Source organism: Motacilla alba, chromosome 2 (genome assembly GCF_015832195.1).
Source record: "Motacilla alba alba isolate MOTALB_02 chromosome 2, Motacilla_alba_V1.0_pri, whole genome shotgun sequence".
In the NCBI taxonomy this organism is placed as follows: Eukaryota; Metazoa; Chordata; class Aves; order Passeriformes; family Motacillidae; genus Motacilla; species Motacilla alba.
In genome coordinates, this window is record NC_052017.1 from 35947732 (window position 1) to 36091910 (window position 144179).

General features: G+C 39.2%; 1 protein-coding gene across 7 annotated transcripts; it reads right to left on the minus strand.

Moving 5' to 3' along the window:
* Window positions 1-18577: 18577 nt before the first annotated feature.
* SATB1 (SATB homeobox 1) lies at window positions 18578-110298 on the minus strand. Of its 7 annotated transcripts, XM_038123161.1 has the most exons (13): window positions 91153-91757; window positions 90991-91060; window positions 88097-88332; window positions 84153-84329; window positions 83231-83357; window positions 82380-82503; window positions 64818-64929; window positions 62039-62493; window positions 53369-53581; window positions 44982-45137; window positions 23374-23577; window positions 22775-22870; window positions 18578-20292 (listed from the first exon to the last, which is right to left on the minus strand). In XM_038123161.1, the coding sequence occupies exons 3-13, from the start codon at window positions 88305-88307 to the stop codon at window positions 19810-19812; spliced, it is 2358 nt and encodes a 785-aa protein (XP_037979089.1). In that variant the 5' UTR covers window positions 88308-88332; window positions 90991-91060; window positions 91153-91757; the 3' UTR covers window positions 18578-19809. The 7 variants fall into 7 exon arrangements, with proteins under 7 accessions (XP_037979089.1, XP_037979071.1, XP_037979095.1 ...); XM_038123143.1 differs by lacking the exons at window positions 90991-91060; window positions 91153-91757 and adding an exon at window positions 109934-110298; XM_038123167.1 differs by lacking the exons at window positions 90991-91060; window positions 91153-91757 and adding an exon at window positions 91764-92998.
* Window positions 110299-144179: the final 33881 nt, after the last annotated feature.

Consider the following 144179-nt stretch of genomic DNA (forward strand, 5'->3'; position numbering starts at 1 on the left):
CGATGTTTGTGTGTCCGAGACCTAGACAGTGCTCCAGGCACAAGTGTGAGAGTTGCTGTCTGCTCCTCTTGAGAACAGTCTTGCTTGCTAGTATTAGATGGGAAATTTGGTGCCTACAGTGATAGTAAAATGCTGAAACTTTATTACAGCAAATACTTTACCAGTGTGCTGCTTGTTCTGTGAATCATATCAAACCTTGGAAGAGCTTTATCTGTTTGCTGCCTTATACACAAACGTTCATATAAGTCTTCCTCCCGCAGCAGCGTGGAGTGGATCAGCTGTGCTGAGCTCTGTACTCTTAGCCGTGCCTGTCTGCAGGCAGGAGCTGCTTCTCTGTGTGGTCTAAAAGAGCTGTACCTGTCCCACTGCATGACCATGTCTCATGTGGCAGCTAAGGCCAAAATTCTGTCCTCTCCAGGGATGGGGTTTGCCCAGGGACAAGGGTGGATTGTCTCGGCCACGGATTTAGGCAGGTTGGGCCGGTGGAGAGTCTGAGCTGGAGCTCTGAGCTGGCAGGGCAGTGTAGGTATGTCCATGTTTACTGAGTTTTCTTTTCCTTCAGGAATCTTGGAATGAACTCCTGGAGACCTATGCAAACAGAGGCTTGTGGGTATAGCTGTGAAGGAAAGAAAACATTCCGCAGTAGTTTTACATTAAAATTTTCAAGTAGCCCAGTTGTAATGCTCTGTATTCATGCAAGAAAAACTGAACATTTAGTATAAAACAGTGATAATTTTTACTGTTGGTTGGATGTTCTGCTTATCCATACTCACCTATTTTGCCTCTTATATCAAAAGCTGATCAGAGAAATTTAACACCTAGGAACCGTAGTGAAAAATACATAGGGAAAAAGGAGGAGTGAATGCTGAGGTCTCTGGAGTTCCAGTTCCTAAATACAAGACCTCATATTCTGTTTCATTACAGTAAATGGCAACCTGACCAGCAATTTGGGGAATACAGCCATTATGAAAGGCAATGTCGAACATCCATTTCCAAAAAGTCCATTTTGTATAGGTTTTATGATACATTATTTTCTCTGGATTTCAAGTGTGTCATCTGTTCTATAAAGGAAACACTTTCTTTGAAATAGATCTACATGGAGAATAAAAATATGGGGGGTTTGGCCAAGACCAGATATTGTAGAAGTAATTATAATTAAGGTAGGAGAAGCTCTAAAATGGCAACACAGAAAATTGCCATAATAAATACAGTAATGAAATAACATGGAATCTAGTGCTTAAAAAGGAAACCCTTTGTAACTTAGGACTGTGGTTTCTAGCGCACATCACCTCACATAGTGATTGATATCAAAGAAATCTTCATTTGGAGTGAGAGATGCCTCATCAGGTGTGCTGGAGCACTTGCTACACTTGCACCTTTCTGAAATTGCCTATAACCATGACACTTACTATCCTGCTGTTTACTCACATTTAAGATTAAGAAATTATTCATTGTTTAATACAGCATGTAATGCCTCCCCTAGATAACACCTCCTCTGTGCAAACATACCATGTATTTATTATGAATGAAACTCATTAATAAGTAGTGCAATCAATATTTGAGCTCCCGCAAATATCAAGTGCTGGGGTTGCCTTTTGGCTGCTATTCGTCTTAATGTCAGGATTTGGAGAACAGGTTGTACTTCAGCAGAGGTATCAATTTCCATAAGTCAGAATCAGAAGTCGTGTCACCTGTTTTGCCATTTATCTACTAAATCATTCATCTGTCTCTAACACATGTGAACACCCGCTGCAGTCACTACTTATGGCTGCAATACCTGCTCACTTTTGCAGTTTTCTCCACCATGCCAAAGGGATGTTTATGCCAGAGTCAGGAAGATCTTTATCATCTTAGTTCCCATTCAACCACTTTCTACTCAAATTGTTTACCTCATTCTTAACCAGACTCTCCTTGTCTTACCTATTTTATCACATGTGAGGCTCTTCAGTCTAGTCCAACTCCGAAAACCTTAGAAAAAGTTGAAAATGTAAGTAGAACTGATAAAAATTTTCAGCATAAACCTCTGTGTACTCTACTGTTGGCTGTTTTCCTTGCTTTACTTTTCTATTATGAACTCAGTTTATGGGGAGGGGCTTGTACATCCAGACAAATTCAGACCTGATGAAAAGCAGGGCTGTAATGTGAGAGGTGGGTGAAATGAGTGTGACTAAATGACTAAATCTGTAGGAACTGAGAAATGATCCCACTGGCTCAGCTATCTGCAAGGTGTAAGATTTAGCAGAAGTAGAGAAGGACTGCCTTTAGACCAGCTCAAGCCCTCTGTGAGTGTGGCTGGAGGTCTCATGGAGAAGGAGCTCTGGGGGTTCTCAGACTGTTCCTGGTCTTTGAAGGTCACTGCGGGGATTTTAGTGCTGGACAGATGTCCTGGAATGTAGGAGAAGCAGTTCCTCTGTGTGCAACACCCTACCTTCCCCATCCTCTGTCCCTGCCTCACCCCAGCAGAGGTGGTCATTGCCCTGCTCTGCCACTGCCCTCTGCAAGAGCCCACTCCAATGCAATCACCACAAAGACCTCAAGTGCCGCCTCCAAAGGCGTTTGCTGCACTCTTTTTTTCCCCAGTGTAGCCTTTCATGAAGAAATACTTGTCTAAATAAATAAGCTGTACACTTTGCAGAATATTTCCCAAGAATAGCTCTCTTTATTATGGTCAGGACAAAAATGACTGAATTCATTGCAAAATTAATTCAGCTGTTCTTCTTGCATTTCTCCTGACAGGTCTTTGGATTTTGAATGATGTCCTTTTGGGACACTAGCAGATTCCTTTTTGTAATATCTTCTTAATTTTTTTAAGCTCAGCTTTCTTTTCTTGAGCATGAAATTACACGTAGTCATTCCTTTTTTGTTCTTTACCCTTACACAAATTCTTTTAAAATGCCTATTCTACATGTCTTCTTTTTTTTTCTGAGACAAGAAAACCCACTGCAGCAACCTTATTCTGCATAAAGCAGGGCTGAAGTCATCCTAGTATTTGTTAGGGCTGATCTGTTCAGTATATTTATTTTATTCAGTTTTTGAGCAATATATTACCTGACCTATTCACATACAGACATCCAGGCTCAGGCTTCATAGCCTCACTACAAGAAAATATATAATTCAGTAAAAACTGAGAATGTAGCAAAATCAAGAGTGTAAGCTGAGTTCATAATGTTCAACTGAACTCACTGGTTCCATAAAGACAGATATGCCAAACCATCACAGCAATATACATGCATGCAATTTAATTCTGTTACACAAATATTTTGAATTGTCAGTGTGATACCTTCTAAATTGAAACTTTACTTTTATTATGGGGCTGTTAAGCAGTAAAATACCTGTGTTTGTATAGCAAATATAGGTACAGATTTTCTGGCTCATTTTCTACTGTAGATTTAAAAACCTTCCCCTTCCTTATTTTTCAATTTTTTTTTCTTTCTTTAGCTATGTAAGAACCACATTTGCACAGCAGTCCAATACAGCCAGTGTAAATCAGTGTCATTTCCTCCAAACAAGCAGAGCTACACTGATTTACACCAGCTGAGGCACCAGCTGAAAATGGCCGTAAATTTTGTGGTGATTTTTGACTTCGGACTTCCTCCTTTTTCAAGGATATGTGTGATGAGTGCTACTCCTTTTCAGAAGCTGTGTGGGTTTGTGTTATGTGCTACTCCTAAAGGTGTTTTTAACTGTCCTTGATTGTTCTTCTACTAAGTCAGCAGTTAAGCATAGCTCTGAAGAGACAGTTTTCTTACTGTGACTCTAGTTTTCCGTGCTTTCCTTTTTCTGACTATTGACATCCTTAATGCAGGACATTTTAATCGGATGAATACTACTTCAAGCGGCACATAGCTGAACTTAATTTTTAAGGAACAATATTCTCCTCTCTTAAACATCACCGAAAGCTTATACACAGGAAAAAAAGAGAACAGTTATCTGCTGAACTGTATCAGCGTCCTCTGATATAGCCATCTTTAAAGCACTCCTTTGGGTAATTGTACTAATTAAATCCTGCAATGCTTATTCAGTCTTCTGTCCATAAAAACTCCCACTGATGGGATCTGAGAGTCCTCTGAAAAGCAGGGCTAACTTTATTTACGTGTATAGATATGGATTCAAATGCCTAACATTGCACAGTCTGTTGGAAAATGTTGGCCTCCATGCTCAAGGAACACAGGATAAGAGACTTTAGAGATGGAATGGCAATTAAATAGAGTTTTTCTCAGCCTCCCACCAATATGAAGATGGACAGAAAGCTACAGTGTATTTCTTTCTTTCAAGGGAAAAAAGGAATCATTGAAAAGATTGAAAAGAAAATCAATACACTGGCTGCACTGAGTTTGTGGGACATGAGTTCAAGGTAATGCACAGTTACAAGAACTATTTGAACTATTCATACATACTCATTCGTTACAAAACATTTGTAACTGTTCTGTGAGAAAAGCTTTATACAGAGCCATCAATATCAAAGAGTTTGTTTGAGAAAATGTTTTGATGAAAAAAGAACAAATAAAAAATTAACTACAGAGTAATGTGAGCTGGTCCTATAATTCCTTAAAATTTTGTCATTGTTGAATGGCACATGACATAATGATGACTCCTCCATTAGCTGAGTTTGATGTCAGATGTTCTGTGTAGATTTCTGTAGATTTCAGTGGAGGTCTTTTCCTTCCTGAATTAGATCTTATTAGGAAGGATTTTGTGATCCACCTGGATCTTTCCAGGTTTTGGGGGTGAGTCTTATATTCTGCATTACTGTCCACATACCAGGCCATTGTGAATGTAAACATCTTTGAAATGTCTTGGCAATTGCCCTTGCCAGACCTAAGCACATCTGGTTTTCGCAAGTCTAATGGAAAATCAGTGGTACTGTCTCCTCAGACAGATTTTCAAAGCTGCCTGTTTACATTTTGATGATTTGGGTTTCTAAGTCTTGAATGTTAAGCATCTAAATCCCTTTGGCTTTGCAAAGCCAAGAGTACTGAAGAGAAATGGGGATGGTGTCTGTATAGCACTTGGAAGAATATCAGGTAGTTTATTTGTGCCTGTTCATTCAGCTGCTCAGCCATTTCCCATCCTAATAAGTCTAAGTAGGCAACCTTCTGTTTCCCTAAGGAGTCTAGATTGCCTGTAGCTACGTGGATTGGTCTCTAATAGATAAAATATCTTATATGCACAGGAGGTCAGGCTGGTTCATTGACATTTGCTTGGGAAGGGGAATTTTCCACCGCTGTCCATCTCCTCAGCTGTTTTGCAAATAATTTCTTTTTCTTCTGCAAAGACTGTGGATCCCCTGTTCCAGACCTCAGACACTCACAGTGGTAAGTCTTTCCTCTCTGTGGGTGTGTGGACACTGTCCTGCTCTGGGATGCAGGAACTCTGCACCTGGCCTTGGGACTGGGGTCATGCAGCTCAGGCATTGCCCTGGAAAGCTGCTTGGCATGCAGTGTGCCTGCTCTGCTTGGCAGCCTGGTGTTTTGAGGCTAATCAGCATGTGCTGGAGCACAGGCAGCAGAGTTTAGAGTGGAATTGACCCCCAAATGTCCCTTTCTGGAAAAAAACCAAGGGTCAGATTTAAATAAATCTCACAACTGAGGTAGCTCTCTTCAGTCTTCCTCCTGGCTCTAGGTGGCCCCTAACATGGCAAAAGCCAGCTGCCCAAAAGGAAGGGTAAGATCAGGTGGGGGTGCCCCTGTCACCCAGCCCCTATGGCCATGTCAGCCCTGGGCACAGCTCCTCTGGGATAGCCAGTGGGCTAGCAAGCCCTGGGGATCAACCACACTCACCCCTTGGCTTGCCACAGCTCCTCCTGTGGGGACAGACGATGATTATCTGATGTCAGCTATATCAGTTTGATGTTAATATTTCCAGGAATTGATGCTTTTACAAATCAGTCATGAAGTACAATTTTAAACTGATTTTAACAACCAGAGCACACTGCCACGAGGAAATGACAGCAAGTTTTTTGACATCAATATTTAAATGAATAGGAAAGAGAAAGAGACTGTACCTGCTGCTGAGTATTGTGTTTTAAAGAAAATGAGAGGTATTTCGCATTTTCTCTTTTCTATTTTCTTTTTCCTTAGAGGCAGAAGATCAATTTTTCTGGCTGGACACAACACAGGTGAGAAACTCTCAGGCCTGTAATTCCCTTGAACAGGCAGTGAGCTTGCAAAGCAATTATGGGCTTCTGTGGATTAGGATAAATAACCTCTCTGAACTACAGTGTTGTTACATACAGACCCAAAGTATAACCTACAGCAATATCTGCTGTGCTTTGGTCTAGCTTGAACCTGAAAAAGTCTAACTCAATATATGACTTTCTCATCAGCTTAGCAACAAGTAGACATATTTACAAAAATTTCCAAACAACTAAAGCCCTTCTTGCTCTTCCTCACTCCTGAGGCACAGGGAAGCTCAGTGGTGATGTTTTTTCCTGAAAGGGAGTAGTCCAAGGAGGTGCTGTTTTAATATGATGTTATGTTCTGCCAAGCGCATATAACAGGAATTGGACTTGTGTGTCTGGGAGTGGTGGGAGACCAGCCACAGCAAAGCAAGGGTATATGAAAGAATTGCTTTTCCTGGCGAGATTTTGAAGGAATTTTAGAATAACAAAAACCTGTCTTGGAATTTCTGGGAAGATGCCATGATTATGTGTGATTGACTAAAGGTCTGCTTGGATCTTGGTGATGGGTGGGTCTCCAGATGCCATATCCTTTAGCTGAGCATCTATCATGACATTGCTTTTTATCCCCTGACACAAAAATAGATGTGTTCTTATCCTCTTTTAGGCTTTTGGAGGGTTTCAGTGGTAGAAGTAAGAGAAAGGATGGCCTCCTGTGTTTCAGTAGTCTTCATGGGCTCCTGGCCTCTAGAGAGTAAGAAAAAGGGAACAGAAGCGTTAAAGAAAGTAGAAATAGGGAACAACAGAATTCTCCTTTGTGAGCAGCTTTTTTTCCCAGGATAAGTCTCCAGCTGGGGCTGCTGAGGTGTGTGGGAATCCTGCTGCCACACCAGGGTGCTTCATCTGAGCCCTTATCCACTTACCATCATTAAAGAAACCACAATCTTTTAAATGAGACATGACGTTGCCGTTACTTTCTGGTTATGTTCCAAATGAGCAATCATATTTCACACAGGTTGCACACTCTTCAGGGAGAGTTTCTGATCTATACTTAGGATACTCACTATTAATAATGGGGACCTTTGCTGAGATAGGTGACAGCTCATTAACATTCTTCCCAGGACCTTCTATGCTTAGATGTTATGTAGATAATGCTGTCTTCTGGTACAAGTGCTCAGAAATAAAACTCTACCATAATCGGCAAATTAGCTGCAGAATAATAAGCTTCATTACAGCTAGCCAGCCACTCCAGCCTTCTGCTTTTATCAATGAATTAAAAGCTCTTCATCTGCAGTTATTACTGTAACATGACACGGCAGCAATGCTGAACACTGAGAAGGCGATTTTGCTGTGATAAGCATGGTCCCCCACAGACTGTGGTTCTGTAGCTTGCTTCCCTAGCCGTGGGTTTGTTCTCCATAATCAAAGATTTCATTTAAAAATAAGAGTGCATTACATCCAGCGTGCCTGTAAAGGCAGCTTTTAAAATAGTCCTCCAGTGTAGGACAGAGTCAGGATGTCAGTCTGAGTCTGCAGACAGACAGGAAATTATTAAGCCTAATTCAGTCGCTGCAATTCTCCATGTATTTTGTGCAGGGAACGATAGGAAAGTGCTCAGGTCTCTGCACAAAGAGTAACCCAAGTGGTTAATGTTTAGAAAATCCCTAATTTATCTCTGAACTTCTGGATTTTCTGGTTGCTCTTCAAGGAATGTGGGGTCTTCACTGTTGCTGGTGTCGTTTTCTTAGTTATTTGTCTTTGTTCTAGGAAAGGATTGTAAGTTTCAATCCTTCTCCTTTCTGAGATTTAGAGATTTTCATGTCAAAACTTTCTGGGATATGTTTGCCATGGTGTTTGCAAGAATCATACATCTTGATTTTTTTTTTTTTAATAATTTAAAAATAACTGTCAGCTCAAATTCTGATTAGGAATCCCTTCTGATTTCAGTATAAGCTACCCCAGACTTACATATGCCAGGTACCTAACTACAACTTTGCTAATTTTGAAAGGAATCTTCTTGCTCCCTGGCTTTTGCAGTAGCCAAACCCTGTCTTTTCTGGGTGGGAATTCCTTCGAATGGTGGTTACCAGACACAAAGATATGAGGGAGTACAGGCAGAGTAGAAGTCTTGGGTGCTTGATGTCAAGCCTAAGAAAACCTATTTGAAGCAAAAAGTCTGCAGAAACTTCTACTACATTTGTCCTATAGGATGTCTTCCTGATTTTTTCTTGCTATTGCAATGGAAGGAATGATAAGACAATAGGCTGGCTCTTAAGGCTGGAAACTGCTGTGAGAAATGGGAAGAGAAGGTAAGCCCAGAAGAAGACAGGAGAGATGTTTTGTAAAGGCTGCAATACAGTCACCCTCTTCCCATTGAAATATTTCTATTTCGCTGGTGTAAAAAAAAAATTGCTAAGTTGTGTAACAGCACATTAAAGAAGTGGGCATGCAACATCTTTTTCTGAGGAGGAATTTCACTTAAAAACCTCATTCTTCCATACTATCTCCAATAACTATAGTAACAATTTTTTTCTGTTAGTTTTCTCCCCCTTCTCCCTTAAACTCTTCTGAAAGTGTTCTTGCATGGTGCAGTAGCTGGGACACTGGAAGCAGCCTGTATTAGTTGAGTACAACTTAATACTCCCCACTGGCACAAATGAAGTGCTAACACAAAGGTGCAAATGAATGCAGATGCTCTTTAGGCTGTGTTGCAGTTCCAGTTCAAGAAAAGTTATATGTACTCAAACACCATGAATTTAAAACTGTGAAAAAGCCATCCCTCCAATATCTAGAAAGTCCTCCTTCCTTCTGGGAAGTTTCTAGCCCTTAAGCTTTTTCTGCAAGGATAATCACATGCATTGAGCTCACCGTATGGAGTCAAGAACTTGGAATATTTTTACAAAGGCCCTAAATCTTTTTTAAAATGAAAAACCTAGAAAAAAAAATCTCAGCCCACGTATCAGTGGCTTTTGAATGCTTTAGACATGACTACACAGTTCACTATCTGGAAAAGAATTGCTGCTTTTTAATTTTTTTAAAATGAGAGTTGTATTTCTAAAAGAAATGCTTTTGCTGAATTTTATTTTGTCTGTGTAAGAAAAGCATCATCTTCCAATGAAAATGTTCAGGTGTTGTGCAAGAATGCTCAGAGAAAATAATTTTTTTGAGTTAGTATGACTTTTTTTGTGCATGTATTTTGAAATACTAGTACAAAATCAAATGCAATTTTTAATTTCTCTCATACTTGCGATGAGAAAGCAGATTTTTCTAATAAAGCAATCATTTTTCCACTGGCTTTGTATTTGTTTTTTTTTTTAATTTTCTTTTCAGAAGAAAACATATAGGGGTTTTGTCGTGGTTTGTTTCGTTTTAATCAGATTTAATAATGATTAATACTTGACATGACTTTTACTGGGTCTTTATTGGCACGTGCCACAGTTAGCACATATATTAGACATTGGCTCCAGAAATAACCAATCCAATCCAGGTAACATTAGCCTTTGCAGGTGCTGATGGAAGATCGGACAGGAAACGCTTTGCTCCTCAGACGCTCGGCTGCTCATTGCCAAGGAGCTGTTGCAGAGGGGGCCTGGCACTGCCAAGTAGCCAAACTTCTCCTCAGCTGAATCACTAATGCAGCAGAAATGCCAGCATTTGTGGGCTCCCAGGTTTTTGGTGGCCTTCCTGGTCACCGATACCCATGCTGGGTGAAAGCCAGCTATTTTCATCTGGGCCAGGGCAATGGTTTTCCAAGAGTTGGTCCATCCAAAAGGCAGGTGATGTCTGCTGTATTAACTCCTTCAAGGAATTTTTATTCAACTCCATAGGAGCTGAGGGTTGGTTTGATTTCTGCCGCATGTTTGTCTCTGTGTAAAGATGAGGCAGGACTATTTCTGCGCCAAGGAGAGGCCCATCATTGCAGGAGACAAGAGAACAAACATTCTCACAGTATAATCAATCTTATAGACCAGATGGATACAGTAATTAGAGCAAAAACAATTTTGCCAAGAATATTAACATTTCAACAGTTTATCAGAAAGGGGGTGTTGACACCGGTCAATAATTTTCTGATTATTGCAAAAACATCTTAAGTTGTTGACTATTTTGTGCAAAATAGGACAGACTAATTTTGGCCTCCTGACCTTGTTTACAGCGATGGGAGGTAGCATTGCCACCAAAATCTTTTTTTAAAACAAACAAACAAATAAACATGTGTTTTTCCATGATTTGAAGGTATTGTAGGCCATAAAGATGTATGGGGTTTCCAAAGACCATATTTATTTATATTTTACTCAGTCTCATGATACTTGGGTGCATGTTGCAAAAAATTAAACAACTGTTGTCAACAGTTAGCACAAGTCAAGCCTACCCATTCCTCCCCCTCTTCCCATACAAGGATGAGATAAACATCATGTGTATGGACCCAAAAGAAAGAATAATAATAAAAAAGTACCTAGAAGAATCCAAGTCCATCAAAGTTTAAAACGCTTCCTTCACTGGGGAAGAAATACCTTCTATTTGGTTCTTTTTTTCTGTCTGAGTATAAAACTAGCAAGTCTGTGCAAGACATGAAAGGAAATCCTGGAATATCCTTAGTATGGATGAGGGGTAAGGCATTTTACTGATATTAGCGTGTATTTCCATTGTCTGTCTTTTATTTCTTTTTTTTCCTCTCTCCTTTATTATTGTTTCTCCTACTTTTTCAGTATCAAGGAAATCCTCCTCACTCACATGTTTTCTCCTCTGTGCTGTTCCTTGCTTGCCCCTGATGCTGTTCTCTTGGGGCACTTTCAGTGGTGGGCCACTAACATGCTGCTCCACAGACTCAGCAGACTCATTGCTCTGTGCTGAAGCACCCTCTCATCTGCCTGCTGGAAGGGACACCTCTTGTAGGGCATCAAGGTGCCTTGATGTAACAGCTGATTACACAGCTGGATAGAACATTTCAAAAAAGTCAGCAGAAATCCTCTGAAACAATTTCCTGACCCTACAGCCAGCCCTGTAACTCACTTTGAGGTATTGTGAAAGGACTGGGCGTGTGGATATGAATTCACTTTGTCTCTTGCTTTCCCTTAATGAATCACATGAAGCAGGCTCTGGAAGAGCCCAGGAAGGAGAAATCAGCAGAAGGAGGGAATTTCCTTGATGTCAGGAATGCCCTCCTGCCTACCCTGCCAGACGCCAGTGCTGAAGGAGTGGATAAAAGACCACATGTCCAGGCAGAAAACTGCAGTTATAGCTGCTTGACTTGCATGTGGCACATAACTTCTTACTATCAGCAGTAACACTTTGCAGCTATAGCTTTATATCCCTCAGCTCTGGCAGTACAGATGGTTTGATACTGATGACCAGTGCTTACAGCAAAACCAAGGAGGTGTGGGGTAGTACGGCCTTAAATTAAATATTTTTATCCCCAGTCTCAGTGCTCTGTGACTATAAGGACAGGAAAAGCTTTCCTGTTGTGTCTTGTGCCTCTCACTCATTTTCTGGCTGGGTAGAAGGTAGAAAGAACTACCCCAGGTACCCTGATCTGCATCATGAGCATGCTGGGTGGGAGCTGACCATGGCATTTCACCTCCTTTGTTACAGCAACAGTGAACGAAGCTTTTATACTATGATGCCTAGAAAACAAGGTAGTTTTCCCCTTGCCCTAGCAAAGTAGCCAGAGACCATCAGGAAAGCAGCTCAGCAGCTGCAGTAGAAAAGGGGCAGCTGCTACTCAGAGCTCTTGCAGCTGCTCCGTGTTAGACCCTGTGGGTTAAAAGTCTGGACTTGAAAGTCCTTGTGAGAATAATTGTCCCATCTACTGGCTGGCTGGCAGAGGTTGTGATCAACAGCTGACACATTGATTAAAGAGAAGAGACAATGGGTAAGCAAATAAACTTTTATTTCCAAAAATAATAGCAAGTGAAATTGAAGCTAAACCACTGGAAATAAGCCCCTTGGAATCTTTAACGGTCAGGAGTGTGGATCAAAGATCAAGTAATCGAGGAAATGGGAGGGTAAGAAATGCCCTGAAGGGCCTGAAACAGCTTGAGTTTTGGCCTTCAAAGTTAGTGCAAAGCATCTCCCAAAAGGAGGTGGAAAGGAGAAGGGCAATCTGAAGCCAAGCCCTAGGGCAGACGATGGCAGATGCTGCACACTGGAGCAGTGCTCCATGGGACACGATGCCAGCCCAAGGGTCTGCCTGCACAGAAATGATACATTGGATTAGGCAATTCACTCTGGCTTCAGGAATGAGCTGCATCAAACGTGAAATGCAATCACATTGCTTTGATCTGCCTTCACACTGCGGTCCTTTTATCCAACTGTGTTTGCAAGCAGTGTCAGGCTCATGGGCTGTGTGGTGCCCTGGGGAAGTACCCCCAGCAGTGGCCATCCCATCATCCAGAGTGTGTTCCAGAAAACTCAATGAGAACCAGAGGAGGAGACCTGGAATCAAACCAGTACATTCCTGTGATTCTTCTCCTGGCCATCCTGTAGCGCATCATTAAAAAGCTTGGGAGTGATGGCCTATGAAGCCTATGTAAATACATACATTTTTATTTTTCTTTTTCAATCCTGTGTGAACCTTTCCTCGGGGCTTTTGAAGAAGAGAAAGGAAGAGGTCAGCTAAACCTGAATGGAAGTGGGATGTGCAGAGGGAAAACTGAAAGAATGGTGGTAACAAGTGATAAAAAATGGCCCGGTTTTATAGGCAAATGGGGTGAAAGGAGCCCTACTTTACTCTTGCTGCAGCTGAAGCACAGTTGTGAACAGCAACTGTACTGGTACCATGGCAATGACCAAAATGATTTGGGTATAAATTTTCATTGCTGGCATGCGTGGGAAGGAATGTTTTGTAAATATGAGGTGACCTATTCCTCAATGAAATTATTCAAACCAGTTTTTTAAAAATCTGGTTATGAAGAATATAGGGAATAAAGTACAAAAACTGCAGTTAGCATACCTGACCAAGAAGACAGAAAATTTCAGCCCACACAAATTTGTCACACTTGTGACTATGGAGGACTCAAAGCGACTGGCTGGATGCTCAGCACTGTCCCTGTGGATGCCATCACTGGGTTGGCAACTGTCCAATAAAAGAGTGGAAAACAGTCCTTGGCCTCTCCAAAAGAAGGTCAGATCAACCCTTTATTTTCACAATTTCTTTGCACTTTTTAAAAGCCATTTGTACTTTTTGGTATGAAGGGGCATGTACAGCAGTGAGTTCAGCAGTTGGACGTGCAGAAAAAAAGCTCTCTTTTACTGATTTTTAATCCTGCTGGTTGATAATTTCAAACATTGCCTCTAGTTGTGTTACAAGAAGTTTTGAATTTTCTTTCTGTATTCACCTTCCATGCATCACTTATGGTTTTGCAGCAAGCTGAGCTGCCTTTATACAAGCCTTTTCTATTAAATCTTTCCTCTGAAACAACTCTGTGTTCAATCTTTCCCCATTTTCACAGGACATCCATGTGAACCACGAAGTGGTCCTCACTTATTTTTTCTTTTGGGTAACTTGGATTTCCTTTAATTTAAACTAGTCCTGTTGTTCTCCAGACATCTCTAGGCATGACTGCCCGCAATAAGTCTTTATCTAGATATTTCTTCTCACTCCCTTTTCATCATTTTCTGTCTCCTTTACTCTTCTTCCAGCTGATATTAAATCCTTATTATGCTGGGGATATAGCATTTTTCCTACTAAGGCAAGCCAACAACAGCACCTCTACTTATTTCACAGTGCAAGCTGCCATGCTGTGAGTGATAAAGAATCACTTCTCCTTCCTTTGTGAAAGGACAGCCCAGTTTACCTTTCACTGCCCTGGTTTGCTGTGAAGTAAGTTGTTTTCTAAATTGCTTTCCCCAGGTGAAAATGCTGACTGCAGGTGAAAGGCCATGGTTGATGATGGAGAGTGAAGATGAGTGAAGTTGTTCTGGGGCATGCCACATTCAGGGCAACCCCCCGGAGATGGGGCACATATGAGGGACAAATAGCTGAGGCAGTGCTGCTCGTTTACAGGGTCCTGCTTTAGCATAGATGTGGAAGGGCAACAAGGTTCATACTGCAAAGAATGTTTATTTTGTAATGCAAATAACAAAACAGGGTGCCCTTTGTTTCAAATTTTGTTCTGGCAGAATGTCTTCTGCAAATATAGCAGGATTTTACATGAACTTTTCTGGCCCAACAATTTCCAATCATTGTAACTAATGTTTTGAGACCACTACAGCAGTATGAAATCTCTCTCTGAAACCTCTTGGGGCAGTTTACTTGCTCCAAAACTTCTGACCTGTGTGTGCTTTATACATCTCTGCACCCACAAAAGTAATGTTTTTTCTGTTCTCTTGCACTATGATAAACATCTGAGCTGTACGACACTTTTGCTGTGGAACATCTGATCTGAGGAGAAGGAGCACTGTAGAAGACAGGTCCAAAAAGTAGGTTTGAGGCTGCAAGCACACTGCGTGTGTTTCGATGTGATCCTGTAAGAAAATGAGAGGGTTTACAGCCTGGATGCTACTTTAGCACATTGTATGGGTAAGCAAGTAACCTAGAAAGAGAGTCCCAGCTGCAACTGCCATGGTAACATGTCAGCAGCTGGCAAAAAGAATCCTGCATATCTTATGCACAGGGATGGTGCCAGAGGACAAACTGATATGGGACCTCTTTAGCCATGGACAGCTGAGGAGGCTTTTGTGTTAAACTAGATATTGCCTGACAGGCCAAATCCCTCAATTGGAGAAAATTGTGCATTTTCCATGGAGTTTTGATGAGTACTCTGTAGTATTTTGAGTTTTGCCACAGCACGCCTTGCAAAAAACTCCATCACCCATGCAAGGGTAGCTATTGTGACCTTTCTGATTCTTTCATCTTTCTCTGGCACCTTCCATCTTTCTCCCCTGTGGAATGTACATCCCCTTGCCCCTTCTACTCCATCAACTCAGAAGCAACCTGTGTCCTGATGGGTTTGCTCCAGGTGTCATTCTCTTTCAAATGCAAGTGGCTTATTCAAACAACTCAGCAGGGCTCATGGCATGAATGGTGATGACAATGGGTAGGTGACATCTGACACATACAGTCCTTGCTGCCTCATATTAAACCGTGGCACATATACCTCAGTAATGGCCTATAACCAGGAGAGATGACATTTGGCCAAGATGACCTGGAGCAGGAAGAGTGCCTGGGTCAGGCTAAAATGAAACAATGCAGCTTGAGATAGTGGGAGGGCTGCCAGCAGCAGAGCGGCAGGAAGGCTCCCGTATGAACCTGAAAGCAAACAAACTCACTGCCAAGTAGCACTACTCCTGCTCCAAGGAGGATCACTTATTGCAGTTTGAATTATTAGCTCATTTGTTGTAGTAAAAGAGTGTGTGGACGCAAGGCACTGTGAGGAGACCAACCTAAATTACCTCTGTGTGCAAAAAAAGGCCTGGGAGTATATTTATATCCCTGCTTTGCTATGAGACTGTTATTCAAAGCACAATATAAATCATTATGTAAAAATCAAAATACCTTTGGTCTCCGCAATGTACCTGACTTCAAAGCACAAGTTCAATAAGTTAAGCAGAATTGGTAATACTTGATGTTCTAGTAGAGCTTCTATAATATCTCATTTATACTGCTCTTAACATATGGAGCATTTGCTTTGGCAAATGAACTTAGTAATATTTGGTGCTTTCCCAGCACACAATCAAAGCACTAACTTTGTAAATCTTTGCAACAAAACCACCAGTTTGGAGGAACCTTTTGCTTTCTCCATTTGCTGCACCTTCCCAACTAAAAGAAAAAAGTGAGTGCAATAATTTACCTTTGTCCACTGGCGGTTTTTGCTGGGTCATCTTACCAATTTAAGTAGTTATACAAAACACAAATCTAAACCCCTGCATTGTAGGGTAGAGAGTCTTTATAAGCACCTTGCAGATGTGACTGGGGCTTGAGACTGTCCCCAGGCCACGGACCTCTTGGAATCTGGGGCCTATCTGGGTTTCTTTCAGGATGGAAAAACACACACTGGGGATTCTAGCATATACACATAAATCTTGTCAGTTAAATATAGAATAATAGGAATCATCAGAGAGTAAAAATACTCCATTTTTTATGGTAAATACCATCACATAAAACATGGTAAATACTTAACTTCATTTTTATAGTAAAAACTAAGTCCTGTCATCCCCTCCCAGCACTCACTTCCCTCTTTTTTAGGCATTTGGCTTTCTTTGCAGCTTAAAGTCTATTTCTAGTAATATTCCTTCCCTGCTCTTCCCTAACCATACATGTAGTATATAATACTACATATTGTATTTATATTTATATATATGTATATATGAGTATATAACACTCATTTCATACATTTAGAGAAGTCCTACTCAGGGAGTTTTACTAACAACTTCCCAACTAAGAGTGGTTTTATGTCTCAATTTTTGTGCTTCATTACAGAATTCTCGTCTGATTTCTTAATCTTTGCTGAAGTGGAAAGGTGTGTTTGCTCATTTGGGGTTTTTTGTTTGGTTGTTTTTTTGTTTTTGTTTGTTTGTTTGGTTTTTTTTTTGTTTTTTGTTGTGGGTTTTTTTGGTTTTTTTTTTGTCTGTTTCCACCAGATGGTAAGAAAAAGGAACTTAAGGAACAGAGAAGGACATAAGGTAATTTTCTAGGTAGTCTAACTGGTCCATGAGTCAAGGTGGCATATGCTTGCTGTAGCTGAATTCCTAACAGTACAAATCTCTTGCATTCACAGAAAGCTGGAATCCTTAATACCCATATCACCTTTGAAAACACTGCCAAAGATTTAACAAAAATGCTCTTGGTCACACAGGCCAAGTTAAAAGACTGTACTTGCAGCCCACCCACTGGGACACAAAAAGGCAATGATTCGAACTCCTGTGCAGGTAATGTGTGACTACAGAGGCTGAACTATTTGGAAGATAACCTCAGCTACAGTAGGAGAAAGAACAACGAAGATAATGGAAAAGAAACAGCTATAATAACCATCTGCAAGAACACATGGCCTCTACTTCAGTACCCATAAAACTTAAAATGATAAAAGAAAAGGAAATTGCTTGCGAAATAGCAAAGACTAAACATTTCTTCCTCTGCTTTTATAGGGTCGCCCTCTTTCTGGTATTTGGAGTGCTGTGTGTACTAGCATTTAGCATGGAGAGAGGTACATTCAAGTCTTTCCTTCATTTCTCCTTCCGCCTTGTATCTGCACACATTGTTAGTTATAGAGTGTACCCAAGGGTGCCAGCAGTATCGTCCTGCCCAGCAGATCAGCTTGCATTGCCTGGGTTATGTACCCTGTCCCTCAGCTGTGTACGGGGGTCAGTCCTAGCTCCATCTGCATGGCTGTACAGAGCAACAATGCCATTGAAATAAGGGAAGAAATCCAATCACGATCCCAGTCACTTCCCTAGACTAGGCTTATTTTTGCCTTTTAGTGACCAGCATAGCTTTGGGCTATCGATAGTTTTATAGCTACTACAAGTCCCTTAAGTGAGAACATAGTTTTACTGCCTTTTTATTGGAATGCAATGCCAAATTACATAGATGTGTCCCTCCTAAGGCTTATTTCCCTTCCAGAACAGTACTAAGGCTTTTTCTTTCAACTGGACTGGATCCCAAGCCCAAAGCATGGTGTAGCCCCAACACAGTCGTGGAAGAAGCCAAGAGGTGCTGCAGCTGAGAGCTGCTCAATGGACCCAACAAAGGACATTGAGACAAAGGACAGCCTGCAGCAGTTTTAAACTTCCTTATGAACTTGATAGAACTAAACCAAGACTTTTGCTAAGAGTAATTTTTGCCTTTGAAATAAATTCATGTTGAGTTGTGTAAACTTTTAGTCATTTCAGGAAGAACTGATCCCGGGTCACACCGCATGTGAGTTACTTCTCTCCTAGGAGAACATCAGTGTGTACTCCATAACTTGTAGCTGCAGACTGCTCCTTAGCCTAGACACGAGCCTTGCATAAATTCAGAGGTCACCAATTGTTATGGCTTTATCAAGAACCTTATTAGTGATCATTAAAAATAATCTTGCTTAGAAGGAGACTGCTACAGGCAAAGCCCATCTTTCCCATTTATTTTATGACTATTAATGTTTTTTTTTAATGTTTATACATTAGTGCAAGGAACAGTGTTAGCATAATTCTAGTGTAAAATAAAACCAGCTGTATCCATTATAAGTGCATTACTGCCAGGAACTGTAAATATGTTTATGCCTGATAGCCTTCTGACTCAATAATATCCTGCTATCTCTGTTGGGCAGGCAAGTTTTTAAACCAAGAAAAGACAGGTTATGATTTTCATAACCAAACTGTGTTTCTTTTTGAAGTATGTTATCTAAATTCAAATTTTAAGAAGGTCATTAAAAAAATCTGCCTGTGATTTTAAAGGAGAACAAAGTGGTGGCAAGAAGGTATGATGTGCGCTAAGAACAAGTTATTCCTCCCAGATATACACATACGCAGACAAACCCTGCCATATCATACCATACAAACAATTTTAATTGTGTAGTTACAGTCAATAACCACTCCTAGTCAGAACATTTCTGCATAAAGAAAATTGTGATACACTTATAAAAACAGCCAGCTGTAACAAAATAACTGGTGTTTTCATAGCAATAAACTCATAAAAAAGAAATACACCTTTATACAGAAAATTTATACAGCTGTAGCTTTAAAATTGATTGTAAACCAAAGGAAGACACATTGCAAACATCAATTATTTTCACATTAATTGCATAAGTTTCTAAGGTGATCTATTAGTTTTATTTACCTAAGCTTATTTGCATGATAGTAAAAATTGCATACAACAATAAGAGTGAAGCTTATAGTATGAATTGCTTGGATAACATAGAGCACTTTTTATAGGCAACTGTGTAAAGCACATTTTCTCTATTTAAAACTTTTAAGACACTTTGTTTTACTGCCCATCAAAATACATTTATAAATAGAAAAAAAATCAGTATGGTAACAAGAGAAGCAATATTACATTTAACGGAAACTTCCAAAAAAATTAATTACAACATGATGCTGCAGGATCTACAAATAAATAATGAGGACTAAATCGTGTTTCACATTTTCTTTTTCATTTTCTCTAAAACCATGTAACAATGAGAATGGAAAAAAAAATACAGTGACCTTTATTTCCAAAAGAAAACAAATCTGAATTACGGCAGTGCCATATAATACAAGGCATTTGTTGGCATATGTTATCTTTAAACTGCATTCCACAGTCTATAGTTCTTTTGTAACATACAATAGAACAAGAGTAACAAACTCTTTTTATTTTATTTTTTTAAATAAATGTGATTTTTCAAAGATCAAGTGTGGAGTGCTACAGTAATAATTAAAAAACAAGAACAAAACAGAAACGAAAAAACAGTAAATCACAAAAGTTGTAATGCTTGTCTGAAGGCTCCAGAATCAAAATCACTGGTATCATGCTTATTGGGTACACTCACAGTGTATCCAGTGAACACAAATTAATATCAAACAATCCTCAACGCTTCATCTGTTGCTGCGAAGCAGTTTGTAAAATAGAGTAAAACATCTAGTGCAGTCTGCATTATCCTTTTTTTCAACTTTTGTGCAAGTTTTGGAAGATTCATTGGCCAAACAATGAATAATAAGGGTTTTTGACACAATGCAAGATGGAATTTTCATTTCATTAGTAAATACCAGCGGCACTGTTGAAAGAAAATAATACTTTTAAATCAGTCTTTCAATTCAGCATTAATCTCTGTGTTCCCTTCTACTGATAACTCTTCTTCTAGTTTAACTGAAAAAAGCGTGTTTGCATTTTTGTCTTGGATGCTGTCTTCCAAATCCTTGAGCAGCTCTTCTTCCTTGTATTCTGCAACATCCACTTCCAAACCAGAATTGTCCTTCAGCTTCCCATGGTGCTTGAGATAATATCGCTGGTTCTGAAAGAACTTGATAATGGTGTACTTGGGCAGGTCAAGCTGAGCAGAGAGAGTCTGGATTGCTTCTTCATCTGGATACAGGCCTACATCTTGTATGAAACTCTGTAGGATCCCTAGGGCCTCAACAGAAATCTTTGTTCGCGGTCGGGGTTTCTGACGATTTTCATCCTCAGATTCAGCTGGTGATGCTACTGTCGGTTGCCTTGGGGGTAGTCTGGGACCTGGTTGTTGTTGCTGTTGCTGCTGTTGTTGTTGCTGTTGCTGCTGCTGCTGCTGCTGCAAGACAAAGAACAGCATTTTTTTGTACATGTATTCTTGCTCATATTTTGTTACTGAGAAAATCCTGAGGAGGGAGCAGGGGGAAGAAATTGCAGAGCTACAAACAAAGGCTTAGTAAGTTTAAAGAAAAAAAAAGAAGGGTAAAAAACAAAGAACAAAAAGAACACCGCAGCTTTGCTAGACCAAAAGCACCAATGATACAACATCGGTGCAGTTTAGCTGACAAATTTTAATGAACACGCTCCATGAGTCAAGTGCAGACAAGACAAAATGCTAAATGACATAGTATAAGATTAACTTGACCAGCTTAGCCAGAACTGTAGCAAGGACAAAGTGAGAAAAGTGCCAGATGAGGGCAAACGTGCCGGAGCTCTGCCAGCAACGGCAGCTGCTGCCCAAAAACAAGGGCTGCAACTCTCTAGCAATAGCTAGACGAACGGGCTGGGGAGTCAGGGAGAAGGAGAGCATTTTATCTCTTTAAGTACAGAATTATCTCACTGCTGATCTGACCTCAGCATGCACTGAAGTCTCGTCGAACTTGCAAACATTACAACAGAATATGCTGGCTGGAAGTGCCTAACATGGCACTGTCAAACCCAGCCTCAGCAAAGACAAAGGGATCTGGAGGTAGGAAATCTGTGTTTCCCCTGACCTCTCCTGCCTGCAGTCTCTGAACAGGCCTGCACTGCCTGTATCCCAACAAATAAACAGGGAACAGACCTATTTACCTGCCTTTGTGTTTGTGCTGGGGATTATTTAGTTAATATTTATAAAACACTAAGATGCAAAGCTCTAAATAAGTTGCACTATTATTATTAGAAGGGAACATGCTGCATTCCAAAAACTCAGGCAATAAAAATGAGCCAATATGCACATCAGAAGAATAAGATAAAGCAAATCATGATGTAAATAATTAACAAGAGCTTAAAATGAAGTTTTGCAAGCATGGATTCAGAAACATTCTTAAAAGGTGAGGCACTGAGCCTTAGGGATAGAAATGTTTTTCTCATCTACCACCAGAGTACAGTACACTATAAGATCATGTTTAAAATCAAAAGTAAATTTATCAGCTACTGTTTGTGTTGACAATTCTTTGCTGCACAGCACAGGAAGCACTGGTTAGTAAGATATTTTGGATCAGCAAATTTCTTGTCATATGGTGCAAACCACCAGTTATTATTAAAAAACAACCACAGCAAAACAAGCAGTTGCTATCACTGCATTTTATTTCCCTTTGAGAGTCTCCCTTCAACGATTTTTGTGTTTTGGTAGTGGTTTCCAGGCTTCTAGTAGCAGTTCTTTGAGACCCTAAGAAGCACAAAATGCTGCACAAATGGTATAAATACTTGAGGGATTATAATTCTGTCCACTTCATAGGGGCTCTTGTGGTTGTGGAGACTTCACACAGACATCCACAACTGGTTTAGAAGCCACTTCTTTAAGTAATCTTCATATTTTAAGATCTGACACAAATGCAGTGGAATTTGGGCTCCTTCCTCATCCCTGTTCAGGTCTTTCCATGTTTTATGGTCTGTGAGCAGTCCCATTCAAGGCTCCTGTCCTGAAGAGATTCAAGACTACTCCCAGTACATTAAATCCTTATAAGACTGGAGGCTTTGTATATACAGTTTGAAAACTTGTGTCTGAGCTACATATTTATGCATCTACAACAATTACCATGTAGAACAGCAGAGACAAAACTCAGGCCCAATCTCCCAATCCTTACTCTTACAAGTCATACTAAAAGGTTACAATACAACTGCTTATGTGAATAATATTTATGAGATCAAACACACAACTTTTATCAACAAGGCAAGAAAATCTAAGTAAGTGGCATAGTGGTTGAATGTTTATACTGTGCATAAGCTTCTCCTTTTATCCCCTTAAGAAGCGATTTTATTAAAAACAATGTACATTTTCAAACAAGTGCTGTTTTATTACTTAATATAGATCTTTCTCTCTCTTTTTGCTAAATCAAACAGCAAGTTTCCAGGCTTTCACAATTATTTTAGTACTTGATATCCTAAGGGATTGTCTTATTCAGTTTGCTTTATCTTTAATATACACTCGTGTTGTTTCTGGCTGCGAGATAACTCTATCCTTCCTAGCTTTGTAAATATTTTTCTGTATAGGTAATACAAGTGATACACAGGGTCTCAGCTGAGGCTGGAAAAGCATGGGGTAATATCTGCCCTTTAAGAAGGATCAGTTACAAGGCTGACCTCAGGCCTTTTGTGAGAAGCGATTAAAGAGTCCCCAGCTCAGAGAGACAGCAGTCCCCACTGACAACCTGGGCTATGCAGCTTAGCACAACAGCCAGCTCCGCTCCCAGCTGGCAGCACCTGTGCCAGCAAAAAGGGTGTGTGTAGCTCCTGCAGGAGGCCCTGAACCAGAGGGCAGCTCTTCCAAGCCTCATGGTGTGGGTCTTGCATCCCCTCCTCTCTCTCCCTGACATAGTGCCCTTGTGCCGGCTCACCTGCGGAGCAGCACCCAGCCAAGGTCCAGCGGTCAGCAGGCCTGGTAGGAAAGCGCCTCTATGCTCTCCTTTCCCAAGGGTGATGGGAGAGGGGCTCTGAAGGAAAAACAAACAAATATTGACTCACCCCAGTCTCAACTGGGGTTAAAGTGGGATGAGAAATCCCCTTCCCTTCACTCCTATCCAAGATGAACTGCCACTGCTGAGGGTTCTTGCTTGGTTTTCGAACAGCAGCAGCACAAGATCCTTCTGGTCTGCTGGGAAGGAAGACCTTTGACCGGTGCCATACAGCCCTGCCTTTTTTTGGCCCTGCTGCCTGTCCAGCCAGGCACAGCCAGCACGGGGCTCGCCCTGCCCCGCACACAGCTGCCTCTGTGCTACCACCACACGCATTTGCAAACAACCAGCGAACCGGAACACGAACTGTGGGTGGTCGCACGGCCTCCTTTGAACTGCGGTGGTGGATGGCAGCGCGCTCTTATCTTGCACCGGGAGACCTGCATTTAGCCTGACCAGGAGGGAAGAAACACTAATTTCCTTTGCTCCGTTTAAAGCTTTATTTACTTAGCGCTCTGCGGGATTGGCCAAGGTAAACTAACCTGAATCTGTTCTGCTGGCACATGGATAATGTGGGAAGGCCTGTCACCATGGTGATGAACTGCATTGCTTTCTTGTTCATAAATGGCATCGCGTTCAGGCTGAGGAAGACTGAGGAACCTTCGGATCATGGAGAGATTCTCCCAGAGGGTCCTGTTTTCTGGTGATGGATCTTCTTTCCAACGTAACAACTCACAGAGCCACCCCTTGAAGACAAAACCAATAAAACATTAAGTATTTTTTCATCACACTGCAAGGGGCAAAATGAGGGTGAAATGTGTACTTTAGAGGTGCTGCATTCTCTCATCCTCTCACCTGATCAAAAGGGCTTTCACTGCACAGGCTGGGCTTAAAGCAAACACCGATGCACTGAGAGGCTGCCCAGCCATTTCACAGACCCTTACCAACCATAGGCATTTTGGAAAGCCTCTTCCCCTTGGTCTCACACCACAGCGCTGCTATTTCTTTGCTTGACTGTAGGGCTGCCTAACGTAAATCACAGCAGTAGAGGAACTCCCTAAAATCTCTTCAAAAGACAGGAATCCTATGACTAGATGCAGTCAACCGATAACTTCTTAATTTCTGCTACAAGAAGAGGCTTCTCTGCAGGTGAACTTATTTCAAGTGATACATAACTGTTTCCAGATTGTCCTCATAGACCCACAAAAAAAATCAGGCTCTCAGTTTTATGTCCAAGATTATTAGGGATTGGGGGGAAGGAAGATGTGCTCTAGCTTCTGATACACCCTTTATACATTTCCACATCAAGGACAGGAAGGTGCCTATGAGTCTTTGGGGTATGTAATATGATGTCGGCTGCAGAATCCCCTGCAAGAACTGAAGCAGTTGCTAATTTGCTTCCGAAAGAGACATATGAGTTCATCACGAAAATTTAATGTTTCTTTACATCTTCTTAAAATTTAATTGAGGATTTTTTTTCTCAACTGTGCATTGGTAGTTCTAAAAGAGGAATGCAAACCCTCTAGCTAGGACAGTGTACATCAGCAGAAATTTTCTAGTATATTAAAATTTAGGAACAAAATATTACATGTATAAAACAAGCATATTTCCTTTATTTTAGCTTCAAGGATCTGTTTTCAAAAATAGGTCCATGCAGCTTTATTTCTTAATGCTGTAGGAAAGATAATGTGACATTTTATTGAATCAACAAATAATATAAATGTACAGAAGCTTTTAGGTCCTTTTTATATGTACCAGTAGTGGATTAATGGTTTATCCAGACTGGTTTACTAACACATACAATAGACTCATAGATATGATATAGATATATATTTTCTTGAAGATACTCATATCTTTAGCTAATAGTTAATAAATGCAGTGTAAAAATATTCCCACAACAGGAAGACTAAAAGTAAACAAATAATGTTAATGCATTCATATTGTATATGAAACTCTTTAGTGAGGTGTGTATAAAAATTGGAAGTATATTTGCTTGGATATAAGTGAAAAACTGAACAAATGACACAGAAGAAAATGCCCCCAAGAAACTATCAAAATGACAAATGTTATAGAGATGGTGGTAGCAGAGCTGAAAAAGCAAAAATTTAAACGGGACCAAAATCTGCCAGGTGCTCATGAGGTGTGCAAGGGAGGGAGCGGACACGGGGGAGAGCAGGGGCAGCAGAAGGGCTCCCCTACACCCTAGGGATGGAGCACAACCCATTCCCTGACCATGCACTAAGTGGAGATGCTGGGTATTGCCCCAGGGTTTAGCAAGATGACTTGGAAATGTGGCCAAATGCCTTCACACTGAGCACACAACACTCAGCCTGTCCTAGCTGAAATTGTATGGCATGTTTTCAAAACAGTAGCAAGGGTCTTGGGAATCTCACTGGAATGTATTAGCAGGGCGAGCTCTCCCTGCCCCTAACAAAAACAACATGTTGCTCAATGGCTCTCTGCTCACCTCGCATCCATGGGGTACTGAGTGCTGGATTATGCTGAACAGCAGGATTTGTTTATTGCAGTAAGTTAAAAGTGGTGCACTCAGAAAGCAGAGAAAACTTCTTGGGGACGGAGGAGAGATGATGATGAAGATAAACCAATCCAGATCTTTTAACTGAAGAGCAGTTACAAAATTCTTAATTAAAGAACCCCAAAGCCACAAACCATCCCATGCCAAAGAGTAAAAATTGTCCTTTGGTTGTCTGGAATCTGCACTGCTTTACACTGAAACTGTTGGTTTTCTTTCTAAAGTGGTGAAAGAAAAAACTGTCTATCATGACAGTTTGGTGGAAGTAAAAAAAAAAAAAGACAAGACAACCTCTCTCCACCCATGACACCTCTCCAAGGCATACACGCAGGCTGGAAAAGAAGTTGCACCATGCACTTAGAAGCTGCAGATGTTTTGTCTGCTGACCACGGAAATCACAGAGTTTGTTTTTTTTCTTAAAAATGCAGTAGAAACCCTTTATAATTAAAAAATATCCGATAGAAAAAATAATTCCTAGGCAATAACATTTTCTGTTGATGAAACATATTTCACAACAGCTTTTGTTAACTAAGAAATACCTTCTGCCCTTACTGTCTTTTCTGTTTCTGTATTTACTAGGTCAGACCTTATTTTTATTAACTACTGATAGCAAACATTGTATTTCCAACATTTTTCTCTCAATTTTTGCACTGAAATAATACTTCTAATGCCTTATCTAAAATTATTTGATGAATTGTAACCTGAAACATGTCTCTGCTAGCCTTTCAGGGATTTTGAGATAATGAAGACAGATACTTCTGACAGGGTACACAGAAAAGATTACTGTTTTACCAAAATGTCTCTATTCCACTTGGCACATTTTTAAAGAAGTAGACACACTCTGATGAAACATTTGATGGAGAACATGGAAGCAAACAAGTGAATTCTTTTACAATTAAAAGGATAGAAACGATTTTTTGGTTTTCATGGTTTATGTCTGTACATATTTATGAAAGCTGTTCTCACCAGTGTTCTCAAATGAGATGGTGTATGGACAGTAAGAGAGGCTGTAGGGACTTAGTTTGTTAAGAGAGTAAGAACTTTATCCCAATATGCTTTCTTTTGGTTCAAGACAAACAATTAAAAATAGAAGTATTTAATTTAGTTTCTGGTTCAGAATTCTGTACATGAAATAAAGCTCATTTATAAAAGTCACCTACATGAGAGAGTATGAAATATTTTTACAAAATTTAGGAGAAAAAAATCATCCAGACTTTTCTAATAGTTAATTTTAAATTTTGCATAGGGATAAATTTTGTTTCCATTTGATCTAAAAAGGTATGAAGTGCTGCAGGTAATGCAGCTGAATCTACAAGTGAATGTAACAGGGCTGGTTTTTCTCCTTTCATACTTTTTTAAGTCTAGAGCAATTTCTGCCTAGTTTCTTTTTTTCCTTGTCTTTATAGTTTTACAGGAAGTGGAAATGACCACAAAATAATATGGAAATATTTATAAATCAGATTAGATCACAACCGGTTTATATAGCATATAGAGTACATTGTTAAGAAAACAGCATTAGAATAATGAAGTTGATGCATTTATGCAGAAAGGCAAACCCCCCAAAAAACTCTGCAATGACATTGGGAACAACCTTGATTTTAAAACAGAGTAAATTTGCCAGGCAACATTACACTGAATATAAAGAGAGTACAAAGCAAAATATAAACATTAGCCACATGTAAATATGTTTGGAGAACTTTCAGGATGTTACTACTTTTCAAACTGACAAAGTTTAATTTGACACCTTCTGTTCTAAAACCTTTGTTTCTATTCAAAATCACGCCTTTAGCTGCTATCAATCACTATGCTCTCCCTATTACTTAAAATACTGGCATGGGCCCTGGATAAGCTGAAAATGCCATGCAGATGAATTCTGAGATAATATGTTCAAACCTGTTATATACAACACAAATCCTGTAAAGTTATGTATTGTAAACCTACATTTATTGGGAACTAAAAGTCTTAAATCCATCTGCTACAAAGAAAATACTGTTATGCACTTTCAAGTAACCAAGTACCATCTGCAAAGGTCTTGCTACAGTAAGCAAGAAAATGGTGAAAAAAAAAAGATGCTAAACCTAAGATATTTAAAATAAATAAGAGTCTTCTGTCTGGTTTTCTGATAGGGATTTAGTAAAGAAACACAAGACATTAGAGGAAAAAAACCTGTGAAAGCTGAACTGCCAAACTATTGCAGGAAAAGCGCAAAGAGGATAACTGCCAAAACTTAGGCTCTGCAATACCCATGAGCATGCTTATTTTAAAGAAAGCATCTATGCATTTTATCCATATATCCAAATTGTATTCTTTTCAGTTAGACCTCTGCTGTGCTTAAATAAAATCTTCTGCTCTTTCACATTGAGTTTCTAATAAAATATTCTTCCATTCTTTATTATTGAAAGGAAAGAGAAATCTACACCTAAGGTGTAAATACCTACCCTAATTACATCAAATAAGGATAGCATTACAATAATGAAAAATGTTCTCTGGTCAAAGCTTTCCAAATCAGAAACAAACACACCTAGTCTGAGAAGGGAAGGCTACAAGGTGAAGCAATTGAACTTCTTTGGTTAATTTGTTACATTGATAATATTTTGCCGAATGATGAGTATTTCTTACAGAATAACAATGACTTCAGCATTTTTTAGAAAGGCTGTAGCTTGAAAGGGAAAACATTTTAGAGTATCAATGCTAAGACATGCTCACGTTTTTTGGTTATAGTATATTTAAGATTATTTTGTATCATTCTCTGGGGCATATAGTGTAATAAAAATATATGGTGTTAAAAGAAATCAGTCTAATAGGGAGGTATTTGATACCAACATTTTAGCAGAAAGTGTGAATTGCATTTCAGCATCTACCGTGAACAAAGACTAAGTACATAATCCATTAAATAGTACTTCTAAGTAAAAAAAATTGAGTATTGTAGACTAAACTAAAGTAGGCATTTTGAATGAGCACATTTTCAGCAACTAACTAGAAAGCTAGCAATTTATCATTCAACAAATAATTTTCTACTTTTAAAAGAATCTGTAAGTGTTACTTATGCTAATGAAGACTGTTTTTAATCTGCCCACAAACATGCTAATAGAGGGCAATTTTTATTATTTACAATGCTGAAGGCACTCCAGTTTATAGAACGCAGATATGAAATTACACTTGGTAAAATGGGCTCTTAATTGTCTGAGCAATCCAAATCCTTCACCTTTAACAGGAAAGCTTATAGACAAAACAAAGGAAAAGAACTCAGGGACTAAACTTTAAATATTGACTTTTTCCCTTTCAAAAACCATCCAACTTGCTTTACAATCTCATTATTGTTCCAAATGGCTGCACTCATCATAGCTACTTCTATTTCTTTACTCAACAGATTCCACATGTACAAGGGAAGAAAAAGGGCCAACACAACCACTACTGTATATGCATAGTACTAGTCTTTAGTATTAAACTAGTAAGCTGCACATTGCACAGAAAGGTTGCTTTTGGAAAAGTCATAATACTTTGAGTGAGATACATAATGGTAGCAAAGGAGTACTGAAAGCATTTTAAATTATTTACTAGGTTAAAAGGGTGAAATGGTACTTTAAATACATCAAATTTCATCATCTGGGCCATTTTTTGGTGGCAAAGTGGTATTGATCTTTCCAAATGCTTAAAATTAACTATTTCCAGAAGGTCATTATTTGATTAAAGGCATTAAAGTTGAGGGCAAGAAATGATGCACTTTGTCTTCTTTCCCATTCAAATAATCGTGTAATTTAATCAGAACTATCCCTTCATGTCCTGTAATAAAAATGTTTGTCTTAAGATATTGTTCTTTACCTAACATATTAACCTTTAAATGTTATGAAGTTCTTAAGAATAATCTCTGCTTAGAGAAGATTCTTCCATAATGCAATGAAAGGATCTCCAGCATTTAAATTGATAAGGCCAAATTTCCCCTACACATTGATTGGAAAATGCATTAAACCCTTCAACTGAGATTTCTCACAGTGTTGAACAGGATCAAAAATTCAGGGAGTTCTGAATCAGTAAACTCATGCATATGGCATTGAGGAGCAAAAATAAGCAAACGTCACTTCAGCACAAACAAATATGACCAATAAGTAACAATAGACATTGCTTATTTTCTCTGGGAAATGTTGTTTGTGCTACATTTACATTATCTGAAAAAAAACAGAACAGGGAAAACAGGGAACACCCACTGCAGGGTAAGAACAGAGCATTTAATTCAAAATTCATTTTCATGCTAAGATCCCTTAAATCTGACTTCTTTCTGTGTGAAATACTTGTGGGTTCAGACGTGGGAACAAGCCTACATGAGAAGAGCAGTCCTTTTTACCCTTAGATGTTATTCCGGAATTTCCTGCTACAGGAAAATTCGTTCTGACTGCAGGTTTATCTTTCCTAAAATACATAAAGTGTCCTGGCTAGCTCCTATGCAAAGCTGACTAGACTTAAGTGCTTCACAGTCTATTAAAAGAAAAGCCACTGGGTATTTTTATAAAGAACTGGGAAAACTAATAACCTACCAGACTTAGCAATTTTTGATACTGACCAAAACATTTGTTAGAGCTCATTTTAGCTTATTTTTCAGGAAATTTTAAGCACTGATTTCCTTCTGTGAGGCATATAGTTTTGACTAATTTTAAAAACAGCAGTGAATATTCAATACTTTGGGATTTCCCTATTTTTCTAAGAAAATTGTGCATCTTGAACTTAGGAAGCAAAAGCTCATTTTCAGTTGGTTCCAGAAGATGAGTAGAGATATCAGAATATGAATTCTCTTCTTGATATGTGGCCTAAAGTGATAATAAATGTATCCTGAACAATGATTACATTAGTATTTTATTTACGCTAATCAGCCTTAAGTTTCGGGCTTTGTCTTTGAGCATTGTCCTAAATCAGAGAAAGTTTGAAACCTGAATCTGTCCTTTATCTCCAGATATTCCTGGTTCATCTATTTTACTGGCTTTCATTACTAGAATGTTGAAAAGGGAAGCCAGATGTGGATTTTAAGTAAATCTGTATCTACCATCATCATAGATGAGATCTGAAACTGAAAACCCCGCAACCTCATATGGCTTTTCAGAAGAAAGGTAAACTTCACTGGCAGAAAAAAACTTCCTCTGAAAAATACTGAGACAGATTATGCCATTCCTTAACTTTCTTATCCAACCTATTATTCAGCTACACCATCTGTGTGGCACCTCCACCTTTTGTCTGTGTGGTGAAAAACAAATCACCGAATACCTAGCAGTAGTACACAGATTTTCAGTGATATTTTAGGAGAAAACGATTCCTAATGTCTCTTCATCCCTCTGCCTTTTCCTCTCCCTAGCTGCAGCATTTCAAATTTAAATACATATTTCCATACTTGTAAACATCCAAACAAATAAATAGGAAAGGGAAACTTGCTAAAGCAATCTCTAAAATTCAATGACAAGCATCCAACAAGTACAAAAGCAAAATGACGTGGAGAACTGCTGTGCTGCTCCCACAGCCTTGTCAGTCATACCACACCTCTGTTTTTACACAGAGCTATGGTCAGTGGCCAAAAGCCAGTGCTTGCAAAAAAACTACCTAGATTAAGGTCTGAGGCTTTATCAAAACTGGTTCCATGTGTCCCCTGTGTATGAGCACTGCAGACAACACCAGCTCATGGACAGAAAACGCCTAACCTGTAACTCTAAACCTGACTGAAAACATAAGTATCATTACTTTTTAGTTGAGTACAGAGGAAATTCAATAATCTAAATGAAGGGCTTCTCCCAAGCTTGGTTTCTTTGCTCTCAGCTTCCTTCACCTTTTCTTTCCCCTGTTCAAATGTATCTTTTTTACAGCATTGCCTTCAATTACCTGGCAATGATAGATAGGCATAAGCCCTCATCAAAACCACAATGTATATACCTTTGAAAATCCTATATAAAATGCAACTACATTCATATGCAAAAAGAGAAAAAAGTAATAGATGCAAAAAATAATGGGTGCAGCTTTACTCTGCCTTCCTGTACTCCAGATCCTTCCTCTTTCACACACACCTGATTCAACTGGCATCGTAACCGTGAGAGAACATCTGACAAAAATGGACTTAACAATAATAAAAAAAAAATAATAAAAAGAAAAATCACCTGCTAATTATTAAATAAGCCAGTCTTAGTCTGGTACATTGCTTTTTATAGTACAGACATATAAAATGGGTCAATAGGTTTCACAGAGGGTGACTGATAATATATATCAGCCCTTTATCTTTTATTTAAGCAGAAAGAAGTACTGATTTCTCTGCAATATCAATGTGTCCCTTGAAAGTAAATACAACCCTAAATTCAACCATGACCCTTCACAGCCCACATTTATTTTTTCTTAAACATGCAATCAATTTTGTATGGCAGCTATATCTGCAGTTTAGTTAGAGAAGAGTCTTTAATAGAAAGAGCCTGTCAATTTTAAAAATCTTTTTTACTACTATGAATTTACAGTGAACAGCAAATGTTTATTATTACATTGCTTAAAGAGATTTAACATTTGCTTTGGGGGAAAAGACCTCCAGTAAAAGAGCCATTGGGCCAAAGTGTCACTTTTGTAATTACTTATATCGTTAACCAATCATGTTGTTATATGTATATATTTTTTTAAAATATTATAATTTCCCAGATGGAGCAATTTAATTTCATGGCTTCTTGTCACATGTTTTTTTCTTTCCAGAATTCATTTTGGATCAGGGGAAGATCTACCACACATTGAGGAATCACAGGCTCACAGATATTTGGACTTCATTGTAAATGCAGTTCAGCTGACAAGATATTCCAACAAGTGACATCATTCCAAAACATATACAGCTCAAATCCATTCTCAGACATCCCTTCAAATTTTCACAGCCTAACTACAAGCTTTCATATAGACTTGAATTAGACATTTAAATATTCTGAGAAAATGTCTCATCTCTTGCAGTTAAGGTGGATTCTGTGGCTCGCAGTTTCACAGTGAAGAACACTTAATGCCCTGATAAAGCCAAGGGTGAGGGGAGTCTTAAGAAAATTGAAAAGAAACTTTTCTCTGACTTTTCTCCAGATTAGATTTTGTTAACCACAGCAACAGTCAGAAAATTAATAATGTTCATTATCTCAAAGCAGTTAAAAAAAAAAAAATCTTTAAAATCCACACCTGTGAGAGTTCGATGCCTCCCAGCAAATGAGAAGGGAGCAGCCAGAAGCACGTATCTCGCCCATGGAAAAAGAAAGGCAGTGAAATCCTCAGAAAGCTAAAATACCCTTACTTGGAGAACAATTGCTTGCGGCAGAAACTTAAAATAATAGGAAAGCTGGATCAAAAGGGAAGCTGGAGAGATCAAGTTTCTCTCTCCTGGGTGGGAACCAACACAAGAGAGCTTCCAGGTAGTTTGCCGTCAGAATAAGGTCAAGAACAGCCACAAGGGAAAAGTTCCTAGAGAGAGCAGCTCTTAGTGTTACAGTTTTCCTCACTGGCCAAGAAGAGTGCCAGCCCAGCTGAGTCCCAGTCCCAGCTGTATTTCCAGACAGCAGTTTCGGCAGTACCTTCTGCCCTTGAGTCAGAGACTGCAGGGAGCAGCATGTGTCGTCCTACCCTGATCCCTGCCATTCTGCTCCTCAGATGAAAAAGATCAATCCTTTTAGACTCTCTCTTTATATAAAATAGGAGTAGCAAATGATTACTTGGAGGTGAAGCAAATTGGCTCCCTTAAAGCAAAAAAATAGAAAGATAATTCAAGCCTTTCATAGTTTGTTTTTGTTTTTTAATAACTGGTCTTACATAAAGAGTGGAAACTTCCTGTATCAGTAGAGCTTTCTCTTGCATGCTATAGGTACTAAAGATGCTAAGCACCAGGCTCAGCAAAACAACCAGTCACCTGAGTAAACCCACAGATGTTAACTGATATGTGTGCCATTCTTGCTAAGTTGGGGTCCAAAACTTCAGGGAATTCTGCAAAGGACTTCTCAGTCCAAACATCTCTGCTTTACAAATATTCTAAAAACTATATTTATATGCTTCTAAAATTCTGTCCTGAAGTAAGAGAAAATAACACTGCACAGGAACAAAAATGAGATGCTCCCCGAATAACAATGTGCTTTCAGAGAGAATCTGGCAGATTTGAAATTAGATAAATATTTGCAAATTGGAAATTTCCCCACTTAGCTAGCTGTATGCCTGCTCTAGCCTATTCAATAGATGCCAACAGTTCAGGCTAACAAATAACCAAAAATCTGAAGTTTGACTTACAGGTTAAATTTGAAGAAAATAAAAAAAAAATTGATGCAATGAGAAATTATTAGGAACAGCAAAATAAAAATTTATCTGGAACAAAATATCATCTCCTTTCTCACCTTGCACCTAGAAATCCTGCAACACTCTTTCAGGTGTAATGTGTTTTGAATTACACAGTTTAGGGGAGAAAACACACATCTGTTATTTCTTACTCCAGCCTTTGCCCAGCAGCCCTTCACCTGATTTGTAATTTGTCACTTCTTTAACAAATTACTTCTCGGACTGTTACTGTATGTTTGTGCTTGCAAAAGATGCCTTTCTTCTTTGCAGTTACATATTTAGCAGCTCTCAGTTTTTCAGCAGGAATTCTACCCTGTCATTTCCTGTTTAGTTGCGGGTTGAGCTCGCTTTTGTTTTCTGTGCTGTTTACTTGGTACCCTGCTTCCCCCACAGCCGGGAACCACAGGCTGCTCGCTAACTGCTCAGCCTCCTCCTCGCCTCTGCCACCACAGCTTTGTTTTCTTTTATGCCCCTAGTTAATTCCCATACAGCTCACTCAAACTTTCCCCTTTTCTATTGATAGTTAAAACACTGATATACTCAAATCTTCAAAAACCTCCTGAATCAGTGATCTGCTCACAGAAGGCACAAGCAGCCTTAGAAATCAAGAGTATGGCTCTTTTCCTGGCTAAATCTGTGTCACCACACAGAGAAAGGAACAATGCTTCACCCTAAAAGCCAGCAGTGCTGGTGACCAGTCCAGCAAAGGCCAAGGGCATGGAGTGCCCACACTGTGCCCCACACACAAGGAATATGTGTACAAAATCATGGTGTGTGTGGGGATGTGTCTAGGGTGGGATTCCAGCAGGCAGGGGACAGAAGTAGGACGGGATAAAGAGGCAGATGGAGCAAGAGAGGGTGGTGTGGGTGTTTAAGGGACAGGAAGCGGTGGGAAAAGTCCTAGGAGAACTAAGAGAAGAGCCATACTGAGAGGAGTAAGAGAAGGTGGTGAGATAAAAACAAAACAGAAGGTGAGGGTATAGAAAGCAGGAAGAGAGATTAAGAAAATCCATCCTGCCAGAAACAGCACCTCTTGTCAGGCAGACAGCAGGTGCTGCCTGGGGAAGAGCTGATTCACACATCTGGAGTGTAGGAATCAGAACACCTCTACCTAAGAGAGAAAAACTAAAAATAAAAGACTCAGAGGAGGTGGCAGAGGGTGCCATACTTTCTTTTTTTTTTGGCAATCCAGTGCTTCCCAACTGCATGACATTTTTTTAATAGCTTTCTGGAGAAATGAGTGCTGTATTTCCAGACCTCTGCAAGAATCTTGACAGTTCATTTCAGCATTGCCTCGTCCAATATGAACCCTTCCTGTTCTCCTCTTCATCTTACTTCAGACCTATTTTTTTCTGATATTTGCAGCCACAGCACTTCCAGGGCTTTGGCTGCTCCTCCAGAATAAGATTTTCACTTTTTTTGGGGCCTGCACGGATCCTGGAGGAGTCACTAATGGAGATGGCACTGCCATGCAGTGAGGGACACTGATGGCACACCTGCACTGAACAACTCAGCTCCTGGAAACTAGTAATGCAGCCAGAAATGCAGTCAGTAACTGGTATGAGCATGGGTCTTTAACCTTGCCTGCAGCAGCCTAGGGGGCCATCTACATAGCCAAATTTCCTGCTACAAACTGCACCTCCAGTGGCTTTCAAAACCTGTCCTGGTCACCATCTTGTGACTGACTTCAAACACTGAGCCTTAGCTCCCTGACTCTTGCACTTTCAATATTGCCACTGCATCACAAATCACTGCCAATGGATAAAACAACCTCTTACTAATGCTACTTTTTTTTAAACCTCCCCTGGAAGCCTTATTACAGATTGGATTTGATGAATTCCTATCCCATGTACTGCTCCACTCCTCCCGCCTGACAATACCTGGAACAGCTTTCGGAGAATCTGCTCAGTTCCATTCTGCACACTTACATTTTTTTCCTTGCTCCAAAAATTGTTTTAGAGTCTTATAATTAAAACTTTCTATCAAAATAGCATAGATTTTTTTTTCTCTGTGTAGGAAAACTAGCCAACTGTGATCTACTAAAGAGTAGATGGTTTAAAAAAAAAACACTTTACCAAGTACTGATGGCTGTTTAATTAGGGAAAGCTGAACAATTTACCTGAAAAAAATGAATTTATGAAAAAAAGCAAAACAATTTACAGGAATTTCTAGTCTCGTAAAAAATGTTTTCATAAGAAAATATTTAATTTGTCATTATCTGTTTTCAAAATACATATGGGAATATTTTAATAAAAATACTGATTAATTTTCCATTTCCAAAAATTTCTAAAGACTTTGAGGATTCTTTTTTTAAAAAGAATCTTTTCCCTAAAGGAAAGGGTACAGGGAACGGTTGAAGCAAGAAGACAAAATCCATGGTGAAAAACTTGGGCAGAAAATTTTATTTCTGCTAAATTTAGGTGGCAGTGAAGACTACATTTTTTGGTTAGAAGCTCTTCTTAAAGTGAGGTGTTTGCTGGCATGTTATTTTGAAAACCAGCACAGTAGGATGACTTCTTTAATAAGTGGGCATAAACCCCAGAGATTAGAAAGTCTCAGAGTGAGTGACAACCCCTGTGCGGTATCTAATTTCTTTGCCAAAACTGGGAAGGTTTTTAATAAAGGTCAAAGAGAAATCATCTCCAGAGACAGCAGTGTTTTTTCCCCCTGTATGTTTACTCTTTTATTTCACCCCTTTACAGCTAAAGGCAGACCTTAACACACACACACACACAAAAGAAAACAACAACCAAAGAGGAGGGGAAAGAAAAAAAAAAAAAGCCTGAAATTTTAGTTACACCACATGTGGTTTTCATTTGTGAAAAATGAACAAGCTGTTTGTGGTTAAACTGTCTAATCTGCTGTTATCAATCTAGCACTGCATTCAAGATTTACAGGATACATCAGCTTCTGTGCCACATTAGCTGTAAAAGGGAGAGGGGGTGGGAGGAAAAAGGAGGAGGAGAGAGTTTATCCTGAGGAATAATATTTCCAATGCAGCCACACTCACACTACATCTGGTTGTGCTGGTAGCGGCAGTTAAATTGAAATATTTCACAGCGTGTGTCAGAAACATGCAGAATGGTAATTATGACAGATCTGATTAAGCCTGAGTGCCACTAGCTCCCTGGCCAGCTCCGGTTGTGCAGGTGTGACCTTGTGCGTGCCTGCGTGTGTAAATAAAATTAATTACAAGCGAGAGGGCGAAGGCTTCGGTGACATCACAAAGCGGAGAAACTCCCAAGGGGGAGACCTAATGGAATATTTTCCCTCAGTCTAATAATACAGTTCATATTGACTTGAGGTAATTAGTGGGATCATTAAAGCAGTTTTCCCGGCGTATTTGGCTGCCTGATCAGATTAGTGAAAATGTTCTTCAGAACAAGCCCTGTGTGGTCTGCCAGAGAAGGAGGAAATAAAAAGCAACAAAGCATATTTTGGAATGATAAGCAGCGCTGGACTTTTTTCACGGCGTTTTGCAGGGCCAATCCAGGGAGCCTGGGTGCCTGACTTTCCTGACCAGTTCAATCTTTCATCCCAGGTGCACATGCTCCTGCTGCACATCACCTGAGACTTTTAAATTTTTGTTCTTCTATACTTCAAAACTATGCCATCCCTACCCCTCAATGCTTTAAAAAATCAGATAAAAGGCTTGTGGGATAGCAAGCCCTAGAAGAAATACATGAAGATAACTGGGGGATGAAGAAGAATAAATACGTGATCATATCCTCCCCACCTCTCCCCAAAAGTCTAACAGAAGACTGAAGGACTGGTTTGAGAATCATTAATGTTTTCATTTCTTAACGAGCTTACCCCAGCAGAAGAAAAAGGGGGAAAAAAAAGCAAGAAGTTTAACTATGATATAAAGTCTTCCACAGTAACAGAACACAGAGCCCTAATCAAGAAATGGACCATTTGTTTAAAAACAGTCTATTGAGCATGCTCTACCTTGCAAATGGAATATGCCAAGCTCTGTCACAGATGGCAAGCTTTGACAGTTCCCATCCGTAGCGTCGATACTCGACAGTTCAGCACAAGATCAGTGACATTCTGTCTCATTAGAGCCACGCTAATTATCACAGCTAGTTTCAGGGGAAACCATGTGTTGCAATGGTCAATTTGAAGGAGTCTGTGCATCAACAAACTGGTAATAAGGATCAGACACCTTATTATATGACAGCATGCTGCCTATGATCTGATTTACTGAATCAGAGGTACTGAGGCAACACTGAAGCCTGATGGGTTATGGAATCGCGTGTACACAACGAGTAGCTGAAATATGCTTTAAAAATAAAAGGGAGCTATATAGAAACAATTCAAATAAAAAATTTAAAATGGTGAAGTTATAATACGGAGTTTTTTCATTTGACATTAAGACATGCAGAGATGTTAGAGATCTTGTCAGCCAGTTTTATCTTTAATCAAATCATATAAGATAAATAATTCAAAATGAAAACTGTAAAATTATGGATTATGCTAAATTATAATTCATTCCATACTCTGATTTTTCAGTTTCAATAACATGTACCAAACATTCCTTATGTTGTGCCGTCTTGATGCTTTAACATAGCTTTATATTTTGTAAAGAGCTTTCTCTCCTTGGCTCTCTTTTTTCATTTATACATTTAATGACTGAAACTTGTACTTCTCCTAGCTTCTCTCACTCATTTATGATCTTTCCACCAGACAAAAACCATCCAACCAGAACCCCCCACTCTGCTGTTTCTGGACACCTGCGGGCCGCATCCTGCCAGGCACTCAGCGGTCCCAGCGCCTCCCAGGGATGCGCCACAGGCTGTGGCCGTGAGAGCGTTAAGCATTAACTCCCAGCCAGAGCAGGGCAGGTGTGCACCGTATCCCTCCAGGGAAGCTCTCCTCAGGGCTCAAATACACTCCATCTCCTGAAGCTGCTACCAGTCCTTTAAATGGCAGCATTTGAACAGTTCCTGCTGCCACCCGTCTGGCTGGGAACCTCCAGCCTCAGCTGATTTGACCCCACGTGTAAAGCATGCTCAGGAAGCACTTTTTTTCATCAGTGTGTCAACAAATCTAGCCTCTGCCTAACGCGTTGAAAGGGCTACCTGGCTCCAAGGTTACATGGGCAATTACATGCTGATGTGAACCACCTTGAAGATTTTAAGGTGATTTCTCTTCAGTGCATTTTGGTGACTCATGAAGCTGCCGTCTATTCTTTATTAGGGGGAACCCAAGGCTCACTAAAGTCAAGCCACTCCACCAAAGCCATACCAATAAAGTGGGATATAGTCAGGATCAATGCCAGCCCTTTCTTGGGTCTACCATGATCAAGAGATAAGAGAGTCAACTAAACTCAATTTTTCTACTCCCTTTCTGAGAAGCATTTTTTTAAAAAAGCTACAGAAATTTCCTGAGATTTTAACCTTTATTTGTGAGAGGCAATGTTGTAAGAGGGACTAGGACATAGGGCAGAGGAAGGACATGGAACATTCATTTTTTTCTCCTACCAGAAACCTGAAAATCTTATTTCCTCTGACCTGGGCAAGACAGAACACACTAACTCTGTAACTCGATATTTTGTGAAAGAAACAAATCAGCTCTATCTGCCAAGTTTCACAGTTTCACTGAATGACATGCCGCTTTATGGGGCAATTCTTGATCGAATGCAAAAGCCCATCTTGCTTTCTCAGTTCACACTCTTCCTCTTGCATCCCTGCTGACACCCGATCCCACCCCGACTCCTGCTGCTCATGGCACCTCTTCAACTGCCAGCGCAATCACCCCCAGGCAATGAGGGGGGAGGAAAACAACATTAAAAAATAATAAAAATGGATGTTGTTGTGTGTTTTTGCAGCTAAAGTTTTCTAACTACTGTATCTCGCCTTTGCACCGGGGCGTGGGGTTTATTTCCAGGTGGACCTGTGAAACAGCAGACCGCAGAGTACATTGTGTTTCCACCTCGCGTCTCCCTGTGCAGCATCCCCCCCTGCTCCACAGAGAATCCATTGTACACTGAGGTTGGGGGGGAGGGGGGGTGGGGGGGGAAGGAGGTTTTTAAGCCAAGATTTAAACCCAGGAAGTGACTCAGCTGCTCTGAGGGAGACAAAGGCAGGAGAGAACTTGACTGAGAGCAGGGTGATGGGGGAAGGACTGAACCCCCTCCTGCCCTGCAGGTTGCACCCCTCTGGGAAGCCTGAGGTGCAGTTCCCTGAGGAAACAGCTTTGGAAATAAATCTCAAGATCCCCTCCTAAAGCCACATTGTTACCAGAGGGTTACTCTTGGTGATAAAAAGGTTTCTTTTCCTCCAGCTGGAAAATAGTTGAATAGATTGTTCTATATCTGCGGTAATGGCATGTTACATCTCTGTGCCAGATCCACAATACCGTGCTTGTTCAGTGTGGGAAGCTGTTTAAAAATGACTTTCCTATTAGAGTATATAGCTTAGTTTCTAGATGGAAAAAGCCAGATCAAAGATATAGCATTTATAAAACTGCTGGTTAAAAAGATAAAAGTGAGATAACAGACATCAATTTTTCACTATAAATCTCTAGGTTTACTACAACATTAAAATTTCCAGTAAAAGCAGGGTTTTATATACCTGAACTCTAATGGCCTATTCTGAAAATATTTATGTCAGGAAAAGCATGGTATTTGCATGCCAAAAGCATTTTTAGTGCCAATGTTTAGCATTCCCTTCCCATTTAACTCCTTCCCATCTACTCATGAGTGCTAGATGCTGTGCCTAGTGCCTACCCATCAGATCTCCTCTCAGCTTTCTGGAAGAGAACACTCTGGGTGTGTACAAAGGCAAAAAAGTCAATAATTAAATAGCCACTGTATAAAATATTTGCCTGATGGCTCAGGATGCAGTCTCTAGCATAGTCTGAAAACCATGATTTTACCTCCACACTTTGTACGTGAAACTACTACTAACCAAAGTGAAAGACAGGGATGGAGAACAGGAAACTGGGCAACACAACACAACAGCTCAGAAGTAACAGGTCAGAAGTCTACATCATTAGATGAGGTTTCCTGAGGTATGGGTGGTACTCCATTAGATTTATTTTAAAATCAAAGCATGATCCTCTGAGAACCAAGTGTCTCACCCTCCAGATGCAGGCATTTTCATTCGGTGAGAAGGGACGGCATTTGGCACCTATGGGGCCATAAAGTGCCATCGGCAGGATTGACTGCAGAAGAGTATTGATTTCCCCCGTTTATTTCACTAAAAATTAAACTTCTTTAGGTAAATAATGCAGGCTAGCAGCCTTAAACTGTAGTGCATGGGACTCTCAGAGGTACGGAGCTTGATATCACTGCAGTTTTTGCAAACTGTAATTTCCTAAATTTAAGAAAGCTTTAGCAATTTAACCTGATTTTCAGCAAAGTATTGCTTTCTTCCCTGCTTCATGCTAGCACATGTGAGCCACAGCTTTTCAGGATAAGCCGTAACATACATATAACTTCTCAAAATATAGCAAACATACAGAAATGCTACAAGTCTCTACCTGCCTTATCTCTCAGGGCTCTTAGGTATGGGGGTTTTGTTTGCTTGTTTATCCATTTTTATGGAATAAAATTAGATTTCAGCATCTGTCACCATCAAGGAAAACTCATCCCTGGCTCCCACATGAGAACATCGTAACCACTGCAGAGTTACTGAACCATGATACCTTAATGATCATTATACAAATCAACTTTTTTTCTTTTTTTTTAATAACAAAATTAAGAATGTGCTTCCATAAGTACTCGAATCAGACTTTCAGGTTACAAATTTAATAAAAACCCAATATGATGAAACTGTAAAAGTAACGTATGCCACAAAATATTATGTGTGGATTCTTATAATTTATTCAGATGTGCTGATTAAATTTTAGCAAATAATACTGTTCGAATTGCCACTCTGCCATTAAGATCAACAACCTGTGAGAAGGCTGTTGATCTTAAAACACTTGGTAAACCTTTCTGTCTTCCTTTTGTGTGTATTTTTGCAAAGCTTTCTTTTCAACATAATCTAACAAAAAACCCATGCAGGCCCATTAGAAAGACAACCTACAATAAAAACAGAAGATTTTAAACACGGGCATTAGGTGCTTTTCCAATTAAAGTTCTAAAACTTCAAAAAGATATGATGTATTCTAGGAATTTGAATTGTAATATCTTCCTTAGCTCCTCAATATAATCATATTAACTTTAGAAGTATATATTTTGAATTTACCAGATTTTTAAATTATTCTGTAGATAATATATTGATCCTTAAAAACATAGAAACTTTTAAAATATACAGAATGCATGCATTCCTGTATGGGGAAAGAATTCAACAATTGAATGAATGTCTAGCTGTGTCCCCAAACCCATTCAAACCCATGTACCAGATAGGCCCTTTCCTTTGGGAACACCAACAAGCTGCCAGCAAAGTGCACTGTGAAACTTCAAGCAGGCAAATCATCCCCCACCTGAGTCAGCAAATGAACCCTCTCAACAGCGCAGCAACCTCTGCCTGATCTCACCAGCTCTGCCACAGCAGGCCCCAGCACCCAGCTGCTTTGTTGAGCATCAGGTCCACATGCAGTTGGTCCTCCACAACTCAGGAGGATTTAAAAATAAAACTGTTAATCAACATATTATTTTCTAATATGTTTCCTCCAGACTTTTCACTGTAATGAAGTGATTATCCCAGGATTTCCAGTTCCACTCTTGCCAAAGGCACTAACATAACTCAAGGGAAGATGCTAGTTTTTTACCTTGGCGCTACCCAAATAGAAACTCCTGTAGTGCATCATTTAGTAGCAATTCTGTACAAAGTGCTCAAGTCAGCAGAGCATTATCTGCAGTCTCCTGGCTCAGGCAAGTCCAGCCATCCTGCAGATGCTGGCTGCTTAGACATCCAATCTAATGTTGTCCCAAATCAGTTTATTAAGAAAAAAAAAAAAATAGGCAAGGCCTTGCAGGCCTTTGTCCCCTCACAGAGCTGGTTTAGGTCACATATGGTTTTACACCACAACTCCAGACTGCACTCAGAAATTAATTAAGTTTTTATATCCAAAATGAGATAAAATCAGCAACGTTCAATTTTGCAATTTTTAAAAACAAAAATGTTAATCAACACATAATTTTCTAATATGTGTCCTTAAGACTTTTCCCTATAACTTGGGTTATCTAAGGATTTCCAGTTCTGAGTATGGAATCAATATCTCCAAACTGAAAAAATATCAGAAAGAGATCTCTCTCAACAGAGGTTTTCTTAGAGAATATGTTTTAACAAGCCTCTTTTATGCGCAAAGGAGACTTTTTTGCCCCAAGGAATGTTTACTTGTACCACTGAAGAGCCCCAATGAAGAATCTTTTACAATACATGCACCTCCTTTAGTATAGGTGGCAGTGCTACAGATTCAAGGATCATTAATTGGGTTACTAGCAGTCAGCTAGTTCAAGAAGACCCAGCACATCCTAGTCTACCTAGGAGGTTACTTCTGCAAAGCAGCTTTCTAGTACAAATGATAATTTATTTAACTACAGACCTGAAAGCTTCCTAGACACACTGGTGAGAAAAATAACCTCTGAGAACACAGGTATAATCACCAGAGTAAAATGGAAAAGAACTATGTGTTTGGTGTTGTTTTCTGTACTTAGTAGCAAAGTTTGTAAAAGAATATAAATTTCATACCAATGCTCAAATAAACCTGCACTGCGTCCTCTGGAAGCTTTCAGGCTTCATTTTGATTGCTTGTCCCTTTGAAAGTCAGCACTGAAAGAGCTGACCCACCTAGAAATTTTAAGGCTTTGCACTTAAAAAAATACACTATTGCACAAATCAGATTTGAAAAAAATGATGTGGGCTGATAGCCTGGCTTCATACCTTAGCTTTACAGAAGACTGCAGTGGAAAGGGGAAGGTGCAGAAAACGGACAGTTCTCTAACCCCAAGTTTTGACATGTAAATAAAGACATCTGAGGAGCACACAGGTTGGAAGCTGCTGTAACATTCTATCATAATTAGAAACATTTCAAGAGCTCTGTAATTTCCAATCAAAATTACAGTAATTTCCGATATACAAGCCATGATTCATGACAGAATTTTTACATTCCATGAGAGATTATAGTGGCCTGATGTATGACACACTGAGTACAGCACTAACATAAACAATTCAGTTTAATGTTTAAACAGCACTTGGTGTTTAGAATCCCACAATAAAAGAAACATATTATTGTTGAAATTATCACTTTGACAGTGATTGAAGGGTAGGCAGGCATGTGGCCTATAAAGCTATAATTTTTACAGTCCACAGCTTGAGTTTAATCATTTTGATACAACATTTCCAAAATATCCCTTTAAATGCTCCTTACACCATATAACTTAAGAGACAACATCCTTTCTGTACAATGAAGTGAACTCCAAAATGTGAACTGCACAGAAGTCAAAAGTTAAAGCCTTGTTAAAAAGAAAACCAGCACTAAAATGCTGATGGCCCAAGAAACATCAGTCTAACTGAGCTTCACTAGCTTTCCCTGGAAGATGCTGAATTTTTCTATGAAGTAATTTTAGAAAAACAAAGAAGTAGTGATGAAGTGGATTTAACACTTAATCTAATATGAAAATTCAACATTTGATTTCTTTCAAGCACTTGTATAACTACAGGCTTTTTCATTTTTCTATATGTTTTTCCTTTACTTCTTGAGTACATTCTCACTTAAATCAATGTATTCGCATACTCCAGTGATCTTTCTCAGAAGACATGTCATTTATGATAATCACACCCAACAAGTGCCTGCTGATTTCCCTCTTGCCACTAAACTTGACAGAAAATCTTCAGTTAAAGAAAACAGAATAAGAAACCACAAAACAAAGGCTTAAAACTGAATATGCATCATATATGTATGCATGCAACAAGCAGGTAACCAAGAAGACATTGTGTTCCACAATTTATTTTTTTTTGCAAAAAAACAGCACCCCAGTGTTCCTCATTGCAGCACATGTAATTGCAAAACACCAAAGTCTCAAGATGAATTTGGCAGCAATACCCAGATCTTGACCACAGCTTTTGCCACATCCACACCAGCTAAGAACTGATGAACCTGATCCCTTCTGAGCCACACCAAGATCCATGGGCACACAGGGAAGGTGTCTGGATGGTGGGGAAAAGGGAGTGAGACATCTCAGGAAGCTGTTTCTCTACCCTGTCTGAGGAACGAGAGGTTACCTCCAGACTTAGCAAGGAGCTCTGAGTTGTTGTACTAGGCTGACACACTGACCCAGCTACTCATTTTAATTCACAAAGAAACTGATCTGGGGGAATAATTGCACAGGACATGGAGCTCTTTGAGCCCTGGGAATTTTACCTGGCTTTTGGTTGCTGCAACCTTCGCAAACAGTGCTTGGGACACCTTAGCTCTCTTCATTTCCTGCTGAATCTCATCATAAATGGAAGCATTAATGTTCATGGAATTGTTTTCTGGTTTTCCATTCCTCTCTGTAGCAATAGTAGCAGTTTTGACCTAGAAAATATGAGACATTTTTCATTATGAAAAAGTTATTTTCCTCTCTTTCCCTCCCTAAGTAGTTCCCCTTTGCATTTTATTCATTTTATCCAATCTTTCTCAGATATTCTTTCAGCATTTTGCAGGATAAACATTATAAGTTATCTATGGTTCCAGCAACTGGGAAACAGGAAAATTCAGTGCATTGTAACAGGTGAGTGCATCTGAAATATGAGTTACCATTAACAGACCACAGCAAATTTCAGTGCCATAAATTAGGTGGAAACCTGTCAAACAGTCTTGTAGAGACTTGTGAATCCTTACATGATTTCTTTGCCCCACAAAATTAAATAAAAATTTTAAGTGCAACATCAAAGAATCTCTAATGAAATAGAAATTTGACAGATATATTTTGATTCATGTCTTATGCCCAGTACACTCAAATGCATGATAATGTTGAAAAGTTGTGGCTTTAGATTGAATTTTTTAAAATTTATCTTATCAGTTTGGTTCTTAAGCTGTTTTTAAGAGACAGTTTAGAATAATGCATACTTAAACCACTCCTGCGTGAAACCAAGATAAGACTTTCTCAAAGCTACTGATTCTAGCTGTATTTCACTTACATACACCAAATATTTATTCTTCTTGCAATCCAGATTAAATAAACACCAAACATGTAAACAAGACAGAATGATTACAGTACCACCTTTATGCTGCATCTGCAGCATTAAGGAAAACAACAAAAAAATACATCAGTAGTGACATGATGTGCAGGAGACTATCCTTTCCTTCATCCTCTGGAAATGATGGAAGTGATGTTTCAACACCAAGCATCATCCCACCAAGGTTAGACTGCAGTTTCTGCAATATCAGTTGAGAGGTACAAAAAATCAGCAGGTACTCAGCTTATCCTACAATATTCTCAGTAGTTAAGGATAACATCTGTCTTTAGCAGTTACTCTTGCAAGGCTTGCTCAAGATTAGTGGACCTAATGTGCCACAAATCCTAAAGTGGATCAGAGGAAAGGAAAACTGGATTTCTGCCAAGAACCCACAAGGTGATGATGCAAACAAAATCAAACCTTAAGATTTCAATTCAAACATACTGATTCATACAGAGGTTATTGAGAGCTGAATTAATTTGGTTATTCTGAAGTTACACAGCTAGTTTAAGACACTCATTCAGCCTAATGCTAGGTCTAATGGACAGAGCCTGGCACTTCAGAAGGTGATTCAGCCTACTCTTAAGTTTGTGTCTAAACCCACACTTTCACTATCAGTTTGATCCAGTGCAAGTCAGCATCTTCCTATGCGCTGAAGTCCCTTGAGGTTCAAAAGGAAATCATGACAACATGATAATTCATCTTCTAATCTCACTCTCTATGAGGTTTCATATGTCACAGGTCTCACAATATGGGAGTCAAAGGCTTTGGATAAGAGATGTACTTAGGCAAATCAGCAGCCCATTTTTTTCTAGAAATGCCATCCTCAATTTTTGTTAGCTATCATCCGTAGAGCTTTTAATATAAAATAATCTAGCTCAGAAACTGGGAGTGCAGGCCACTTTTGCTGAATGTGATTTGTCCATCAGGTTTTTCAGGAACTGTGCTAACACATGCCTATTAACCACAAGGGGCAAAACTTCAGAAGAACGAGGTGTCCACAAGAGCACTTCCCCTTGCCCCCATTCTGGCAGACATTAGCACAAGGGTTCTAAGTAAAAATGGAAATGAAGAAAAATCCCAGAATGTGGCATACAGTTGATCATATGATTTTCTTTTTCATCTGAAAACAATTAGTACTTTGCAGCCATGCCCTTTTCTGTAGAGTGACATTTTACCAGCGACACTGCAGAAGAGGATGGCCAAGCCTGAACCAAAGGTTGCTCAGAAACATTTGAGGTACCTGGCAGCAGGGAGAGAGGATCAGCTCCTTCCCACTGCAGAGCAGGAAAAGGTATGCCTCACACCAGACAAATCAACACAGGACTCCAAGAGCAGGTGCATGTCCTGAACATCATACAGTGAAATAATTTAAAAATACAAAATAAGTGGCAATTCATAAACTTTAAATAAGAAGGATGTGCCAGAAAATAACTGACAAGTGGTGGGGATTTTAAACATACAGCTAAAGACAGACTTATCTCTGTGCATGTAAAAATCAGCCTAAGCTAAGTTAGAGAATGAAAAAATGATGGCTTTGTAAAGATGCCTTCTTGAACCTTGGGTTTAAATTTTGGGAAACAAATTTCAGTCCTTCCCCCCAAAAATAATTTTAACTTGTAACTAATCTTTGAGGGACCTAAGGAGAAGAAGAGAAGATGAAGGCATTCAGCTAGCATACACAAGTCTTTTGGGAAGGAAACACTTTGCTCTTGTGATCTCGATCAAAATGTCTCTCTTCTGTAAGCACACTGCCTTTTTGATTGCTACTGAGCTTCAAAGGACAGCTTCATGATGTAGCAGTACTTCACAGATCACTAAACTGAGCTGTGAACACGCAGACCATCAAAAACCATGACACACCATGCTGTAGATATAATTTAAACTATGCTACTCAGTCCACACTTCTCAATGTCCAATTTAATACGGATATGCATTTAACCCAAGGGAATTACTGAAAATCCTCATTCTGGTTTGCAAATCACATCTGTCTTCATACAGGTACAATAAATTCAACGGCATCTAATATGTCATCAAAGTTAAAACAAACAAACAAACTCCTATTGCATTCTGTTAGTATTTAATTAGGGAACACTAATTGAATACAAAAACCACTAATATCTGCATCAAAAAGCAGTATTAGCCCAAAGATCTTAAGGGGAATAAAGTCTTAAAGTTATAAAATTATGGTTTGGGGATTACCAAGAGTTGTGATTCTCAGTCATATCCTCTCCCTCTCTAATTCACTTTATTGGCCAAGTATAAAAATTCTTCTTCTGCGTTTTAATAATTTCTCTTCAAAAAACAGGTGTAGAATCTGGCTGGTATAGATTGACTATTGGTCTGCTCTGGTCTGATGAATTCCACGCAATAATGCAAATTAACCTCTTGGAGAATATCCATACATATAACTGTTTCATAATTTATACATAAGCAGCATCTAGGCTGTCATGTTGAATTTAGAATTGAGTTCAAGACAGAGGCTCTTTGAAGCTGGGTTGAAAAAACACACTCCTCCTTAAAAAAACCCAACAGAAAACAAAAAAGCTCTCAATGGTGCAACTTCGGGACTTGAGAGAGGAGGTGGAAAAAGTATTCATTTTGGAAAGAAAAACAAAACAAAACGTAATCTCTCATCTCATCCACACTTAAGCACAACCTCCCACCCCACCCACACCTACAGCCACATTTTCTGTTTGGAAAGAAACCATAGATCAGCTTTTTTTTTTTTTTTTTGACAGTAACCAAATATTGAAAATACTAACTGAAGAGGAGAGCATTATTTTACAAATATAACACACTGAAAATCAGGAATTCATTTGGCCATCTTCCTATCACCAATCAATCTAGTCTTCTTAGAATACTTGAAAAAAAAAACATATCCATATCTCCTCCGGGCCTAACCAGATATATCTTCTCATCAAATAAGACTGATTACAGCAGCAAGAAGTTCTGGATTAATTCAATTTTCCTAAAAAAAGGGTAAGTTGTCATAGAAGGAATAACCAGCATGAAGAGGTTTTCACAAACATGGAAACTCATTTCTTCTCCATCAAAACTGAAACAAAAAAATCTTATATAACACATTCTCATAACTACTGTTTTAGCTTGGGAACAAAAATCTTCTTTAATCCTGGTTTAGCTTTTAATATTACATTGTACATTAAAATTCATAAAGTAGTTCATTCCAGGCAAAACAAACTACTTTTCAGTTCTGCTCTGCAAATAGCAGAGGAGGTACAATAAATGCTGTTGCTTTCAGAACAGCTTTTATCGGGACAAGGTTTACTACTCCATTATTACAGTGGCGCCTGGAAGTGCAGTTATAGTTAAGTGTCAGGGTTTCCATTAACTCTCCTCCATGGTGGTTTTTGCGGGGGTGGGAGGAGACGATTGCATTTATTATTTTGTTCATTTTACTTTCATTAAAATGCGACTTGGCACAAAGATTATCAAACTAAATCTAAAATTTTGCCAACTTAAAAATAAAAATTTTGCTGGTGGTGATACATGGCACATGCATATGGGACTAGGACTCCACCATAAAGTTTCAAGGAAGCTGGTATTATCCAGAACTCCTTGCAATGGAGATTCACAGGTCCTCAAACACCATCAAAGCAGTGGTCTCCTAGATACCATTCTTTGAAGAGTAACATCCTATCTCGGAGATCCAACCCACAATTGCTTTAACTTGAAGGAACTGTAATTTATCTGCAGTCAGAGAGGCCAGGACTGTATTTATGAAATGAAGGTTTTGGTCAATGAGTACCTAGAACCATGACTCATGCAAGATTTTGGCTATTCTTAAAACATTGCCTTGTTAAAATATTCTGCTCTTGACATGACACAGGATGATGATGGACCCCAAGGATTAACACAATTTTTTGGGGGGAATATGGGTGGCAAGAAAGATTTCTTCCTTGGCCCAGCTGAAATGGAGATTACTTGTCCTGAGAAAGAAGTGTCTGTAACTGCAGGATGGCTAAAAACCTTTAAGCAGAATATTTTGGAAAAGAAAATGTGTAACTTGGCCACCTGTCTCTATCCTCCCCCACAAATTGTACAGAGAAGGGGGGAGTCATCTTCCCTCCACATCCCAAACTGTCCTGATGAGACATAAAGGCCATCCCTAGCACCTCATCATCCCCTAAAGTACCCCCAGATTCTCTCATTTACATATAACATGCAATAGACTCATTCTCTTAAATTGACCTAGGAATATCCCAAAAGGGCCTTTGTGGGGTGATCTGCAAGATGAAGGTGTTGAAGAGTGGGGGGAAATGATTAAAAGAAACAGAACGTGAAAGGACCTCTTCCTCTCCTTCTAGATTGCAGAGGTTAAACGTCTCCATGCAGTACCTACCTGATGGAGATGCTAATACTTATAAATTCCAGTGCCCCAGGAAACAGCCTGATAGACAGGCTTCTGCCCCAGGGGTGGCAACTCGAACAATGTCCAAGGGAAAAATCCTTGTGCACGCCGTCTCCTTGTGCTCAGTCCACCAGTGTGGAAGATAGTAGCAGACTTTTACAACTTGACCAGCTTAGAGGGCTATACACGCATCCCAAAAGCTCATGCATTAGAGGCTAATGATTTCAATTAAAAAAAAAAAAAAGTAAGTTTTTGCATTTTGTTTAAGTCAGAGAGAAAGGGAGAAGTAACAGGGACAAAGAGCTTCTTAAAGGATTTCAAAAAAGAATTGGAAACAATCCAGATACATTAGCTCAAGTAGCAACTAGTAAGAATGCTGTGAAAATGAGATAAATTCAACACTGTTCCTTCTAACTCAGGCACCAGGGTTTACGCTTGGTGAGTTCCTACTACCCAATCAGACCTCCAAGGTCACATTTTCTGTTTTTGCATACAACAGAATGCAAAACTTACACAGAACAAGCTCAGCTGCTAAACGGTTAAGTCTGCTCTACTGTCTGGCCACCAGTTGGCAACACAAAAATGCAAAATAGATCCTTTTCAGGATGTTTATTTTCACATCCTTCCGAAACTGATAACTTGCAATTGCAAAATAAACCTTCATGTGTGGCATATTAGCTCCCATTTTTCATGGTTTCATAGTTTAATTGTTTCAAACGTTACACTGGTCTAAAGATTTAATATTAAATATGTTGGCTCTTGTGTAAATTCTGTTGTCAGGATAAATGGTCTGTTTTCTCTTTCAATAGTTATCCGAGAAGCTCACAGTCAATCTGGAAAAATATTATGCTGTATTCCTGCAAAGTGATCTTTAAATAATTGCTTATAATAAATTTAGTAGAAAGGATGATAGTAGTTTTATTTCCTTAGTATCAAATATTCAATAAACTGTGGACATTTTGGGGGAGGTATCACAGTAGCAGTTTGCATTGAAAATTTTGCAGTATCCTGACTGTAATTTATTTCTGCTGCGGTTTGTAAAATTATATTTGCCAGTGTTACAACTAGGACAATTTCACTATTATTTCAAGCATCAAGTATTGTAGTTATCTTACCAACACAGATATTTCAATTTTCAAACTTAGGACTCTGAACACTTGGCAGCAGGTGAAAAGTGCTTCAGATGTTTATAGTGAGGAATTCTGGAAACATGTAAGAAGGTCACAAAGAATCACAACTCAGAGGTTTCTACATTCTCAGTCTATCCACTAGGGAAAATGGCTGTGTTTTGCTGAATGACAGAGAACAGCACAACTGGAAAAATAAGTGCTTTGTTCTGTAGACCTCAAGTATTAGTCTATAATGTTTCCTTTTAAACTTGCTTTCCTTTTGAAAAGGATTAAAACAAAAACGTATGCTGTTTCCACTTTGAACTGTTGCAATTAGGTTAACTATACTCCTGACTCACACTAAAAAAATGAAATGTAATTATGAACAAGAGCACAGTAGAGACAGATAGATTTAGCCCCCTTTTCCCATCAAATTTGGACTTACAGTATGTTTTGTCAGTTAAGAAAACCCCTAAGTCTCACTTTCTTTCTGGCTGCAAGGGATTTATACAGTTTAAAGTGTGAATTAAAACCAGTACAAGGACTACCTCTGACTTGACATCCTTCAGGAAGGTCCTGTAATTAACTCTGTTCTTTAGCTGTGAAATTGCCCAAGACCACTTGAGACAGAGTGAGACATTACCTTGGCAGAAAGAGATAAGTTAAGAAGGAAGGTTAGCCTTGGCTCTGAATTACCTGGGCTGTGGGAGCAGGTACAGATATTAAAACAAACTCAAATGTTATTTTAAACACAGTTATCTCTAACTATTTCCCACAAAAGCATCACTATGTAAATAGATTCTTGTCCTTTATCTTGAAGAATATCTATAGTGGATTTTATAGACTAAACTCAGTTAATGATAACAAAACTACACCATTAGTACAGACTGTTAAAATTTCTTCTCTTGTGAAAAGTACTGCAGCAGGTCAAGGTGATCTTCTGTCCTCCCTCCTACAATTTTGTTATTCGTTACTTTAGTGTGGTTCTTAGTATCCATTAGCCGAAGGAAACTTAGAAAAATAATCTCAAGAGGAATTTTTAGCATTCTGAACGGGTATAGAACACAGTCAAAGTCACAAGCCTATGAATGGGTAACAAAAACCTGCTGTTTTTGTAAAAAAATCACCCGTCACAAAATTCCCACAATCCCAAAGCCTTGCTTTGTTTAGCAAAACTGGACTGTGTATACAGCATGATTCCCACATATCTGCAGATTACTTTGGATTTTCCTTGCATAAGTACAACCTTGAGCCAGAGCAACACAGAGTATTTCTGAAAATATACAGGTTTTAGAGTGAACCATGTTTCTTTGTGGAAATCTTGTGCATTCCTATGGCTCACATGCATTTCTCATGTACCTTAAAATAAGCCTCAGAGTTTCCTTGATGGACACAAGGACTGCACCATTGAATCTCTCAATCCCACTCTATCAAACTTTGTAATTTTTGAAGAATTGAATAAATTGTAGAGAAATCAGTAGGAGTTTCATTTTAACAGATACTACATGAAGCTTTAATGAACATATCCAAATCATTCAGAGAAATGGATATAGCAAGCTGTTATTTTAAACAGTTGTCAGTAGCTCAAGATGGTAAAAGCATGCCCAGCATTTTGGGACAGGATCTTCTTTCCCCCACCACTTTAGTTTTACCTGTTTGCTTTCTGGAAAAATAATTTTTAAGGCACTAGAAGGTACTCACACTTCTGCTTTCATTCCCTCTCAGTTTAATGGTCCAAATCCTTCAAAATCCCTATCTGAAGCTATAACATTAAGAACATAAGAATTGTAAGAAAAGATGACAGCTAAAAGCTATCATCTTCCATGCCCAGTAAAGCTTGTACCTCGATAAAATGAGCAAAAAATTCTGTAGGAACCATAATGGATAGAATTAATCTTAAAATTTGAAAATAGGTAGTAATAAAGTACTGCTATCATCCATTATATTTCTTAAAATTTAATTAGCAATATGCACTGCAAATAATGATTCTACGAGTGTTTAAAAAGTGCGACAGCAAAAGGTTTCTTCTTTTTCAGAAAGGTCTCACCCAGCAGGACAGTGAGAGAACACAGCAAGCAAATCCCAAAGGCAGAGAGAGTGGTTTACTTGTGGAGGCCGGCTGGGCGGTGTGCTTATGAGAGGCGCCGGGCCCATCGCAGAGGCTGCATTCAAGCTCCTTTCCCTTTCGTCCTGGTAAATTCGATCTCGTTCTGCTTCCGGCAGCTGCAAGAAGTTCTGCATAGCCCGAAGGTTTACCAGCAAGGACTGAGAGGCAGTCTTGGGATCCTCTTCTTTTCGGAGGATTTCTGAGAGCAAGCCCTGTAGGGAAGGAAGAAAACATAGGCTCGAGAGTTAGCCTAGGTGAGTGTCTGTAAAACTGTGCTCTGCAAAGCCAATGCTTATCAGTCCTCATTCTTCTTAGCACTGGGCTGGGAATGAGAACAGTAAATGTACAGTTCGCTCTGCATAGGATTATATTAATGGCATTTTAGGTAGCAGAGAAGAGAGCCTCAATTGTACCCTTAATTTTATTAAGCACCTGTTTTAAACACAACATAAACTGAATCCTCCTAATAGGTCTTCCTCCTTTTACTGGCTTAACTTGCCATGATATCTTTCACAGTCCACAGATAATCACAAGACGTTAAGGGTAAGTGAGATACACTGGGGGGTTCTCAGGCAAAATGCATACCCAACCTTAAAAAAAGGCTTTCCACATTTCTAGCTTTTCCACATTTCTAGCTTTTCCACATTTCTAACTTAAATAGAGCTTGGAAAGGATGTGATATTTCACAACTAATCTGAGACTATAAACTTGCAATGTTCCTGAAGTACTGCTTCACTGACTCAGGGCCATATTTTTTATAAGTCAATATTTCTTTCTTCAATTTGCATACTGGAGTTTAACAAGTGAGGAAACTCCTTGGATGCCCTCATGTTTCGCTTTCTTCTTGCACCTTCCTCTCTCTTCATCAGGACAACCCTAATCCTCAAATAGTCCATTGCCGGGGATATTTATATTTAATGTCAACAGGTTCTTGAAATCTCCTCTCTCTGCCAGATTCTCCTTTTAAATATGTCAGGCATTCAAAATGCTCTGCTGTCTTGGAGTAACAAGATGGTAATAAGAAAGGTAACTTTTGGAAAAGCCGATGTGAACTACTATTTAGAATAAATATTGTTGCCATGCTGGGAAAGAGAGAGGACTAGCATGGGAGGCTCTTACTTACAGTGTAACAAGGGAACACACACATGAATTTCAAGGAATAAGATAACCTAATGTTTCTTTTCCTAAAGAACTGTTGTAAGTTATTCAGGATAATGGAAGGGTAAATAGAGAGACGGAAACAAACAATAAAAAGCTAAAACTAAGAAAGGTAATACTGACTGAATATATATATCCCTAAGAGGATACAAGAGAATGATATGGCCAAGGGAATCTTTTTGGGAAGTCTGATGCTCACAGCACCCTTGGAAGGTGTCACCTCTCTCTAAGGTCTTATCCTGTCACACAAAAGACCCTTAGGGAGGTGCTGCTGCAAAGCCACTGCTCTCAAGCAGCAGTGCTTAGGCAGGACCAGGGCCCACCCAGTATGGTTGTGAGCTCTGCACTTCCCTGTTGGGAGATGAGGACAGAGGTACCAACCACTACACCTCAGCCAGTGTGGTCCTCATGGCCCTGTCTGTGCCTGCATGTGTAACAGGGAAATGGGATGGAAAAAACCAAACAATCTTCCCAGCATTAAGCATGAAAAATATTTCAGAGGAGGAGGACAGAAAAAAAATAATCTCGGGGGATTCTTTCTTACCACTTTTCATGATCCCTCCTGTTTTCTGGTATTCAGGCAGAAATTTCACAGAAGATAAATAAACAAGTTACTTAAAAAGTGGCATTTGGGTGATGTTTTAAATTTTTTTTCTTAGTGGTTAGTCTAAAAATAAATTTACTTATTAGCAAACATGGAAAATAAATTTGTGTCTATCATTTTTTCTACTTTTAAGTTTTCAAACCCACAGTTACCAGTGTTTGTAAGTGGCAGGGTTACACAATCCACCTCAAGAGGAGGTACAAAATGATTTTGTTCTACTGGAGACACAGAAAAGCTGTCTTCAGAGCATAGGATATAGAAAACATAATAGAAACATTTATGTTGGAAGGGACTTTTAAGATCATTGTGACCATCCATTAACCATGCACTGCCAAGCCCACCACTGAACCATGTCCTCAAGTACCACATTTATCTGTCTTTTAGATACCTCCAGGGATGGTTATTCTACCACTTCCCTATCTGCCTGTTCCAGTGCTGGACAACGTTTCTGAAGAAGAAATTCTTTCTAGTATCCAATCTAAACATCCCCTGACATAACCTGAGAACATTCTCTCTCACCCTGTTGTTTGCTACTTGGCAGAAGAGACCAAAGCCCACATCATTTCATCTCCTTAGAGGTACTTGTAAAAATGTGGGATTTCTGTCTGTTTCTGTGCTGCAGACACCTCTCCATGAAAAAATGAGCAAGAAAAACTAAACTCAAGTGGACTAAACATTGTCAGGAGAGAAGACTCCTTACAAACAGCCACCCCACTGTCAGCCACAGGAAATGTCCTTAAAAAGTACTTTAGCCCATAATAGAAAATATTTGCTTGCATTAGCCTTACCCACATAGTGGGCAGCTAAAAAGTTAGAAAAGGCTGGTTTTCTTGTATAACTTTTCCCTCTTCAGTGAAATAAGTAAACAGAGAAAATGCTGTTGATTTTTTTAACATTTGCCTGCATTTCCACTGCTGTGGGACACCTCTTGGTGACTAGAAATGCCACTAAGTATTCATTCTCCTCTCTTCCCCAGTCACTGTCATGACTCGTAGAGCTGGGAGCAGAGCAGAGCAGAGGACAGTCATGCAGAGAGAGGAAGGGAGACAGAGAGAGGAAGGACAGAGCACAGAGAAAGCAGGAGAAGTTTGCTTCCAGGCTCTAAACCTAAAGGTCAGAATATGTGAGGAAAACCCATGAAAATGGAGATGTAATACCAGCTACCGGCAGACTTTGAACACAGTTTGCCTGCTTCACATATTATCTCATATTACTTCAATTTTTGAGCACAAAACTTGAGCTAAAAGTTGTTAAACAAGATGCACAATGGGAAAAATCCTAGAAAGAAAATATTGGCTCTCACATTCTGGCCTGTGCTGATGTGCACAGATTAACTGTCCATTTTACCAGGCTTGAACTGGTTTTCCAGGATACTAGTCTTGGTGTGATCTCCTGATACTGTACCTCAAATTGTATAAAAACTAAGCTTCTTTTGCAAAGAGATTATAAACGCTGTTAGGCTCAATGCCCTCATCACTGTTCCTCCCTTGTATTCTCTTTGCAATGGAAATGAATTTTTTAAAAAATATTCCCAGGTTCCATTGAAAAAAAAAAAAGAAAGTTTACATGTCATCACAAGTATAATTCATTACTAATGGCACAAAAATGTTCAATAAATATTATCAAGGCTTTCAAAAGCTCATTACAAATTCTTTAAAAATGGAGATAAATTGAAATGTCTGCCAATATGAACAAAAACACTGCCTGTCTGGCCCCCAGTTTGTCTCCGCCTTGAACATAATCACTGATTCAAACAGATTCTTATCAGCGTGATAAAACTTCAAAGCTTCCAGAAGAAACATGCAATTTGCCCAAACCTTCCCAAAACATGCAGAGCAGAGCATCCCTGAACACTATCCCTCTTGGCTGCAGGGCCCTCCTATCCCATGTCCAGGTGGAAGATTATTCCCAAACTCCACTCCCAAGCCTGGACTCTAGCCAAGTAAGTTATAAGCAGACACATTTATCTATGTCGCTTAGTAGCAAGAGGAGAGCTGTCATGATAGTGTAATAGCACCTTTTTACCTTTTATTCAATAGTGATATGGATAGTGTACTTTTTCTTAAATTACACTATGAAGAATTATATGAATACAGTGGCAATTTCTGTTATACTTAAGCAGGCAAATTTCTCTCTACCACATAATTTACAGAACTCAAATTCAATAAAACATTACATGATGGTCCATTACTGTTATCAATTTTGAATAATCCATCTTCATTTTTCATTTTACTGGAAAATAAAGTGTGCTAAAGACAAAGTGGAAGGAAAAAAAAAGAAAAGTAGTGCCTGAGAAGGTGGCTTGTGTAAACTTAGATTTTGTTTTACAATTACACAGAGTCGTTTAGTGCATCCAAGCATTCTCCTTTGAAATAGCATTTGCCCAGAATTAGCATGAGCACAGCCCTAAATACACAGAAGTTTTCACATATGAGAAGAGGTATTATACATGAATGAAAGGCAGTACGTCCTGGCAGCTAATATTTTGAACAAGCATGGGGCTCAAGTAGAAAGAAGGGAGAGAGAAAAGCGAGAAACACTGAGAAATATTCACAAACCTTCAGATCAAACACCGTCACTTGTGGGAAAAAGAAAAGTATCAAAATTCAGACACAGAAAAGCAGCAGAAAGCACTCTTCCTTTTTTCATAAAGACAGAGCCATGAGGTCACCTACGTATAACAGCACCCAAGCAGCAAACCTTACAGCTGAAAGTGTACACAAACAGAGGCAGGCAGCCCCCAGTTCCAGTTCCAGCCACAACCATGACTAACATAATTCCTTGCTTGCACAGTGCGGGCTTGTCACCCTGCCATGCACCAGGCTAAGCTACACCTTCCAGTCAAATGTCAGCTTGGCGGTGGGAACCCAAGCCTTTCACTTCCTGACTCATGCTAATATTTAGAAAACACAACAGAAATGGGAGCGGAGTTTATTTATTTGTTTAGGGCTCTGAGGGCAGTTCAGCCCAACAAATGTTGATGTTGCACTTCAGCTTTAAGAACAAAACAGAGTAGAGGAACTCCCAGTTTAATTTGAGATTTGAAACAGCAGGCGGAGTCTCTCTGCTGACAGGGGCCTGTGGCACCACACTTTAGGGGGCTACTCCCAATGCATCTTCACTGTCACCCTGGCTGCTTGGGGCAACCTAAGGCAGCAAACTAACCACAAATACCATTTTCTAGCCTGCAAAGCACAAGAAAATATGGAACTTGCTCTTTCAGAACAGTAGAGGTATCTGCACAGTGCACTGCCATGAGCTAAAACAAAATACTGTATTTATTATTTTGATGAGCTGGCAACTGAAACATAAGCATCTGAATTTACCAAAATTATCCTGGCAGACTTGTGACCTTTGGACACCTTGCTTGAGGTGAAACTCAGATCTGCCAGCGCAAGTACTAACTCAACAAAGTTTTCCACTGTGCACTGAAAGGAGATGCTAACAGGATTCAACCTGTTTCTTTGCATCCAGTGAGTTGGAATCACAACTGCTGAAGGACAAGCTAAACTTCAGATCCTACTGTATGTACTCTGAAGACTTCCTAGACAGACTATAGAGAAATTCCTCCCACCAAAACTTCTGCTCTCTGCAACAGTTGTCCTATTGTGCCTGTATAGATGTGAAAGTTTCATTCAAGTTATAGGTATCTGGACCTTGATGAAAGTTTACAAGGCACATTCTGGAGAATTCAGGCTTGAAATTACCATTTGGAACTTAAGGGTGGGGGGGAAGTTATTCAAGAACATATTAAAGTCACACTCTTAAGGATGCACTTCTAAGGTGCAGATAAGGGGGTCTTTTTCTGCTTTATAGATAATTACTAATAGTAAAAATAAGGCTGTCTAGTGCTCAGAAGTATCTTTGCAAAATCCTTGGATTGTGGAAAGATAGAAATATTTCTAGTTGACATTTTTGTAGCCAAATTAAAAATTCTTGAAAATTAGGCCCAAGAGTTGAATTACCGCACTACATTGGTAAAAACTTCCAACTCAAAAACCATCACAAAATTCTATATTCATATTGTAGAGCATAAGTCTGAAAAAAGCATCTTCAGCCAATTTCGAAGGCCATTTTATTGCCGAAACATTAAGCTAAATAACTCTTAATTTAGAGATTGCTTCCTTCCTTAACTTTTACACTGAAAGCAAATCTCTCCCCTCCTCTGAGACTGTATCTTGACACCAGGGTTTTCTTGCACAGAACTCCTAACCAATTTCAGCGAGTTCTTGCGCCTTTAGAAACTGATGGCATGATATGGTCCCTGGACATGGCTCAAAAATGCTTATAGTTTCAAAAATGTCAGTGGTAAGCCTCAGTTAGCTTTCTATCTCAGAAAACAGAACATGAATTTAAACAAGCATTTTCACTTTTCTAGCCAAAAAACCAACAAAAAACTTAGGATATTACATCACTATTAGAAAATAACTCCTCAACAGAATCAGTTATTAAAGTACTATCCTAATTTTAGCTCAATGTGATGTATCCTTGAATAAGTTGTGAGGAACTCAGAAATACAGCAAGTAGAACAAATTTTTAAAGTTTTCATGTAAAAATTGCCTGTACCTGTATTTAAGCTTGGATATTAGCTGTCACTATGGGTGACAATTTACATATGTGACAATGTCACTATGGGTGAAAATTAACAATTTCCAGGTTTGTAAAGGCAAAATGCACCCACAACAAACTCCTCTGAATTTCAGTGGGGCTTTGCTTCATATGAAAAGTATGCTGAGATATTTCTTGGCAAAACTGAGGTTGACACTCTCTAGGCTCCTAGTATTTTTCCTTTTTACTCCTTATGTTTGCCACAAAACATAGCAAATACTGCAAAATCTTACCTAGCTAACTGCAAATACTAACTTGATTAGCAAAAACAATTTGTTAGATGTAGGAATACTACTCTGTGTTCTTTCAAATAGATTTGACTGAGAATTGCCAAAATATATAGGTGTTTTTCATATCACTTTAGGAGAACTGTTTTCAATGTTCATTTTGGGGTTTCCTCCCAGTTCTGGGTCACTCTCAACACATTTTACCAAGCTGGTTAACCACAAAGTCTGGAGAAAACCTGAACTTTAAACAAATATTTAATAACATTTGTAGTAAGAAAAATACATAGTAATACATATTTTGATATATATTTAGTGTAATAATACTAATATTAAAGTAAAGAATCAGTATTTGCACTAGAAATCTTTTTCTACAGTCGCACTCATCACATCAAAAGAGCATTTTTTCCTACTCTGTCATATAAATTCAATGTCCAGTCAGGACCAATCATCCTTGTATTTCAGGTAACAAGTACTCATATGCACAAAGGAAATGCCAAAAGCTGTATACAAAACTAGCTGACAAAAACTGACCACTTCAGAGGGGGAAAGTTTAAATAAAACAATGTGCTTTTAGGCAAACATGAGAAAGAAATAAATATAAAATAAAATTTATTTTCTGAATTACTTGCTTGGCTTTTTTGTCCAGGTAAGATGGCAGCTGCAAACCACTATAACATGAAGCTACTACTATTACTTTAATACTGTGGAGTATTAATAATTTAATTTTTAAACACTGTATGAAAGAAGTATCACTTATTTGTAAATATAACAACTAACACTGCCTGGACCTAACTTAATGTAAATAATCCTTGCATGAGTTCACATAAGCCATGAAATTTGGTATGAAAGGCCCAGATCTTGAAAACCTCTTCTGCTGTAAAGAGGAAAGACACACACACACACAGAGCCCTACAGAGAATTCACACAATTACTCTACTTTCTTTTAGCTAAAGGAGAATATAAAATATTATAAGGCAATAGTAATTCAGAACAATTATAAATGACATGCTGATTCAAACCTGCACCAGAGCATATGAAACAGAATTTTTATTCTCTAAGCTATGCAGGGAGAAACAAAAACGTTTCAAGAGAAGCTCAAATTATGATATTTTTTGTTATACTATAATCTACAATGGGCAAATTGTTCCCTAAGTATGTGTTTTCATTTAAAAATAGGAAACCCAAAGCAAATTTACCTATGTATTTTTTAAATATTTCCCATTTTACAATGTCCTATCGTAAATATTTTATTTTGTGTTATAACATACTTCTAAAATTTTGAGATCTTATTATTTGCACCCAATATACTGACATTTCTTCTATAATTTCTGCTTGATTAAATTCCATGCAACATGGCATTAAGTTAAATTCATAGAGCAGAATAAATTATAACAGGGTTAGCTTCTAAAACAGGTGTAAAAAATAACACATTTTAGTGTTACTTATCAGCTTTGCTACGGCTGGCTTTTTCTGCATTGAAGAGCTGAAGTATATGTTCTGACGTGGACACCGGCAAGCTCAGCAACTACTGTTTTTGCAACAAAACTACAAAAATCCATGAAGAGAGTAGATGATCTAAAGCTTTTAATTTTTAATCTCTTCAGAAGCCTGAAAAGATGCTATTAGGACTTTCACTGGGAAATAATAAAAATAAATGCAAGTATAGATAAAAGACTATCTCCAGTACACCTGTGAAAGAAGCCAGGTTGTTCAGTGTGTGTGCAGAGCGGGTACAACTCTACAACACAAAAGGCAATCTGTTGGTGACTTTATGAATGGTTCTGCATAGAGCTGTTAATTTCCTTTACTGGGAAATTCAGCCATTCATAAACCATCACAACTGGAGAGGAACCACGCTTCCTGTAAGAACAGTGGATATTTCCACAAACCAGTCCCTGAGGATTTCAGTACTGTATCAACATGGACAGTGATTCTGCAAGCGAGCATGGTTCCTTCAGAGGAGCTAAAAGACAAGCTAGAAATGAGAAGACAGACTTAGAAGATGGCAATTACTAGAGAGAAAAAGAAGACACTCTTCGACTTCAAAAAAAAAGATAAAAAAGATGACTGACCTGAGTTCGGTTAAAAGCCACGCGTGCAAATACTGCCTGTGAGATTCCTGCTCGTTTCAATTCATCACGGACCCACTGGTAGATTTCGGAAGACACCTCTGTGTTCGTTGAGACCTGCTGCTCCAACGGCTTGTTCATGGATCTACTGACAGGAGGAGGGTGGTTCAAGTACTGTTGGTTTAAGGACTGCTGGGCTAGAAGTCTGTTCACTGCATACTGCTGGTTCAGCAACTGGGCCATTACCAGCTGCTGATTTACCAGCTGAGGGCTAATGGGAGTAGATACAAGTCCAGGGTGCAGGTTTGGAAGCGGGGTCCGAACTGATGGTTGACTACCATGAGAAAGCTGAACAGGAGATGGAGGCTGTTCGGCTGTGTTCCCTGGGACTGGCTGCTGACCGAAGTTGACATGGTTGGCACCTTGCTGGGATAGTTCAGAAAGGCTATCCATCTCAACTACAGCAGAAAAGAAACATTGAAAAGGCCAACATCAGACTGAAAATCACAACCTTGACTGTCCTCACAAGATATGCTAATAAAAATAAACAAATGTAAAATGGTGCAATGCAACCCAACCATGAGCGGGTGGCTGCATCCCACTGTGACAGACACAGGGGACTTCAGACAAAGCAGTAAACAACTAGAGATGGGGCAAAGACAAGAGACAAAAACCCACTCTGTGCTGCAGATGATGCAGGTGAAACTGCAAGTGCATCTGTGCAAAGGGTAAGGAGGGCTTTTGTGGGAAAACATGTCCCAGCTAGCGAGACAGAAGTCCCCAGTGACTGGTTTTGCTCCTCCCATGAGGTCCCTGCCATGACATCTGCAATTCCCAGCCACTGGAAATCTGTAATAAGCGGGGTGAGGTGCAGACCTCCCTATGCTCTGCTGATTTCTAGATGCTGCATCAATTGTATGGGACTGCTAGGAACTAGTATAATTTATGTAAATTACACAGATGGGCTGCTTTATCTTGCAACCATGTATGCATGGTTTTTTTCAGTGACTTGCAACATGGTTGAATTTTTTTTCTTATATTAACTCATCTGTCTTTGACACACCCTCCTTTTTAAATAACAGCACAGTTTTATAAACTACAAGAGTTCTTCCAGTTCCCCTCTTGTGCATGATTAAACAGTATAAAATAACTCAAGGTTGATATGAAGGAGTCTCCTTTTTATTAGCATTTGTAACTTTTTTTATTCTAGAGCTTTAGCAGCTCTGGTCTGGAAATAGCCTTAAGCAAATAAGCTTTATTTAAAACCAAAAGTCCAGTATTTTCACAAAAGTGTTGTAGCAATTTTTTTTCTTATACTAGGAAGACTTTTTTTTTTTTCAAGTGTCTGAGCTTGTCAAAGTAGTTATGATCTTCACTAACAGTCATCAGTGCAAGGCCACCCTTTGCTTCACAAGTATCAGATCTGGATGAAGAAATCGGCACTTGGATTCCCACCTGCATCCCCATCTTCCTTCCCTGTCTTGTCGTGGGCAGAAATTTGATAAATAAAAAGCAAGCCAGTTGTTCTGCATAGAGTTCTGGTGTCCATAGCCTGGATCAATACCCAAGCAGAGGTTCTGCTACCCCTCACACAGGTGGCTTTGGGGGCAATGCTGCCTGTTCTGCCAACATTATTTTACACAAGAATACACAAACACACATTTTCTTTTCGCTGGCTTCACTGACTCTAAGTGAATGGAATATGAACCTGTCTTGGCAGACTGTATAAATAAGATTTTGCAGGGGTTGCCCCATACATGAGCACTGCTGCAAAGGACATGGGAGAGGCTGCTGTGGAAAGGTCACTCTGCCCATATGGACACTCTGCTACCTCACACGTGGACCACCTGTAACCAAGTGAAGTCTTACCACTAAATTTGGTGGTCTCAGAAGAAGGGTTCCATGTTGCAGAGGAGGTACAAAGCAGATTAAGGAAACAAGCTGCCTTTTTTCACTCAGGGAAAGTAGAGATCAACCCAAGTGGGCCATTCACTTGGAACAGTAATTCAAGCAATTATCACAAAAGTGATGCATTGTCTTCATTACAGCCTTAAGCTATAAAAGGCAAGGAATCTGTTTGGGTAGATGAATGATTTTGCCTCAAATACTGAAAGCTAAGTCAAGCTCAAAATTCAATCCAAATTGAGGTCCTAGTTCTCCATTCTGTTGAAATCTATGTAGAAATTTTCTGACATAAAGTGTTCAAAATTATGTGAACAGGTTTAAGAAAGATAAAAGGTATCACAGAATTGATAGGTTTTTTTTCCTCCAATAATTTACTTGTGCTTACTACAACAGGCAAACAATTGTCACAACCACTATTTGTTAAAATTAATTGAAATTAGGGTCCTAAGGTTAGAGAAAGATATGAATTTATAAAATTACAGCATTCTTGCTGGAAGGTAGTGATAGCTGTAGAAGCCTGTTTCTTTAAATATACATTAGCCAGCACGAGAAAAAAAAATACATATCATTAAAAAATCAGTTCGTCACAGTTCCGGGAACAGGTTTTCTAAACAATTATTCTGGGTGGTAGAAGATCTCTAGATTTACAGAATGACAGCTTTACATCTCTGGCAACCCAAGTCAGCTTGGCTGTTTCAATAGCAAATATTTATTTAAATGAATTCTTTCACTATATATGTACTTTCTACATCTACTCATCAAAAGCATCCTAAACTTATCGTGAAGGGAACTGGCTTCTTATATGACTGTGACAGACCTCAATGTGACACATAATGGTATGTAACCACCATCAAGGCAATTTTTTTTTTTTGCTTACCCATCATATCTTTTGCCTTCTTGAAATGTTTATACCACCTTCCAAATTCCTGACATTTTGCTGCTGAGACATTTGCATAGTAAGTGCTGTTCACAATGGAAGAAATCATACTCTGTGTGAAAAGGGGAGAAGAAAAAAAAATCTGTAATACAGAGCCGTACAAGTCAAAGCACAAATTATTTCAATTGTTGAACCAATATATTTTTAAAGTTTGAGAACCATGTTGCATTTTAAATCCTATCATCCAAAGCCTTTTAAAAAACTCATTAATTGAGCATGAAAACAAACCAAGGTATATCATAAATGGGAGCAAAAATAGCTGATGTACTAAGGGAAGAACAAAGTTATCGACCAAGAAACATCATGCAATGGGATGGGCTCTGGACAGAAGATGCTAATCTTAAAAGTGTATTTTGTTCATCCTATTTCTGCTTTTAAATTTGATTGACCCTTCACACACCCACACAGACACACAATTCCTATGCTGCCTTTACAAATGCAAGCAGCGACCCAGTTACCCATGTCCAGTTCCTCTGTGCCACTTATCACAGAGAAGACACCAAAAAAGTCGTAAGATATAACTTTATCTGAATGACCTATGAATAGGATAAAATATGGAGTTATAAGTAGAATAAAATATGTATCTAATAACCCAAGATGAACCCTTGTTTTTCCTTAACAGGGTATTTTAAGTGATTTGCAAAAACAGGCTTATGAAAAGCTTATTGTCATGTCTAATTCTGTAACTGAGTATTAGCTGTAAAATAGACCAAAAGAAGATCAAGATGATTTTTTTTTCTCAAAGGTTCTCGAGATATCAAATAGCTACAGTGAGAAATTTACCTTCTGCTCAGTTTTGACCAATTTTAAAATAGTGGAATTTACAATGCATAAAACTTTCAGTTCCAGTACATTCTTTTACAAATCAATTAAGACTAAGCCTTGCAAAATGAGATAATGCTCCAACTTGAAAATTATACTCAGTATATGATGTATGAACAACAAAATTAGCAAATATAATTTAAACAGACTGAACTTTGCCACCCTTTAAATTTCTATGTGGAAAGTAGTTACTTTTGGCGTAACTACAAGAATTGTCCAGTGTATCAAAGCAGCAATGACAGTCAAGAAGACAAAGCCTTGATTATTACATTTTTTCAGTATTCAGCATGTAACATTTAGATATATTTGTGCTGTCTGAAGAATCATTTAGAGCATCAACCCTTTGTTACACCAACTGCAATAGCCACTGGAAGGAAGAGCCTGGAGTAGAAATGCAAAAAATGTTACTTTAAATTCTTCTTTTAAAAGGCTAGTCCAATTTCTGACTAAACGTACCTTCCTTACTGATCTTAGTGAAGTTCATTATAACCATTTTCTAAGGCATTGCTCAGTAGCAAGCTGTTCATGGAAGCTCAGAACTCCTAGAGTGAGGCAGCATTGATTATGCCAAATGTGGACATCCCCTATTCATCAGGCAGGTATTTTAATGTTTCTCTGAATCACCAAAATTCTTGCCATTTCTTAATACTAATCTGGCATTTCTGAAACTAGCTAGATAGAAGTCTTTTGTCAGTGGTATAAAAGGAGAGTGAAATTTTAATAGTCTAGCCTGAAAGACCAGAACCAAACTCAGCTGATCCCAAATGCAATTTCCAGTATAACAATAGTATACTTAAGGTTTAATATGTACAAAATTATCTTTTAAGCTCTTTTATAGATTAAAACATCTTAAACATGGGCATTTGATACATAAGGCATGATTTTAAAAGTCCTGAGGATCTGAACTGGCAAATTAGATGACTGCACAGACTACTGCAGAAACTGCAGATCTGTATGTGCAAAATGGGGACTGGTCTGTTTAAGAAACACTGCTGGGACTTTTAGCTTCTCTGACACAATGTGAATTTCAAGCTTTGATGGCTAACACTGTGATGGCATTCCTGCTCTTCAAAGTAGATTAAAAAAAAAAAAAAGACAGACATTATAAACACATTTAAAAATGAAAATTATCCTGCATTTTCTTTGAGAACACTTCACGCAAACATTCAAGTGATATTACCTACGCTAAGAATCCTCAACAGGAGGAATCAATGATTTATTTACTAATTCACTGAAGGCAAAATTTTACAAGCCAGATAAAATATTATTACCTTGTTAACTCAGAAAATATCTTGACAACACTGAATTTCATTGTTTCTATTCTTTATTTATTGTCATCAAACGTGCAGTCACATCAGTGCAGAGAGATGCACTTGGCTATAGAAATTTCCTGTTGCTATAGAATTCTTGCACATTTTAATGCCAATCTATATATATAAATGTCTGGTATGCTTATGGCCTAAAACTTAAGATTAACCCCATGAGTTAGTGCTCTTTAGAGATTCACTATCTAGACTGAAGGCATATTGATGCTTTTCATATTACCTGGGTCACTACAAACGAGGAGTTCCCCACGTCTTGAATTATCAATAATCAAAATCAAAATTATTGTATTTGAAGCACATCATATCCTGGTACTACTGCACATATCCTCCTTATCTGTGAGGCACAGAGGCAGATGCCCTCCCCATACAAGGATGACAAATATAAATATATCATACAAATATTCCAATGCATCACATGCATCACTCAGATTTCTTTTTCACATGTTCCAAAGAAAATTGAGAGAATGCAAAAACTGGTCACAGATATGCAACTTAACTTATCTCCTTGTAGTTTATCCATGAAAGTAAGTTGTTAGCCTTCAAGATCTCAAATTTCCCTCTTTTCCCTCTCCCCTATCTCCCTCCCCCCAACCACATCACTTGCAGTCATGTTATGAGAATCGGGAGATCTCATCTGAAATGGTGCCACCTTCACAGAAATCCCACTATTCTGGAATGATACCATCTGCTGCAGCCCAAGTGCTCTTTTTTTAGCCAAATAAGTTAATTATAATTAGGCATCCAACAACTGTGTGAAGGTAGGGGTAGAATTTGTTCTGAGGTTCAGCTGAGGTTCACCCAGCGTAGATTGAACCAAATCCCATTTTCTCTGGAAGATTAAATACCAGAGATTAAATACCAGACACCATCTTTTTCTCAAAGAAGTTGGGGAACTCCCTGGGGAAATATCATAAATCTCAAGCAGGAATCGTTTCATATGCCCATCAAACAAAACCCAATAAAATGGTAGCATCAGACACCTTTTGTTTTGTGCCAGAATCTAATGCAAGGTGCATCCTGCAAGATACGGGAAGGACCCGAGCCTTTCATGCTGGCTCGTTGCGGCAGCCACTGCTGCAGGTGCTTCAAGGGAGGCATTTCTGAGTCATTGCCTCTAACACTGCTCTTCAACCAGGTGAAGTGTTGCTCGATCATCACTAAAAGTATACTGTTGTCCTTTTTGCAAAACAACAAAAACAATGTTAATCAGGTTAATTCAATCATCTAAACCAAAACTGTTCATGCTTTTCTGCCAAATCAACCAACCACAGCAAAATCTGTTATCAGTGATTGCTCAGCTTCCAGTCAAAAAAGCTTTTAACCCCCACAGTCCCAAAACTTCCACTAAATAACCTTAAAATTATTTTTATATGGGCAGAATAAGGTTGTTTTCATGCCTCATGAAGGGGTACTTGGGCTGCAGCATTTACACAGAGCAAATACATGCTAACAGACTTAGGAAAGAGTAACAGACACAGCAGCTTCCTAAAACAACTCGGCTGAATTAGATATCAGGGATTCCTTTGCAATTTAAACATCTTTCTCAAAAGAAGCATTGTAACCAAAACTTATTTAGGCCTTCTAGGTTGTTTAACTAGGAAAAAAAAAATCTGAGCTTTTTTGCAACTCATTCATTGGTGTTTAAAGCTTCAAACCTGCTCAGTGGAAGGGGCAAGGGCTGCAACAACTTATTTACACAATTATCTAAATACGATTAAACAGCTGATGGACAAATATTAAACTGGAAAATGTATAGTCATTTCAGCTTAATGTAATCCCCTTTCTGTAAACACCCAAGATGATTTTTTTTCAACCAGAACAGTCCTGACATCTCATAAGCCTAAGGGTGAATAGCAAGAGATTGTTTTTGATAGTTATAAATATTCAAAAGACATGCAGACCATCTGCTTTCATAATACAGGTAAAGCAAGACTGAAATGGTGACTGCTGTATAAAAATGGTTCTTTTAACAAAGTCTTCCTCTCCTCGAAAACTATAAAGACAGATGTCAAAAACTGTTTACACAGGGTAATCAGGAGCGTGCAAAATGTAATATTCCTTTTACACACAGTGCTTGCTAAAGAGATTTTTTTTTCTTTTTCTTCCCATCTGTGTGTTGCAACACATTTCTACAAGTTAAAAACATTTTTTCAAACAGAGATCTCATGAATACCCAAAAACATGCTATCTGGTTTCTGAATGCTAATTAATTTCAACTAAGGAATCTGATTTTTTTTTTCTGTAGAAAGGAATGCATGCTTTTGAAATGGAGTATTTCAACAATGACAGACACTGAAAACAGAACACCCCACAAGTTTAATTTTGCACTAGTTTGACACTGGCTATTTTCACAACTGTTTTACATTCAAACCCGCATCTGCTAAAACTGGCTATAAGACAGGCAGCAACTATCCTCTCACTTTTCAAATGAGATTTTATTTACGTTTTACTATTTATCAAGTTTTTCAGTATAAAGCCTTGTAACAACATAATGGTTTTGTAAAGTGGTAAGTAGAAGATACCTCATCTTACAAGCAGAGTATGAACAGTGCTGCCCATAAACCCTACAGTCAATTTTCAGAGCTCAAACACTAATCTTGACAGTACCCTTTTAATGTATTATATTAATGGTACAGAGGCGTTAAGCACCTTTTTTATAATTCTCAATAAAATGAACATTTACTGAACAATCTGTCAAACCACTGGCTCCATTTTTTAAAGCCAAACTTTTAAGACTTTACTCTATTTTGTCTCCCATAAATCCTCTGCTTTACATCCCTAGACACCAGCAGGGAGGCATGTTCCAATGCTGCAAATTTAACATGCTTTTTTAAAAAAAAGTAAAAGAGAAAAGCTATGAGCCTTTTGTCCGTAGACCTAGTTTGAATAGTGATAAAGTTGCAGAACAGAACTTAAAGATTTGGGGGCAGATGGAGGGGGGCATCTTTTCATAAAGGACAGAGGAACTTTGTTTCCCCTATTCTAGCCACTATCAGTGGCTTTTGTTTGCGTGGAAATAGCAAGCACCAGTTCTAACAGAAGCTGAACTCTCACGAGTGCTTACTTCTCAGATGGCTCCATGTTAACCTTTTTTCAAATGAGAAGAGAACATTCAAGCCCCAACCAGATAACACAAGATTATCCCCAAATCAAAAGATTTTAGCCTGCCTGAGCCTATGCCAGCCCATGTACTGCAAAAACCCAATCAGGACAAAATGTCGTTCCTAGTGTTCTGGCATGGCAGAGAAATATCATCTGCCATTCTGAATAAAAGCAAACCAAATATATCCAGCCACTAGCTGGTTTTGAGCAAGAAGTCCTGACATGGACAGTTTAACTGCATACAAAGAATTATGTTAAATTCCTTGGTCCATTAGCTTGAACTATAGCAAATAATGCAATGGAATTTGTTGTCATATGCCCTATAAACATGTAGGATCAGGGAAAAACCCACAGATGGACAGAAAAGAAAAAAACTTTTGTTTGTGCCTTTGGCATTGCACTTGGATGGCTATCTGACCTCCAAACTGTTGCCAGGGTCAGGAGAATAAGGATCTGCATGGCAAATGCTGGTCATATAAGTTAAAACTGAATAAAAGGCAGATTTACAGAGACGGCACCAGCTTTTCTTCCAATACGTTAGTATGCCTTTCCTCCTTTCTCCTACCCTTGAAAAACTGAAATTATCTCCTCTTCCTTTTCTGTCTTATGTTGTCTTTAAGTATTATAAATGTATGTATTAATGTAAACATAGAGCTACATTGGTGTAATGAGGGAAGATATAAAACTAAAAGAACTCAAATTATATATACATATATACACATATATTTATATATGGATAGAAATATGCCCACACATGGGAAGATTTTGAAAATCAGAAATGAGGATTCAGCATCTGAAGGAACTGATCCTTGCACTATTTTTACCATTCTGTAATGTAAATTCCCAGTTGCTGCATGACAGAGCAGCATTCTCCCAATGTTTTCTGAGCATCTCCCACTGATGGATATAAATAAAGCTCAAATAAAAAGCTGCTTCCCAAGATACTACTCTTATATCTACAAAGGTTAAAAGCTTAAAAGAGAGAAAGATAGGTAGGTGGGAAATGTTAATTCAGATTTGAAGAACTTCATAACTGCGTTACAAGCTTCATGGCACAGTGCCTTAGACTAAAAAAAAAAAAAAAAAAGAAAGAAAATGAAGTCACAACCTCAACCTATAAAAGATAAGGAGACATAACGCATTTTTGGCTTTATTGTCAGATGTCCAACACAAATCTTTTTAAGAATCCTGATTTTACTGCACACGATTTGTAAATGGCAGATACTTAGTAGTAAAAGTCCTGGCTAAACCCTTCCTAAAAACAACTTGGATAAAATACAGAATGCAAAATAACCAGTATTTAATAAGTTAATTCTTGGTTTACTTCACAGAATGAAAATGAAATTGAGGGGTGAGTTATTACACCCTAAGATTTTGATTATGCAAGTGCTTTTGCCAGCAGAGCTCTGAAATTTGAGAGTTCCATGGGTAAGAAATGTGCTATCCTTTTCAGCCAGGAATCCATTTGAAAGAGCTGTTATGAAATGAAGAGATTGCTTTAAACTTCTCTTTCAGCTTGAGCTGGGGATGCATGTTTTCAGGAGCTCTCCCCACTGGTGCCCATCACAACACTATCTTGGGGTACAGACAGAATTTCTGCTGGATGAAGACAAACCCAGAAGCCACGCTCCAGCCTGGGCTGGACTTTAGGTCTACAGAACCCCAGTAAAATACATCCCTCCTTACCAGTTCTGTGTGGTGACAGCCTCAGCCTCTCTCCAGAAGGCTGCTGTTCCTACAGTAGGCTATGTACTACATGAAGCCTGTGCACCTGCAGTCAGGTCTTCTTGGTGTGCAATGAATGGATACTAGGGGAAACTAGAAACCAAGAGGACAATCTGAATAATCCAAGATACAAACCAGATTTTCTTGTATGGGAATAAAGAGGTAGGTGGGGTCTTGGAGATCTCACAGACTGGTTTGGTGAAAATATGAGACACCTTCAGTATTCCTCTCTGGTGGACTGCTTTTCTTTCCAACAACTGTTCCAGCCAGGTCAGAGTGCTTCTGCCTTGTTTCCTATCTGGGATACTGTTCTAATGAACGTGCTTTCAAATACTAACCTAATGCAAATGCTTTGTGTGATACAAGACATTTTAGACCTATTAATGCATTAAAGTCAGCTTCGTGTACACTAAAATTTTCTACAAGCCTGCAGTATATACATACTCCTGATAGAGACGTTGATAATTGCACTATCTTCACCCAGCCACAATGATTGTTTTCATTTTAGTTTTTGCTTAATATTACCCACCATGTTAAGGAAGATTTCCTTTCTGGGAAATAGGACATGATTTTCAGCAAGTCTCTTCTCAGATTCCACTGTTCTGCTAAGCAAAGCATCAGATGTCTGGCATGAAGTTGAGCCCTAAGGCACAATGTCCAGACAAGAAGTCATCAGACTCAGTAGCACTAACAGTTGTCTTGCTGAATTTCTTTTGGTGTTAAGGATAAGCCTTTCCTTTAATCTCTTTTCCATTTTCTACATACATTTTTGCAGATTTTTAAAGTCAAAAGAGGCCATTTTGAGCATCCGTTTTGGGATCTACATAAAAATGAGACCCTAGAACTTCATCCAACAATTTCCATGTTCAGTCAAGTTACCAGTGGCTGAGCTAGAGAAATCATCAAGTATTTATCCAAACACTTCTTGTGCTGGATCTTTCATCACATCCATTGTAATCTCTTTCTGTAACCTCTAAATGTACCTTTTTTCTTTCTTTTTTTAAATGTATGACTAGCTTTTTGAACTTTATTGATTTCTGCTCCTTGTGAGTGCATTCCTCATGCCTCTGATTGCTTGCTTAAATATCCCTCTAGTGCCGAATGTAACATCCCTTATCTATCCTTAGTTTAAATGGTTAAGCCTCAGTTTTACTGTTTCACGTGACATGCCTCTTTATGAACCACATGTACATCTGATTATTCTTAATCATATAGACCCAAATTCTATGAGGGATGTGCTGCTAAAAGCACGTGAACACTTATTTCTGTACTGAGAAAAACATAAAAATTTGTCAGGAGAAAAGTAATTTACAGTATGAAATTCACTATGGAATCTTAAGTTTTGCTACGTAAAATTGTAAAGGTGACATTGTAAGCAGCTGTGTTACCCAAGGTATTAGTTTTGCCTCTGTGTTGCTATCTTTCACTAGCAAGAGTTTGTGAAAAGTGTAAACACTCTGAAGAATTCATAAAAATATCCAAGATTCAATGAAGGTATCTCAAAAGAGAAATGTTCCAGCCAGCTTTCCATGAGGAATACGTATGTGCACTTTAGGGTTCTATTTACTAAATTTTTCTTGAGTAGTCATTGCATTAACATTAAAATATATAAATTTTAAAAAAAATAGCTGAATTAGACTAAGCACACAAAGATCCACCTTACAAGAAGTGCAGAGTAAGGGACACATATAGGAGCTCAGGGATGTGCAAGCTGGCCCATATATCTTGGTGGAATTTTATTGTGATATATATACATGAATACATAAACACACACACAACCCTTAAAAGTCTAAGGAAGTCCCAATATACTGATTCAAATACAAACACCCTAGGTAAACTTATGAAGCTGAAATCTTCTCTCTGGCTCTAGAAAGGCCATTGATACCTTGTACCTTGATACCAATGTCCTTTGCATGTGTATCAGTTTTCCATCATCACAAAACCCATCCTTCTCCCTGACAGTTTACTGTATATTATCAAATCCCTTGGAACAGAGGCACAGCCAGACACACTTTCCCCTCTTCTGTTGCAAGCTTATAGAGGAACTGCAGTTCTTAGTGTAGGAAATCTTAGTACTTAAAAAACAAAATAAAAATAAGTGAGACAGGTGTATATGAGGAGAATGTTTCATCCTATTCCACCTCTGGGGAACAGAACCTTCCCTTTTGAGCAGTTTACTCCACGGCTTCAAGGGAGGCACATCTGAGGCTGCTACTGTCCTGAAAAACCTGTCCTCTGATCACTGCTGCAAGGCACCAGCAGAATCTGATACCATTTGTGCTGCTGTTAAGGAAGTGTCCAAGGAAAGAGAGACAAAGCTCACCCTTGCCTTAGGGTTCTCCTACCATGGTTCTTGGATATAAAAAGGAAGAACTTAATCACTAATTAAAAAAGAAAAAAAGTGGTGATGGTGGGGAAGCAAGCTTTCAGAGTTTTGCTCAGTCTGAGAAACACATCTCTTTTCTTCTAAGTTATGATTATAGTGAAGGCATGCAATGAGTCCGGTCTGACAAGGTGAGAGTTGCGTGTCTCTGAGCACTGCCTCTCAACAAGTGGGTCCTGTTTGCTTTTGCTCCTGCCAGGTAAAAATTATTATCAATGCACGTAATTTTTCCCTGTCTCATCTTTATGCCTACACCCCTATGTCCCCTAACACAGATGTACCTCAGCTTCAAATCTGCTGACAGTGACGCTACAGCACCTACAGAATTTGCTCAGCTTTTGGGTAGGTTTTATAACCACGCTGATCCCTGTGCCTCCCACCACTGCTAGTAATAACTGAACCAGTCAGAGAAGGTCTCTGCAAACCAGTCACAGCAGTGATTAAGATGTAGACATACGTATCTCCTCGCCCTTTAAATAGAAGGCTTAATTGGCGATGTGGATCGCAGCTTTCTAATGGACAGAAATTAAACTCCATTTAATTCCTGAGCAGACACTTCCAATGCACAAGGTTTACCACACATTTGGAGTGGGGAGGGAGGGGGGAAGGAAGGAGCTGCATGCACAACTCTCTCTACCTCTGACAATCACTGAGGAAAAGCAACATGAGGACCAGAATGGCATAAGTGTGGCAGGTGTGAATTGACCTGCACTGGCAAAGCTGCGAGCTGGGAAACTTGCAAATCACATGATTGTGCAATACTTGGCTCCAGTCAGTGCTATCGTGTTCTTTATTAAAAAAAAAAAAATCTTAAAGACATGTACATCAAGTTAAGGGATTAACTGTCAAGTGACATTACTGAAAATAGAGACAATATATTTCTTTATTGTTAATGAAATTCAGTTAAAAGTGAAGGAAGTGATAAAGAATGTACTGTTTTGTAATGTATTTTACATAAGAACGTAATATAGAAAGGGAAGTGCAATTAAATCTTAATGTGGACTTTTTTATTTTTAGTTTATCATCTGGTTTACATTTTGAGCCCCTTTGCAGCAGTAAATTATGCTGGCATTTCTTAGGGAATAACTGCCATGTTAATTTAGTTTAATAAAATAACTGATAGAAAAGGGGGAAAAGAAGCAAGAAAGACAGTATCCTCCTCCCCCCCCCTTATCTTTAGCTAAGTATTCAAATGCTTTCTATATGAATTGTCCGTGGTCCAACTCCAGTACCATGTAATAATACAATGCATTACAACACAGTACAATACAATCTTGGGTTTCTGTAGCGCCCTTCATGCAAGCATCCCAGGGTGCTTTACAATCATTATGAGTTAAAATTAAAACTGAAGCACATACAATTCCTAATAGAATCATTTTAAAAATGCTAAACAGAACAAATAACTTTTAAGTCTAGATTTAAAAGTCCCAACAGCCAAGCTTTCCTTACTTCAATTGGCAATGAGCTCCAAAGCTAGGGAGCAAAGCGACTAAAGGCTCTCTCATGTTATGTTAAAGGATCTCTCATGTTGTTTATACTTGTGCAGTACTCCACAGCCAAAAATTTGCCAATAAGAAGAAAAAAAATATTTATTTGCAATCCTTCTTTAAAGAACACTGGAGAAGTTGTTTGTTAACTCTCTAATAAAATGATGGAAAAAAGAAACGAATCAGGGTTAGCACTTGGCCATGACTGTGTTAAGAGGTATACAAGAAACATGAACAAATACGAATGAATACAAAATTCTGTAGATGTGCTTGACCGCCTCTTAACCCACTAAATGTACCCAGAAGAAAAAAAAAGAAACAAAAAAACCATGGTTATGTGTATATTTACAAAAAGAAGAATATCACTACAAATATTTAAAATGCAAGTTATTCTACATACCATTCTCAGGAACACTGAGTGAAAACAGAAGTCAAGTAGGGCTCAGTTCTACAATACATGCGTGCTTTAGGAGGAAAAAGTATCAGAAGAAAACAATTTGTGTTCCTTTTTCATCCTGTAACTTCCCTAAAACTTGAAGTCCATGTGATGCAGATAATCATTCACGTGACACAGTTCTCAAAATTGCCAAGATGCAATAAAAAATGGTTGGTACTCAAAGTGGGACACACAGTCCCAAAAAAGCATTAATTTTTTTTACTTTTCACAAGAGAGCCTGGTGGAGGACAGGCACTTATAACTCCTGACTTTAGGAGTGTAAAAACAAAATTTAAAAAAAATTAAACAAAAAATACCCCCCAAAACAAACAAACAAAAAACCCCAAAACCCCTCAACACTAACACCAGTCCTCTCTTGGACTCCTCCACTTTTCAGAAGCAGATCACATTACAGCACAGATACCAAGGGACATGCTGACACCTTACAGACACCACTGAAGTCAGACACTGCATTTATTTGAAGAACCAAACATGTTTTCCCCCTCCTCCCACAATAATTTCAGGCCTCATAACTGTTTTGGAAAGTGACTTTACATCCTTGTTATACAGACAGACTGGTGTAGCTTTAACACTGGGAGTGTTTAGGTGTATCTAAAGAACATAATTCAATGATCAAACAATCAATCGATTGAAAGGTTGAGTACCCTGTGAATGTCCTCACACAGCTCTACCCAAATACCTATTACATCCATCTTGCTCATCCCATCAGCAATAGGCTCTGCAGTGCCCATTCTATCAGGACGACTAAAAATTTTAGGCAAAAATTTTAATAGTTAATTGCAAGTGTTTTAAAAATCCAGATACCATGTCAGCTTGAAGAGACATCACAGTGAATGCTCTTGAGCAACTGGGGGGTGGGTTGAAAAGCCCTGCCTGCCAAAAGCTGAGCCCAGGCCCTCAAGGATTTACTTCCCCGAAATAATTAATGGCATCTTTAAAATCTAAAGTACAGTAACTTCTAAAGCAGAAAAAAGAGCTGCATTCCTTACTCAGGTTATTAATTATTGGGGGAGGGGAGGAAGACAGAAGAGACTTACAAGCAACAAAGAAATCCAAGGACTTGATCTCAGGTCTAGGCAGGTAAAATTGAAGGGGGAGGGGGCAAAAAACACCTTTTGGTTTAGTAAAGCATGAATCAAAAACTGCTCATAAAACGTATATATTTTGGCAACTCTTTATAGCTCATTCCTTGATTATCTGTAGGTACAGAAATTTTAATTTGAGCAAACACAACTTTTTTGGTAAGGATTTTGGAAGGGTGGATCAGAACAACGGTATGGAAATGTGAGAGGATTTCTATTGAACTGCCTATTTGCTATGATGGCAAAGTGCCTTCACATCAGGTAAAATGAGAAACACTGATGTTCCAAGAAAGCTTTCTGTCTGTTGTCTCTGCCAGATCATATAAAGTCTGAACAAAACAGCATGCAAATTCAGGGCAGGCTATCTGAACAGAAAGGAAAGTATATGATCGATACCCTGCCCATGTCAGGTGAAGAGAATCATTCACTACAGCATGAAAGCTTGTTAAAAACGCAGTCAGGATAGTTATATTTGTCACAAGTGCAAAGCTATGCAGACTCGGGTATCGTACCAGCACTTGTACTGTGTATGCATACGTTTCATGCAATGCAAGCATACATCCCTCTGACTGAAATAAACGCTATTCCCTCATCACCAAGAGCAAAATTATGTAAATGACATTACAGGCGGGGGAAGGGGGGAACACACAAATATCTTCCAAAAATTTTAAAATAGTCCGTAAATTACTATGTCCCCGAGTATCACAGCCTCTGGATATTTTTTTTTTTAAATACTGCATGTCCCCTACAAAATACTGAACAAAAAGCCATTGAGATTTGAGACTGTACTCTATATCAGGCCTGGAATTTCTCTTCTATATTGTACTGACTCCTGGTTGTCCTGAGAGTCAGACTAGATACAAACAATCTCAAAGGATGAGCAAAAGGGAGGGGAAAAAAATCCCCAAGTAAATACCTGCACATTTCAGGATACTACAGGGTAAGAAAAAGAATATCTTGCTTCAGAAGTGCTTTTGCAGTGCTTTGTTAGTGCCTGTTTGTGAATACTAACAACAATCATTTAGAATATCTTTTTGTAGAAAAAAAATCAGGCAAGATAATACCAGTAGAAAAGTCAATGTCATTTGATCACTGCCATATTTTTAACGCAGTGCCCAGATACTAATTAATCTCTACAATCTCATCATCTGGTAGGTGACTTGTTATCATCTTTTCATGGAAAAGGTTACAGGAACTCAAGATAAGGGATACATCTAAATGTTCAAAAGCACACAGTGAGTTTGTTCTAGAATTATCAAAAGGATTTCCTGTCCTTTTGCTTAAACCAATACCCCATGTTGCTCTCCTCTTCCTTATAAAAGTTGATTGAACTATATGTATCATACATATATATATATAAGTATTTATATATATAAGTATATATATATTTATATATATATAAAAAAGTATTTATATATATATGTATATATATATAAAAATACACAGAGAAACAGAGAAAGATGTAATAATTCAATAGGAGCAAAAGAGGAAAAAAACCCATATTAATATCTGAATAAATACAGAATAAATATATAATACAATAATATTTCAGTTATTAACAGTGGAAGTAAGAAGAAAATTATGCACTAAAAAACAAAACAGAGCAAAACTGTGAAATTGAAGTATGAGAATGCTAAACTAAGGTGAGACATTGAAGGACAAACATTAAGTAAGTAAATGCAACAGAGCTGTCTGCCTGCCTGATCACTTTAGAGCAGCTCCCAGAAGGCCAAAGTAGAGTAGAGCTTCTGTGCAAGGGTTTGGAAATAAGAATTGATGGTAGAACAATTTCTTTACAACCCTTTGGAGACTGAAGAGCCAAAACAGGAGGGAAATGAGATCTAGGCCACTCGCGAGATAGACCAATTTAATGGAATGCACAAGACAGCCCAAAATTGAGCCCTAGATTAAATTCCAAGTTACCTTCCCCATCAAAAGAGGTCTGGAGAGGAAACAGAAATGAAGCAAGCTGTGTGTATCAAATGCAAAAAGTCTTTCAGTCGGCATCTGCACATGCTGCCAGTCTCTAGCAATAAAATCTGCAAACCTGATGTAAAGCATGAAAATATGCACTTTAGCGCATAATTCAGAACAGGCTTGGGTGTTCCATGCAAAATTTGAAGTGCCCTTTTACCTTGACTGCTTGATACCAAAAATTTGAGGCTAAATGTCTGAACGGCTGTTTGCAATTCCACAGCAATTCAGAGGTGCGCGTTTGCTCCTGGCCGTCCTAAGCACTCCAAGTCATGTTGACAGGGATTCCCCATGATGTGGGCTCATACACTGAGCAATAAAACTGACCTTCAGGGGTGGCCACACAGCCACAGAGTGAGAATTACAGCAGCTTCAAAAAGGACCATGTATTCAACTCTCCTAATGAGAGCAAGAGTCACAGTGGTATTTTATCAAGAAAGGCATGAAGAGTTCATACCTTTACACCTCAAGGTTTTAGTTGGACAAGAAAATAAGTGGCTAAAAAATTTAAAAAACCCCAAACTACTCTAGCAAATAATACTGTTAAGTTTTCAAGACTCTATAATTGAAACAGACTGGTTCTCAAAGTTTTGTTCACGTATTGTCAATTTATTAAGTATGTCTGCGCTATAAAATAGTTGGCTTGTTTTAGGTTTTTTCAGTATATAGAATGCCAGTATTCTGAACAAATATGAGCATTTTTTTAATATACAAAATGCAAGATTGCTGCAGAAAATACACTAAACTTTAAGTGAAAATGGAGCTTCAGAGATGCCATGCATTGAGCACAGCGGCTTAATTACTTTAAAGCAACTCCTTCCATACCTACACAAAACAGAGTATTGCTAATGACAGTGACAGAAAACAATAACTACTCTCGTTTCCACTTTGAGTCATTTTTCTGTGGTTAATAAATTATATCCATAACAGTGTTAATAAGTTATGGTACGGTGTCACTGCATTAGTTTGCATTTATGATGAAGCACTTCATATGGCATTACCTATACCCGTGGAAAAACATAACAGGAGAGAGCCCTTCTCTGTCCTGAAGGAGAAGAATTTCCTATGCTGGCACTTTGATGGATCCCCTAAATAAACGCCATTTCCTGACCTCTGCCGTGCTCTTATTTCTCACCTCTGCTGCAGGAGCAGGCCATGGCAGGGCAATTCAAAAACTTTAATCCCTTTAATAAAACACTGGCACTATTAAATCAGCACCCTTTCCATAGGAATGATATACAAGGAGTTAGAGGTAAGGCAAATACAGGAAGTATTCTGATCAATTAACTCATGTGAAAAGGACACTGTCAGATCAACTCATCTTCCCTCAAGCTCCCAGAGGGAAACAGAAAGACTCAGACTGACTGATGGGCTCTCGATCAACTACTGTAAAAGCTTGTTTTTCCTAAAGTTAAGAATAAATAAATGTGCTTTAAGCTTAATACGATTTGGTTTTTAAAGAAAAAAGAAAAGTAGAAGCTATTTAAATTCTTGCAACCAACTACGGTAGCACTGGTGGAGATAGAGATGGCAATAGTAATAAGCACACTTTTAACAACAGAAAGAAGCTCATGGCTTTAAGTATATTCTTTTACAAATAAAGAAATACAAATCAGTAAACAAACCGTCCCAAATCGGAGTTCTGTAGTGTAGGGTGTTAGTCATCTCAAGCATTAACTTGACGAGCTGCTATTAAGAAAGATGGTTTTTTGTCCATTAAAGTTATTACATAAAAATTCAGTATAGTTTGAAAGAAATTTTTGTAAAAGAATGTAATAATTGAGTTGTCTCCTGTACCAGGATACTTTCTATAGTAAAGCATTCCTTTATAAAAGCTTTTTCCTGCTTTATATATACATATATACAGAACACAATGTTCAAATAGAAATGAGATATTCCACCTCAATAGAAATTATTTGCTTTCTATCAGTATCAAGAGAAAAGTAGCACTATTAGATTAAAATGGAGAAAAATCCCAAGTTATCTGCAGCCTCCATAAGCCAGCAGCGCAAAAGCTCACATGCTTTTACAGTAGGTACATACAAGATAACTTCATAGACATATTACTGGAATGGTTTGCAACCAGTGAAGATAATTTTGATTATTTCCACTTCAAAATTTCCTATATTGGAGCCACATCACTGAAAACAATCTAACCGTAGGGGAAAAAAAAAAGTGATGGGAAACAAGTCTGCTAATCTCTTCATGAAAACTAGACAGAGTAGGAGAGTAGTCTCCTGTAGATTAACTGAAGTCTCTCAGAGACAAAGACTCCAGTATTCTAAGCAAGAGAAATGAAATCCCCATAAAAATACCTTCACTTAATTTCTCTTTCTCCCTCCCTGCCACAACTAGCATCATTTATCTGTACACTGAATTCATCTCCACTGTGCATTTTAAAATTTAGAGGGTAAAAAACTACCATGTTCCCGCCACAGCATCATTGGACACCATACTGCATAGAAAAATGAGTCGTGCCTTTGCAGTAATTTGACAAGAGAAGAACAAAAAGAATGGCAAAACCAGAACAATATGACTAGGGCTTGAAGAATGCATTGGTTCAATATTTAGCAATGCATAAATTGAGGTCTCATTTTTGTTTAGGTATATTTTGATTATAACTAATAAATGACTGATTTTTCCTTTGGTTCTTTGTAACAACAACATATCACCCAAAGAGATTTATTCTTTATTCCCTTCTCATATAGCATGCCAAAGACTGTCTCAGTTTATGAATTAGCATTTAAAACTACTGTAGGTTATCTAACAGGCATTCAGATTCAATAGTACTTTTGACAGCAGTAAGTAAAGAGCCTTTTAACATCTTGAACACATGTGCTTGAAAAAAGTAGTTGCATCAAAGCAGTTCAAAGACTGCAGACAAAAACCAGTTAAAATCCAGTTTGCTGTGAGATGATTTTAGTGTGGTGTAAACAACCTTTCACGACTCCCCATGGGAAATGTTGTAAGACTATGTTCAAAATGAATCAGGCATATTTATAAAGATCATGAAGTGGTCAAATGCATTTGCATTTTTGGCAGATCCACTCCACGGGTACTACTTGCTACAGTCTGTAGAAATCTCAAATCTCACATCAGCGTTGCCTATAGTGCTTTATTATTTATTACATGTTATGCTAAGTACCTGCGAAAGGGGACATTCCTTGGCCAATGAACTCTGGTTCATATCCTTCAGTAAGTCCTTCAGAGCATTTCTTACTGTTGTGTGAGACCATTGTTCAGGAGGCAAGTCTTCTAGTTTAGGGCAACTATTTGAAACACAGATTAGAAAAGGGATTATTACAAGATTGCATCCTGCTGCAGAACATTCCTTTAAGACAGACAGATTTCATTTTGCGCATCAAGCAGATGCATCTGGAGATTGCTCTCGGTCTCCTGATTGTTCCGATTAGTTAATTACTTTATACAACACATCTGCTGTATTGATGCATGAATTATACATCAGCTGCATGTGGCGACTATTTTTTCATGTTACTTCTACCTTCCTGCTCTGATGCGCTTGGTAAAACAATTTAAGGTGTAATGCTTTCTCACGACTGATCATGAAAAGCATTAATATATTAACCATTTTTTCTTTTTTGTTGCCATGAAATTTAAGAACCTAGACAGCAACAATAAGTGCAAGCAAGTCATTCTTTTACAAAATGCACACAGATGGTACTGTTCATGATATGCAAAAATATTTTTCTCTTAAGTAAACTTTATGTAAAATGCCTTCTTGTAATGCATCATTTAATTGACTAAAATGCAATATAGTTTTAATGAGATATCCAAAGAAAATCTATGTATCAGAGCTATAAAAGTTTTCTGCAATAGTATACTGTAAGTTAAAGAAGAATTAGAGTAACTAAAAAGGAATTTAGGCAAGCCTTTGTACTTTGAGCACAAAGCACAGTGGGAATTAAATACAAGCAATATTAACAGTTAAGAGCAGACAAGTAACAGTTCACATCCCAGAACTGGTATATGACTTACCTGTGTAACTGGATTTTCAGTGTGACCACATGATACACGTCTTGCAGCATGTCTGCTACTGTAGCATCAGGGGCATCTGTCACATAGGAGAGTGGAACTGGATTCCACTTCCCAACCTGGATAAGCCCTGCAGGATTGTAATTTTCAGAGGGGAGGGGGAGTGGGCAAGAAGGGCAGGAAAAATTGAAAGAAAGTGATTCACCTAATTCCTAGGAGCAAAACAAATATCTGATTTTAACAAGATCACTACCTTTGTTTCTAACCTCTTAAATCTGGCAAAACAAAAGAACAACCCCCTCCCCCTCCAAAAACCCCCACCCACACACCACCAAGGATAGGCCTTATCTATATTATGAAATTATACAAATGCATTGCAGTAGAGGTTTTTATAATATGTATAGAAGTATATTTTCCTAAGTCCCCATGAATTCAATAGGACATGATATAATAGTTAGTCTTCCTCTTAACAAATTAGTAAGAATTTTGCAACGCTGGAATTGAGTACAAAAAAAATTACTTTGCAGTCTATAAAACCATCAGGAACAAAATAAAAGAAACAGAGCTGGATATTCAGTCATAAATGCAAGTTGACTCTCAACAGTCCATCTGCTCAAATATGCTTTACACTTCCTTGTGGATCCTCAGTGGAGCAGATTATTAAGGTCAATAAGCATACTAATGATTCAGTTGAAGTCTTTTTTCTTCTTTAAAAAAAAAAAAAAAGGAATTTACCTCCACATTCCCGACGAACAAAATATGCACTAACTAAATAAAAACACATCAAGGGAAAAAAATACAGACACAGAATCTGCAAGAAGTTTAAGAAGTAAAACCTGCATTGCATTGCTTAAGAAATCCTGCCCCTCCCCCAAGACCCCACAAACAAACACAATTCATTGTACAATTTCATAATCTTATTTACCTTTTGCTTGGGCAGCAGAGCTGTGAGAATATCCAAGAGATAGCAATGCCATTTCAATCAGCTGGTTGAAAAGCATATCCTTCCTCACCAACACAAATTCTGCATGCTCCTCCTTAGAATCATACTCAATGGCATTTTCATAATGTTCCACTACACAGAAAACTGGAAGCATACTTCCTATTAAAAAAATAAATTTAAAATATTAAACTTGAGTTATAGTAGAGTAGGTGGGTCTATACAGAGTTATGTAAATAAAACCTGTACAAACAGGCAGAGGAGGCATCAAGAATCATCACAAATATTTGATCAACATATTCCCCGAGTCCTTTTCCCTCACCCTCCCCAAAAAACAGAAACTTCTACAAAACATACATCTCCCTGAAAGGCAGAAATGCAAATTTATCTCCCTTGATCAGATGCAAATTTAAAGAATTACCTTCTATAGAAATAACAAGGTTGACTGAAGAGAAGTTGACTCTCTCTGTCCTGCCTGATTTGTTGTGAGTAGCAGGCAGCATGAGAACCTAAATACATACTGCAGATGTCTTCACTGTAAGCCATTTTAGTACCAGCCACATAATTTTGTTTGTTAACATTAAAACTTTCTTAGTCCTGCCAAAAATATTTAATTGGTTTCAACATCAACAACAAATCACCTTGTGCGTTATATATTCACTCTGAAAAGAGTACACAAGGAAACAAGGCAAAAGTTAACACTAATTCGTGCTTCATTCACTGAGTGCAATTGAGCACTACTTTCACTTGCATCTTTAAGGAACAAACCATGACTTCAACGCCACTTTAAGAAGTGTACCTGCAGTTCAGGCTTATTTTTGTTGTTCTTGTTGTTGTTGTCTCCTGCACTTTACATCCCACAATGCTATTTTGGCATGCCTGCAAGTTAATTACCATTTTCCCGTTTTGTAGCATCATATGGCAAACCCTTCCATACACTGCACAGAATATTAAGCAAGTAACCTTTTTTTCTTTCCTTTTGCCTTTTTCGGGTTTTTTTTTTTAGATTTATTTTATTTTATTTTTCTCCCTTTTAATGACAGAGAGAGAAGTAACAAACAACCCAAGCTGATTTAGGGACAAAGTCTCTCCCAGCAGTCAGATTCCTGGACTTTATGAAACTCCCTCCCAGCCTCCCAGATGGACATGGATGACACAATGACCTGTGGTTTTAAGCTCCAATCCTGTTCTGCTGTCTCCAGCAGCACAGGTTAGGATCTCTTAATGACAGAAAGGAGAAGGGTTAAAAGGAGATGTACAGAACTGTCTTATGGCAGTCTGCCAGAGGGGTATCATCTTTAGCATAAATGATGACAAGGGTTATTTTAACAGGGCACCCAGGAACTCCAATTAGTCCTACAATGTTAATGCCTCTATAACCACTGCCCTCTAGACTTACAGAAACCTGCTAACCTGCTAAGGTGCACCAGACATGCTGTAGTCTAAAAGGAAGCTTTACTCTTGACAACAGAGTAAGACCATGTCTGCTGATTTGTGCTCTAACGTATAGTAAGAAATCACGATAAAAAAAGATACCTCTTAAGCACGTATATTTAAACTACATCTGTTCACCAGAGAGCCAATCTCTGGCAAACAAACCCCTTCAGGCTTGCAAGGAAAAGCTCACAAACTCACTCCAGTTTGCCCAATAGGCTCAGCATGAAAGACTGAAACACAAGAGTAAAAGCTTGCCAATATTTATGTAGTGCAGGAAGGAGATTTTTTTTTTTTTTTTTGAATCTGAGTGAGACTGGCCAGCAAGGGAGAGAAGACCAAAGCAAAAGCAATACATGCAAAGCAGTTTTTATTTCATTGGTTTTAAATAAGCTGTGGACACACACGATTCATCTGCAAAAAGCTGGTGGTTTGTTTTTTGGGCTTTTTCTCCCCTTCAGGCTCTTACAATTGATGTTTCACCTACTACTATCTGACTCAGAGTAAGGGCTCAAAATTCTTCAGTAGTTTCACCAGTAACTCCTGAAGATAAAGTGTAAGCAAAGCTTCATTCTAACAAAGAGTGCAGATATATCCTAAACCAGCTAAAGCATATTTGTTTTTCCCCTTATCACTCCTACAAATTAAGCTATAATCAGACACAACACACAGGTACTTAGCTGCTTATCAGCACCTTTTTTTGCCAGGTACATGGTTTCTTCAGTTGCAGCATTTTGGGAAATGTGGTACTTTAAACAACACAGGAGAGCCTCCTGGCCAAATTTTGAGGCACAGCACAGATTAACAGAGGTGGATCCCGGTACTGTGACACAGGTATCATCTGACTACAAATCAAGTCACTAAATCTTTTAGCAAACTGTCACTGGTGTCCTTCTGTTAATGTGAAAAATGTTATACAGGAGAGCACAATCTCAGCTGGCTGATCACTCCTGCTAGCACTTGGCAAGACCTCCAAGTGCAGCAACTTCATAACCTTCTAGTATTAAAGGGGAGAGCATTGGTCAGTGCTCCCTGCTAAAAATACAGCATGATTTAAACCTGAAGGCAGTGTTAGAGCTTTTGCTGAAGGTTTATGAGTCTGTGTAAACAGCACGTCTGCCATAAGGAGCACTGAAGTCTGTAGAATCCTTGTCTAAAACTGTCCTGGCATTAAAGTTTGCTGTGCAAATATCACATAATACCAGAGACAGCTGAAATCTCCTATTTAGGAATTTATGGAACTTATATGTTTGCAGGCGTCAGAAAGTCCTTTTTATACAGCCCCACTGCTTCACTGTACAATGTTAATGCACTCTGCTTGAAAAGCCGTAATAAATTATATTTTTAATGCTCTTACCCTGGCTTTCTTAAGATGCATACATTCTTGGCAAACAATCAATAAATAGGGTAATCATGAGCAGAGGCCAAAGAATTTGCTGAAGTGCTGTTTTTCCATTTTTAATAGATAAAGATCTAACAATACGGACTGCTGTGTCTGTTCATTTCAGGATCAATATATTCTTTGTTTTCGCCAAACCGAGGAAAAAATAAATGATTGTACGATAAATGTTATGCATCAGACACAATGAAATTCCTCTGCCTTCTAACTTTGTGCGTTTAATAGTCTTGGTTGCATTTTGCACTTTGCTTAGCAAATACAAGAAAAATCTGGATTATAAACATAACTGATTATACTAGGAAAAGCAGAGACTGTTTTAAGATATATGCCAAATTACATGCAACATATTTCAATTTAAATTAGCAAGCCTGCAGGACATGGTCAAAAAGACTTACAAATTTTGATAAGTAAAATTTGCACATTATTGTCCATTAAAAGTATTTTCAATGCAAACAAAAGCCATCCATATACAAACATCAATGATTCTAAATGTGCCTTTTCCTTGTGTAAATGTCTAATTACAGCAAACCAGCCACTGAAAAATATGACACCCAAGTTGTTCATTGTTCAATAATGAATTGTACTTAAGAAAATAAACTGCGAAGATTGACATCATAAATGACTTTTCCAATGTGATACCTAAAGATTTACACTCTCTCCTTTAAACCAACTTGCAACTGCTATGGAAATACTGCTGCCCTTCCAATCATAGGACCATCATTAGGAGGAAAGGCGAAAATTTGTTTTGGGGGTTCAGTATTTACTCTTACATATTTTTGCGTTTCTTAGCCCAGCGCTTACTCAAAGAATCAATGCACTAAATTACTTATATTTCAATGTAAGAATTTGCTTTAATCACAGTAGCTAGCCTTTACCTTAACAAAAATCAGACTCCACCCTGAAAAGCAAGATGCTCCACCCAAGAATGAACCTTACATTTCCCAAATGTGATTTATATCAGAATTGGGAATATATAGTATTTTAGAATGGAGATTTTAATCCTGAAATATAAATGAAGTAGAGTCTGCAAAAGTATGCTTCCCCCCCAAATATTATAAATCATATTTCTCTAATGCAGAATTATCAAAAGCGTTACCTTTTCTAATATTAGTTTTCATCAGGTGTCCAGAGTGTTTTAAAGGCACTCCTTGCATTTTAGTTCCTGTACTTCCAAGTCTTCCTCTTCCTAATGGGCTCCCATTCTGTTCCAAGCGCGCAATTTTGGCTGGTGGACCCTTCGGATCGCTTACATTGTTAGACATTTCTGAATGTTCTTTCCCCTGAGTTGCCTCGTTCAAATGATCCATACTCAGTCCCGCCTCTAAAGATCACCTGCCATGATTAAAAAAAAAATATATATGTTGTACACGTGTGCGCATATGTATACGTACACAGCCTGCACATGTAGAGACAGATATGTATGTATCACAAGCTCAGGAAAAAAGAATAGATAACTATTTTAACTAGAAAGAAATGCCTTTTCTAAAAGAAACAAATTTATTCTTCAAAAATTACCTCATACCCCAGTTTACAGAGAGATTGTATCATAATCTAGTGGAATGGTTTTTTAAAAGCCAACCAGAGTACCTCTTAAAAAAAAATTAAAAATCTTTGGAGATGTTCTATTAAAACCGAGAGAGTCTAAAACCCATATAAGTGATGAAGATTGTCAAGGTGTGTGCTCCAAGACAGGTATTGTTACAAATCTCACAGAAAGGTTTGTTATTATTCGCGGATGTTTTAGTTGAGGAGAGAAAGATTCTAATGAAATATTTCTTGATCTATTTGATTATAAAATGGACAAGCAACAATAGAGAGATTGTTAAAACTTTAGTTGAAGGAGCAACAGATTTACTAGAGATGTAGACTATTGTCAATTTACAATTCCTCTCCCCCTTAAAAACAGAAGTTAGAAAAGAAATTGACATTTAACTTCAGAAAGCAGTGGCGGGAGATGATTGCTTTTGAGTTTCCTAACCAATATTATACTGAGTTTATCAACTTTTACAAGGTTCAAAATATGCAATTTTTTAGATATTAAGCTTCAAGTGTTAAACAGAGTAGTTCATTCAATTAAGATAAATAACTGAATAGTTTCTCACCAAACATAAAGCTGGGGAAAAATCCTCCACAATTTCTACAGTACTTTTGATGCCCTTAAATATATAAAGAACCCAAAACCTGGGTGATGCTGACACAGCTATATGAAACCAAAAAACCAGAATTTCAATAGCAAATTAAGAAAAGGTATATATTAGCATGCTTGTACTTCCCTTTTTATCAACTTTTGAAACCTCTGTCCATGAATAACAATCACAGCTAAATCACTAAAAACCTCCCAAGCCTACAACAGAACGGAGTAAGTTTTAAGGATTTTTGCCACTGATCAGAACCTGTTTTTCAACTATATTAAAAAATCTTGCTGAGAGCAAAGGCATCTTTCTGGTTATGATTTCACTAATCAATACTGTTGTGATTGTTAGGTATTTTATCTACCTTTCCCTGACAGGGAAAGGTATAACTATACAGACAATTATGTTATATATATATATATAAATAATATAATCACTATGGACAGGTCAACAGACATTAATCTTTGAACTAGTATTTACATTAGCAAGTACAAATAGTAATACTGGGGATGTCATATTTAGAAAGACAAGTGTGAATCGGATAATTGCTACTTTTCGTTCAGTTGCCTAATAATTCAATACATTTTCAGCACATTTCATAGCCAAGTTATTAGAGCCTAAATATCTTGGAATCTTTATATATACACACTTGTATGTCACTAGTATACATGCCAGTGATAATTTTTTAGAGTATTTTTTTCTTGTTTGAACAACATGCTGTTTTTCCCGATACGGTGAAGAAAAATGCAATGTATTAATTCGAACCTTTACAAGCAACCTCGAGATTGCAACCAAATAGATGAAGTTCAGGCAATCATTATTTTTCCTTATGCTGTTAGGTGACAGGCTAAGGTTCACTATTCATCTTTATCCCATCTGTTTTAGGTCATACGTCTCATTAACAGTAAACATGTCTATTTTAGCCACTTTTCAAAAAGAATTTTTTTAACTATGCTAAGTGTAACCTAAGCAAAGAATTACAGACTCGAACTGCTAACATCTTCCGATGTTTCTAACAACGCTAACAGACCACAGGGCTGCTATTCTGAGACTGGTCTATTTCAAAAAAAAAGAGGATTAACAAAAAAAAAAGAAAAAAAGGGGTGTGGGGGGGCAGAGTAAAAGAAAACACACACAAAAAAGCTTCGAACAAGAAAGTCCTCATCACTTTTGGCAACTTCAGAAGTACTCTAAGGCAGGAAGGTTCTTTGCTACAAAAAGTATCTAGTCATCATGAGTCAGAATCGCACTACATCATGTACAGTGAATAAAAGTGATAGATCGCCACTTAGTTAATACACTGACTGCAACCAAAACACCAAATGGGTCATTTTCGCTTGGCCTGAGAATACCCACCCATCGGCATCCTTTCACCGCTTAGTCATCTTGTAAAAAGCTTTATGTTACAAAGCAAAATTACATGCACATAAAACACCTAATTTACTCATTTAAACTCCATGCCCAAGGCTAAAGTTCACTGAAACCTCAGTTTGGAATAGTGATGAGCAACAACCAGCATGGCCTGCCCAGGGAGAGGGTGGCAGGAAAGACCTATCATCTCCGCCGGTTCCAGGCCGGGAGTTTCCCCGGGTTTCGCATTTAGGCATCTTTCACAACTACAAGTTTTCATCACAGATCAGTGAGAGAAGAGCACAATTTCAAGGCACAGTTTCCCGGAGCCAGCGTACACGTACAGGCACACCGCGCAATTTCTGAATGAGAGTCGGTGCCGTATCTCCTTTTGTCGCGATGTAACGCTGCCGGTATTATATTATTTCTTTCTCTCCTCCTGAATCAGCCCCCTCCCCATGCCTTTCCCCTCCTCTTCCCTCCCTCCCCCATAAAAACCCATAATCACATTTGAGAGAGGCTCCGCACTTATCCGTTCCATATGGCTCTCACAATCCAGGCCAAGCTTTCCCTGTGACCTTTTAAAGAGACAAAGAAGCAAAGTACTTATCTAGAAACAGAAACACTGCAGTTTTCTGAGTGAAATTAGCAAAACCGACCCGAAACTCACCACTTCAAAACTTGACAGCATATAAATAACAAAAACAAAGGAGGTTTCCTTTGCAGCCCGAGCTCTTGAAGAGGAAGAAGTTCAAGACTGATGTTTTTAGGTCCCCCCCTTTCTGAAGAGGGGTGGGGGGGGGAGGGGGGGGGCAGCAGACCTGAGGACTACTTCCCCTAATATTCTCTTTTTTTTTCCTTTTTTTTTTTCTTGTTGCTATTTTCCTCTAGGCGGGGAGGGGCAAAAACAGATAGCGAGAAACAGAGTAGCCATGAGCAAAAATGGCAATGGACAAAAAAAATAGAGATTAAATATCTTTTGAGAGAGCCAGTTTTCGAGGTTTAGCAACGGAAGACAGAGCTGCAGATCAAATTGATCAGACAAGTGTAACGCTCAAAACGAGGAATTAATAATAATAATAATAATAATTTAAAAATAAGTAGCAGGTTTAAATTAAGGTGGAGGGTGATTTAAGTCTAGCTATCCTTCCAAAAATAAAACCAATGCATAAAGGATCAAGTGAGAAAGGGGGCTACTAAAAAAAAAAAGGAAAGAAAAAAAAAGGCAGCTTTTCTATCCAGTGTGAAGAGCAGAAAGTCTACTTCTAGGTTGTCACTTACACTATTATTCTCCAATAGGCACCCAGAGGAGCAGCACACACAGAAGGAGCCCGCTCCCCTCCCCCTCCGCAAAAATATACACCGTAACAGCCCCCAAACTTTCTGCGGAAACCTCAGCCCCAGAGATCGCTACTGGAGATAAAAAGAGAAAAAAAAAAGTGGAGAGAAAATTGCAGGAAAAGGCACTAAAATGCCACTTTTAATCTCGCCTCTGCGGTCCGGGAAAGGAAAAAAAAAAAAAAAAAAAAGAAAAAAGAAAAAAAAAAAGGCAGAGAGGACCTGTCTCCTCTCATTTACCGGGGGCTGTGTGCGAGTGACGGGGGGAGAGAGGGAGCGAGAGAGGAGGGGAGAGAGAAAAAGAACAGAGGGGAGGAAGGAAACACACAACAAGGCACACCACCACCACCACTACAAAAAAGTGACGAGGTTTCACTCCCTCCGAGTCCAACACCGGGAGAAATTATAATTAAAAAAAACCCCGATCCTATTAGGGAAAAAAAAAAAGAAAAAAAAAGGAAAAAAAGAAAACCAACAACAAAAAAAACTGGTTCTGCTTCTGCAAAGAAAAAAAAAAAAAAAAAAGAAAATCTGGGAACTCCGAGAAGAGTTACTCGCAAGAAGGGGTAAAAATATAAAATAGAAAGGCTGCAAAAAGCCAACAACAACAAAAACCAAGCCAGCAAAAAAACCCAGTAACAATTGAAAAAGAATAATAATGGTAGGTTTTGTATTTTGTCTTTTTTTTTTTTTTTTTTTTTAATTCTCGTTTTTCCTGGCTGGCTGGGTATGGTTGTTATTTAGGCCGGTTTGGTGGTTGTTGCTGGATGTTACATGGATATGTGTGTGTGTATGTGTGTCCCCGGACGGAGCTGCCTCGCTCTGCTCTGCTCCCCCCCCCCCTCCTCTCTCTCTCCCTCTCTGTTTCTGTCCCCATTAAATTATTAGTTGACTCATCACTACTCCTCCTCCTCCTGCTGCTGCCGCCGCCGTCCCCTGCTCACAGCCTCCTCTCCTCCTCTCCGCTACCGCTCGCTGCCGCTGCTGCCGCTGCTTCTTCTTCCTCCTCCTCATTTTAATACAAAATAACACCGAGGCCACCGGCTTTTTTTTTTTTTTTTTTTTTTTTTTTTCCACAGCCGGAGACGGGAGGAGGACGCAGCCTCCCTGCTGCTGCCCGGAGCCCTTCCCCAGCGGCCCCGGATCATCCGACGCGTCCTGGGAGAGAGAGAGAAAGTGGCAGAGGAGGAGGAGGAGGAGGAGGAGGTGGTGGTGGTGGTGGTGGTGAAGGAGAGCGGCATGGGGGAGGGGAGGCCGGGGAAGGGGGAGGGGGTCGGCAGAAGTGCGGTGGCAGAGGGGGACCGCAGCGAGGAGCGGGGCGGGGGCGCCGGGCCGGGCCGGGCCGGGCCGGGGGGGGGCGGCCGCCGGCGGCGGTAGGTGAGCGGGGGGGCCGGGGGAAGAGGGCGTGCGGCTTCCGGGCGCGCACGAATTTGCAGCTCGCTGGGTGCGGGTGAGGCGGCCCTGCCTGCGCCGCGCACAATGCCCGCTCCGCGCCGCCCCGCTCCGCGCCACAGCGCGCCCCCCCGGCAGATGGGGCCTGCGGCGGAGGGGGCGAGCCGGGGGGGACGGGCACGGGGGCACAGCAGCAGCACCAGCAGGAGTAGGAGGAGGAGGAAGAGGGGCGGAGGTGAAGGCTGAACAATATCCTGCCGGGTGCGCCGCGCTAGCGCAGCCCCCGCCCCTCCGCGCGGAGCCTGCGCGGGCCGCGCCGGGCAGGTGCACGGCGGCGGCGGCCCCGCAGGTTGGGACGCGCCGCGGGGGCCGCTCCGGGGAGCCGGTGGCCCACGTGGGGGAAAGAAGTTTCTCCTTCCCTCCCCTTGCCTTCGATACCGACAGGGGTGAAAGAACAGCACCGGCCACGGTTCTGAAAGGCGGCCGAGGCTGAGTGAAACCGGCCTCGTTCCGCGGAGGGCATCATCCACCGCGGCTCTGGTGGCTCCGGTGGGCGCCGCGGCCAGCCAGAGCAAGCTGCAACGCACCGTGGGTGAGAGCGATACATCGCTCCGGGCTCGGGACGGCGGAATGCCACATCCCCACGCCACAAAACTGTCCCTGTGTCAAGTCTGCAGCGCGGGACCGAAAGCCACCCCTGAAAGGTGAAAGCTAGAAGGTGGTAAAGTATTGACAAAATAAGCAACTGCGAGACAGACATGGCTTTTTCCCATCATGCACTTGGAAGAAAGTAACCCAACTAGACAAACTTGAAAGCAACAAGTTTGTACAAGCTGCGAGATAAGGGCAAAATTAAACTTCTTTATTGATAAAATGCAGTGTTTGAATAGACTGTGTCTAAAGGGAAAGTTGCATCACCGACCAAAGAAAACATGAATTACTGCATATGCAGGTATATAACCAAAATGTTTAGGGCAGTAACTTTAAAACAACCGACAACAAAGCATCAACAAAATACAAACATGAGGCAGCAACAAAAGTAGGTGAGCGAGAAGGCTAATACCAGTCCTGTTATACACAAAATAGTATGGCCTCTGAACACAGAAAGGGAAAATCATTAAATCTATAAAAAAAGAAAATTTGCACTACGCATATATTACTTATTATTAAAGAACAGGAATACATCAAGACAAGGTAAAGAATCACATTGATGTTTACTAAAATAAGCAGAAACAGCATATAGGACATGCAGGAAAAAGAAAATGGTAATAGGGCAAAATGCATGAAATATTTATCATATTCTGCAGTGCATAAAATAGATTATAATCTCAGAAGCAAAGAAATGGAAGGCTGGAAAATGAATACACTGTTACATAATACTATTATTCAAAGCGGAGCAAGTGGAGGTGGCATATGTATGAAACATGAAAAGTTGTACCTATGTTGTGTGTCTTGAAAAGGCTTACTAAGATCATTACCGAGACTGCTGAAAAGGAAAAATAAAAACCAAAACCCAAAAACCAAAGAAACATGTTTCACAAAGAAAAACAAGGGAAAATGTAGATGACATCTTCCATAACATATGATCAAGGGGTAACTGTCTAGTGGGTTGTTTGTTTAGAAACCAATCTTTTTTTCAACAAGATAAAGTATCAATCAGTCCCTCTTAAAAAAAATATATGTATATGTATTTCCCAATACATTTGGATACTTGGAAGAAAACTATTAACTAGTTAATTCAAACTTTGTGGGCACAATGGAAAATATCAATGTATTATTTTTTCAACCTTTTCAGAAAAGCCTGATGAGGTAAACTTAAACTTCAGCAGTAAGCAAGACTGGCCACTAAAGAAAATCATGAAAGATGCGAGAGTTGAGAGTTTCAGCTGGCAGTATGCTGCCTGCAGCATGATGGAGGAAAAGGACACTGATGATAATTTAAGAGATGCAGAGCTGATTAGAATAGCGCAAATATGATCTGGAACAAGATTTGGGACTAAAATACCACCTTTTAAAAATGATTACCAGATATGACAATAACAAAACCAAATAACAACAACAAAAGATTAAAATCTTCTAAAATAACTTTTGCTTTGGTGTTCACAAATCATTCTATTCCTGGTTAAAAAAAAAAAAAACAAAAAAAAAAAAAACAAAAACCAAAACCAAAACAACACAATGTTTGGATTAAAACAAAGTGATTAATCTAAAAAGCAGAGATGGTGAATTAAAGGAGCAGGGAGATAACAATCTGATAATACAGGAGCACAGAAGGCCTAATAATGATATTATTACGCACATAACCAAACACTGACAAACAAATATTCTGTTAATTATATAATTGTGCATATGCTTCCTATGCTTGAGATAAATGATTATGGAAAAGAACTCTCTTCTTGAAATTGCATATATGCACTAAACCTTATAAACTCTCTACCACATGGATTAATCTAATTCCCATACACCACTTATGCTTGGTAAAGTATTTACTACAGACTTGGAAAGCTGAGCGTGAAACCTTTGCTTTGACTAGAAAGCACGAATTACTGAAGGCTGCTACATCTTGACAGATAGACAACAATCAGATATCTCTTATCAATACCGAACTACTTGGAAATAATTCAAGATGCAGATATCTGATTTTCATTTGACCTATTCCAATTTGCACTTCACTGTGTCAACTTTGATATTAAAATGTTCAGCTAGAATAAAGATATTTATAATAAAAACATATATAAAGAACAGAAGATGAATAGATATTGTCATGGATACATATGCAGGCAATCATTTAAACACACGGCAATAGTAACGTCACATTTTTCATAGCTTCTAGTCAACATACAGCAGGCAAATATATGCTTAATAAAGGTTATTAATCCTTAATAAAGTTGTTGCACTGGTTTATTATCTATAAATGCATTTTGCCCTAGCTTATGTTGAAATAAGACAAATATTTAAAAAGTTGGGCTGCATATTTTCAACCCCATGGTGAATTAACTCTCAAGCAGCAGTCTCAGTAGCTGCAAAGCAAAACAAATTCTCCAGTGTGGCATGCTGCCTCAGAGCCTCCTAAGGTCTCTGTTCCAATATTTTCTTGTTCAAAATAAATTAGGAAATGTGGGCCCAAATCTTGAGGCTTGGCTCTTGTGCAATGCCAACAGAAATGACCTGGCAGCAGAGCAAAACCAGCATGGCTGTGTATTCTCTTTTATCAGATTTCTTTGGGGAGATCAGGCTGATTGGCTTTTACACATATGTACTTCTGACAATGCTGCAGTCCTTTGGGCAACCTGTAAGCAACATCCCATGCTGGAGGTGATGCAGAGCTGCGCAGCAGCAGCGGGACAGCTGGGAAATTCTCTTCAGTGGGAATTTGAATGCATTTCCCCCACTGCAAGGTATGATGGGCGCACATCTATGGGTAATGGTAACTGCTGGACAGCAAGGCAATGGCAGTACCATTCCATGGCTTTCTGAAGGTAAACATCTGTGGCCGGAAGGTGGGTGACGCCCTGGAGGGCTTGTGCCTACTTGCCACGTGGGTTAGGCAGAACTGTGGGTGAGGGGGAAGGATGCACCCCACCGTCCTTTCCCACGTCTACCTGTGCAAACCTCAGCACATCACCGCTGCTGTGCCAACGCAGTCCCATAGCCCTACAAGTTTTGCACCTCAGACTAAAGTTGTTTTTCAGTCTCCTCAGACTAACTTCCCCTTCGCTTTGCCCTGAACAATAGTTGCCTGACACCACTGAAATGCTTCAACCAACCTGACTGCGGCAATCTCAATTTACATACGACCCAAGAATCCAATGCACACCAATGTGAATCACAGCATTCTGCGACATCCCCCACGCTGAACTCAAAAGTTACATACCAACCTAGATTTTTTTGACTGCAACCTGCCCCAGCCTGGATAGGATGCCTGTCAAAAAGCAAAAGTGCTATGAAATGAAATTCATAGCACTGAAAGGCATCACACACAAGCTGTCGTCCCCTCTCACATTTTGCATGAGCAATTTCTGCTCGTTTGTGTTCTCTCACACACCATGTCCTGAAACAGTTACGTAAAATGAATATTTAACTTACGATAGTCAGCTGTATTGAACTGCACTTAATTGGTTATTAAGTGAAGTAAATTATCCTTACCATATTTGTCAGAGGTGAAAAACCTACATATATGGCTACATGTAGCGCATTCATTAGTTTACAGACCCCAAGGCTCCTGGGAAGTATCAGATATCTACACAGTGTCCCATGGTGCAGCATTTTTTAGCTGGATGTCTCAGCTAGCTGGGAGATATGTAAAATCATATACAAACAGACATCTCCCTATTGATTGCCTCTGTGACGAGGCTCGTTTACTCCTGCAAATATTATCTGCAATGTACTTCAATCACGGAATCTTTTTTTAAAATGGAGTTGAATAAGAATATGCAAAATGTGATTATGGATAAAACAAGTTACTTTTAGTCAAACTACTGCACAATTTAGTGCAAGTCATTTCATAGCTGTATGTCTATTTTGACTAAGATGCTGGTGCAACTGAAGTAAATACATACTTCTGCAGATGTGGCCCCAACAGTTATTTCAGTTCACCCCTTGGTGAGTCATGGAGAGGCAAAATGCTGGAAGAAAATTATGGAGTAAAATCCAACAAATCTGTTTGGCATGATGTAGTGAAGGGTGAACAAGAGCACTAATGAGAATAGTGAGTCTTTCACCCCTGGTTGCCACAAGAAATCTTAGCTGCTTAAAATTATAATAGAGAGGTGCCTACTTTCCCATAAAAGATCACAGCAATCAATATTAGTGGTTAATCACATAAATCTTAGTCTGTAGTTGTACAGTCTCTTGCCTGCTGTGTGGACAAACTGAGTTCACTTTTTGCTGTCAATAGTAGGACATCAACTCCCACAAACACTACCTATATGTCATTTAATATAAGCCAGTATGTTTTACGACTGTGGACTTCAGAACCGCTTCAAATAAAAAGCTTCCACTTAAAAAAAGTATTTTGAAGTCCATATTCTCTTCCATCCTTAACACTAGACAAGGACCTTGATGAGTCATGCTTGTAATTTCCATGTGGCAACTACAGCCAACTACTTCCACAAAAAAGAACAAATTAAAAAAATGCAATAGAGCTTTATATAATAATATTTTATGCAATTAGGCAGCTTGAAGAAAGGAGGAAAGTTGGCATCTTAGGATCAGCCAAGTTTCCCATGTCTTAAATGTATGTTCGGCAGGTCACTAATTTCACAGCTTTCTACCCAGAGGTATAATTTTTAGGTCTTTCATGTGAAGATGCTTAATGTGGGACACTGAGAGATGAAAAAAGAGTGGTTCCTGCTAAAACCCTCATCATCACAGCACTAGATAACTCCTAGGCATGAGATGGGCATATAATTGTTACCTAAGAGAGTCAGTTGATAAGTGGTTATTTTAGGGATGTGTCTGAATAGAAGCTCTATTAATTTAACAGTATGTAAATCATGATCCCTGGACATAGAAAGCCACAGTTCCTGCTATTTTTACTTGTTAAAAGGAAAGTTACAGCAAGTTATCTCCTAAGTGTTTTTCAATGTTGTTTGCATTTTTTTGACTGGTTCTGCTTTTTTTTTTTTTTTTTTTCCATTTTGTGACTCATTTTCCCTCACTTCCAACCACTGTGCTTCTATCCCAGTTAGTATGCTTTTACAAATACAGAAATTTGATCCAACAATTTTGGGTAGGGATGAGTTTCACACAACCCAAGCAAAGCTGTGCATTACGGTAGAAAACATCTGAACTGTTGCACTTAGTCCTACAGAGGATTATTCAAGTCTTATTATCTAGACTTCGTGCTGTAGAGCTCAAACCACAGTGAGTTCTTACACAGGGATTCTTCAACAACAGGAGAATCATCTCTGTCACTGACCTGATAATACAACTAAAAATCTAGTGACACAAACTGAAAACATGGAAGAGTTTTAAGTTGAAGGAAATGGTTAGAACTGATTGATGAATTGAACTATGTCAAACTTTCATTATGAAACACAAAACCACATGAAATGTCCTGTTTCCAGTTTCATTAACTCAGAACTCTGCACATGTTCTGCTACACTTTTTCTAAGGTTCAAAACCTTGTAAGTAAAACTGTGCATCTAATTACGGCCAAACTTGACAGGAGTCAATATTCACTGTAATGAAATACATGCAAAATGTGTGGTTTTAGTGTAAAACAAAATGAAAGTTGGTGGTTTTGGCCAAATTAGCATTTTCTTCTAGGGTTCCTTCAATCTCAAACTCAGATGATTCCACAGTAACAAAGATGAAATGACTGAGTTTTTTAGTTCTTTTCAGGAGCAATTAGCTGTTAATATTCACAGCTCTTTTAAACAACAAGATACCTGTTAATATTACCAGGTGCTAGCTCAAAAAGGTTTAGCATATGTAGTGTCACTAAGATAAAGGTCATTTATACGTGTGTCAGAGTACGCTTAGTTTAATGCAAACAACATAAAGCAAAACCAAATAACTTCAAAATGTTAAACATACTTGTTCCGATTTAGGAAAAAACAACAAAAACACGAAAAAAAACCCAAAACAGACAGACACACACACACACACAAAAAAAAAAAAAAAAGAGAGAGAGAGAAATTAACAAACATGCATTGAAGTATTTGATGTATATATTTTCTTAAAGCAACTATGTTTCTAGATTTCCTGCTAAGTGGCTACAATGGAAACTGAGATGAAGAGCAGCAGCTGGAAACTCACTAGAATACAGTATTTTTGAGGGCAAAATGAGGTTAATATTGATGACAGTAATTTATACTCATGAAAACACTTGAAGGAAATGCCGTAACAGGTGTGTAAAAAGTTAGTTCCTGTGTTAAATACAAAAATTTGTGGGGAAAGATTTCTTCTCTGTAATTTGCTTCTGGCAGGTTATACTACAAACTCCCTGCATTAGATTTTTCCTTTACAATGTCGATAAAATGCGAAGTTTTAGAATATTCTACTCATGAAAGATGCAATGCATTCTCTCAGTCCATTTTTCCTTTATGGATATACAGATGAAAAACCTCTCTGCACCGCATCTGCAAATGTGCCACTTCCAAAGTGGATGTATGCTCCGAATTATTACAGTTGTAGAAAAATAACACCCAAATCAACTTACCCCCATATTTTTCAAACACCTTCAAATACAATAATCTCTCAATGTGCTGCCACGAATGAACTACACAGAAACACATCTCACATCTAAGTTCATGCTTAAAACTCTTTTAGATACTTTTGTATAAAAAGAGAAAGGAAACATATTCAGATCTTCATTTGCTTAATACCAAGTGGTCATTGCTGTGGCCATATCAAAAGAGTTATTGTCATTTTTGCTTGATCTAGTTCTGTCAAATTCTTTCCATGACCAAAAGAAGTATTGCACTCAGTCCGTACTGAACTTTTTAATAAAAAGCAGTAAAGCAATCTACTTCATTGTCAAATGATTGAAAGAAATTTAATTAATGCCTTTGGAGGGAACGCCTATATAAGTATCACAATCACAAGAATGTGCATATATGCATATATGAATACATATGCCCAGCCGCAGTCTACCCTGTTGCTTTAATGTCATAACACTATAGTCCATGAGCGGCTGAAGGCAAAAATGAACTCCTGTAATTTAAAATATCGTGCTGACACAATTTTAAGGTCAAATTACATTGTGTAGTTTATTAGAAGATTAAATGCTTGCTTCATCACAGGACACTTCAGCCCTAGAAAAGGCAGGCAGCATAGAAATGCTCACAGACAAACAAATTAAAAATAGTAGGTTATAAACAGGGGAAAATAAGTTTATGCCACACCAACAAAACCAAAAAGAAACAAAAAAAAAAAAAACCCAAACCCAAAAAGCAAAAAACACAAAGATGCATGAAAAGCAGTATGCTATGTTAGATGTTTATCTATACATAAGAGACAGGTGTCACAAAAACAAAACAAAAAAATCACGAAGCTAAAGAGAAACTTTAACTCACCAGTTTCCATCTGTTATATCTGAATTCATGCATAATTGATTATCCATGACTGGTAAGTTCTTTTTTTTCACTAGCCTAACACAGTTTTCTAAACATTATGTGTTAAATCACCACCAAAGTAAAGGGTGTTTGAGAAACCGTAAGGGCAGAATAAAAATTTTTAATGAAAAATAACATGTCAGTTAATAATAGAGCTGACCTATGTTTAAGAGAGAAATTTTAATCATGTGCATATTAAATATTAATAACCTATTCTGTTATTGTTATAATAAGGTTAAGTAAGCTTCTCCATGCTTAAGGAAAGAGAAAAAGTAGGAATATGTAACAGTGAAAAAAAAGCGCTGAGAAGCAGAGACATAAGGAAAATGTGTCAACAATAAACAAGAGGAAATGAGAAAGAAGGAAAAGATGAAGGTGGAAACTAATCTCTATGTGTCATTATGACTGCCAGAGTACTGGCAAAGCAGCAGCATCCTTTTATTTCAATTTTAATCATTTCTGAATTTTAATACCCTGCTCCTTTTGTAATTCTCCTGGCATTCCCTATATGCATCCATCCCAGCCAAAACACCAGTGTAAATTAAATGGCACACAACCACACCACTGATGTAGTTCTCCCAGTAGAACCAATTGAGTGACCAAAAAGCAGAGAAGGTATGACTACTTTGTATCCCCACAGACTACTGGCCAATTAAGTGACTTAATGCTCTTCAATTCCTTTAATTTTGAAAAGAAGGCCAGTGGTTAGGTAACCCAGCAATATAGAGCCATTAAAAAAAAATAAAGCAAGCCAGTAGTAATACAATAATCAGTGACCATCAGGGCCTGGAAAAATGAGTTTGCTCTCACTGGCACTAAGGAGCATCACATGATTATTTAATTACAGCTCTAATTTTTGTCTCGTGGATGGCAACATATCAACAATTAATAGGGCAAATAGAGGAGACTGCATTTTTAAAGAGACAGAACCTATATGAAATAGTGCTTGGTAATGCAATTTATCAGACAGTATAATGCTTCTTACGGCATATCTGTCATCCTGCCAAACATATAAAGAAATTCTACTGGTTCAATTCTCCTGCACGGTATCCATAAAATTCTTCTGGAATGCTTAGAAAACAATAACTACGCCTATGAGTATCCTAATTGTCATTTTAAGTGGCAGTGCAGAAGTCGGTTACTTGTAGGGCTCGCAGGCCAAATAAAGTAGTGGAATCACAAGTTTCAAATGCAAACATGCTACAAAATTGTCTTGAAAAGATTATACCTAAAGTCATCAGGAATGGCAAAAATGATTATGGTATTCAGTGAGTCAAGGGAAGAAAAAAAGAAAAAGAAAGTCAATAAAATACAGTCAATGGGACAGAGATTGATTTTGACCGATTGACTTTACTGTGAGATTTTCTTACAAAGCATACCGAAACCAGGGGCTCAAAACCTATATCATACCATTCCTGCACAGGACTGCTAGATAAGAAATGAGAAACAAGACCTAAAAAAAGATGTATGGTAGATATTATTGACTGAAAAGCTCTGTTTTAAAACAGTTGGATGCAGTTTCTTTTCCCTCATGCCTCATCCTGCAATGACAGCAGTGCGGAACCTAGGAACTGTGGGAAGTTCACTATGTCAAGGAGCACTTTCCACAGTTAGGGGAATCGGGAAACATATCAAAAGAAAAACTAATTTTATGCACCTTTTTGCAAATGTACTCACTCACCTTTCCACAGCAAGGGGTGGACCAAGCTATGAACCCCATAAATTCATATTATCCAGTGTATGTTTCAGACAATAGTCAATATCTGACATAGCAAAAGCAAGCTCCAGATTTCCTCTCAGCTATAAACCGCACCTGTGAAAAACCTACCGTACTATGCTTAGAAGTTTTTTTAATCCTACTTCTCCATACAAAAATTAGACATGCTTTTTCATTTGATATTCTAAAATCTACCCTTTGAACAAGCAAAGAAGTGCTGAGTTTGGGCCCTTGCACAGAAAAAAACCCACTGCTAAACAGCAGTTCAAGTATCATTGCAAAAAGTGTGACTAGAGAAGCAGTACTATTACAATAAATGCTCCATTCCTCCCCAAAATTGTGTCAAATTAAGTTGTTTTCATTGAAGTCATGAACATTCTGGATTGGAGATCTTAATCTATAATCTTAAAAAGAAAGCTGGCAAGCAAGAGCTTGTATGTAAAAGTAAATATCATTCTTTTTATGCACTAGTTACTATACAGATAACATGTCTCACAAAGACTGTAATTAAATGTCTAGTGCAGAAGTAATACTAAAAAGCATACAGTATTATTACATTATAATGAATCCTTAGAAGCTAAAACTGTCATTTTTAAGTTTTAAGATGCCTTTAATTATTCTTGTGACTTCTTAATTTATCAAGAAAGCCCACCTATGATGAAAAGCACTAATGATTTAAAATCTTTCTAATACTGCTCTCCACAAAAATATTAATTTAATCTTTGATTGTAAGCATTTTAAAACTCAGCCTGGAATTCCTTCCCACTTCATTTTTTGCCTTTGGTCCTTCTGAGACCCTGCATGCACGCACGCTCTCTCCTACTCTCTTTCCCCTCCTCTCTTTTCTGTCTTTTATTTAACATAATAGAAGTAGGAATATAAGGTGTATGATGTTTAGAACTTCCCTCCTTTTCATTGAAAATGTTTTTAATTACCTGGCTATTATGACCAGACACATATTCTAAGTGCAGTTAGTGAAAAGGAAATACCTTTCTCATACCTTTGCATGTGGGTTTGAGTTCAGAGCAGCAATTCTTGGCACGTCTGCTAAAAATGTCTTCCACTCTAGGACTAATTTACAAATATAAAGAATTACCTAATCCTTTACTGTTCTATGAAACACATATACTACTAATTTTATAGCTGAGTAAATAAACCAGGAGCATATTAAGGCTGCTTTTACAAAAGGATAGTTAGTGTGCTGCAGCTTCCTTTTCCTTCATATGAAGTTATGTGCTGAACATTTTCAAAATCAGGGTTACAGCATCAAAGATGGCAAATATGGCATGGACAGTTATTAACCCAAAATTACACTTTTTTTTCAGGGCTGAAACCAGAACCAGGAGTCAAGACACCAGAAAAGATTATGAGACAGTCCTCCAAGCACAGGTGGTCTGTGTGCATCACCACTTTGTCTAGTGAGCAGCAAGTGTAATGACCCACAAATGATTGCTGCTGGCCAAGTAAATCCTGTCAGAGCAGGATCCCGGGAAGACGAGATGCACTTGAGGTTTAAAGCACCTCCCTCATCTCCTCAGGTCATATCATGTCATAATGCGCCACGGGAAAGAGATAGAGCAGATAGTCCCTGGAAGTTATGTAAGGCCAGCGCAGCTGACAGACGTGGCCCATCCTGATGTTCTGCGCCCAGGTGCAGCTGGGGTGACCGAGGCCCATCCACAAGCCAGCAGGCTCCTCTGCCTCTCTAACCCGCAGCTCACAGCAGCGAAGCATGAGGTAGCGAGAGCTAACTTCTGTGAGCCTGCAGCTGTGCAGAGGTGTCACCGGCAATGCTTGCTTTACAACAGCTCAGAGACAGCAGCTAGCCTGCACTCCGGTGGAAGCAAGTTTTACAGTCTCAATCCCAGCAAACACAAATGCACAGTGTCAATCTCCAAAGAGATTGTTGTGCGTTGGTGTTCTAAATAAATAGCTAAAAGGTGGACCTTGCCACAAATACTAAGTGTTAGTGTGTCCCTCAGCCCATCTGAGCACCTAACACTGATCCTCTACAGGAACAGTGAAAACCAAACTCTGCAGTGACACACCAGTGTGCATGGGAGCAAAGTCAGGCTCAGCAAGTTTGAAAGGAAATATTTAGAATTCAGACAGTGCCTGAGGTATGTTACTACGTTCTACTACTGTACTCTACTATTACTATGCCATTCCTAGTACACAGCACCAGATAAAACAGATTAAGAGTAGGTAACAACTGGTACAGGGCACAAGGACCAGATCAGAACATATTTACAAGATTAGTGCTGGCAAGTCTCTTTAAAATTAATCTCTATCAATACAAACCTACTGAGAGCAATGCTGTGCAGAAACCATGAGAAGGCTGACATTTGCAAAGTAACAGAATGGATACCCATTATGTAATGAAGTGTTGGTGATAACTGTGGTAAACTTAGATGCCACAGGATGGCAAATGTTCAAAACCACCAGCATTTTTGAAGGGAACATCACAGTATATCCTCTTGGAAGTAACAGTTACAAGCTGTGGTCAGGGCTGTTGAGAGTTCATGATACCACAACCAAGGGAACTGACCAACAAGCCGACTTAGCGTTAAGTATAATACTTAGAGAATCTGAGGAAGGAATTAACCTCTCAGGTAAAAATTATTAAGCAAGTTATTAAGGACTCTTGGAGTCCTTCAACAGAGAATTTAGACAAGCTTTTTACAAACTGTAAGTTATTCTGACTGCAGTTATCTTCAGTTCAAATGCGGCTACTTGGACTCATCACTCCAAGATTAAAAGTAACATCAACAGGGCTTTCTGAGACTGACTTTATAAAGTTACAAAATTTTCATATAGCAGGCAGTAAGAACTGTAAGTTACTCTTTAACCGTCAAACTGTTTTACTTCTTTCTTTTTTCTTTTTTTTTTTTTTTAGAATCAGTAGCAACTTTGTGACAACTAAAGTTTAAAAAATGCACTTGATTGCATAGTGACAGATTTGCAGAACATTTTTCATCACACACACATATGTGCTTTCAGTTATTAATAAAATGCTTCTGCCCTTAATCTGCCATTGCCTGAATATACAATTACAGTGTCTTGGATAGACAAATACTGTTAAGGAATTCTGTTTTCCCTGTTTGAGATGCAATTCAATTACACCAAGTAAAACTGAATACTATGTCTTTAAAACTGGCTTCGGCTTGCCACAGAAAGGACTACTGAATCACTTTTCTATTAAGTTCCTCTTAGAGGGGAATGATAACAAAACTTTCTTCTCTTCCTAACCCCCACCTTCCTTTTTTGCTTGTTTTAAACAAGGAAGAGCCAGCTGCCCTGGGTAACACCACAGGTAGATATTAAAATGGAGACAGCCATTATTTAGTGGCGACAGGAATATAAATACAGGCACTAACCTATAAACTGATGTTTACTTCAGGAAAGTAAGTCATATTTTTTCCTCTGATTGCCATGCTGTCAGTTTAATGCAGCGTAAATAAACAGTAGGTGCATGATAGCTTTAAGTAGAAAGTGTTCATTCCACAAGAGCAGCAGGTTACTGAAGCCTGATGCCTATAACGGCAAAAACAGAACTTCCATTTTACCTGGCTAGGAGACTTGTGGCTTTTCTATTAAATTAATTTGTCAGAATTCTATGAAAAATATTATGCACTCAAAGAACTTTACAAAAAACATTCATTTTTGCAGCCCTCGACTTGAACCATTTGAAAAAACAAAAGCCAATCACTCCTCTGTAATTTCATCATCCCATTGCTCTAAATGAAAGCTTTATATAATCAACCTAATATAACAGAAAATAAAATGATATATAGAATTGCCTATACTTTGAGTTATTTTGTTCTTATAAATATATTCCCTGACTGAAAGTAAAAAAATTCCCCTTTGGAAAAAGCAATGATGTCTGAGAAGATTGTATATACACTCTACATCTATTAACATAAATTATAAGAAAGTAAAATGTTCCAGATGTGTTTAAACTGTTGTAGAAGGAAAGTTTGTGGCTTCACTGGATATATATTAAATATATCTAGAGAGAGCAATGGCAGTTATATACAAGAAGGCAATAAAATGCTTCACTAGAGTCTATGTTAAAATACCATAGTTCCTAGAAATATGACTAAAACATTTCAGAAGTCGTATTTCCTCCAGTTTTAATTCAGAAATCTACTTCAATGTATTTTTCTATATATTATGAACTATTTTATTAATAAAGTAATCTTCTTAATTTTTTTCAAATACAGCTGGAAACCTAAGGAATTACTTGAAATTCCTCTGACAATACTTAGACTAAAAAAATTAGGTGACATTAAAAAGGTAACAGTACTTTGAAAAATCAAGTTGTTGATACATTTAAAAGATTTGGTGGGGTTTTTTGTTGGTCTTTTTTTTAAGAAGAACACCAGACTTCAGCTGATTATCATCTAAATGGCAGTTGCACACATGTGAAGCCCTCTCTATCCCAAACCTGTAACGTGGGAGAAGAATTCTCTTTAGAGAAACCTCTCTAAAGAGGTTTTAGCGCTGCTGGGGTGGATGTGCCCACGTCCCCAGCAGGGCTGAACGTGGTGGTTGGTGCCTGTGGGATGCTGGCAGGGCTGCAGGCAGGGCTGGCGCTGCCTTGGGAAGCACAGCCACAGAGGGCAGGTGCTCATCCGCTGACCCGCTGGGCCTATGCTGCAAACCAAAGAGGTGCCCTGCTCGTGTACAAGCTGGGGCTGGAGTGGCAGCTTCTCTCTGCTTCTGATACTGTCAAAGCACTGTGTCCCACCAGTGACTTACAGATTGACTCTGCTTCACACTGCTTTCTCGGGAGCTCAGCAGCAGGTTAGGATTCACACGAGTCGCTAAAATAGCATGAGAGGGGAAACTGCGGGAGTTACTTTGCTATTTAAAGTATCAAGAACAAAGAATATAAAAAGGAAATGGCCAGTTTTTCAAAATTCATGCACAAAAAGCATTTCATTTAAATATTTTTTTGTTCCAGTAAACTATTTTGCATACAAAGGACTTATTTATTACATATTTGAACTTGTGGGAAAAAGGGAAGGAATGCACTGATTCCTGAAATAACTCTACAGCCTTTTTGGAGGCTTTGCTCCTCTGTGCTCTTGTTCTACTCTGAACAGTTTTATTACAGGGACAGAGGAATTCCTTGGAGTCAGTTGTTTCTTTTCCACTAGCTGTACTGAAGAGTGGGCATACATAGCATACTAGCCGAGGATTTTAATTTCTCTTCTATTGCCTTATTATGTGTGTGCACTATCTGTTCTGACGCATGCTTATATGTGAACACGTTGCATTTTCTGCCTGCTCATTTTTGCTCATTTTTTTACCTACTCTATGTTATTTCACATTTCCTTACAAAACCATTGCTTCAACTCGAAAAGCAAGGTAATACTAATAACAATCTCAAACAGAAAGTGAATTAGAAAATGAGTGTGTGGAGGTATAAACATATTAAAGAGTATATAGGAGTACAGGACTGTAAAGAGCACTCTCAAATTCTACAAATAGTGTTGAAGAGTGATTAGAAGATAGAAATTGCAGAGAACACGCTATATTCATGTCTATACACTCTACGCTTACAGTTTCAAGTTGTTTTTGAATAGTGCGCCTGATTTGACACATTTCTATCTGGTGATTGTGTTAAATGCTTGAACAGATAGTGAAATATCCAAGCATTCCTTGTGCTAACTGCAGCTGAAATTTTACACTTATTGTAACCTTTCCTAACAATGTGAGAAAAACAGAGTAAATATATTAAATTTGTTTCACAACAGATGCTTAGGTTGTTAATATTTAAGATGCCTATTCATGCTATTCCTGTCTGCACATTTGTCAAAAATGTAAGCTTGAATGCTAATGTTTGCCAGCAGACTACAGCAGACAAATATATGAATGCACTGTACCAAAATAATATAAAGTAGAAATAAGGGGCCGCTGCTAACTCCCACCCCAGTAGCACGGACCAGAATGAAAGGGCACCTCCAGATCACACGCCCTGGAGTCTCTGCATCTGAATTTGTGAATTATTTTCGCAGAAGCGCTGCGCTCATTTGCACGGACTAAAACCAGCGGAGAGCTTTTCTCAGTTAAAACTCATTTCAGCTTAGGAGCTAGTGCAAAGTGTTTCAGAAAACTTATATTGTAGCGAAGTTTCTCCCGCAGTCAGAAAAAGCTGGAGACTGGCAGAGGGAAACTCCGGGTCGGGCAGGTGCCTGTCAGGAGCGCTCCCCCCGGCAGCCGGCGGAGACGGCGACAAAGGAGCGAGGATTTAGCAAAACCTCGGGCGGCGGGTTCGGAGACGGAGCGGAAAAATCAAAAGTAAATCCCGGAGCACACAGACGAGCTCCTGGCACTGCTCCCCGTGACAGCGGCAGCGCCGGGTCGTGTCGCGGGCGGGCGGGGGGACGTGCCACCCACCGCCACGGGCGCGCCCCCGGCTGGGGCAGCCGCCGCCGCTCGGCCGCCCGCGCAACCCCCGCGCCCCGCGGAAGCGCCACCCCGCGACCCCCCCCATCCCTCCTGCCCGCGACCCCCCCGGCCCCGCCGCTTCGCCCCGCGCCGTCGGGGGCGCCGCCGCCCCTCGCCCGCCGCTGCCGGGAGGCGCGCGGCGCTGGGTAAGAACTTTGCCAAACTTCTGGGGTTTTTTCCCTCTGCCCCCACCCCCACCTCCCCCCGCTCCCCCCGTGCCGGCGGCGGGTGAGGCGGCAGCGGGCGAGGGAGCGGAGCGGGGCCGGCGACCGGCAGCGGCGCGGCGGCAGGTGTGAGTCCGCGCCGGCCGGGAGGCTCCGGCAGCGGCAGCGCCAAGCGCAGCCACCCGCCCCGCGCCTCCCTCCCGCCCGCCCTCCCGGGCCGGCACAGCCGGGTAAATCGCCGCGGCGGGTGCCCTCGGCACGGCTCTATCCCCCCCGTCCCCCACGTCCCCGAGGAGAGACGCCGAAGGAGCGGGACCGACTCACTCATGGGAGCGCGGCGGGCGAGGCCGGCGACACCTCCGGCTTCCGAGGCGCCGGCGAAGTTAATTGCACTGAAGTTCAAGTTGTCTTTTCACCCATCAGGAGTGGGCGTTTAAAGGAAGGAGAGCGAGGAGGAGGAGGGGGAGGGGGGAGAGTCTCTCTCGCTCGCTCGCTCTCGCACACACACACACAGACACACACAGAGGCACACGCATGCACGCACGCACACACTCACACGCACACGCACCCGCCCGCTCGGCTCCGCTCCCGAGCTGCCTCAGCAAGGAGGAGCCCGGACGGAAAACACCAGGGCAGCAAGGTACCGGCGTGGGGCAGCCCTGCCTCTGCCTGCGTGTGTCTGTGCGGGTGTGCCTGCGTGTGTGTGTGTATATGTGTGTGAGCGTGTGTGTGTGTGAGTGTGTGTGTGCCCGCGCTCCCCCCGCCCGCTGCCTCGCACGGCCCCTCCAGGCGGGGAGGTGCGCGCTGCCCCCGGGGAGGGGGCGGCGGTGCCGTCGGGGCAGCGCGGCCGCTGCAGGCCGGTCCCACTGGGGCCGGGGTCTCCGAGCCCTGCGCCGCCCGCTCTGCTCCGCGCCCGCTGCCTCTTGCCTGCGCGGCGGCGGTGGGAGGGGGGGAGAAGCGAGCGGCGGCTGGAGCGCAGCGGTGGCGTGTGTCTGTGTGTGTGTGTGCGCGGCGGCTCCTTGCCTCCGGCGGCTCCCGGCCCCGCGGGGCGGCGGGGCTGACTTGGTGGAAGTGCCGGGGGATGGTGGCGTGCGTGTGTCCATGCCTGCCGTGCCCCCCTTCCCCCCGGAACTCGGGTCGAAACCCTCCACCGTGCCCGCATTGCCTTCCCCAGCACCGCGCCCCCGCCCCCCTCTTCCCCCTTCTCTCCATCCTTCCCCCGCTCCTTTATTTCCACAGCTGTCCCCGCGCCCTCTGGCCGCCCCGCGCCGCTACTCCCCGAGCGCCGGCGGCAGCCCCTTTCGGGCAGGCAGCGCTCCACGGCCACCCGCGATTTGAGGTGGCTGAGGGAGAGAAGCTCCGCTACCGCGCTGGCGGTCTCCGCGGCTTGGGGATGCCCGGGCGCGGACAGGCATCCCCCGGAGGCCTCGGCCTGCCGGCAGTTCCGCTGCCCCGTCGGGCCCGGAGCTGGGCCGAGTCCCGCATCGCTGTGGTCCTCCTGCCTGGTGTTTCACCTGGCACCACGTGCTCCACCGTAACGCTGTTTGAGAATTGCCTTTATTCATGAAACTTCTCCTAGGGGAAGTACTTTTCTCTCCTTTTTTTTGTTTTTAAGACCTTCTTTCCCCTCTTCACTGATGCAGGATTTGGAAGTGGAGTTCCTGGAGGAATGACCCTGGCAATGAACGCAGGTTTCCCTGAAAGCTGAGGCTGTTTCTTATTCCCTAGGGGACTGACGAGAGAGGGGACCCCGGATGTCAGCCTGATCTCCGTTTTTTATTTGTCTCGACTTCGAGGCAGATTCTCTCTTTCAGCTTTGGGAGCTGACAGGTACAATTCCCGTAGGCACCTTTGCATGAAACAAGACCAAGGCCAAGAAGTTGATTTGTCATTGCTTTTCCTAGTTAGCCAGCAGTATGTCCTTCTATTAATTGCTATTAGGAAATTAACCTTGTAGCTCAGTTATTGAATAATCATTAATCCATGGAGGATACAGAAGCCCAAAGGTTAATAATAGGAATCGCAATTAATAATATTGACCTTGCCAGTGGGGAGAGTATTTTTGTCACAGTTATTAAAAGGCACTACTATTTATACTAGGTACAGTGGTGCAAATTTGGACTCAATATGTTGAATAACAAATTACTTCAACAACACCAGAAATTATTTCACCCCTTTATCTCCATGTTATCAGTCCTCTGACTTTTTCTCAGTTTAAAACGTATCATCCCCTACTCTCTCATTTAATAGAAATGCTAGGTCTTTAATCAATTCTGACATTTCCACTAGAAAATAACATTGAGCTCACTTACACAGATAAAAATTTATTTGCCTGCAGCTGATTTGTTGTAGTGCTTTGGACCTATTCATTTCTCAGAGAGGACTTAGCTTTTTATGGTCTTCTGATACCATGGAGCAATAAATAGGAGATCAGTACAAAGGGAACATTCTCTCTTTTATAGGTCCAACTCTCCACTCCCTGGAGTTGCCTCCTTGCAGAGCTACTCTGACTGACTGACTGACTAACCTACATCCTTCTATTGTCAAAGACCCATCTCCTTTATTTGTATCACATTTCTGACTGGCTGGTCAGTAAGCCCTAATAATAATCATGTTTCATGTCTCAGAAATCTAATAATCAAGTTACTCATTGCTACAAATTGCAGCTAAGCTATTTGGGTTAGTCACGTTATCCCCACTTTAAAGGCAGGGAAACTGAAACAGGAAAATTAACACATTTGCCTGAGGCTACACATGGATTTGAGACCAGATCCAGAACTGGAACTGAGTTTAGATTATGCTCCCTCTTAAAGATCCTCAAGTGCACTATGGAAAATCCTTCCTTAAAATAGAAATGTAACATAAACCTTATTTTTCATCAACTTTGTATATTAGTCAAAATACACATGCTTTTTTTAAGGTCACATTTTGTTTTTAAAATATAAGGTTTATTCAGCTTAAAAAAAAAAAAAAGTTTGGTAATACTTTTGAACTACATCAGGCAGTTTACTTTGGAAACAAATATTTAATACCAGACTGTGAGCAGTAATGGGAATAGAATTGCTTGTTACTAGGCTAGTGTAAACAATATTAGCTGAATGTTATGGTATTGTTACAAACCAACAAACTATGATGGGAAGTCCAGGATTAGTATAGATAAGATGCTCTTGCTTACCTAGTGTGCACTGGTTTTCACCATAATGCTCCTTCAGTGCTTTCAGTATCAAAATACCTAGTATGAGTCTAAACACTGAAAAACATATGGGACAACCATATACTGTGTTTGAGAGTTATGATTTATATCATTAAGCAGTGAGTTTTACCAAGTTGTGTCATTCATGTCACTGAAGCAAGACAGAGATTGCCTGCCCTTTCGCTGTGGCATGTCATCAAAGCTATTTGGTATGACTGAGCACAGATGGCATGCCTAAAAACCAGGTGTACAATATAACTTTCCCATTACTGACACGTAGATATTTCCTCTTCCTCAATTCCCCCCCCCCCCCCAGATGTTTGCTTGCCCAGCCTTCTACAGGAACTATAGAAAGTCCTGTTCATCCTGCTCATCCCTGATGCCTGGAATTGTGCAGTTGAAACCCTATACAGAATAAGTGTTCACATTATTTTTAATTATTTTTTTATTTATGCTGACAGCTCCTTTCTGAGCATTTTTAGAGTCCTGATTTGAGGGAAGTGGGTGCAGATCTCATTCAAATAGTCATTCTCCAATACCATTAGCATTACCTGCCAAAAATGAAAGTGGCATATGAATCACAATAAGCCACTCATGAATTTGTGGATTTAGAACCTGCCAAGGAACAACAGATACACACACGATTTCAAAGACCCATCAGTTTTAGGTACTTCCAGCAGTGCATAAAAGTACATTTATCCAAAGACCATCTTATTGATGGCACATTCCATAAGGCCTTCAGACATAAGTGATTCCAGGGAAGGATAATACTAACTGAAAATATTTCTGTTCCAGTCTTTCTTTTACAAGTGAGGTAGTGAAAGTGATGAATCTGCTAATCATAACCATGTCAGAGGCCCTTCCTGAGATGCCCCTTATTGAAGTGCTACTGTGACATAATGATGTGTTGCTTTTGTGTGAGAAGAGCTTTAAAATCCTCTGGGAAACATCACAGTTGCTTTCCAGTTCCTTTCAGACATGTAAATACCTTTATGTTTAGACATGAGTACAGAGGGGTGGAAAGTGAAGTTCAGCGAGGAGTAGAGTGGGGTTAAAAGCATCCACATGGATCCGGGAACCAAATGCATGTGTGGGCTTTTTTCTGTATCTGATATTACCTGGGGCTTGAAATGAAATGTTCATTATCAAGAAGAAATGCTTCAGGAACACGTGCCTACTTGAGAGTTATGTTGACCCATGGTTGACAGAGAAGGCCATCTTCTGCCTGAAATTACAGATGAGCAACAGAACTCTCAGTAGTGCTCAGATACTTGTGTCGTTCTCAAGTTATATGTACATTATCAAGTATGGTTTATTTCCAGCTTGTAGTGTGTGGATAATGCTATATCAGTGAAAACCACCACATGCCACCCATCATTCTTTATAATTGCTTGCTTTCATCATGGTTTGCTTAAGCTGAGCACATCAGAAACTGAAAATAACATTTGGGTATTTTTTCCTTCTTAACATACAAAAACTCCAGCCTACGTTTTGAAAACTATTTATATGCTATTATTTGTGAAACCTAGCAAAGAAACCTGCATATTGGCATGGAGTACACATGGATTTCTCAGCAGCTTGATGAAACGTTAAGACTTGGTTTGAACTGTGTTCCAACCAGTTATAAATATTATCTGTTGTAGATGAAAATGGTAATCAACCATGCTGAAGTAGCCTTCTGTGCATATCTTAAATGCAAGTGGCCATTACTAGCTGTACCACAACCTTTTCTGATGTTTCATCTTGCTAGTGGCTCAGTGGAAGATAGTCAGATGTCTTTTTCTGAATAGGTCTTTAGTGCATTTCTGCAGTCTGTTGGTTGGTTATTCTACTCTTTGTTGGTTAGACACCAATCTCTCGAGCTCAGGCCTATATCACCTTGCTACTTGAATGTCTGTTCTGAAAATATCTTTACTGGAGTGGGCATCATGTCAATAATAGCATATCCATCTGTCTATCTGCAGACTGGCTTAAGTTCTCTCCAATCATACAGTGAAGGCCCATGTTTCCAGGCCCTTACACTACACAGTACCTCAGTCCATTCGGCCTCTCTCCAAGATGGTAACTGCTTTCTGCTCCACATCTCTGTTACAGGAGATCTTTGGATTGCCTAAAAAAAGTGAAGTGTATGCTGTAGATTTCCTCGTAAAACTTTGCTTTTAGGAAAAGAAGATCAACTTTTTGCAGGTGCATGAGAGATGTCAGACTCACTTCTGGTTTGCCTGGCTGCCGTCTCCCTCTTCCATCAGTCTAAAAGTATCATTTTTTAAAGGATTGAAGGAGATATATTAATATTTGTGTGAACCACTTTTCCTGCACATTGTCTGTTCTTTTCTCCTTCCACTTGGTGTCTGGTTTGTCTTGGCTGCTTTTAAAAATTCTGTTGCCTGTATTGAGAGACTGCCAGATTAAACCAGTGAAGAGAAACCAGGTGACTGTCTACTTTTATGAATATAGGTTGTGTATAATAAATTCCGGTTTTACATCTATGCAAATTAAATCATCATATGATTCTGACTACATGCATTTTTTATCAAATATGGCATATATTTCACAAATTATATTTAACTTGTAGTCATGTTGCAATTTTGAATACCTAACTAGGAGTTACAAGGTGTGCCACTAGATCTTAGTAAATAGGTTTACAAACCCAGAAGAAATAAGAGAAATTTACCTTTTTTTCTTGTATTCTTGTTAAATCTAGTGAAAAAGCTTTTCCTGTTATAGGTGATATAATATAAACACCTCACTACTGTGCTGTTTAGAGACAAAAGTACACTTGGTTTCTAGAAATGTAGATTTTTTAAAGGCCTAAACAGAATGTGTCCAGAATAAGGAAGTTTCAGAGAAACATGTCTTTGGTCTGGAGTCTACAGTGTCTAGTTAGTGAGGCCTTTTATTAATGTTTCTTGTCACAGAGTAGAAGACATCAGTCACAATGTCAAAATGAACATTTTACTTCTGCAAAATTATATTTTCACCTCAGGAATATTGTCAAACGAAAACGGGATTTAGCATAATTCTTCCTGTGGACAGACAGGGCAGTTTTAGTGTCAAGCCCTAAGCCTTGCAATATGATTCCCAACCATAGGTGCACCAGATTTTGAATAATCAGTCTGTCAGATGAGCTATGACAGGCATTATGCTGTGAAGGTAACCCCTCAATGCTTTCAATGTTCATGATATTCAGTAACTGCTGCTGTTTTTTTCCTAAATAAAAAGATATTTTGGTGAGCACAAAGATGTCTCTGTCAATACTTGTGTTTCGGTCAATAAAAGGATCTTGATGGGTTGAAATGTGGGAATCGGGTGGAATTCAAACATGTGAACAAACAGCTGTGATTCACAAAACCTCTTCTAAGAAGTTGCCTAAACCTCAAAGCACTGAGTTTGCCTTAGAATTAGTTCCTTTTCCACCCGGGACTCCTAAGTGGCCATTCAGGACTGTTCATGCCCACCCAAGTCCTCTAGACCTACAATATTCTTCTGCTCCAGTCTGTTGGTCAGCTTGGCCTCCACGTTACTCATGGAGTGTGCCCAAACTCCCTGACATGTCTGCATTCTTGACAAAATGCAGTAGGGTCACTGTGGTAATAATGGGACTTAATCCCAGGACTATTATTATTTTTACTCTGATTTTGTTTTTATTGTTTTTTAGGGGGATGTTGTATGTATTTCACAACAATTTAACATAGTGAAGACAAAAATAATCTCAAGAAAACTCAGTGTGTGCCCCAGCCCTGGGAATAAACTAAACATAAGATTATGATCTAAGGAATCTTGAATTCGTTTGTGCTCAAGGGCACTGTTTCAGCAGAAGGGTCGAGACTGCCTCTTTTAAAATAACCATCAGCCTGGTGGTCAGAGTCCTCCCTGGGGTGAGAGGAGTTGTAAATTGGGGCCTTTCAGGGCAGCAGAGATGAATCCCATGATTGCATTAGTGCTCTAATCACAGAGTTGTTATATAGAGGGAGATGGGAAGCCAGCTTCTCCTCCAGCTATGTTTTAATAAAACATAAGTTTTGAAGGAAAGATCACAGGAACCTATTTTCATAAAAAGAACGAGGGTGTAGATACTGAGTGGATGGAGGCATCTCTCAGACAGCCCTGGGTAGAGCCCTGTCTTTAGAGGTAACCCTCAGGTAGAGCCTTTGCTTTAGAAGGAGGCAGGATTGTAGATTTGGGACAAACTAATTTTTCCCCTGGTTAACTCCAGTTGTCTTATGTTGAGGTCAAGACATGCTGTGCTGGCTCTTTTCCAGGCCACCCAGGTGTCTCCCCTGCTACGCCGCAGGAAAGTCATGCTTTCAAAACATGGTTCTGGATACCTGATAGGGAACCATGGGACAAAAAATTCAGTGTAGTAGCACCGGTATGCTTTATAGGATTAGGCCATAAATCATATAAATCAGTATCTAATTATTAATAACTGCTTATTTCATAATAACAGCAATACTTCGTATCTGCTGGGAACTGTTCTCTTGGTACAGTTTCTGGTCCATTTTTATTTTGCATCACAAAGGACAGCACAGGAAACTGTTGGATTGCATATTACTTATAATGAAAATTCTCTCTGTAAGTGTTTCCCATTAGAAGCTCTAATGGCTAACATGGCTACACACTTATATTTGTTTTGAGTCCAGTGGGATGCAATGTTAAAATTATCTTTTTATGGAATTTATCTAAATTAAAATGGAAATACCCACTAAAATTTTGGCCTTCTCTAGGAAAAGTGTGATAATATTTGAAGACACCTATTTCTTTTTTAAAAATACTTTTGTTTTGCCTATTTGAAAACTTCCAAAATCAAGGGACAATATATTCCTCCAAGAAAAGGCAACTACTTGACAGCAGTCCATTGCATGGATTTCTTCTGCCATGGCATAACTGACTGCTTTTGCCACGTATAGGATGTATGGGCACAGTTCAGACAGTCTGCCCCATCTGTGTTTCCTTCCCCAAACCTGCTTGATACGACTGAAGAGTAGGTTAGTTACAAAGCTGTCCTGGAACCCTTCCACTTGTGATCTACATCCTACAATATGGAATATTCTAAATATCTTGGGCTTTCCCTAGCTAACAAGCTGGTTATTCTGGCTATGCATGAAGATACAGATTTGGGTCTTAATTAACATCTGCAGTTTAATCAAACCATTTATGATCCTGAGAAATCTGAACTGTAGACTTTCTGGTTTTTCTGATGACAGACAAATACCATGATTTAAAATAGTAGTTTAATATATAAAGCATTTGCACCAGCTCTATGGCCACGGTAACTTTTGTGCAAGCGTGAGAAGTCTGATGGTCATATTTTTCAATGTCTGATGAAGAATTCAAAGATAATAGATATGAGATCAGATACACTAGGGACTTGACAAAAGTTTTTGGTGTTTAAATTTAAACAGCATTCTATTCCACTTTACAGGGGCTAACTCTCCTGAGGTGACAGTCCTGTAAATCTTTAGCTAGGCCCACTTTTATTATAAAAGAATTTGGCTGGCCCAAAAGAGAAAATATGGAATAAATTGCTGTGAAAGTGGATTGGCCTGTTTAGTCTGGTGACCCAGTGAAACAGTGGAGGACTTTATAATCTGCAGTGCAGACAGGTCTTCATTGTTGAAGGAAGCAGGAAGTGCTAAGAGGGCTGTAATTGCATATTCTTTAATAAGAAATATAATTGTTGCTTTCGCCAAACAGATCTCAGACAGATTTTAATAGTGTGCACACATTCAGAAGCCTCTGGAACACACCTTTTTACCCTAATTTGTTAATATACATTGATATATTCTAATGTATTTACACCCTCTAAAAATGTAGTCCATGTAGAGCATTTCTGAATTGCAGGGTTCCTTACTCTTTTTTTTTTTTCCTTTTTAGATTGACTATGATGATTCAGTAAGACAAAAGAAGATCCTACAGATGTGTTTCTTTTGATACTTTTAAGTTTCTGTCCCAGAATAAAGGCTTATGTTTGCCATGATTACAGTGGTCAGTCTTCACTGCACTGTTAGGGCCTTGCCATCTTACATTGTGCAGCATGTTTAAAAAACCCACATACCCCTCAGTACTGTAGTTTTTTTTCAAAAACTTCAAATTAGGAAACTACATTGGTGATGTAATTTTTTTTGTTCAATCTGAAGGGATAAAATCTTGTGTTACACCAGTACCAACATAAGCCTTGATTGATAGGAGGGAAAGCAGTGTTGTGCAGAGCCTATCATAACCACTGAATGTGAAACCAGTGAAAGGAGGCACGATCAGCTAACACTGCTTCAGGTGGCTGAAATTCAGTTTTTCTTATTTCACATTCTATAATCTTGTTGTAGTCATTGCAAAACAAATAGTTTTCTTAACTGGCATTAGGTGTATGGCTTCCTGTGAACCATGGTAACCAAGGCTCAAGATTTATGAACGATTGTTTAGTTTTCATCAAACTGCCTCAATCTGTAGATCTAAGCTAAAATCACACCATATGTTGAAAATGAGTTCAGTAGTGACTGTCTTTCAGCAGCTGTGCTAAATTTGTATTGTTCTGCAGTGTTATGGACAGCTTTTTCAAAACAATTGAGATCACACATATATACTTAATTATTTTTATTACTGTTGAGTATCACATTTTAAAAGGCTTGAAATCTTTTTTCTGTGAAAGGTGAAGCTAGGAAAACATTTGGTTTTTGTCCCAGGATACTCATGCTTTCAGTTTATTTATAGAAAAGGTAAACCATGGATAGATAGATAGATCGATAGATAGATAGATAGATAGATAGATAGATAGATACATACATACATACATACATACATAGATGCTCCATGATTACCAAATTCTAGAATAATCAGTTGAAAGGTTTAAATGTAAAAGGTTAAAATGTAAAAGGTTTCAAGCTCTGCACCATAAATGTAATGTATCTTTTGCTTTACTAAAAAAAAAAAAGAAAAGAAAGAAAAAAAATTTAAAAAAAAGTGCTGCATTCTCTTGTAGATTGGACATTGGCTTTAGAATATAAATGCTTGACTGATAGTAATTCATCAATTCCTTTTATATTGTCTGCTAATCAATCACACCCTTTTAAAGGCTTCCATTGCTCAGGTGGCCTACGTGTGAAGTATCCCACTTTAGTCCCAGGGGGGTATTCAATATCATTTATCTGATCAAGGAAAGGTTAGGACAGTCTACAATATCTGCTGATGATATTCAAACAACTGAGGTTTAGGAAGAGATTTTATTAAAAAGAACATCTACAGAAAGAAGAAAAGTACCACTACAGTTGGTCACAGTTCATATTTGTCTCTTTTACAACTGCATGTCAAGGTAAGTTGCATCTGTGCAAGCAGGAAAATGAAATCGTGGTTTGCTACTGCTTGGCAATATTCATGCAGTGAGTCAAGTCAACAATACTGAGGTTGAGTAGAACACAAACCAAGGAGGCCGCCCATGCAAATGATACATCCTGGTTGCTTCCTCATGAACTCTTCCATGAAATCTTGCTGCACCCATCTTGATTGCATATGCTAATCCCAGATTCTTAATTGACTCATAACAGATTTATCTGGATTTCCAACTTCCTCTTCTCTTTTGAATGTTAATTAAAATAAAAAAGATTACATTTAAGATATTCATTACAGTAGCAGAGTTTTCTGCTAGAGGTGTTCGGAGCCAAATTTTGGTTTTATTTAGATGGGACTATTTAAAATCAATGAGCTTAAGTCTGTTTTGCACTAGGGACCTTTTGATACCCACATTGTAAAAAAATCACCTTAGCAGCAATTGAAGAATTTATAAAGTTCATAGAGAATATTTTCTACATTTTACCTCATGCAGTAAAATTGAGAAAAAGCCCCCAGCTTTTAATATAAAATATATGTAAGAGTCCAAAGTCAGTTTGTTTGGATGAAAGACTCATGTAGACTTGTAGATTCTCCCTGTCTTCCCCTAAATCACTCACTATCACTATTAGACCTGCAGAAGTAGGAAAAAGAGGGCTTTGATATCCTCTGTGTGGAATATGGAGATTTCAAGTCATGTTTTTAGCCTACACAGAAAATTTTCCTTTGGTATTTTCTAAGCCAGATGCAGAGCTTGTTTATTTTTAGTCAATATATAGGAACACTTTAAATAGTAGTTCTTTTTTTTTTTTGTCATATGGACAAAATAAGACTTAATTAAAGAAGTAATGAAAATTCTCTTTTTCTTTTTTTTTTTTTTTAAAAAAAAAAAGCAAACCCCGTTCCTACTGTGGAGTTTTACAGGGCTTCTTCCCCCCATTTTTGTTGTTGTTATTGTTTTTGTTTCTCCTTACTAAGGTATTTTGTAGTTATACTCTTACTTGGCAACCCACCATATTGTTGTTGGTAATTTGGGTTTTTTTATATTCAGTAGATTAAATCATACTATCCTATTTGGGATCTTCCCACCATTACAGCTTTTGCCACCCATAACCTTCTTTTATGATCAAAGGGGAAATAAAGGGAAAGCAGTAATGTTAATAGGCTTTCCCATGCAGTCTCTCTGGGAATGGTCTTTTTATAAGTGTCTTGAACTTGACCTCTTCAGAAGGCCCAAAGGTCCAACACACATTTTTAAAGTTGCATTTAAATTTTAATATTTTTATTCTGTGGAGCCATTTAAAACCTGGCCCTCAAAACACAAAGCATAAATCTTTCAGGACAGTCATCCAGTAAAATTGATGTGTGCGGAAGAGAAATTCCGGAAAACCCCTACAGCTCTATTGCTTTGCTTTTCATGTTGTTTTATAGATACGTTCCCTACAACACTACCAAATAATCAAACAAAATCCAATGAATAATATTGTGATTTCATCACTCTGGCATTTGAACTTGCAAATACAATTTAGCAATGAATTAGGAGAGGAAAAGTTTTGCATTGCCCCACCCTCATTATAAAAATGTTCTTCTGAGCCAAGCATTTGAGGCATTAGAAAGATTTACAGTAATAATATAAGTAGCAATAATGAACTTGGGAACAAGGGAGTCTTGTACAGGGTTCTCAGAATGAGAGAGAGGTTTTGTAAGCAATTCTATCAACACTAAATAAATATTTAGGAAGATTGTCTTCTCTTAGTGAGTCTGTATAATCATTGTACTGCTAATAGGAAGTATATGATTTGGATATGAGGAGATACATATCTCTGAGTCCATTCAACTTGTTTGTGTGGGTGAATCTAGTTCTCATTAAAGGTACTGGTTAGACTGTCCTGATTGCTACCGTCTTCTTTCCATGAAAATGTCAGCTTTGTCACCTGCTGTGCAAGGTTTCCAGCCATCCCAGTTCATCTGAGGGCAAGCTCTTCTATCTGCGGTCTCTTTTATTTTGGAATGGTCAACAAGGCAGCCAGGTGTGACAGGGCAATTTGATAATGTAGTTGGAAAGGAAAAAACACCCATGTGTTAAATGCTTGGACTTGACCTGTAGACAGGGGTCACACTGTTTCCCATCACCATAATGTCAGTGTGCACTCCCCACAGAATTCATGTTTAATTTTTCCTCTGCGTGTCCTACCCCTGAATTCCTAAACTCAAGTCTTTGACTGTACCAATAAACAGAAAAAACTGGGGAGCAGGAGAAGGCAAGGCATGAAGGAGGCAGGCATGAGGGGTGGCTACTTGTCTGCCTTACCTCCTTGCTCAGTGTCCTGCTGCAAAGGGAGCAGCCAGGATGGAGTCTGACCTCTTGCTCCCAACACTCACCCTGGCATCCCAAGTGCACGGCTGAGCTGAGGATGTGGGCACAGAAACAGGGAATCCCGTTGGAATTGCTGGAAAAAAACTCTCATTAACTTAATGAGATTTGGAACATTACAAGGGAACTCCAGCTGGAACCAGATCTGAACCTGAGTGCGAAACATTCCTGAATACACTACCACAAACTTGTTTCAAGGAGAATATGTGCTCAGACATACAAATGGCTAGATTCTGATCTTGGTAATGCCAGCGTGAGTGTCTTGACTCATACAAACTGCACTCAGAGGACTAGCCCTGAAGACTATAAAATGAAGATGCACACATGCCACAGGAGACTGCAAAAGGAGGGTGGAGCTATGAGGATTCAGCCACACACCTTGCTGGAACACCTTAAGACAGGTAGACCTGGCAGCAGTTGGCTGAGACGAGACTTTCATCCTGCATAATCACTACTTTCCATAATTAAGTGCAGAGTCTGACAGGGTTCACACTTCATTGTGCTGCAGTCTAGCTACACTCACATCCTCACTACCAGACTCCTTGTCCAGCTCTGTAACAAACACTCTACACTTTCATTTCTTTCAGATCAGTAGCTGAGCTGCCATGACTGCTGGGCTTCTGGGGGAAAGAGAACTGCCTTGTGAATATCAGAAATATAGATGGAGGAGAGAAGAAACAGATTCTCCCTTCAGCATAGTGTGAATCGGCAGCAGGCTGGTCTCAAAATAGACAGAGGAAGTGCTGAATGACCCAAGTGATGACAGGCTTGGTGGCATTCTCCTGCATGTATAGAAGACACTTGTTTTGTCCATATGTCTCCATATCCATACTGTAGCTGAGAAACTACTGTAGTGTTCTCCTGGAGTGATATTCAGACCACAAGTTTAGTCTGAAGGAGAAAGCCAGTGTGTTTCCATCTAGTTTATAAACTGTTGAAAAATGTCAGTAGAATAAAGATCTTTACGTTAACTAGTCTGTATTTTTTTCCATCTGTGGAAGAACCAAAAGTTCTTGCTTCAGTCAAAGTAAATGTGAGATTTCCTGGAATATGAATTGGCCCTTTAGATAGAGCTTTGACTTGTCACCTATTTAAGAGTGTTTTCATTATTTTCTGATTACTTATCCAGCATTGCCAAATTTTACTTTTCTTTTATTAAGTAATTTAATACTCTGAGCTCACAGAAAACTTAACATGTCATCCATCTCTTTCAGTTTAAATGATTAAAAGCAAACTCTGCTTCTTAAAGTAGATTCTTTTTTTTTTACACATTGCACATCTGAACTTGCAGTGAGACTAATACCAAACAAATAAAAACTTTCTTTTTTGAAACTTTTGAACAAGTTAAAACACATCAAAAACTGCATTCGCAGTAATTGATACTAATTAAAATGCTGAAGCCGCATTAACAAGAAATGACAAGGAGTATTTTGGGTCTTATCTTTTGCAACCTGAATGTTTTTCAGGCTCAGCTTTTCATAAATGCAGAAATATTATACCTTGTATTATTTCCGTGGAAAATGCTATTGCTGCTTGGTATTTTATGGGGTGTGGTTTATAATTTTATTAACACCATCTGTTGTTTAAAAGATAATATAGAATGTTTAAAAATTACCAAAAATGCTGGTGTACACAGAATTAGGAGCAACATTTGCAGTTTTCTCTTTGCCTGGCAATTCATCTGCACATAAAGCTGATTCATATTGAAGACAGTTGAATTTAACTCCTTATGGTTTAAATATCTCCATTGGCCTATGTATTAAAACACTGTTAGTATCAGGAACACATTCTGTATCTGAAACAGCCCTTGCTGTCAGATCTTCTTAAAAATGCTAAAGGGTAAGAAGGGAAATTAAAGGCCATATTATGAAAGGACTAAGAACCCTGAAGATCACCTTCCACCAAAATTACAGAATTACATGGCTTTAGAAGGCCAGCAAGATGGATGAGGAATGGAATGTTTGCATGTCTTATACTCTGCTAGAAGCACTTAGGCACATCCAAAGACAAAATAGAGTTTTTAATTACTGAATAAACCTTTTTCCTGAAGCTGAATGGAAACACATCATCATGGGCAGGTGGTTTTACACATTTCTCTCCACCCACAGCCTGAGAGCAGAACCAGTTAAGATACAAAGGCAGGAGAGGTCATAAATACAGGAGGTAAGAAATGCCTGAGTGAACTTGGAGAAAGATTGGTGCTATAAGACCAGGAGAGATGCCTGTGGCTGGCTGGTGTCTCGACCAGGTGGAGAACTATTTCAGCTTTGCTTAACAGGCAAAGCATCAAGGCCTTCTCAAATCTCTTTCTATTACCTAATTGCTTAAAATAAATAGCCAGTTGCATTTAGGGAGAAAAGAGAGACAAAACACTATTAGATAAGAGATTGCCCATCACAATTTGATTCTTCTGGATTTATGGGCCAGAGACAATTGTTCTTTTTGCTTGAGATATACAAAAAAGAAGATAATTTCCAGCATGGTCCCATATTGTTCCAAATAAAATTTGTAACACTTTGGCTTCCAGCTACAGATCTCCTATCTAAAGAATATGCTGGGGAGGACAAGTCCTCCTGTTACCAAGGAATGGAAAATCCTTGTCAAGGAAAGGCACATCAGCCTGTTACAGGCTGCCAACACAAATACTTTGGACTGAGAAAAACTACATTTTAAGCTAACAAGAATCCAGGTGACATATGCTTTATTTAACTCAATATCAAAACCTCATCTATCAGGAAAAATGGACTGACATATCTATTCTAGGGGAAAAAGAAAGTGTTCTTACTGCTCATGTACAGAATTCATATTCTGTGGTAAAAAACCCAAACCCCAACCAAACAGACAAAACCTCCTACATGGGTGAATATACTTTATCTTGGAATTAGCTTGGGTTTTATTTTAGAATAATTATTCCACTAGTCACAATGCATGGTAGTTATTCCCAAATAAAGTCTTTTTTTTTTTTTTTTTATTATTGCAATGAATTGTCCACAGGGAGCTATCACAGAGTAGTTATCCTGGAATTGCTATGCTGCTTAACTTTCCCCAAATAGACAAGCCTTAAGAAATCATATCCAAAAGAAGTTTGAGGAGAAAAAAAAAAGTGTCTCTGCATGTGTTACAGCATCAAGTGAGTGAGTGCTAAAAGTTATATATTGTAATGTAGATGCTGTAAACCACACATTTATCCCAGGCAGGTACACTGTAATAGCAGCAGAAAAGGATTTTGTGGAAACGTGTAATAAGAGTTTATGCAATTTCTTTTTTCTTTAAAAATTATTTTCAAATATTTCAAATTGGGCTTTCATCTTTATTCAAAGTAGATGCACTGTTTACTAAACAATTTTATGATATTCCCTCTCTGGATCTGCTGGGAAGTTGTGATTAACAGTGATGTTCAGTCTTTTGGAATACGGTAGCCATGGTATGGTGCTGGGTCATAACTCCTTAAATGAGCTGAAATGCTCAACCCTGTGGTATGTGTCCCAACAACAAATTAAAATCAAGGATGAGAATGAGGAATGTTTTATAAGCTAAGCTGGTACACCTGCTATTATATTAATACTTTACTGAAGTGCACAGCACCACCCAACACAGTACTCTTGCTTCAGCTCGAGTGATGTATAGTATAGCTGAGGCTGAATTCATTATATTTAGGTCATATTTTCACACCCTTTGAACTTGTAAAAAAAGTCCATAAAAACTATGTTTAAAGCACAAAACTCCTGGAGTTTGTGGTTCTGGACAGAAGTTGGACTATCCTATCACTATATGTCAATCTCAGGTTATCTTTAACTATTGATGACCCAGAGAGGATCATCTCCTCCGACTCCTGTCATTTCCTCATGAGAGAGGTACCATTGCTGTGTCCTGGACTGTTTCAACGTCATCCCTGGGGCACACACTGTGTGCTATACCATTGGACTTGTCCCCACTCCCATAGTCACTGTGGGATCCTTGGTAAAGCCATCCTAACACTTGATCCCACATGAAGGTCCCACCAATATGCATGCTCACTGCAGAATGTGGCCACTCACAGGGTTGGAGAAGGAAGGGAGGAAGAACACAATGTTTCAGCCTAGAGTAGAAAATGCTAGTTCTGTTGGGAGCATGAAAGCCAGTTGATCAGGCACCATATCTACCATCCAAGGCACCTTGACAAGCACCAGTGTTAACTCCATGCCTGGTGCACAGTATCTGGCTGGTGAGAGCTGCTACCTCTGAGCCCAGATCCAATATTCTCAGCTGCTCCAGGTGCTCATCACAAGCCAAATAATGCTGCAGTGGTCTCCTAGGTAAGGAACAACTGACCCTCTGCCTGTAATTTTGGGATAGGTGGAGGAGCACCACTGGTTTTTTGCTTTTCTTTTTCTTTATATTTCCTGAAGCCGGCAAGTCACTCATGCCAGGGCAAAGGCTGGTAGGTTCTGTCTTCTGGAAGGTCACCAGGTAGCTCTCCCGAGCTTGGGGGAGAGCAGCTTGTCGTTTGCTAACCCACTGGCCTTCCAAATCCAAGCGACTGTGGGGGGAAAGGGAGGTCTGCAAGGTCTCTGCCAAGGCTTGCCGTGACCTTAGGTGCTGCCTCAGTAGACACAGCTCCGGCAAGAGGAGAGCCATGTGCAATGCCATCTGGACCCACGCTGGCGAGGTGACCCTCCCTCCGGCACTCTGGTCACGGACACCTGTGCCTGAGTCTGCCTCCAGAGCCTCAGTCCCTGCTCCTCTCGGATCTCACCCCGGGAACTGCTCAGGCATCTCCCTCTGTCCCTCCTCTCTGCAGACAATGGTGACAAGCTGCTGTCAGTCCAGCCCAGCTAGTCCAGGGCTCAGCAACACGCACATTTGGGATGTGGATCTCTGTGTCTTCTGTATGAGGAGAAGTTTGTGCAACCTCCTGGGACCCTTGCTTGTCTCTGCAGTCACCCAACAGATGTAGGCACTCAGGGACTGACTCTCTCTCACAGCCCTCTACAGCTGTCCCAGAAAATGGGGTGAAGCAGGGGAATTTGCCTTAATTGATTTCAGTCAGTTTGAGAGTGGACGCTTGGCAAGTATGAATAAATAATATTCTAATAAATAATCAGCATTGAAAAGAATACTTGAAACAATGTAGGGATATTATCCTCAATATACAAACACTTCTCCTAACTTCTTGTTTGGAGAAATGGGAAAAAGAAAAAAAAAAAGATCCACCAAAAAAACTGTTGGGAGGTGTTGTTTGTTTTTGTGAGTCTTCTAGCTCTTCTTGTGTTTTCATCTTGCTCAGCAGGACTGCCAGACCTTTCTCTACACGTTCTGATACTTCCTCTTTGTGATCTGGATGAAAACAGTAATTGCAGAAACATTTGAATTTTTTAAAAACATGTTACTGAACTTTTTAAAAATAATTGTCAGTAATGTTTGGACTCAAATTTGAGAGCTGGCTCATGAATCCCATGCTGGAGTGATAATATTTGTATTTTTTTGGCACCAGATACGTGTTCCTACTGCTTTCAACTATTTTCAGGCAGGAAAATAAAATATTTGTGCTGTTTCTGATAATCAGCCTGTTCCTGCACACTTTCTTAACTGATACATTGCTGAGGATAATCTTGTTACCCTTTCAAACACCATGAGAAATGTCCCAGTTAATGCCTTTGCAATAAATGGGGCAGTCTGTCCAGAAACATGGAGGTATGCTCATATTCTCACTTAGTTTATGGACTTCATAGTTTTTCTTCCTGCAATCCTGATCACTAGCACTAGAAAAATGAGCTATTCAGGCTAATTACCATGTTTCAACACATTTTGAGTAAGAGTAGTGCTGTTTAAAACCATGTCAGCAGGTTGCACACTGATGGAAATATAACTCTCTTTTTTACTCTGTATCACTTGCATTCCTGTCCCCTCAAAACCTTCTCCATTGTGTCCTCTATCCCTCACCTTTTCATGAGCAGCCTGACCTCAGCCCACCAGCCGTTGTGACTGTAGTAATTAAGAATGTTAATTATTTATCTATGAATTCCCTGGTCTTGTTTGCCCTCAACTTTAGGGTTTCTTTGTCACATCTTTCCAAATCTAAAGCATTGGGAAAAAAAAAAAAAAGAATAATTGCTTTTCTTTGTTTTAAAGCTTGTTTTGTTTTGTTCTGCTGTAGATCAGGAAGTATATCATTCCAACACCTAAAAGGTCCAGGTGGTATGAAGACTTGCAAGAGAATACCTGCTGTGGTTTTACTTAGCATGCCTGAAAGAAAGGTCTTTTCCTTCCAGCACATTTCCTGCATTTCTGTAGGTGGCTCATTTTCCAGTTGCAATTTCTGTTGGGATTCATGTCCCCAACAATCTTTTACAGAGACATGCAAAGTGATCAGCCTGACATCTCTGCGTATCCAGTTGTATCGGGGGGATTGTGGTTGGCGTAGATGGAATGATCTTGGCCTCACGAAGATCAATATGAGGATTGCAACTGAGACTATATTCATTTTTTTTCCTTTAATTTTAGAAAACTTCATTGTTCTGAATTCTGTTTTGATCCTGAGATGAAACTGGCTAAGAAAGCTCGACATGGCTTTTCGAGGTTGTGAAAAACTAGACAGAAACGGTGGCCAGGAATCTCTTGGTGATGGACCTCACACGGTTCATATTATTCTTAAGTTCTCCTTGGCACTTAATTAAAAAAAAATCCCAAACAAATAATCTGATTTAAGTCTGATGTTTTTCCAAAACAGTGTGTTACCATGTGAATCTACTGGCCCAATGAGAGTTACAGGGGCTGCCTATGTAGAATAGCTTTGTGGAGACACCACAATCCCTACAGACTGTCCACCAAAAAGCTAAAAATGGGATGGCATCTCATGTACAAAAAAGAATATTTGTTTTGATGGAATGTCTGTGACCCCCTTTATTCCTCATCACTCTTGGTGTTTCACTTCCTGATACCGAGGTATGTCAGAGTATAAAAATAAGTTTCTTTTGGGCACTGGATATAAACAGAATTAATTTCAATGTGCCATTTCACTTTCACAGACCCAACAAAAAGTCCCTTATGGTTTAGTTTCATCAGGTGTGTTAACTTTACCCAAGACCCATGGTGCTGACAACTGTATGAATAAAGAAGCATATCATCATGTATTTCAAGGAACAGAATTCAGATGTGGCTTGAAATATAAGACAGAAATTGAATGTAATAATGAAAAGCATTTGATTTTCACATAAAAGTGGCAGATACAAGGTCAGCAAGTGAAATATGAATATGTGTACTAATGTCAGAGCTTCAGTCAGGCTTCCAAGCCAAAGATTTTGTTCAGAGGCTTGTGACTCATTTATAAATATTTACCAAGGTGGCAAAACCATCACTGAGGAGCTTGGGAGGTTTCTCTAAACAAACATTTTATCAGAAGAATAGGTGTTCCATCTTGAAGCTTTGTGAAATGATGTGAGAAATTTCTACTCTGAGTTGGAGTATGCTAATGCAAAACATTCATAGCACTGCAAAACAACAAATGCATAAATGGACAGTTTTGCATTTAGTTTGTCTTGGTTTTTCTTGAAACCAAACTTGGATCAAAACAGATTTGAAAAAAAACCCAAAAAAACCAAAACAACAAAAAACCCAACCAGTTTTCAAACACTTAGGAATAATTTTAGCACAGTTCTACTTAAAGCCATCTATCTTGAAAATGGTCCAGTCCAGAGCTAACAAGGTCTGTACACACCACTCAGCTTTCCAACTAGTTGAGCCCTGAATTTTCAAGAAAAAAAATATATGTGTTATAATAAATCTCAGAAGCATTATTTCACTTGGAAACACATTTGAGAGAACTGCATGTCCTCAGAAGTGTAGTCACATTAGTAGTAGTTCATTAAATGGTTCTAACTTTTTGAAGCATGTTAAGTCTGCAGTATCTATACATGTGAGGTAAAATTGCAGACTGAAAAACTTGTAGATGTCTGATAGTACAGAAGTTACTCTTGTTATAAATCAGTCTTTTTTGTGGTTAAATGATAGGGTGGAGAAGGGTGAGGGTGAAGCAAGTAACTATCTCTCCTCTCCATCTAATTTAAAGGAACATTAAAAGATGAATGAGAAAAGGGTTTTTTTTAATTTTAATTTTACAGCAGCTTCACAGCTGTCTGAGTTTAGCACTTTTTTTTTTTTTTTTTTTTTTTTTTTTTTTAATTTTTTTTTTTTTAGTTTTCTGGTAAAATTGGCCTTCTCTGAAAGAATGCTATATGTGTAAGGTACTGCCTTTCCAGAGGCAGCATGTTCCTGGATGGATCAGGTGCTATTTGGGAGCAGAGTCCTGGCTCTCTCTGCTCCATCTCCCATATGCTGGCTGCTCATGTTGTAGGACACTAATGAACTCTAATAGACCTTAATGATGAGGAAGTTCTGCTCAAACGAAAAGTATACACAGTACAGCACTACTTCTCTCCACAGCAGGACAACAATCAGAAGTTATGTGCAAATGGCCACTGGCAGATGCTTGTAAGAGACTGATGACTTTTTTTTTTTTCTTATATATATATATATTTTTTTTTTTTTTGCCCTAGCAGTCCTTGGTGGCTTCCTAATTTATATGGCAAAATGTAAACAGAGAATGAGTCCTTAATTGTAGGGCTGCACATCCATGATCCTCACTTTTAAAGAACAGCGCATGGCCCATGTCTCTGAATATTAAAAAGATTTTATTTATGTGTCTCTTTTTGGGAAGCTGTAAGAGTGTTATCTGATTTACCATGATCTGTGAAATTGCACCCAGGAATTGCCTAATTTTTTTTTTCTTTTTTCTTCCATGACTGTATATTTATTATTTAACTGCTGTGGAGCATTTGGTCAACTAGTAAGATCATATTTACATTCCAGCAGTGATATGTGACCTCAGTCAGAGATCAGAGCTGGATCGTGGGCTTTTTTACAAGTTGCTTTGGTTTTGTTAAATTAATAGGAAAGAGATTATTCTGACCCAGCAAGTTTACAAGTTTACATGAGGATACAACAAGGTGCTGAGACAGATGAGTAAGTGGTAAATGTGTCAAGAGGAAAAGGAGGAGGAGGAGGAGAAAAGCATACTTTTTCCATAAGAAATAGTAATTTCCACTCTTTACCTGTTTGGTCACTGTTTCTTCTGGAATATAGATTCCAGGACAGATTATTTGCAAGTGAATGAGTCCTCCATCCTGCAAAAACCTGTACAGGTGACTAAATCCATACATTTGCTTTAGAGGATTGAGCCTTCAGGGTTTTACACTTCTGCAACTTCAGCCTCATGTTTGATTCTGTCTTTTGATTACCTTCTTGTCTAATGTCATAATGACAAAATGGCAATCAGGCACTTCTGCTTTTATATTTACAGTAACTTTGAGTGATCATATGGGTACTCACACAGGAAAGCATAACTTACTTTGAACCTCCTACCCTTTCCTCATGCATGGCTTAAAATAAGTAGGCACAGTTATCAGACTCTTGTCAGGACTTGTAACTTGTCTGCAATAACAAGGTTAACCAGCAATAGCTGTCTGTGCTCTGTGGTTGCATGCCAGTAAAACACTGACAAATTGAAAACTGTAATGAGAATAAACACATTATGAATATACCGAGCACATTGACACTTTTACATTAGAAACTGCGGTCATGGTAAGTTGCCTTGTCCTAACCAACCCCTGCTGTTTGAAATAGGGCCCCATTTTAAACTTATCATGTGCTCTAAAACAGTGGTAATAAACTTGTCCCGTGTGCTATAACCCTAGGTTTTCAGGACATGGTTTAAAATGATTTGCCTGCTTGGTGTATTCCTACTTCCCTCAGTAAACAAGATTGAAAGTTAATAACAAGAATGGTTTCATAAATGAAAACATAAATTGTCACAGAGCTGAATAGACTTATAATTTATAGGCAATCAGAATTTTCAAGCAATAATTGCTCTATTATTTTTGTTTGGGCTTCTTTTCGAATTTTGTTTTTCCCCTGCAGATATGATTTGGCACATGTAGATTAATAAAAGATTCACTGAAAATCATTTTCCAGCACTGAATTCTCTTAAAATGTGCTCAGTGATGTTCTGTAAATCACGCAGAGGATTCTGTGGACAGAAAAGTGTGACTTCCTGGTTTGGTATACGGCACATACACAGGTGGTAAGGATGCAAAAGATGTGTTACTACATCAGGACTGTGAGCTGTAGGCCTGAATTTGGCTCTTTGCACTTAAAAGTGGAGTGAACAGGGTGGTTTGGCTCCGTGTGCCTTGTTTGGGAGCGCGGCGCAGTCGGTGCGGTGGGCAGCCCTGGCACGGGCAGTGCATCTCTCAGCAAGCAGGTGTGTCGCAGTCAGGAGCGAGCTACATTGGCAGCGCTGTGCGGGAAGTTTGTGCCGTGGCTGCCAGCACTGGCTGAAGCAGTCATTATCTTTCTGCTTTATGCGAGCCTTTCTCAATGACTGTTTAATCTCACCCTGCTTCCTGCCCCTCTAACAGGTGAGTTTGGCCAGTAGGGGACATGTGATGCAGGAGCAGAATGGCAGGGCAGGAAGGAAACTTTGGACCCTGGAGTAATTCAGGTAACCCAGTGGCTGGAAAAGGAAGGAAGTGCTTTTGAGTCTTCAGAGCTGTTTGTGTTGTGCAGGATTTGCTCCCAGCTGAGCCTTGGCATCCATGCAGGACCTGACAGGTTGCCTTGTGGGTGTCCTAGGCAGCCCAAGAACTACGGTAGCCTTTGTTGTCACTCAGATTTGGGGAGCAGCATGTCAAAAAGGCAAAGGAAGGAGGTGGGGCTGTAGACCTATTATCCCTCTTTATCAGCCTGTGGAGCTGGGCCAGTACCTGAGGGAACAACGTGGCGTGTGATTGCTCACCTCCCATGAAGAGAGGGTGCATGCCTTGAGACTGTAGCTGGGTGGTTTTACTATCCTGCCAAAAATTCAGAAATTTCCCTTTTTGTATCAGGATGAAACAAGTGTTCTAAGGCAACTCTGGAGAAGCCAGTAATGCACAGGATATTAGGACACTTACATGGAAGATGCTGGTGTCCCATGCTTCAAGCCGTGATTTTGCTTCATTCTAATTGAACATTTGAACCTGCCAAAGGCCACGTACAAAACATGCCTCCTTTTCACCATCCTAGCATTTTTTCAAGGGCAGGATTTTCCCCACCTCTCTGCACAAATATCACCTCCACCCTGTGTGAATTTAAATTAAGTGCAACTCACAGTCAGAGGCCAAGCAGAAGAGGTGAGATACAGCAGCCTGGATTAAGACAGCCTGAAGCTGCAGGCTTCAGCATCAGGCAGTTTTGCCATTGCCTCACTTCAATAAAGTTCTCTCCTGGACAAGGACAGAAGTCAGCAGAGGGAAAAGGACTCCAGCACTACACGACAGTAGACTCAATCCCATCTTAGTCTTGGTGGCAGGAGCGAAAGGTCACTATTATTGAGGAGAGGATTTGTATTTCCAAGGGTGAATGGACAAGGCCACCTGTCTGTGTAAATACTTTCTGAGGGCTGTAATCAGTTCTAACTTCTTCCCTAACTTCAGCACTCTGAATTAACTGATGCAGCTGCCTACATCTTTCTGGAGGTTACAAAGAGAAATTAGGCTCTCAGATCAGTTTCCTGAAGGCAGGAGACGCCCTCCTGTCACCTGTCCGGCCTACAGCTGCTGCAGCAGAAGGGCATCTCTCTCCTATATAGTGTCTGTGTTACACCTGTCAACCTTGGGCTGGTATCTTGGCTACCCTAACTTATTCCATGAACTTGAGACCTAATTTGGAAGAAAGCAATTTAATCCTGGGCTCATACTTTTAATTACCTTGAATTTCAACTGGTCTAGGTGTCTAAAGTAAAGCATGCCTATAAAGCATGACAATCTCTTCCCTCACTGGGGTCTGTGCAGATCAGGTGGGAGCCCTAATCCTGCAGTCCCGGCAACCTTGAGAAGAGCACAAACTTGGTTTGGAAAACTCACACAGGTGCTCCCAATACATTGGGTTCTGCTGGCAGAGGTCAGATGGCAGGACTTACACCATGTTTCCATTCAACTTCTACTTAATCTCCTGTTCATTTTCTTATCTCTCCCTGATAACTGATGACTAGACTCATCTGTGATTTCTGGCAAAAGCTTACATTAATGCAATTTCTCAGATCACCTTCATATTTGGCTTCTTCAATAGAAATATTCTATTTTCTTTTATCCCCAGTCAACAGACTTAAATGCTTTTCATTTCTGTAATTTACAGATTCAGATAGCATTGAACTGGCTCTTGGAAAATACTAAATGAAGCAGATAAAAGTGTTGAAGCAACAGTATTCATTTACTCATTTTTCAATCCTAAGGTGTTAACTATAGAAATGATGCTCTAGAATAATTTTCTTTTCAGTGAGCTGAGGTTTGAGCTTTTACCCCAGGAACAACATTCCTGAGAAGACTAAATGGTTTTAACTACCGGTTCTGTCAGGTCATCTGCCATATTGATGTGTTTGGCACACATGTAATCTTTGTTGCTGCTAAAGAAAGCCTTTCCAGTGATTCTCTGTTTTTCTACAGCGCTGCCTTTGGCTACTCTTAGTAGCCAAGCTAAGGGTAAACTTGTGCTGCAGACACCAGCATCACATGGAGCTGTGCAATAATGCAGAGCTGCATGGAGGTTAATCTACTCTGCCAAATAGACTTTGGCTGAACTAGCCAATAGCCACCATCTCCTATTCAATTTTATATGATTTAGTCCAAAACCAACTGTCAGTCACAGTAGGGGCCGTGTTACTAAACTATCAGTGCACTGTCAAGGAAAAAATGCTTCAGGTGCAGGGCAAAGGGGTACCCACTCAGTGCTTTGCTATAATTACATAGATGTAACTAACCAGGGAAAAGGTGTTGTAAATCTTTTTCATCCAGTCTTTCACTGTTCTCTTGTCTTTCTCCAAACAATGGTCACAAAAGGCCTGGAACCTAGATAAAAATAACAAGTGTTAAAATTCAACATTTAGAAGAAATAAACACTAGTAAATTGAAATTAAAATAGACCCTTTTAAATTGCCCCTTTAACTGATGTTTTCTTCCCGACATTTAGGATTATATTAGCATTTTGAAAAGATTTTTGATAAATATGGATGTGGGAAAGAAATACTGCAAAGGTATCTACCACATATAGCTTAGAAAAACCATGTGCGTATTCATGTCAGAAGGAGAAATATATTACCTGGCACCAAGGCAAAGAGCTTGCAGAAGATATGAGTGCTCTAATCTGAGTTCAAATTTTTTTTGATTTAAATATTGTTTTGTTCATGTTAGATTAGGTCTTAGAAGTTATGGCTGAGAACAAGACCCTAATGAATATGCAAGGAATAAAATGACACTCTAAAGAAAAAAATATTATTAGAGCTAAGCAATAAATGATTTTGAAATGGCACTAATATTCAAAAGTTATATTTCTGTTTCAGAAAAGGCTGAACTGTCATAATCTGAAACACCTGAAGTATCTCATTACTATATTGCATTGTAGATAAGCCCTTTTCTGCTACTCCTTTACTCAAAGCCGTGACAAGCTTATAAAATTTCGTGCAATATAGAAGGGTTCAGTAAATCTGGGTTTATTATTTTCTATTTTGTTAAATACAGAGAATCTTTCACTCTTCTCTTAAAATTTCTCTAGAAAATAATAGAGGTTTTCCCACCACTATTTTTTTGTAGCCAAACAAGTCCCAGCTACCTACTGTGTGGGAGGAGAAAGTCTAAAATGTAAACAGGTTAATATCACACCATGACATCTGGTAGTGATGAAGCTGGAAGAAAGAGATGGTTGGAACGATGCTGATGAAAGGCTGCTTCAACTCAAGCAGAGGAGAGAAAGTTGTTCAAGTAAGCGAGTGAAATGGAGAAGCAGATGAGAAAATTATGCTGCAAGCTAAGCTGCAGGAATCAATATGAAATTTCCTTGAATAAAGGTTTTGTAACTGTGCTCTCTAGTCCAGGAAACTAAGCAGACTGAAAACAGAAAGTTGCAGCATTCAGGTAAAGGGCCAAAACACCCTTTTGAGGCTACTCTTTCAATCAGGGCACTTTTAATATTTTTTTTTCTGATCACCTTGTCTTTCACAGAAAATTCTTTAAGTGTTAAAGCATAAACAGCATAATTTTCACATGTATTTTGTGAAAGTAACAGAATTACAATACAGTGCAAGTTATACAAATAATTTAGGAACCAAAATGCCACTGCCATATTACTGAAGGGCCCGTGCCAATACCTACCATCTCTTCTCTTTTGCATGACTTTGAGCACTGGTTTTAAAAGTTATCCCCGCCAACCATTTAGACAGACATTGATTATTAGACAATCTGCTTATTCTCTTGTTTGCTGCTTCACTTGTATGAAATGCACACTTTTCCATTTCTATTTTTTAGCATTTTTTCATCAATCTTTTTTAACTAGGCAGAGACAGCTTTAGCAAGCAGCAGTAATATGTAAGTGTGATAAATTTATCTTTCAAAAGCTTACACTTGGTCTTGCATGTTTTCTTGCTATTAAGGTTAGATCTCTCTCATTTTAAAATACTCAGTGCTGCATTTTTAGATATCCTGCCAATCCAGTTTTAACTTTAGGGTGTCAATTTTTACTTTTCACTCAAAATTCAATTCATTTGTTCTCCATGAACTTGAAATCATCTTCCTAACGCTTAGTCCCTTCTGGCTGTAAAAAAATAAATCTATGAATTGATAAAAGCATGATGCACTGCTTTATAATGCTTAACAATAGTGTTTTTCTGATAACACAATTAATCATTTCTGTCTTATTTATTTTAAATAAAATAAGCATTAAAATTGGTCTCCAAGAGCTCTGTTAGAGTTATACTTCATTTGTAGACTTCTGAAGGATTATTTTTACTTGGATCATTTCAGGGATCTGGTTTATTTCACAGCCCAACATCTAGTTGTGTCAGCATGACCAGGGGGAGGCAAACTGTGAAGTGCAGAGTGGGAAGGAGGAAATAGAAAGTTTCTTCTCTGCCAACTCCTCTGTATCATTTAATGACAACTTGCATCATTCCCTAATTTTTTCTGCACCTGAAACCTTTAACTGCAAAACAAGGGTTACTTTTCATAAAATGACCAGCTGAATTAACTAGGCAGGGCAGGTTATAGCCTGGACTCTATTTGCATTAACCTTTCTGCAGTGAGGATGCAGTCTCTAGCAAAAGCATTATGTGCTTCTTCCTGAGCCTCCCCACACATCCACAAGGTCAGATAAAGTTTTCCTGTGGTTACTGGGAACAAATCACAAGATAGCCAGCTCATAACACTTTAACTAGCATTTTCTAAATAACTTTTACCCATAAAAACAAGGAGGGAAGAAAAGCCTTTGGTTTTGTATTGTTTTTGCAATGCGGTTCTTAGAAAAGTGAGTTTAATCTGAGTCGTCAGGTATTGGTCATCAAGACTAATTTTGATATAGCCTCAGAGTTTCCATCTCTGAAAGACACTGATTTAATCACTATTTTCCCTTCACAAACATTTGGAGGAGAAATTTTACAGTAAAACCCCTAGAGAGTGGCCTAACCAATGACATATACAGCAACACTGATGAGCATCACAGAAGCCACCTCTGACATAGATGAAAATGTCTGCTTGTGGCTCCATACTTTTTGCACACAGTGGACACAAAGAGATGGCTGTTACACTGCCTTTTTTTTCCCTTTTTTTTTTTAAATTGTATACATGACTTTGTATATGTAAAGTACTCTTACTGCAACTGTTTATGGGAAGCACAGGAGAAAAATAACTTCTCAGAAAGAAACAGCAACAAATTTATATTCTGTGGAAGAAACCAACAACTTGTTGGCGTTTAAAGAACCTGCAGGATATCTTTAAATGAAGCTTCAAAACTTGGAGAAATTTTAATTTAGTTTTAATCTCATCAAGTGCTGATGACACTTGAAACTTCTTGCAGCAACCAGGGAATCACACAAAAATGATGCTGCCTTTGTGTTTGTCAGTGAAAAGAACATGTAAATATGGACATAGTTCATTACTTCTAAAAGGAAGACTATCAATTACTTTTAACAACTAAATAGTTCCTCACAAATACAGAAAACTCAGATATTTTTATTAATTTGCTGCAAGTATTTTGGAGCCTACAGTTTTTCAGCCCCTTTAAATTAGTGGAGATGCGTGTTGTACAACTACCACACTTTTAATTTAAAATCAAATAGTTGTGAATATTTCTTTATTATGACCTCCTTTTTGTTTGACTCCTTCCTTATGTAAATGCTGGTAATTAAATATTGCAATGGTATTACTGTCCACTGCAATGCTGAGAAATGCTGGTCTACATTACCTAATCATTTTCCAAACCTAGTGGTTGTGATTCGCCTCAAAAAATTATTCAAAAAGTTTTCCCATAATGCCTTTCACAAGCTAGCAGCATTATCCTGATAGCAGCAAAACCAGCTAGATCTGTCCTGGTTCCTATTGTTATGGCAAACACGTATGATATATATAGATACACTGTCTGATATTTCCAGCATAGTGTGAAATAAGTGGGTCAACTGGATCCACGTTCTCCTGGCAGAAGAAGTACATTGTGCTAAATGATCTGCATTGACTAACAACTGACAACACAGGGATGTGGGCATGGGGCATATCATGGAGAATATTATTCACTTCCTATGTGCCCAAAAGACAGCAGAAAAGACACCTTAGTTTCGCAGAGCAGGCTTTTGGGAATGTGAGTTTAACACCATCAAACACACGTCCAGCCCAAGTAACATAGGAGACAGGTAGACATGAGGATACAGATGCAGTCTGGTTGTGGTAAGACCAGGCTGTGACAGACCTGTTACCAACAGTGCATCACTTCTCTTCCTCATAAAACTGACAAGCTCTTCTCTGATGCATGCTGTTGCAAGCATCTTTTTTATTCCTTGCAGACTAAAATTATGCCATGTGTCTTTTCCAGTGATACAGTTTTTCAGCAACGATACGTGAAATTTGATTCTGAACATATATGTGAAAAAATGTGGTTTATAATGATTTTACACCATGCTTCCATAAAATATGCTATATTAAGCTTGCAGTACTAATGACATTGCTGTTTTTCATTGCCCTTTTTCATTCTTGGATGTCTGAAACTACAGCTTGATCCCTAGACTTCTGAAGTCTGTGAGCATTTCCCTTGGCATCAGAAAACTTTGGACCAGTTGTGTCAGTTCATCAAGAGAAAGACCCTATCCTTCGAATTTATCAGTGCTCAGTAAACAAGGTAAGTTTGCTGGGTCAGGGACAGATGGTTCATGTGAGTTCATAACTGTTCTAAACTACACAGTGGAGGACTTGCTCGAATGGTAGTTCTATGAAGGCAAAAAAATAGTAAGTGAAATTAAAACTCTGAAACTATGCAATTAATTTCTGTTCTGGAGAACTAAGAGACTCCAAAAAGAATGAGTTCTCAAGTACTGAGGTGACCAACATTTCTAAAATACACCAGCATGCAAGCTTTTGCTGAGTAAACTATAAACTCCCATGCTATTGCAGAATGACTGTCAGTTCCTGCCGCATAACATCTGAACACCATTTTTTTTCAAAGAGTTAATCAAAGTACACCACCAAGAATAAGTAATTCCAAGAACTGCCATCAACGAACTCACTTGAACCCAGCTGAGGTGCTGCCCTACAACTTCAAATGAATGCACCACTTATGCCAAGCACTCTCCTGTTTCTCCCTGTCCATCACACCTCTGTGACAGGTATAGAGGTACAGAAAAGTCTAGAGAAAGACTGACACCAAAAATGTAGTATTCCTTTCTCAACGTGCCAATCTTGTTTTTGCTTTTACTAACAGAAGCTGGTATACAATTTTGCAGTTTTCTGTTCCTGGCTTGATTTTAGATCACCTATGGCTAAGGGCCATGGATATTACAATGAAATAGTTGTTTTGTTTTGTTTATTTATAACATCTACTTTTTTTTTCTGAACTTTTTAAATTAAATGAAAATCTCTCTGCCCACAAACAAGCTGTAGTAACTTTCAGTGGGAAAATAACTTTCTGTCAGCAGTTTTTGCATTTCTTCTCTTAAAAAACCCATTTTATGAAAAAAGCTGCAAACCCCACGGTGGCTTCCAAGAAAAAGAAATTGTAACTGATTCCTACAATCGAGAAAAAATTCTTTGATATTTGCACTATTCACAAGGAGTTCATCAGTGAAACAACAGCACATCCTGGGAAGCACACTCCAACATTGTCAAAGCTTTTTATAGTAAAACAGACTAAGGGTGAAGCATTCATGTAAGTGGACAAGAATGTAACTCATACATTAATCAGTGATTGTGAATCAAAATTATTCTGGGTAATTAAGTAACTCTGTAGGTGTTTAAGTACACTAAAATTAAAAAAAAAAACAACAACTAAGATAGTATAAAATACCTCTGGCCTGAAGAAATCATAGATCACATTAATTCACCCTTGAATTCAGCCCAGCCACTGCTTAAGGTAGAGTACTGTGTAAACCTACAAAGCCAGCTACTACAGGCTCTCAGTTTGTTGAATGTTTTAATTAAGGGGATTCTGTCAAAGTATTTCTCACTATTAGGAGAATATTGTGTACAAAACAACTAGAGATGGGTGAACTCATTTTACCTCATTACAAGCCCATTCAAAGACCACTTCTAATCATGAAATATTATTAGCTTCTTGTTCTTTTCAGAAGATGATGACATCGAATAATACCTAATGATAAAATAAGGGAAGTAAAGAGAAGAAAGCAGCATGGAAAAAGAAATTTCAACACTGTGTGAAGAATGAATTTGATAATATGGATAGAAGAAAGGAAATACTAGCAATAGTAAATACTGCTAAAGGAATACTAGTAATACCTTCTATTCATGGTCCAAAGAAATATCTGGCAGATTAGGTAGCTGTGTGAGGTTTTACCATAACCTACCTGCTAAGTTATTGTACAGTTCCAATTCCTACATGGGGAAAAAAACAGGGTTTAAGTTACATCAAAGAAATGTCTGCAAAGTCAAGCTAGCTCTTCAAAATCGGAAGAAGGTTCTGTGGTCCAGAAGAATAATGTAAGATGTTCACAGACACTGAGTTTGCTGAAGACTAATGATAATCTCTTGTGAAATGCAAACTGAAATTTGTTTGCCTACCAAAACAAGGCCTTTTTCCTATCCCCCTTTCCATTCACAGATGCTGGCATGTGTTGGCTTGTTATTGTAGTTTATGAATGTTGGCCTTTATTTCTGTGAAATAAATGTTATCAGCTTCATTTGACAAAATGTAAAATTATATGTAAAGCTGACAGACTTGGAAAAAGTAATAGAAATTAAAAGGAGATAAACATAGCTTTAGGAATATGTGTTCTCTTGAACAGTTCTTTTACTCTGAAGGGCTACATAATTATACCGAGCCATATGTGTGTCTTTTTTTTTTCCTTTAATAAATATTCCTGAAACTGGACAAGTGCTAATAGCACCGCTCAGAAGAATGACATCTATCATCCAGAAAGTTCTCATTATAGCTTACTTTATCAGTTCAATGATGAAAAAAAATTAGCTATAAATCAGAATTTCTAATGTTTTAGCTGACTTAAAATAATATTCTAAAGTCTTACCATAAAAATGTGGGACTAGGCTATCCAGCCACACAAGATGTCTCTTCTCCTTTACCTGGAGATCTACATGATGAATTATACTGTTCCCACACAGCACAGGACAGGTGGAATTTGAATGATACATCCCATAGCAACTAAATCATATAATATAAAGTAAACACTCCATAGGTTATGGGCTTTAGTATTCTGGAATCAAGATTTCTTATGCCAATTGGTAGCTCTTTATGTTCTTCACTGGTCTTTTAATAACAAGCTATTTCATCTTTCTGTCTAATTGCTCTCATGTTAATAATTATGCAGGATTAGGAAAGCTCTAACTCTTAACCGTGCATTTGGAAGGATGTATAGTTATGACATCCCTGTAAAATCTTTGTGAGAAAGACATGACCCAGGGCAGTGAGGAAACCCTCCTCAGAGCTGACAAGTTGGGCACAGTGCCACGCTGACGTAGCTGCCCTGTGCCAGCTTGCTGTGCTGCCATGGGTGGTGGCCACCCCTCAGAGACAGAAATCTGCACCAGAACCCTCTGTCTCAGGGTGGCTTTCTAGTCCACCTGAGGGGACTTCCTAGCTCCAGTGCTTTTATGGGTTCCATTTTAACGAATCAGAGTATGTATGCCACAGTCTTTTGCTTACTTGCTGTCTCAAGCAGGGAAGTTGAATTGGCAGGTGTCAGGCTAAGGCTCCATGGGGCTTTGCAGGACCCCCCTGAGAGTCACCAAGCAGGGACCTGAAGTCCCTGTCTTTGTATCACACACACAAGTGATAGGAATGTTCTTCCTGTGACTCTGATGGTTCAGCAATGGTGGAAACCAGCAGACATGTCATCTTGAAAACGCTGGCTGAAGAATGCTGCCCTTCTGCTTACTCCAACAGCTCCATAAAGCAATACAATGGATACAACTCTTCTGAGAACAATCACCCTATTTTCATTTTCAAAGTACTTCTTCAGGCTTGGCTACTTCAGCTACTGTTTTACTAAGCATCTCCACAAAAACTTGCACAAGCATGACAGAGGGGCAGAGGCTGATACTGAGGTAGGAACATGTCAGACCCACTTTGTTTCTAGTCATATGTTGGAATAACAAGATCCTTGCTGTTCTTGTTCAGCCACATTGGCTATTGCATAGAGCAAGTTGGAAATGGAGGAAGAAGGAGAAACTTAATTTCTTTGCCTTCTCCCTGACTGCATGGGAAGCTGAAGTTCCTGGTAGGAAGATTCTGCTCCTCCCTGAGTCTCATGGCATGGCTGTACAGCAGGCATGGCTTTTTGGACACAGAATTTTGTCCCTTGTGTGGAAGACCATATCATGTCTGTTTTGGCTGATTACGGAAGGACGGATCTAAGGACAAAGAAAAGATCAAGGTGGACAGAAAAGTCAAAATAGTTTGGGCAATCAGCTTCTTCAGTCTTGTTCCCGTTTGAAGATAAGGGGTCTGGGGGACTCCTGTGTTAGCCCTGTGTGTGTGTAGGAAGCCATTTCTACACCCCGTGCTTGAAAAACAGGTCTGACAGGGTACTGGCCTGCAATGCTCTGGAAGAGCATGAGGCATGGTTTCTCCATTTTTCATTTCCTTTATGCTTTTTGATTCACTAAGTAAAAAACAGGGCTACAAGCACCCTGGTGTACTTGGGAGTGAGCCGGTTTTTGTTTCCTTCCCGCAGGCTGCTCAGGTGTTCAGGTACTAGCCTCACTGCGAGGAGAGACACAGCAAGAGTGGAGGGAGCTCCAGGTGCTGCTCTTCCTGCCTCATTCCTCACAGCCCCTCCACATGCCCACTAGTTAGGAAAAAAAAATGAACCACACACACAAAAAAAAACCACCCAGCCCAGTCAAGTCCTTTCAGCAGATTAAACTCTTTTTGACTGAGCCATTCTCGAGGTCTTGCTTGTACTGCATTCAGTTTTGGGCCCCTCACTTTAAAAAGGACATTGAGGTGCTGGAGTATGTCCAGAGAAGGGCAACAAGGCTCATGAAAGGTCTAGAAAATGTGTTATGAGGAAGAGCTGAGGGTGCTGGAGTTGTTTACCCTAGAGGAGGCTCAGGAGGAACTTCATTCCTCTCTACAATTCCCTGAGAGTGTAGTGAGGTGGGGGC

Excerpts from the sequence above, each read along its gene's own strand:
- SATB1 (XM_038123143.1), bottom strand. The coding sequence starts at position 88,307 with ATGGATCATTTGAACGAGGCAACTCAGGGGAAAGAACATTCAGAAATG. Across the intron at positions 62,494-64,817 it reads GAAGGCAAAAGATATGATGG|TTGAGATGGATAGCCTTTCT; the intron begins GTAAGCAAAAAA and ends TTTCTGCTGTAG. Across the intron at positions 22,871-23,373 it reads TGCCAGCAGAACAGATTCAG|AGCCCCTCTCCCATCACCCT; the intron begins GTTAGTTTACCT and ends TTTTTCCTTCAG.